General features: G+C 42.2%; 3 protein-coding genes across 9 annotated transcripts; 2 read left to right on the top strand and 1 right to left on the bottom strand.

Moving 5' to 3' along the window:
- Positions 1-46,709: 46,709 nt before the first annotated feature.
- On the bottom strand, positions 46,710-72,640 carry LOC127237344 (zinc finger protein OBI1). The gene is made up of 4 exons (XM_051205576.1): positions 72,555-72,640; positions 55,679-55,805; positions 54,560-54,652; positions 46,710-48,496 (listed from the first exon to the last, which is right to left on the bottom strand). The coding sequence occupies exons 1-4, from the start codon at positions 72,591-72,593 to the stop codon at positions 46,710-46,712; spliced, it is 2,046 nt and encodes a 681-aa protein (XP_051061533.1). The 5' UTR covers positions 72,594-72,640.
- An 8,256-nt stretch (positions 72,641-80,896) lies between these two features.
- LOC127237320 (zinc finger protein 39) lies at positions 80,897-116,648 on the top strand. Of its 7 annotated transcripts, none has more exons than XM_051205548.1 (6): positions 80,897-81,043; positions 89,401-89,527; positions 89,663-89,755; positions 92,382-92,503; positions 95,567-95,647; positions 116,179-116,648. In XM_051205548.1, the coding sequence occupies exons 1-5, from the start codon at positions 81,005-81,007 to the stop codon at positions 95,618-95,620; spliced, it is 435 nt and encodes a 144-aa protein (XP_051061505.1). In that variant the 5' UTR covers positions 80,897-81,004; the 3' UTR covers positions 95,621-95,647; positions 116,179-116,648. The 7 variants fall into 7 exon arrangements, with proteins under 7 accessions (XP_051061505.1, XP_051061504.1, XP_051061501.1 ...); XM_051205544.1 differs by lacking the exon at positions 116,179-116,648 and adding exons at positions 83,551-83,678; positions 84,161-84,250 and having other exon boundaries at positions 80,898-81,043; positions 92,382-96,355; XM_051205543.1 differs by lacking the exon at positions 116,179-116,648 and adding exons at positions 83,551-83,678; positions 84,155-84,250 and having other exon boundaries at positions 80,898-81,043; positions 92,382-96,355.
- Positions 114,980-121,315, top strand: LOC127237342 (vomeronasal type-2 receptor 116-like). Its single transcript, XM_051205575.1, has 7 exons — positions 114,980-115,044; positions 116,127-116,418; positions 116,548-116,625; positions 116,757-117,566; positions 118,280-118,504; positions 119,692-119,815; positions 120,381-121,315. The coding sequence occupies exons 1-7, from the start codon at positions 114,980-114,982 to the stop codon at positions 121,313-121,315; spliced, it is 2,529 nt and encodes an 842-aa protein (XP_051061532.1).
- The last annotated feature ends 22,864 nt before the right edge of the window (positions 121,316-144,179 follow it).

The following is a 144,179-nucleotide window of genomic DNA, read 5'->3' as shown; positions in this document are numbered from 1 at the left end:
ATGTAGCCCTGGCTGCCCTGAAACTCACTATACAGATCAGGCTCAGGCTGGGCTTAAATTTACAGTGATCCACCTGCCGCTGCCTCTTGAGTGCTGGGGTTAGAGCCACCACATTTGGCTAAGTCTTACTTATTTTTATTTTATGTGTATGAGTATTTACCTGCATGTATGTATATGCAGCACATGTATGCAGTGCACACGGAGGCCAAAAGAAGGGGTTGGATCCCCCGGAACTGGAGCTACAGATATTTATGAGCTAACATGTAAGTGCTGAGAACTGAACCTGTGTCTCTGCAAGAGCAGCAAGTGCTATTAACATATTTCTCCAGCCCAGATTTGAAAAAAAGTTTTGATTGTTCCATGTTGACAAATTTTCCATAACCCCCACATTGAATTGTGCTCCCTCATGGGATTATGTCTCACAGTTTAAGAAAATTTTGGCTTAAAGAGCAGCAGGGCAGCTGCCATCTGGCCAGGTCTATGAAGGCTTGCCACAGCAGTACCTCCTTACTCCAGGTCTCTTGACAGGTTTCTGGGGTGGGTATGTATGATTATTACTGTCTTAGGGTTTCTATTGCTGTGAAGAGACACCATGACCACAGCAACTCTTATAAAGAAAAATGTTTAATCAAGGTGGCGGCTTACATTTCAGAGGTTCAGTCTGTTATCATCATGGCAGGGTGTGTGGCAGCATGCAGTCAGACATGGCGCTGGATGCATTTTTATCAGAAGGCAACAGAAAGCGGACTGTGACACTGAGAGTAGCTTGAGCATAGGAGACCTCAAAGACCATCCCCACAGTGGCACAAGTCCACTCCTACTCCAAGAAGGCTCCACCTCCTAATAGTGCCACTCCTTATGAGCGTCTGGGGATCAATTACATCCAAACTACCACAGTTAATACTGACCTTCAACAGGATGTAGAGTCACATAAAGACCTATTGATGTTTAGTAAGGATCAGGAGAAACAAATAGGTCGAATAGATGTTTATTCAGGGAGAAGTAACTTACAACATAGTCAGATGAACACCAGCAGGTTCCTGGTCCCAAGGATGTCTCCGGATGTTCTCCTGTCCCCGTGCTGCAAGCAAGAGAGCTCTCTGAGGCCCCTCTTCAACCTTAGTTCCCCTATGTCACATCCAGCCCTGTCTCCACCCCCCAGTGGGCGTGGTCTATGCCACAGGTGAGGACAAGGTGAATATCTCACTACAAAGACCAGCTCCTAGCCAGGTCTGTGAGGAGTCTCTATAGGAAATGAATTGAGCTGGGAGACTCACTTTAACCATGGGTGGTGCCATTCCATGGGCTGGTGATGGGAGATGTCATTCTGTAAATATGTTTCTCATACTGGTTAATGAATAAAGCACTGTTGGCCAATAGGAAAGCAAGATAGGCGGGGCTAGGAGACAAGGAGGAGAGAGGAAGTAGTAGGGAGAAGTCAGCATGTAGAGACTGGAGAGAACAGAGGTCCGGGCCCACTCTCCGGTAAGACGAGACCACGTGGAAATACTTAGATTAATAGAAATGGGTTAATAATTAAGACAAAGCTAGCCAAAAAGAAACAAGTAACTGGCCAACAGCATTATATCAAATACAGAGTCTCTGTGTGTAATTGGGGCTGGTGTGGCGGTGGGACCAGATGACAGAGAAAAACATACTCGTAACAGGCTAGGGCCTGAGATGGAATGAAGAGGAAGTGAGGTAGGCCCGAACATTCATCTTTCTCTGCTTCCTGACTGGATTCAGTGTGACCAGTGAGTGCTTCATGGGCCTGCCACCACGCAATTGTACCATGATGGACTGTACCCTTGAACTGTGAACCCTAACAAATCTGTCTTTTTTTTTTTTTTTTTTTTTTGTCTCTCTCCATCTCTTTTAAAGAGTATGTGGGTACTTTGTCTGCATGTACATCTGCACATCTGAAGAAGGCATCAGACAGCTGTGAGCTGCTGTGTGGGTGCTAGGAATTGAACTCAGGACCTTCGGGAGAGCAGTGAGTACTTTTAACCACCAAGACATCTTTCCAGCCCCAAATATGTTTTTTTAAATGTTGCTTTTGTCATGATGTTGTCACAGCAATAAGAAAACCATGGTGCTTTGGATGAGAATGGCCCCCATTGACTGATATGTTGGAATGCTTAGTCCCCACTTGGTGGAACTGTTTGGGAAAGAGGTATAGCCTTGTTGTAAGAGGTATGCCACTGGTGGTATGCCACTAGGAGGTATCTCATGCTTAAAACTTTGAGGCTTCAAACACCCAGGACAGGTTTAGTCTCACTCTCTGCAACTTGCAGAACAGATGTGAGTTCTCAGCTACTTCTCCAGGACCATGCCTGCCGGCTGCCATGCCTCCTGCCATGATGATAATGGAGTAGCCCACTGAAACTGTGAGCAAACCCCTAATTAAATGCTTTCTTTTATAAGTTGCCTTGGCTGTGGCATCTTCTCTTCAGAACAGAGCAGTAGCTAAGTAACTAACGGTAACGAAAACAGATTGTGACCCCAGCCTTGCTGGATAAAACAAAGACGATTACTGGTACCAAACAAGTGACACCTGATCCTGGTCCTGAACGAAGTATCTGGTTTTAAGTCTGCTTGCCTAACCTGTGTGAACTGGCTTCAGTTACATGCACTGAGGTCCAGAATCGGCTGTTACAGCTGCATGCCCTGGGGAACAAATGCTCTGCCCATGAGGCCCTGAGCGCCACAAGGAAGAACTCCATTTTATTCAGCCCAGGTCCCCAGCCTAGAGGATGGCACTGCCCACTTTCAGGATGGGTTTCCCCGTGTCTGTCAAGTCTCTCTGCAATCGCCCTCACAAACAGGCCCAGAGGTATTTTCTACTTGGTTCTAAATCCAATCTAATTAACCATCATACTACCAAATGAGCAGATAATGCTAGAACAGCTTCTAAATTACAGATAGAAAAACTGTGAGAATTGACGTAATAAAGAATACATATTTACATGTGGTATGAAGATAAAACACAATAGCTGCTAAGTTTGGGGACAGAAAGGCACATGCATGCATATGAATAAATGGTCATGAAGTTTTTATATGACATACAGTAAGTAGAGCTGGTAATATGGCTCAGTAGGGTAGTGTTTTCGCCTAGCACTTTCGAGACTCTGTGTTCTACCCTAAACACTACAAGAAACACATGCTTGTAATCTCAACCCTTGGGAAGTAGAGGCAGGAGGATCAGAATTTCAGGTCATCCTCAATTACATATCAAATTTGATGCCAACCCAGGCTAGATGAGACCCTGTGTCAAAAATAAAGTACCCAAGGTATATGGTCTATCAATGATTCAAGAGACTGTACTGTAATGGCCATGTGTTCAGCTGACTCTCATAAAGCTCTTGTGCTGACTCTTGGCATTAAGTCTGCAGGGAGCCCTGGTTGTAGCTAGCCCTTACAAAGGGAGTCCACACACATATGATGGAAGATATTTCTGATCCTAGTAAACAGGTAAGATGGAAACGAAACAGTGGGGATATGAGACAGGTCCCTTGCTGTCCAGTGATTCCTTAATTAGAGATTGCTTTTATTGATTCATTTTGATTATTATTATTATTTAAAAGTTATCTAGGGTCTGGATATATGGCTCAGTAGTTAAGAAACCCAGGGTTTGATTACCAGTACCTATGTTAGGGGGTTTGCAACCTCCAGCTCCAAGGGGACCCAACACTTCTGGTCTCTGAGAGCATTTGCACTAATGTGTGAATGCTACACACACACACACACACACACACTTAAAAATATAATCAATCTTTAAAGAAATCTGTATATGTCCTGACACATATGTGGAAGTCAGAAAACAACTTTGGGGGTCGGTCCTCTCCTTCCACCTTGTTTGACACGGGGTCTCTTTGTTGCTCTGCTAGTCTGGGTGGCCCATTAGCTTCTAGGAGTTCTCCTGCCTGTATCTTCCATCTCAGTATAGGAATACTGAGATTAAAGACACATGTAGTACAGCATCAGTTTTACATGGATGCTGGGGATTGAACTCAGGTCCTCATAATTGCAAGGCAAGCACTTTACCCCCTGAGACATCTGCTTAGGCCCTGGAGACTGTTTGTAAATGGAACACCTTCTCTGCATATTGGTGGTGCTATTTGCAGTGTGACAGCTTTAGTGCTCTTAAGTTTCATTGGTATTTATCATTAACATTTTCTCTATCAGTGATGTAAGTCTCCCCAGTTCACAAAGCACTAAGCCACAGCTTGATTCATGACATCTGCCAACATTTGCAAAGCATGTGTTCCTGTTGGGACTCCTGCCAGAGCTGTTTGTGTCAGAGCATGGGCACTAATGGCCAGCTTCTGCCACTGTCCTCTGTAGACCAGCTACACAAGTCGTAGGGAAAATGCAAAAGAAGGGATTTATTCAATGTGGTTGCTATGTTGGGGAAAAGCAACAAACAGATCCCACGGCTCCCACGTTCATCTTCTAGGTACTGTCAGGAGGTTTGGATTTAAACAGAGGGCAAGAGGTACACAGAGCCAAGCAGTCATGTCAAGGTGTCTTGCCTCGCCAATTATCACTGTCTCAGCTCCAGCTTCCCCTACAGGGTGGTCTGACAAGCTGTCAGAAATGTGAATTCTGTCCCCTGGAGACAAGCTGCTCTGGGTGACACCAGGCTTCAACCTCATCCTTTGAAATATTTCAATTTCAGAACCCATCTGAATACCCAGGAAAGACTATTATGATATAACAAAAGCCTCTCAAATTATGCTCTCTCCAACATGACCAGACCCTGTTTTCAAACAACCCATATAGCTAATCTAAACTTCCCTGGCTCCTCTCATGAACTCCCAAACAGATTCCAAATAAGTTCTCCAGCCAACCAATAACCTAATTATCCTGACTATTGCCTATTCTTAAGGATGCAATCACTTCCCTTTCCCTAGGATCTCTCCTCCTTTCTCTGGTCTTGGGACTTCTCTTCCCAACTATCAGTACCACAAACCTAACAGTTTCAAATGTACATACAAGATAAATTTTTTCAAAACTCCTTAACTTTACCTCTGTCCCTAGTCTATCTTTCCTGACGGGTTTTCAAATCAACTACAGATTGCTGCGGCATCTCCAGCCCCAGTCCCAGCTGTTTCTTTGTAATCTACATCCTGGTCCAGCCTCACAGACTATATATACCTCCCTAGCCTCAGAGAGTTCCACAGAACCTGGGCATTGACTGACACAGCCTGCTCTTTCTGACTTTGACCAGCAATCCAGATTTCCTGGGTCCCCTAATGACAATATCACAATTGTCAGTGGCCTGGTGGTGGTGGCGGCACATGCCTTTAATCCCAGCACTAGGAAGGCAGAGGCAGGTGGATCTCTGTGAGTTTGAGACCAGCCTGGTCTACAAAGCAAGTTCCAGGGCTCCAAAGCTACAAAGAGAAACCCGACCCCCCCCCCAAAAAAAAAAAAAAAAAAAAAAAAAACAGAAGAAGAAGACGACAAAGACGAAGAAGTTGGAACATACCCACTTACCCAACACCAAACAACCCATGCAGATTGTAGCCAGTGTGAAAAATAAAGGTAAATCATTTGGTAGAGTTTGGGAGGGAGGGGGATGTTGTGAGAGCAGGGACCACCAGACAGTCAACATTGGATGGAAGAAGCGGTCTTCAGGGCACTGAGCTAACATTATTACCAAGGGAAGCAGCCCGTCCCCACCCGACAGCAAAGGACTCAAAGGACAGTGGACCCCTATCTTGAGGAGCATTGGTCCTGGCTGTGAAGATGAGAGATGTCTGCTCACCTCGGTCTGTGCCTGTGGCCTCAGAATTCCTGCTTTGCCTGATTGGCCCCATCTGCCCTGGTGGCTGTCATCTTGTTGTGATGCTGTCTGCTCTAGTGATTGCTGTCTTGTCTCTGAGGCCATCTGCCCTGGTGGCTGTCTTGTCACAAAGGCCCTGTCTGCCCTATCTGGTGACTTCTGTCTTGTGATGATGGGCCCTGTTTTGTCTTGGCAGCTACAGTTCCCTCTTGGTCTCCTCTACTCCTCTCATTTACCTTCCAGGATGGATGTTACAAAACAACCTTTCTTTATTAAAATCCATTTATCTCAATGCTTTTAGGCAGCATTAGAAATAGTGGTTTAAAGAATAAACCAGAGACTGTAGACAAAATAGAAAATGCCTCCCAGTGAAATTTCGCCTAAAAGGTGCCCCTTTCTAGTCTTCTGTATAACAGTGGATCACAGCCACAAAGTCTCCGGGACCAGTGTAGTGGCATCTTGTCTTGCCAGTGAACTTGTAGTAGTGGCCATACCCTTTGGGCGTGGTTTCAGGTGCAGATGTGACCCCTTAAGAGAGAGGAAGGGCTAGCGCCCAAGCTCTCTTGGGTCACAGAGAGCATTGGAAGGGCAGAGAATGCATCTTCTGGACCAGGAAGGCCACAGCAGTTATTTACTCTTATCTGTGTAAGTTCTTCCCCAATAAAACACCTATTTACCATTTATCTTGAGTCTGGTGAACTCATTTAAACCCCATCTTCAGACCTGCATCAGGGAAGATCGTTTTCATATGTCTCTTTATAAGGTACTCCCAGAAATCAACCAAGAATAGATCGAAAACAAAGAAATAGTCAAGGCAAGGTGGTGTACATCTCAGAGCTCAGCACTTGGGAGGCAAGAGGCAGGCCTATCAGTCTTTGTGAGCTCCGGGCAGCCAGGTCTACGTAGTGAGATCCTGTGCATTGTTTTAAATGAGAACGGCCCCCTAGGCTCATGTATTCTAATATTTGATTCCCGGTTGTTGGAGCTGTTTGGGAAAAGTTGAGAAGGGTGACTATTTGGGATGAGGTGTGGCACTGCGATTGGGCTGTGAGGCTCTCGGCTGCTGTTCCAGCATCACACCTGCCTGCTGCTATGCCCCCCCCCCGCCATGACGGCCATGGACTGTAACCCTCTGCAACTGTAAGCACGGACCCAATTAAATGCTTTCATTTATAAGGTACATTGGTCATGGTCACAACAATAGAAAAGCAATAAAGACACCCCTGTCCCAATAAATAAATGAATGAATGAATGAATAAATAAATAAAATAAGATTAAAAGCAAAGAAACAAATAAAACTCTGATATTGGGATTTGGGGAGACAATAATTCTACCTCTGAGTAGGTCCTCCAGGTAGGGAAGAAAACTCTGCATAATTTAGCTAGAGTAAGTAAGTCTGAAGGCATGCTGCCGATGGAGTTTGGGGTCCCTAGCCTCCAGGCAGATATTGCTCTACTGGATATGGAGAAGGCCACACTGAGGGTGTCTCATCTTTACTGTCTCTGACCTATGGGCAATTGCCAGCTCCTTAGAATGCAGTGAGGAGTTCCTGGGGCAAAACCTGAGGAAGTTGCCCTTGTGACTGGAGGCCTCCTACATAGGATCAGTGAGTGATTCAGACATGCTAGGTTACAGATATGTAGCAGGCCAGTTAGGACATCAGAGGCACACAAACTTGACTTCACCCTCTATTGCAACACAATGGGAACTGTATTACAACACTGCCAGAAACCCCAGAATACCACTAATCAGCCAATCAAATTTAGTGTATGGCCAGTCATTTTGCTGAATCAGAACCTATACAGTCATAGGCACACCATCTATTCCTTTAAAAAATATTAACGTGTCTGTGTGTGATTATTGTGTATGTAGGTGCACTGGCCATAAGGACACAACTTTCAGAAGTCAGCTTTGGCCTTAACTTTTGGGGTTTTGAGAATTGAAGGAAGTCAGGTTGCCAAGCTTGTGAGGCAAGTAAGTGCCTTTACTCACTGGCTACCTGTTCCACTTTTTTTTTAAATACTTTTATTATTATTATTATTATTATTATTATTATTATTATTATTTTGAGACTGGGTTTCTCTGTGTAGCTTTGGAGCCTGTCCTGGAATTAGCTCTTGTAGACCAGGCTGGTTTCAGACTCACAGAGATCCACCTGCCTCTACTTCCCGAGTGCTGGGATTAAAGGCGTACGCCACCACCGCCCAGCATCCTATTCTACATTTAAGATGAGAGATAGGTAAGCAGAAAATAAAATTGAAAAACCAAATTATGTTGCCCTTCCCAACAGCCCCCGCGGGCCAAGTGTAACCTATCTCCTGGCTCAGTAAAGGGGAAGAGGGTGGAGGCAGAGGGGCGAGGGTCAAATGTATTCTAAGAGACCCACCCCTTCTTTGGACCCGCCTACTCAGGTTTTTGTCCTGCTTAGGATAGGAGTGACACAACTTCCTTCAGCCACGTGTCCATGTGGGCAGATAGTTCTCAAGGTTGGCCCCTGACCTTGGCCTGCTCAGCCCAGATTCTTTTTTTTTTTTTTTTTTTTTTTTTTTTTGAGGAACCCTTCTTGGCTAGTTCAAATGAAAACTCTCCACCACTGACATTTGGTCACCCTCAGACACGAGGGATAGATACCCTAGTCAACAGCCCAATGGGGAGCAGTCCTGTCCCTCCAACCACTAGAGACACTTTGGTCATACAGACTCCAGCAAGCAAGTAGGTCACAGGGCTTGTGCCGATCCTTCAGTCCATTCAGCCAATGAACCCCAGGCTCCAGGAAGAACCAGGCTTGAGGATGGCCAGCCAGATCGTTAACATTTTTAGTTATTTTTCACTTCTTTGTTAAAGGTGCAAAACCCTATGCTGGGAGCAATAAACCATAAGCACTTCAAGTTGGATTAGTCCGTGTCCCCTCTCACATCCCGGACCAGGAACACCTGGGCAAGAGGCTTTTGCACGCCCGCCCGCGGAGCTGGGGAGGGAAAAGTGGACTGGTGACAGCTACGGCACACCTGAGGACCAAAGGAACTCAGTGGTTCTCGGTAGGAGAAGAGCACAGCACACGACCCACGTGGTTGACATCCTGAGAGTCTGGAAGCCAGTCGGCCACTGGGAGGGGGGCTGTCCCAAATCCGGGTTCAGCAAGCTGAAGGGTGTTTTATTTTTGCTGGCTGTTGGTGGCGGAGCTCGCCCACGTGTGCCAGGGTCAGAGCGGTAGAGGCGTGCTCAGGTGCACAGGCGGGGGCAGGGTGTGTGTGTGTGGGGGCTGTTGGGGTGTGGGGATGTGTGGGGGTAGACCTGCCAGCCTGACTAGGGGCAGCCGGCTGTGCCTTTGTGTTGTTGCCTCACCGGGCCATCCTTCTCCAGGGCTGTGGACCACAAGTGTTGCCTATTGCCCTAGCCTCCAGAAAGATGGCAGGTGCGCTGCCCAAGGCTTTAACCACTTGCAGCTGCAGCCTTGGCAGCAATTACCTGGGATTTCCTATGCTGAGCGCTGGTAGTGTCTGCTACCGCTACAGTCCTGATCTCAGGTGTACTGTAGCTTGGCTGCCCGCATCTTCAAGTTAGCAGTTCAACCCACTTCACTCATAATGATAAAGATCAAATGTAGTCAAGAGAATTGGTATTGATGGTACACACCTGCAATCCCAGCATTTGGGCAGCCCTTGTCTCAAAAATAAACAACAAGAAATCTAGAAAAGGGATGGTCAACGGAGAGGCAACATTGTTGGGCCTAACACTGCAGCCCAGATGGATGGTTCCAGAAAGTCCCGAAGAGCCAGAGTAGTCTGCTGCTTATACAGCCAGTAAGGAAGGGTATGTGGCCAGGGTGTTGCCACCAATCCCTGCACAATCCTTGGGGCCAAAGCAAGAATGTCTTGACATGAATCAAAGATCTCTGGGGGTGACTGTGAAGTGTTCACAGCAGCCGCTCTGGTATGGGGACAGTCCTGCCAGCTGCACAGGAGCACTAGAGAAGGGGCCTGTTAGTTACTGAGTTAAGTCACAGAGAGAGAGTGTGTGTGTCTTAACTTATTTAAAGGAAAAATAAACATTAAAAGGGTAGCTACTGGCAAAGGCCTAGTGTAAATTAACAGTAATTTAATGCCACTTTTAGCCAAATACCCTTGGGGAGGGTCAGGTGGTTTTATCTGTCTCAATAGGTGGTGGATTAAATGCCTTTTGATGTCCTGGGCAGCAGCCCAGTGTCCAGTTTGTGTGTCTTTCCCTCTGGATTAGATTCCTCCCTGGGGTGAGTGATTCTACAAGCTGGAAAGCACTGGTGGCGTTACAGCCCTCCCTTGGAGTCTTTTGAGCATGTAGTGTAGCCCCTGGTTATTCTGTGCGTGTGATGGCTTTTGTAATTAAACACTAAGAGATGAGGGTACTCCATCTTAGAGCTTACACTTTTATCTTACAGGTATCTTAAGGCCTCTATGTCCCTTTTAGAGTTGTGGTGCATTTATTCCGGGAATGTTGCTGTGAAACATGTGAAACACAGTCCTCACCTCAAAGGAAATAAGAGATAGCTTATCATTGATTTTAGTATATGATCGTGGCCCAAGAAACACAGATTTGGGTTGATGAGAGAGACTTGTTCCCCTGTGGAAGTGTTTCCATGAATGTTACTAGATACAGAACAAAGAGCCATAAACCAAGGCATTTACTTCGCTTGCACTGGGGGAGTTCACTGGTAGGCATATTATAACAATGTGGGAAATCTCTGTTCTAGGTTTCAAATGCTATATGGTTACATTCTTGGCTTTTGGATTGTTAGAAGCTAGTAGTTTGTTAAGAATAGATTGTAAAAGTGTTTTTGTTGTTGTTTATTTTCTGAGACAGGGTTTCTCTGTGTAGCTTTAGCTATCCTGGAACTAACTCTGTAGATCAGGCTGGCCTCAAACTCAGAGATCTGCCTGCCTCTGCTTCCTGAATGCTGCCATTAAAGGTGTGTGCCATCAAGTCTAGCTGTAAGAGTTTTGATAGTCATGGGATGTTAGGTCAGATGTGGGAGCTGAGTGGCTTTCAAAGGAACTCAAAAGGCACCCCCCCTCCAATCATAATTGGGTCTGGATCTGTAACACTCCAACTCTCCACAATTTTAGGGTTCTAGTAAGCTGTTCATTGCCTGTTCTGTATCTGATCAGTATTTCTGTGGATATTGGTGAAGCTATTCAGGATGATGATGATGATGTGTACACACACACACACACACACACACACATACACACACACACACTATTCAGGATGTCTCAGAATACAAGCTTCCACCAATTCCAGAACTAGGAGGCCATCAGATAGCATCTGAACCTACAGCAGAGCCTTCCCTGCTTTGCTGAGATCTGCCTGTCTTCTGTTCCTACCAATATATTTGAAAGTGCCTTGATTTAAGACTTTCTGTTCTGTGGCTATAAAAACCTTATAAAACGGTTCCCATGGTAGAACATATTTAGGGTAACTTGGGCCCATATTTCTGGGTCATAGTCATTCCTATTTGGCTCCAGGTTAAATCCTTATTCTCTTTGAAGTGTGTTCCCTTTGAGCTATGTTCTGGTTTTATTTGGATTTGTTGAGTAGCCTGCCCCACGGAACACCAGGTTGCTGGTGAATATTCTTTAATAAGTAGAACCCATGTCTTAAGGACTGTCTGGGTGAAGTCATATTTTAATCTTTCTGTGGATTTGGTGGGTGACAAATACAGAAAATTAAGCTCAGTTACAGGAATAGGGATGAGGGCCGGGCCCCACACTGACTCCTGCACCTGTGAGCACAGTGCTGTGAGCATTCACTATGGGCCAGTGTCAACTGCGCTATGATCCCTACCCTGCTGTCTCCCAATGAACCTTTGTGAAAAAGAAGAGAACGCCTTTGCGGTGAATGTGGTGGGAGAACACATATGGCATCCAGGTGATTGCTGAGGCAATGTTCCCCTGGACAGGCATGCCAGCTCGGCTCTGGTGAGTGGGAAGGACAACACAGGTTGTCAACACCTTCTAGAGTTGAGATGCACATCTTTCAGGGAAGCAGCCCAGGAAATGAGCAAAAGAATCTGTAAGGATTCAGGCATTATGCTGGCCTGCCCGACACCTGGCAGAATGCACTCAGGCAGTACTCTGGTCAGCCCAGGGTTCCATGAGTACTAGTCTGCAGGCAGGTGTAAAGGACCCCTTTAAAAGACTACTGTCCACTTACAACCTCTTTGCTCTCTCTGCTCTTTTGCTGTTTGCTCTTTCTGCTCTCTTTCCAGCTCTTCTCTCTCCCTCTCTCCCTCTCCCTCTCTGTATCTCTGTCTCTCTCCTCTTCTTTTCTGTTCCCGGTGCCTCTATGTCTCTTCCCTTCTCCCTCACTCCCCTTTCTAAATAAACTCCTCATTTTAGCTCTATCTGCCTGGCGTGTTATTCCCTCTGTCTCGGTCACCCTCACTTCCTTGGAACCTGCTATGCTCTCCCACATGGTCCCTTACCTTGGAATCCCCACTTGGGAGAACACCCTACCCCTTTCTCCAGCAGAATCCATGGTGGCATTTCTGGTGCAGTGAAACACTAAACATTTTTACTTGTAATAAAAAGATCTTGGGCTAGGTAAGGGTGGCAGGGACATATGTGGGTCAACTGACCAAGCGCTTGCCTTGCACGAATGGGGACCTGAGTTCAAGCTCAGAACCCATGATAAAAAGCTTAGCATGATGGCACATGCTTGTAATCCCAGCACCTAGGGGTAGTGGAGACAAAGGACTTGTTGGGCTTGCTGGCTAGCCATAGACAAGTTCTTGGGTGCTGAGAGACCCTGTATCAAAAAGCAAGGCAAATGGCTCACTAAGGAATGACACCTAAAGTTGCTCTCTGGCCTACACACACACACACACACACACACACACACACACACACTCCCCTACAAACACAAAATGAATGTTGTCCTTTGCTACCTAGGGTTTTAGTTTACCAGATATAGTCCTGACCAATCCATCAGGAAACCACCCTATGATGTCATTTAATTTCTTTATCAGCCCTTTGAGATAAAACTTGAAAAGTCTCAAAATCTTGTATACATTTTTGAAGAGACACATAAGTGTCTCTTGGGTGTGTCTTGGCCTGTCATTGAGATCCTTTTCTTCTATTAATCTACTTGCTTAAATTTTCATTAAAATCCTAATAAACTCCAACCTGTTTCATGTTGATCTGACCCAAATTGTTTTCTACAGCATAGTCAGGACTCCCAGCTTCTTGGATCTTGCTTTCCCATTCATTCTGTTAGTCTGGGTCTTTTTTGGGGGGAATTGAGAGCATTGATATTGAGAGTTATCAATAAACAGTGTTTGTTGATTCCTGTTATTTTTTGTAGTGTGTGTGTGTGTTTCTCCTCTTTTGATTTGCTGGTCTCCACAGATGATAAGAAAATTTAAATAACACTCTGCATCCTATCTGACCACCATGTATTAAAACTGGATATCAACAACAGCAGATAGTTACAAACTCTTGGAAACTTTACAACTCACTATTGAAAGAAAAAAATGAGTCAATACAGAACTTAAGAAAGAAATGAAAGACTTTCCAGAATTGAATAAAAATGAAAACACAGCATACCCAAGCTGATGGAACACATTGAAGGAAGTTCAAAGGGGCAAGTTCATAGCACTAAGTGACATTATCAAAAACCTGTAGAGATCTCATACTAGCAACTTCATAGCATGTCTGAAGGCCCTAGACCAAAAAGACAAATCACATCCAAAAGGAGTGGATGTAATCAATAAGTAATCAATAAAATAGAAACAAACAATACAAAGGATGGATGAAACAAAGATTTCTTTGCGAAAATCAAGATTGACGAACTTTTAGCCAAATTAACTGAAACGCACACAGAGAAGATCCAAACTAACAAAAATTAGAGATGAAAAGGGGGGAGGCAGCAACAGACAATGAGGAAATCCAGAGAACCATGAGGACATACTACAAAAACCTGTACTCCACCAAGATGGAAAATCTAAATGAAATAGTGTTCTTAATACTACCACTTACCAAAATTAAATCAAGATCAGACAAACAATTTAAAGGGACCTGTAACCTCCAGTTAAATAGAAGTAGTCATTAAAAGTCTTCCAACCAAGAAGGTCCAGGGCCAGATAGTTTCAGCACAGAATCCTATCAGACTTTGAAAGAAGAATTAACATAAAAACTTCTCAAATTATTCCACAAAATAGAAGCATAAGCAATATTGCCCTGTTTGCTTTATGAGGCCACAGTTATCTTGATACTCAAACCATATAAATACCCAACAAAGAAAGAGAATTGCAGACCAGTTTTTCTTATGAACACATATGTAAAAAAAAATTTCAATAAAATATTTGAAAACCAAATCCAAGAACACATCAAAAAGGTCATCTACCATAATCAAGTAGGCTTCATCCCAGAGATGCAGGGATGGCTCAACATTCATAAATCAATAAACATAAACAAAGTGAAAGATAAAAAGTACATGATCATCTTATTTGGTGGAGAAAGGGCCTTTGACAAAAGCAAATACCCCTTCATGAAGGTCCTGGAGAGATTAGGGGTATAAGCGATATACCTCAACACAATAAAGACAGTTTACAGCAAGCCCCTAGCCAACATCTACTTAAATGAAGAGAAACTCAAGGCAACTCCACAAAAATCAGGAACAAGACAGGTTCTCCACTCTCTTCATATTTATTCAATGTAGTTCTTGAAATCTTCACTATAGTAATAAGACAACTGAAGGAGATCAAAGGGATACAAATTGGAAAGGAAGAAATCAAAGTGTCTTTATTTGCAGATGATGTGACAGTACATAAGTCACCCTTAAATTCCACCAGGAAACTCCTATAGGTGATAAAAACTTTCGTTAAAGTAGCTGAATAAAAAATTAACAACAACAACAAAAAGATTTGTAGCCCTCCTATGTTCAAATGATAAATGGACCAAGGAAGAAATCAGGGGAACTACATCTTTCACAATAGCCTCAAAAAGTATTGTGGGGTAAAAGCCAGAAGGTTAGAGGACACCAAGTAAACAAGACTTTTTAAACACATCAAGACACTCATATGAATCCACAGAGAGTAATGCAGCGTGAAAATAGCCTGCATGGTTCTGCCCTAGATCGGGTCCTGCCATAGAAAGGAGATGTGGATACATGCTCCTATCTCTAACCCAGAAGCTTTCTCCAATTAATACCCACTTGCAAATGAAAATCTAGTTTTCTCCAAGGGAGTCTCACTGGGGAATCAAATTACTCTTAAGGATAGGCCTCATGCCTAACAGTAGATGGCCAACACAAAAGAAACTCAGTGGCATCTTTGGAAGACCCTTGTCTCCTAATGTCAGGGCATTGTTTTTTCTTTTTCAAGTTTTTCTCCTCACCCACCCTCTCAATCCCTATAGGTCCTTTGCATATCTATTTTGGCTTCTGGTTTTGTGTTCGTATGGAATTCCTGAGTGTGCAAACAAGTGGGTCTCTGAGACCGAATCTGTTTCTTGTGCCTTTTCTCAGGCTCTTGTCCTTTTGCTTATTTTGTACTCTTTCTGTGTATTTGTTTTATTTTATTACTATCCCTTAAAAACCAGTGTGTTTTCTAATGAGAGTCACAAAGGGGGTGGATTTAGAAGGCAGGGAAGGTAGGGAGGGGCTGGGAGAAGAGGGAGGGGAAACTATAGTTAGGATAATGAGGGTACGATGTCAGTCGTGGGTTTTGTTTGCTTGCTTTAGATGAGGGTGAGGGATCACACACACACACACACACACACACACACACACACACACACCCTTACATTTGCCCAGCAAGCAGTTTGCCAATTGAGCAATCTCTTCACTCCTCCAGGAGCCTCTTTCTGAGCCCCAGGGGTTTATAAGGAAGGCAGAAGTCAGCCATCAGTCCCGCGTTCTTCCAGCATGCTGTCCTCCGAATCCCGGATCTCTCTGTGGCAGACACAAGGGTACAAGGCTGGACCTGTCTGTCTGAATAATCTAAATAAACAAGTCTTCAATCACACTTCCACATTGTGAACCTGGTGACAGTGATGGCCTACTTTGGAGGAGTGAACTAGCAAGGACATGAGCCTAGAATAGACACTCTCGGGAAGCCCAGCCCTGGAACTTGTCAAGGTTCCAGGAGCCACTGCCCCTGCAGAAGGGTCAGTCAGAGGGTGGGGGCCTGCACCTGCTTTCTCATGTGTGCTCTCTGCCAGGGCAGGGTGCGGAAGACAGAGTCACGCCTCTGTTCCAAGCAACACTAGAATATTTATGTGACATCCAGTCTGAACGAAGGTTTTGTTGAGATGACCTTGAATCTCTGATCCTCCTACCCCTAGAGTTCTGGGATGAGTAGGCAAGCACGCTATGGGCTGTCCTGCATCTGTAGCCCTGCTCTGTTGTCTGGGTGTTGGACTCTGACACACCCTCTAAGGCTCTCCACCTCTGGAGGGTGGGTGTGAGCAGGTGATCCTGATACGTGCTACCATACCAAGCAGGTGGGTGCTAGACTGATGTAACCCACGGTTTCCCCTTTGCACAGAGAAGAAGATGTCCACTGCTTGTGATAGCTACTCTTGGTTATTCATCTGACTACCTCTGGGATTAACTTAAACCCAAGTGGCTGGGTACACTTGTGAGGGATTTTTTTTTTCTTAATTAAATCATTTAAAGCAGGAAGACCTACCTTTAATCTGAACATTTTTTGTTTGTTTTTTGAGACAGGGTTTCTCTGTGTAGCCTTAGGTGTCTTGGAGCTGGCCTTGAACTCACAGAGATCCACTTGCCTCTGTCTCCCAAGTGCTGGGATTAAAGGCATGTACCACCACCATCCAGCTAACCTGGATCTTTTGAGGTGGGAAGATCCACCTTAAACCTGGACCACACTTTCTGCTGGCAGCCTACATAAAAGCCAGGAAGAAGGAAGCTTTTGCTCTTTGCCTTTGCCCTCACTCTTGCTGGCATTAGAGCCTGCTTGTTCAGGATTCTAGCACTTACTGAAGACCAGCTGAGTCATCCAGCCTTGTGGACTGAACTACTACAGAAGTCTTGGACTTTCTCTTCCTAGAGAGCCATTGTTGGACTAGCTGGACCACTCTAATAAACTTCATACGTACATGTACATATGTACGTATATATATGGCTATACACAAAAAATATGTGTATATATGAAACCCCCAAGTATATATGTACACACACACACACACACACACACACACACACACACACACTGTTCCTCTAGAGAACCTTACACTACAATAGTTTATTGACCAATACACTATTGAATGCCAGTTTGACAGGATCTAGAATCACCTAGAAGATAAACCTCTGGGTGTGTCTGTGAAGAACTTTCTAGATTTAGTTAATTGAGGCAAGTGAGATTTTTCTAGAAAAGGAGAGGCATCCCTAGGGCCCAGCAATGTCCTGGGACCTTTTTGCTCTGACCAGAAGTGGCCTGCCAGGGTCCCAGTGTGTCCAGTAACAAGAAACCAGAGGCAAAGGACAACTGGGCTATGCTCATTCAGAGATGAGGGAGAGATGGCAGTTCATGGCAGGCACAGAATGACATCCAACCCTGCTATGGAGAACAGGCATGGCTTCCAGAGGAAGCAAGAAGCCAGCAGTTCAAGGTCATTCTTCCCTATATACCGGGTTCAAGGATCACCTGGATAACAAGAGACCCTGTCTCAAAAACATTCTAAGGGACGACTGCATGAATAAATAAATAGGTTTACTTTGTTCTTGGCATTTTGTGGTGTTATTACGGAGTGTTCAGGTGTGCACATGGTCAAATGGTGTAAAATACTCTGTGTGGATGTGCATGCATGTACATGCCCCCCCACTGTGTGTGTGTGTGTGTGTGTGTGTGTGTGTGTGTGTGTGTGTGTGTGTGTTCCTATAGATCCAGGAGGATTCATATCTGAGGCTCCTCCCAACTAGAAAGCATTAAATTGCCTCCTGCTTTGTGCTTCACAGTTGGGGGTTAATTTCACCACAGGAAGTCTGGGAACAAACCCTCTCCTTGGTAGACAGTCACTTTACTGGCCACTAATGCTCAGTTCTGTTCCTCCTATTCCTTTTCACCGCACCACTTGGAATTTTGAAGCACACATAAAAAAGCAAATAAACAAAGCAAAAAGAGACACAAACCAGCCCACCGCACAGGAAGCTGGGAACTGCTGAGTAATCATGGAGACCTCAAGGGTGTTTCCAGGGAGCTGAGCAGATGGCCGTGGGTGGCTGGGTGGCCAGGCAACAACACTTCCTGCCTGCTCCACAGAGGCACTAGGTCACCTGGGGACACTGGGTGTGTCTCTCCTGGGCCAGTCCAGTCTTGTACCCTTGCTTATCCAGGATCCCAGGACTTCTAGTGTACAGAGGGGCAGAAGGGAGGTGGTTTTGGTTGGAAGTGGCCATACCTCCCTCCATCAAGGCCAGATGGTCACAATCCTACTGGGATAAGAAGCTGTCCCCATAGAATTCACACAGTTCAAGCCTGCTCTGCACTGGGAGGCAGCTAGGGCCTTGAGTATGCAGCCTCCTGTGACAGACAGCCCAGGAGAACAAGCAGCTACTGCCTCTGACTGCAGAGCTGTTACCTTATTGGGTGGGATTTCCATGTGCTTCAATGATGCAAATGCCATCGAGACAGAGAAAAAGCGGGCTTAGTTCTAGCAATGGCCAAGGAATGAGCCTCTCAGGAAAAGCTGGGCCTTTGTTTGGAGACACCCACACCCTCCCGAGGGAAGAATGATGGCCCCAGACTAGTGGGGACCCAGCAGGAAGTGGGTGAGCTCTGTCAGGGTTTAAAGGTTCATTGCTACATTGCAATGGACCACACAGAAGTCACAAGCTGTGTCATGAGCCACAGCATGGGGCTGTCATGTGACAAGATGCCACTATGAGAGTCATCAGTGACATCAGTGAAAAAACACAGGCCACAGTAGTCTCATGGGCTCCTCTAGTTTATGAGAGTATTGATGTCAATTAACAGAGATCGATTCGATCAGTGATGTGGGAGAAAGACATAGCAGAAATCACTTTCCCTCGTGATGAATCCCAGGTAGCTTTGATTGGAAAATAACTTCATGCAGACTGAGAGCCAGGCCCGGTGGTGCACACCTGTCCCCCCAGCACTCTAGAGCGGGAGGCAGGAGGATCAGGAATTCAAAGCCATCCTTGGCTACCTATTAGTTTAAAGCCAATCTGGCCTACGTGACAATCGGTCTCAAAATACAAAACCAAAACCCCCAAAGAGGAAGATAAGGTAGGGAGGTGACTCAGTCGGTGAAGCACTTACTTGCTGTGCAAGCATGAGGACCCGAGTTTGGATCCTTTAGATCCACATCAAGCCAGATGTGGCAGCATGTGCCTGTAACCCCAGTGCTGGCTGGGTTGGGGGTAAAGACAGGTGGATCCTGGGAACTCATTGACCACATACTCTGGGAACCTCGACTCAAAAGAAAGTAAAAGGTGGCAAGTGATGAGAAAGACATCTGAAGTTAACTTCTGGCCTCCACATGTGCACATGCAGAGGACACCCCTGCGCGCGCGCATGCACACATACACACACACACAGAGATACACATACACACTCACATACACAAAAGGTTAGAAGAGAACACAGGGCAATGTTCTCCACTGACATTTTTAGAAAAACGTCTGGGAAAACTAGATTTGAGCTGGTATTAACATTATAAGTTAAGATAAAAGACAAAGAAAAGGAGTAGTTATAAAAAAGCACATTAGTGCATCCTCATCTATGTAAGAATTTCTTGGAAATAATGATTTCCATTTCTCCTGAAAAATGGGCAAAATGCACATAAAGCAAAACAAACAAACAAAAAACCCATCATTTAAACAAGGAAATGTCCTGTGTGGTTTGTTGACTGAAGCAATTATAATCAAGAAACTACAGTTTTAAGAATTTTTTTCAAGATAGTCTTCTGTACTCCAGGCTGGCCTTGAACAGGTTGTATAGCCAACCTGACCTTCTGACTCTCCTTCCTCCACGTCCAGAATGCTGGGATTCTAGGCATGGTTTATGTGTTGGAAATGAATCCCAGGGATTCATGTATGCTAGGCAAGCACTCAGAATACAGAGCCACATTTCCAGCCCTGAGGACCCTTTTAAAGGGTGAGGATGGCAGAGATGGCGAGGCATTTTCTAATGCTTTAGGTGGTGGTGGGATGTACCAGCCTCCAGGCATTCATGGAGGGCATTGTGATGCTCCACCTCTGCTGTCCTCTTATATTTTCTTCCTAGAAATTCAGAGCTACCCTCTCTGTGTGGGGCTGCGGATGGTGGCTATCTGAATAGGAGTGGGAAGAATCAGAGACCTGGGTGTTGGAGCTGAGTGGGATGAACAGGGTACCACATAGCAGTGTGGAGTATCCACCAGGAAGAAGGCAGCCATAGGTGTGGACTGTGGCGAGGGTGAGCATCTATGGGGTGAATAGGGCATTCAAGAAGCAGTGTGGTACATCTCTGTAAAGGGCTGGGAAAATGGCTCAGTGGCTAAAGCACTTGCTGCACAAGTATGAGGACCCTAATTTAGATTCTCAGCCCCACAGATATGCTGAATGGCATGGAGTCTCTCGGTAATTTCAGTGCTGGAAGGCAGAAGTGAGAGGATCCTGAGAGCAAGCTGGTTAGACACATTAACAAGATGGAGTCACTTGAGAGACCCTGACTCAATGAGTAAGATAGAGAACATCAGTTATATGCTTCCATGTGCAGCACACACATGTTTATGTGTATCTGCCTGCACACATGGGAAAGCATGTGCATGCATGAGCACCACCCACATTCACATGCCAAAAAGAAAAAGAAAATCAATGTAGAATAGTGGGCCATCAGGATCTATGGATTGCCACTATCAGTCAGTTTTTACAGGGTCAATAGGCTATTCACAAGGCAGGGTAGACCATCTATATGGAACCATAAACCATTAAACAGAGTTAGAGCATCCACATCGCAATGTGGCCATCTATGGAGGACTGTGAACCATGCACAGAGAATCAGAGCTTCTACAGGGTGTAGAAGGCATCTAAGGCATCTATATAAGAGCATGGACCACCCATGTAGGTCTGTGGCCTCTCACAAGGCATAGACTTTTCAGGGTGAGGCAAGCATGTACTTTTGAGCTCTGTACTGACAGCAGTGACAGCCCTGTTGCCACAGTTTTTGTTGACTTGACACAAACCTAGACATACCTAGGGAGAAGGGAATCTCAGCTGAGGAACTGCCTCCATCAGATTGGCCTGTGGACAAGACTGTGGCATGTTTTCTTGATTGCTGATTGACCTGGGAAGGCCCCGCCCACTGTGGGTTGGTGTCACTCCTGGGCAGGTGGGCCTGGATTGTATAAGAAAGGTAGGTGAGCAAGCCAGAGGAAGTAAGCCAGTAAGTAGCAACCCTTCATGATTTTTGCCTCATCTATTCTTGATGGTGGACCTATGTCTTAGTTAGGGTTTTTATTGCTGTGATGAAACACTGAGATCATGGCAACTCTTACAAAGGAAACATTTAATTGGGGTGGTGGCTTACAGTTTCAGAGGTTCAGTCCATTGTCACCATGATGGGGAGCATGGTGGCATGCAGACAGATTTGGTGCTAGCTACAAAATGACCAGAGGCAGCCGTAAGCTGACTGACATTCACACTGAATGAAGCTTGAGAAAAGGCCTCAAAGCCCACCCCTGTGGTGACACACTTCTTCCACCAAGACCACACCCACTCCAACAAGGCCACACCTCCTAATAGTGCCACTCCCTTTGGTGGCCATTTTCTTTCAAGCCACCACAACCTGTAAGCTAAATTAAAGCCCTTTCTTTCCCAATTTGCTTCTGGTCATAGTGTTTTTCACAGCCACAGAGAAGAAAGCAGGATACTCACCCTATCCCAACAGCCCCATTTCAGTGCTGGATCAGGGGAAGAGGGACACAGGACATCTTACTGGGCAAGGTGGTTAATGACACACTCCAAGAATAATAGAAAGGTCAGAGGACACACAAGCCAGCATGAGAGGACCCCATGGTCACATCAGGGTAATCCAGGCATCAAATGAAAGGTACCAGAGAGCTGAGTGGGACAGAAGCTGTGCCAACTGAGATATGTTTCAGGTGAAGTACGAGGAAGAGGATATTTTTATACTGCCAGAGAACCCTGTTTCTGAACACTGAATGCAAAGAAGGAAGCGGGGAGAATGATAGACATCACCATGGTGCTGGGCACCAGAGCCCAGCAGCAGCAGCAGCAGAGCCACTGGCTGTGTGGTACCTGATGGAGCACGAGGAGGATACAGGGGTTCTTCTGCAATGCTTGTAGCAAAGACATCACGAGGAGTCATCGGGTCCACAGTGAAGGAGATTCTGCCCAGCGGCTGACCACGAGAGATCAGATACGGCCTTGAACCATGTCTAATGGGGGGGGGCAGCGGGGAAGAGAAGGTGGAGAGGAGAGGCCAGGCATGGAGCTGTGGGAAAGAATACTTGCTGTTTAAGCATGAAGGCCTGAGTTCTAACCCCAGCACTTACACAGTAAAGCCTGATGAGGTTATAGTACCTGTAACCTCAGCACACAGATAAGAGGATCAATCATGAGGCTTGCTAGCCATCAGTCTTACTCTAGGCTCAGGGGGGAGCCTGTCTCAGAGGAATATGGTAGAGAGTGATAGAGCAGACACCTGCTAACCTCCTCTGGACTCCATGAGCAGAGACATGTGTACCCCCATCCAAAAGTGTATATGCCAGAGGAGGAACTGGCAGCTCCACACAGAAGCTGGACCCAGGAGATTTCCTAGCAGCAAATGCAAAAACTTTGATGCAGTTGAGGATTAATGTCATATCATAATATGGCAAGAGCAGCACGCAACCATGCAGTTTTCTGGCTTGATTGCAATAGGTGTATATTCTATACAAGATCTGCTATGAGGGCCTGGGGTTATAGCACAGTGAGTGCAGAGATTGCCTAGCACACACAAAGCCTGTGTTCAATCCCTAGTTCTGCATTAATAGGTATGGTGGTCACATGATCATCAGGGGGATACAGGAGACCTTTGTCTCAAAACTTAAATCAAAAATCAATTTCATAGTCTGGGTCACCTCATTAGCTTCAGCTGTCAACATAGCCCAGAGTCGCCCGAGGGACTCTCAGTTTGGGGGTTGCCTAAATCATGTTGGCCTGTAAGCATGTTTCTAGGGCATTTTATTGATTGCTAATTGGTGTAAGGGAGCCCAACCCATTGTATAAGAAAAGTCACTGAATCACAGCCTGGGAAGAAGCTGATAAGCAGTGTTCCTTCATCACGGCTTCTGTGTTAGTTCATGCTTGAACTCGCTCCTTTTTTTTTTTTTAATATATTCATTTATTTATGTTACATCCCAACTGCAGTTTCTCTTCCAGTCCCTCTCCCACCCCCAATCTATTCCTTTCCCACCCCCAATCTACTCCTTTTCCATTTCTGTTTAGGAAAGGACAGGTCTCCCGTGAATATCAACAAAGCATGGCATATCAAGTTGCAGTAAGACTAAGTACCTCCTCATGTACTCAGGCTGGACAAGGCCACCCAGTATGAGGAGTGGGGTCCCAGAAGCCAGTAAAAGAGTTGGGGCTGCCCCTGTTCCCACTGTTAGGAGTCCCACAAGAGGACCAAGCCACACAACTGTAACACATATGCAGAGTGCCTTGGTCAGTCCATGTGGGCTCCCTGGTTGTCAGTTTAGTTTCTGTGAGACCCTAAATCCCAGTGTTAGTCGATTCTGTGAGTTTTCTTGTGGTGTGCTTGACCCCTCTGACTCCTACAGTCCTTTTCTCTCCTTCTTCTGTAGGATTCCCTAGCTCTGCTGAGTGTTTGGCTGTGGGTCTGCATCAGTTTCCATCAGTTGCTGGACGAGGCCCGTCTGTTGACAACAGGGCTAGGCACCAATCTATGTGTGTACCTGCTTGAGCTCTTGCCTGCCCTGACTTCCCGCAACGATAGACTGTGTCCTGGAAGAACAACCTGAAATAACCCCTTTCTCCCCCAGGTTGCTTTTGGTCGGGGTGTTTTATCAAAGCAACAGAAAGCAGAATAGAACAATGTGTTCTAGTCTGTGAAAACTATGTACTGACTGAAGTGTCTGTCAGTCATGGGCCTGGTATCCATAGCTGTTGAAGCCAGGAATGATGGTACAAGTTTGAGGCAGGAGGATTTAGGGTTCAGGGTCATTCATGGCTATAGAATGAGTTTGAAGCCAGCCTGAACTATAGAGTGAAGATTTTGCCTCAGAAATCAAAGTCAATATACATATAAACCAAAACCAAATTAATTAGCATTGTCAGAAAAACAAAAAACATCCCTGCTTGGTACTTACAACTTTTCTGTGCTTGAAGAGTATCTCTGTCTCTCTCTCTTACACACAACACACACACACGTGCACACACACACACCACACCACACTCACTCACACCCACCCACACATGCACATATGTACATATCACACATGCACATAAGTACACACACACACACACATACACACACACTATACAGAAAGAGACACCACTCTTCCTAGGCAAGCTTCCAGGCAGCAGCAGTTCCCTACAGCAAATGCTGGAATACCACTTTTTCCGAGAGCTGTGTTGGTGAAGCAGGCCCAGGCTCTGTGGTGATGGAACTTGTCCCTTGAAGTGGTCTTATAAACCAGTTTACCACTATGTAGATGCAAAAAGAAAAAAAATAATTGCAACCTTTAGAAAATGCCCAGAAGTTTCTGAAAGACAGAGTTTAGGAAAGCAGACTGACTGAAAAAGGCAGGGTTGAGTTGCTTTTCCCATTGCTGTGACAAGATGCTGGATACAAACACTTAAAGAAGGAAGGCTTGCTCTCTGTTCAGGGTACAGTTCATCATGTTCATCATGACAGGGAAGATATGGAGGCAGGAGTGTGGGGCAGCTGACCACACTGCACCCACAGACAGCAGGGAGAGGTGAATGCTGGTCCTCTCTTCACTTTCTTCTTTGTATGCAGTCTAGGACCCGTGTTCTAGTGTTTTCTCTTGCTGTGATAAAACACTCTGAACAAAAGCAATTTGGGGAGGAAAGGGTTAATTTCATCTTAAACTTCTAGGTTACAGTCCTTCGAAGGAAGTCAAAGCAGGAAGTCAAAGCAGGAACTCAGCGCAGCAACCTGAAGAGGGGCCTGCTTACTATTCTGCACCACATTACCAGAGAACTCTCACAGTCAAGGAAGTACAGCAGGAATCATGGAAGATGCTGCTTAAGACTAGGTCTCTGGCTCACTCCCTCACTCATGTTTAGCTAGCTTTTTTGTATACCCAGGCCCATCTGCCTAGGGACATTGCCTCCTACAGTGGGCTGGGCCCTCCATCATCAATTACTAATCAGAATAACGTGCCACAGACATGTCCACAGGCCAATGTGATCTAGGCAACTCCTTAATCCAGGCTTTCCTCTCAGATTCTAGGCTATGTCAAATCTGGCAATAAAGGCTAACTAGGACAGGATGGTGCTGCCTAAATTCAGGGTAGGTCTTAATTAACTAAGCCAGAAACTCCATTACTTAGGTGATGCTAGATGCAGCCAAGTTAACTCTCAATATTAACCAACACAGAGAAGTATCACACACACACACACACACACACACACACACACACACACACAGAGAGAGAGAGAGAGAGAGAGAGAGAGAGAGAGAGAGAGAGAAATTGGGGGAGGTTGAGAGACAGCCCTTCTCTGCCACTTTAGATGGAACAGCCTGGGCTGAGCCCAGGTTCTACAGTGTTCTGAACCCCAAAGTCACCCAAGCTACATAAACTGTAGGATCTGGATGTGAAATAAAGACAGCACTGTGGTATGACTCCCTCAGGGTCCCCAGGGCCAGTCCCATGGTAGTTCCCAACCTTCCACATCTTCACACAGTCACCTTACCTCACAGGGTTGTGCTGTGCATAGAGTGGCCCAGTCATTCATGTGGGAGGAGAAATTCTCCAGGCCTCAGCATGTCTGGCTGTAGCCGCTGTCTGGGAAGGAAACTAGGACCCACATGTGGGTGACAGAGGACATGTGTGTGAGGGTGTCACAAGGGCACCCCATGTCTGCAATGCTCAGAAGCTAAGGATGGGGAGCTTAGTGGTCCAGCACGAGAAACTGGCTGGTGACTCATTGAGGGGCCTTGGAAACTCTCTGGTGATGTCTATTTTCTCTTCCTGTTAGTGCACGAATACACAGGGTTAAACCCATCTCCCTACTTGGAAGGGTAGCAGGGCCTGCAGGGAAAGCAGCTGTGGCTTGGGTGAAGTCACCTATGTGCTAGCCCTTTGTAGGTGCTTACCTGGCCTCACACAGGGACACCAAGAGCAGAGCTCAGAGATGGCCACTTCCCTCAGGCACTCCTGGCTGGTCCCTCTGCGTCCCCTTTACCTTTGCTAATCTTCCCCTGAACTTACTGGAAAGATGGTACATGGGAAACCTTAGTAATTTCTTAACCACCTTATAAGGACAATGGCTGGCAAGCCTCTGTGCCACGCTGCGCTGGACGCCAGCTTGTTCACTCGTTGGTCCCCTTGCTGAGGAGTGGAATGGGGGTGGGGGTGAGCTGCTGCTGAGTCTGCTGAAGTCCCAGGTGTTTAAGTGACACGTTTGCCCTTCACTGTCTTCTTTGTGCCCATTGGCATGACATGTATCTAAAATTTAATTTTTATTTGTTTATCTATGGGTTGATTTTGTGTATATAGAGGCCAGAGGACAACCTCCGCTATAATTCCTCCATAGCCTTCTGCCCTGGCTTTTAAGATAGAGCCACTCATTAACAGCTGCAGCTCATCCAGCAGGCTAGGCTGTCTGGCCTAGGACTCCCAGGGATTGGCCTGCCTCCCCCTCCCTTCCAGGCCCACAAGCACTACTCTAGTTTTGACATCAGTGCCAGGGCTTGAACTCATGCCCTCTTACTGGCTGAGCCATCTCCTTAGCTGTCACATTTAGCTCAAACATCTTTCTTGAGCCCTGGCTCACAACCTTCTGAGGGGCCCACCGCGGGTACTGGGAACTGCAAGCTATACGTCAGTTACCTCAGTATCTTAAGAACATTGTTTTTACCACCCAGAACCCTTAGCTGCCTCCCCTTTGCTGTACACACTGACTCTTAACGGCTGAAGCAGCTGGTGGCTGTTGCCGCTTGGTAACAGCAGTTACTCTGTTGGTGGATGATGGTGGCTCTGGGAGCAGCTCCTCCTCTTTCTCTTCCTCCTGTGTGGCTCTGTGTGGCCTTATTGGGCCCTCGCCCACCTCAGATGCTAATTACCATAATTAATTGGTTCTTAGGGGTGGAAGTGTGGGACTGCCTGGGACAGTGATTTAGTCAATATACTGATTACCTTGCAAGTACAGGCTCTGAGTTCAATCCCCATCACTCACATAAAAAAACAAAGAAGTGTCCCCCCCCCAATAAACAAGGGAGGTTGCTTTAGGGCTAGGGGAATGGCTTAGTGGGTAAGCATACTTACTCTGAAAATATGGGGACCTGAGTTTGAATCCCCAGCATGTACATAAAAAGCTGGAGATGACCACGTGTGGTTATAACCCCAGCTTTGGGGAATGGCCACAGGAAGATCCTGAAAAGGCTGGTTAGCCAGCCTACCCAAATAGTGGTTTTCTGGTTTGGTTAGAGACCTGCCTCAAAGTCATAAGGTAGAAAGTGACAGAGGAGAACACGTGGCACCCCTGTTCTGCCTTCTGCATGTGTGCACAGGTGATACTCATATTCATGTACATGTAATACCATGTACATACATGTACACACACACACAGCTTTAAAAAATTACAGAAGGCCAGGTGTGGTGGTGCCAGGTGTGGTGGTGCCAGGTGTGGTGGTGCCAGGTGTGGTGGTGCCAGGTGTGGTGGTGCCAGGTGTGGTGGTGCCAGGTGTGGTGGTGCCAGGTGTGGTGGTGCCAGGTGTGGTGGTGCCAGGTGTGGTGGTGCCAGGTGTGGTGGTTCACACCTTTAATCCCAGCACTTTCTAGATCAAGGCTGGTGGATCTCTGTGAGTTCTAGGCCAGCCAGAATGCCAAAGTGAGACCTTATCTCAAAACCAAAAACAAAGCGAAAAGTTAAAAGAATAATAATTAAAAAGAGTGTAGGATTGGGGCTTTCCTAAAGTGGCTCTGGGTCATGTGTCTTGGCCCAGAATTATATGTGACTTTGTTCTCAAGCTAGTGGGAAAAAGGAAATTCCAGACCTACGGTGATTGCGGACAATATGGCAGTCCTTGAGTAGTAAAACTAAATAAATACAAATACACAGGTAGAAAAGGCAATAGGCCACAGTCAGATGGCATCTGCTCTGCTGAGGCAGGTGGACCACTGGTACCCTCTACATAGAAGTGAATGCCACCTGCCTTTATCACAGATGGCAACCCTGAATCTTCAGGTAGCAGCAAAACACACCTGAGGTCAGCTGCATGTGCTCATAAACTCCAGGAAGGCTGGATTAGCAGGGCTCTAGAAGATGGAGATGGCTGTAATCCTAAACAAGTAAAGAATTCCTCTCCAAAGTGTAGCCAATGACCAAGAGAAGACAAAACAAAACAAAACAAAAATAACAGAAAAAAATCTGAAATAATTCTGCATAGTTTTTCTTGTTGGTGATGTCAGAAGGCTCAGTGCAGGTTGTCTGGTTGTCTGAAAAAGGAGCAGCTGAGCTTGACTTCTAGTGCAGCTTTGGCAGCAAGCAGCTGTAGCCACTGTGCAGTTTCCTCAGGGTGTGGTGTGGTGTGCATGCATGTGTGTGCATGCGTGTGTGTGTGTGTGTGTGTGTGTGTGTGTGTGACACTAATAGCAACTGGGCTCTTGTGACAGCCTTCCACTCCAGTCCCCAAAGCACCAGGATGACTGTGACAACTGTCAACCAGAGGATTTAATTGCCCCGCCCCCAAATCTTAGCTTATTTAAAAGGAAAGTAAGCATAAAATTGGGTCTGTCTGGTCATTCTCAGTCTTCATCAGTTCTGTAGTTAATTTGAAACAAAAAGTGCCACTAGCCCAGAAAAACAGAAGAAAGCAGAAGACTTGCTTTGCCCCGTGATGAAGAAAAAGCACTCTCTGGGGGAACTGAAAGAGCTGCTCCAGACTGTTGGGGGTTTCGGTTACAGGGGTCTTATGGGGGTTGCTTAGCATTTTCCAGAAAGTGGGCTCACAGGACATGTGGCTAGACGGACCATTTTCAGAAGCGTTGAGGAGGGAGAGCAGAGCCTGTCCAGTGAGGAGCACCAGCTTTGGAGTTCATGGCTCCAGTCTGTGTTTGCAAAGGTGCTAAGGTAGTGTGAATGCTGTGACAGTAGAGTGTGAGCACAGTCTGTGAAGTGACTTCACACCTCCTCTGCAAACAGCTGCCCACAGTTGCGATTACACTGAAAGAGGTGTGCACGGTCATTATCCACGGTTTCATAAGCCGTTCTGCGCGCGGTTCAGCCCCAGGGCTGCTTATGGCAACAACATCACACTTCACAAGTGGCAGATGGTGTTTATCAGTCCTTGCATGGTTGTCTGTGGAGATGGGGCTGAGAACCCCTGCAGGTGGGACCCAAGTGGTTGGTTCTGTGTAAGGAGGGGAGGGAACACTGCCCACCAGTTCTTATGTTGCTGCCTTTGGGGCACTGTTGTATTCCAGCTCTCCCGGCTCTTAGTTCTGGTCCTCCCCATCTTCTGCTCCCCTCTCTACTGCCCACATTCTCTTGACTCTCTCTGTGTCTGTGCTGAGTTCCTGGGCAGCTCTGACCTGCCTATTAGGTCCTCTTTAGCAACCCCACCCCCACCCCGCCACACCATGTGAGTGGTATGTACATGTAGAGGCCACGGGTCCACATCAGATATCCTCTATTATATTCTATCTTCTAATTACAGATAGAATCTTTCATTGGACCTAGAGTTTACTCTTTGGGTTAGACTATTGGGCCAGTGAGCCCCAGGGATCTGCCTGTCTTGTCTCTACTTCCCACAACCCTGGGGTTACAGGCACATGCTGCCATGCTAGGATTTTATGTGGGTGTTGGGAGATCTGAGCTCAGACCTCATATTTATCCAGCCAGCACACACACACAACACACACACACACACACACACCAGCTCTGCCTTACTAAGAATAAATGAAAGAGGAGATGGGTACAGGTACAGACAGTCTGATTACATAGGTAACAATAAAGAATCATGGAGTGGGGAGGGATGATTTTGCCACAGTGGAGTCTACCTCGTTCCCCGCTAGGGGCTCCCTCTTGATCCCAGAGGCCACAGGAAAATCCTTTCTTGCAGTTTCATAGGCAGTGAGCCTCCAGGAACGGTTCAGAGGATGAAAAAAGAGTTCTGGTACATACCAGGACTGGGCAGGGAAAAGCTGGGTTCCCCACAGGGATGCAAGGTGCTCATGTCTGTCCCCCTCTGCACCCCAGTAAAGATCAGGAGGCATGGAGTATTTAGGGAGTGGCCAGGACCAGGTGTAATAGCAGCTTGACATTTTTGCAGGGACTGAAAAGGCCCTTGGCTCTCTCCTACTCTTCCTCTCTCACCACCTTCCACCTTCCCTGTTTGCCTTCCCCCTTCTCTTTCTAGTAGATACAGTCCCATCCCTCCTAGGTGAGCCCCTTGGCTTCCTATGCTCTCCTTTGTGGCACTGCCCATGGAAGACAGACACTTGTTTCTCCAGTTCTCTGCTACTAAGCCACTGGCCCTCACAACTACATGCTTTCTCCAAATGTGACTCAAAGGATGTGAGGGTCATCCCCAGGGCAGTTCTAAAACGGGACAAGCAATTGTTGGTTTTGCTTCCCGGGAAGGTTTCGAAAGATCCTGCCACACTTCCTGATAGAAGACAACTTAGAAACCTGGGCACCATGCAAATAGAGCCGCAGGGTGGTGGGGAGCAAAGAACTGTGGGACTGGGGCCCTGGGGCGGGGCAGCAGCATAGGTAGTTGCTGGGGCTTTGTGGCTTCTTTTTTAAAACACAGGATTGACTGGGTGGGTATGGCTTGAGCCTTGTGCAAAGAGGCAAACACCTCCCCGGAAAAGCACAGACCTCTGGCCTGAAGGTCAGGAACCAAAAGCAGGAAGTTGTGGTCACCAGAGTGGGAGCTTCCAAAGGGGAGAGGAGAAAAGAGAACTTTCAGACTATACACCCTCCCTCCTTACACCCTCACACACAGGGGTAGACACAGACAGACAGACAGACAGACAGACAGACAGACACACACACACACACACACTCCTCCGCAAACACAAAATGAATGTTGCCCTTTGCTACTTAGGGTTTTAGATCACCAGGTATACTTCTGTCCAGTCCACCAGCCTCCCTCTGAGCTGTGCCTATGCACCAGGTCTGAGGAAGACTAGCAGAGCCCCGCATCGGGTTCTCAGCTTCACATAAGGCCAAACTTCTGGCCTGTGAAGAAGCCCCTCCTATGGGCGGATCCCAGGGTAACTGCTCTCATTAGTCAGTCTGGGGCTTCCCAGACATTTCCTATTCCAGTGGCTTGGTTAGAGTTGACATGCCAACTCTTGTGTTCTATTAGAGTTTTCCAAGAGAGCTACAATGTTACGGAGGCCAAGGCAGGGGCAGCACTATGTTCTGTCAGCTTCTCCTCAGAGACTAAGGGCCCAAGTTTTAGAACATGGTTCTCAATCTGTAGGTCATGACCCCACAGGGTTGCATATCAGATTTCCTGCATATCAGATAATTTGCATTATGATTCATAACAGTAGTAAAATTGTAGTTATGAAGTAGCAACTAAATAATTTTATGGTTGGGGGTCAGCACAACATGAGGAACTGTGTTAAAGGGTCTCATTAGGAAGGTTGAGAAATTTTAGCTTGTGACGTTGTCCTACATACACGGGGAACCCAATGTGCGTTTTTCTCAGGGCTCTGGAATTCAAACGAGGGTCTGGGACATGGGCAGTGTCCAAGTTAGGGTTTTTATTGCTGTGATGAAACACCATGAGCAAAAGCAACTTGGGAAGAAAAACACTTATTTGGCTTACATTTCCACTCTGTAGTCCATCATTGAAGAAAGCCAGGACAGGAACTCAAGCAGGGCAGGAGCCTGGAGGGAGGAGCTAATGCAGAGGGCACGTAGGGGTGCTGCTTACTGGCTTGCTCCTCACAGCTTGCTCATCCTGATTTCTTATAGAACCCAGGACCATCAACCCAGGGATGGCTCCACCCACAATGGGCTGGTCTCTCCCATCAATCACTAATCAAGAAAATGCCTTGCAGGCTTGCCTACAGCTGGATCTTGTGGAAACACTTTCTCCATCAAGGTTCCCTCCTGGCTCACATAACTAGCCAGCACAGGGAGCTTCTAGAGCCCATTTGCATCCTAAGAGGCCTTGAAGACAGGAACAGAGAGCAACCTTAGCAACCCACACTGCCTTTCTTCTGAAAGAGACCATCTGCTTCCCAGGGGTGTCTTTCTGCCCAGGATGGGGCTCAGAAAGAAGGCGAAGAGGACCTGGCCTCCCAAGAGCCAGAGGAACAGTTTCTCAAGCACAGCTTAGAGATGCTGACGGCAGGTCTGGGCCCACCGGGCAGGGTCAGCCTGAAGAGATCAGGGCTGCCTTGGGAACTTTGTCCAAACTTTCTCTGTCTGTCTGTCTGTCTCCTGTGCCCCTTCTCTGTTCCCATACTTCTTTGTCTCTCTGTCTTACTGTCTCTATCTCTGTGCCTGTCTCTCTCCTCCCCTCCCTTCCTTCCCCCTCTCCTTCTCTCCCCTCCTCCCTTTCCTGCTCCTCTTCCCCACCCCCAACAAATCTGCCACCCATGTCCTCAAGTCCCTGGGAGATGCATCTCTACCCACAGCTCCCCTCCATGGGGAGTCTCCTCTTCACCTGGATGAAGGGCTCAGAGCCCTCTCTTGCTTGCCAGCAGCCCCTCCTGAGCACTTGTGTCCCCTCCTGAGTTCTCAGCAAACTCTACACATGTGCCCAGGGCCACACACCCTGCATACTGACTCTTGTTCTAATCAGGCAAACAAAGCTAATTAGAGCAGGAGGCCCGATTTTGGATTCCCAACATCCTGGCTGCTTTCCTTGCTGACCTGCTGGGAAGACCAGCCAGGACCAGTCTCTTGAGCCACAGGATCTCAGCTCTGACCAGCACAGCTGACCAAGAGACCTTTCTTGAGCTGGGTCTGCTAGTAATAGGACCTTCAAGGCAATCAATTTTTCTTTTTCACAAATGAGTCTCCTTATTCCAGAAGTCTCTGTCAACATTTTTCAAAACCGCAGCCTTAGAGATGCTCATTTTTAATGTCATGCCTTCTGCCTCCACTCTGGCATCTCTGTTCTGTTTGCCAGCAGTGTGTACACTCTGGCCTCTGTGCTCCAGAGATAAACAGTAGAAAGCTGTGCATCTCCCCGCCCTAGACCAGCAGTAAGCAGCAGGCAAGAGAATTAAAATGCACAACTTAATTGGATCTCCAGCATCCCGCTGGCTCAGAGAGCTCACCTCTGCATGCCACATTTGAGAGTCGGGCTTAATTCCACGAGTGGCTTGGCAGGTAGAAGGCATCAATAGTAAACAGTTCATTAGGGGCACATCCAGTCTCATGCTTCCTATAGCATGGGGCAGGCACTTTAGGGATGTCCTAGTTAGCTTTAATTGTCAACTTGACACAGCCCAGAGTTGTTTGAGAGGAAAGCCCCTATTGAGGGATTACCTAGACTGACTTGGCCTGTGGGCATTCCTATGGGGGAATACCTTGATTATTAATTGGGTGGGGGGAGCCTAGCCCACTGTGGGCGGCACTGTCCCTAAGCAGGTGGGTCTTAGCTATACAAGAAAGCTAATTAAATACAAGTGAGAGAGTGTGTCAGAGACCTAGTCTCAAACAGAATCCTCTATGATTCGTGCTGTACATCCGTGGCCTTGAGGGAGTTCCCTGGTCGGAGGTAATGCAGTGCAGAATAGTAAGCAAGCCAGTCTTCAGGTTCCTGCGCTGAGTTCCTGCTCTGACTGTAACCTGGAAGTTTAAGATGAAATTAAACCCTCTCCTCCCCGAAATTGCCTTTGGTCGGAGTGTTCCATCATAGCAGCAGGCAGGAAGCTAGGACAGAGGGTGACTCAATTAAGAACTGACTAATTGACCTGAATTGGGCTGTGGGCCAAGACCAGCCTCAGGCAGTTTCTTCTCTTTAGGAGCTCTGAGTGGAGAATGGCATGATGCCCAGCTCAGGGGCTTCTGCCCAGCTTAGGAGCTCATGCCTAGCCCAGGGCTCAGGCCCAGTGCAGGTGCTCATGACTGAGCATGAATGGAGCATGGCAGGTGGCGGGTTTCCATTGCTGCTTTATCTGGGAAAGGAGAGGTGGGGGTGGGGAGATTCTGATCTCCTGCTTGGCAATAGAGTAGCAGGGCTTTAGTGGGAGTCTGGCTAGCCATCAGGGAACCTCCGCAACTTCACGAATAAATGGATAACGAATGGGCTTGTGTCTGTGAATGGAAACTTTCACCTGACATGATGGCCAGACCCTGAGGGAGTGGCTTGGACCACTCCGGGAGGGCAGAAGGGCCCCTTGAGGATGAGGAAGGGGGGGGGTGGACATTGAGGTCCTGCTGTAGTTACTGGTGAATACTTGAGCCCTCTGGAGCTTAGAATGAGACAGGCCTCCAGGCAGAGCCTTCACTAGAACTGCTAACACATCAGAATCTGTCTCTATGGGGGAGTGTTCAGAAAGGCACCCACATCCCTTCTGAGGGACACCTCAGCTGAGGCTGCTTCTGTCTGCACAGCCTACACCCTCAGCATGCAACCCCCACTGGTCTCTGCACATTCTTGGGGAGAAGCCTACTAGGTCCTGGGGGTGATACATTCTCACCTCTGACGTATCTTCAGTCTCAATGCCACCAGCTCAGTCATCACGCACAGAAGCGTAGGCACACACATGCCCATAACACATGGACACATGAAAACTTTGACACACACACACACACACACACACACACACACACACACACACCATCTAAGTTAGACAGAGAGGAACATACCTGCTATGAACAGCCACGCTTCCCTCTTCACTCTGCTGCCCCAGCTGCCTGCTTGAATATATTTTTTTTTTGTCTGTTTTTGTTTTTGAGACATTTGAGACAAGGTCTCATGTAGCTGGTCCCAAACTTGCTATGTAGCTGAGGATGACCTTGAACTCGAGACCCTCCTGACCCTCCTGCTTCTACCTTTTCTTAGAGTCAGTATTACAGGTGTGGCCCACCACGCCTGGTGATGGGGATGGAGCCTAGGGCTTCCTGCATGTCAGGCCAGCCCCCTATCAACTGACTCACACTCCTGCCCTGCTCTTCCTTTTTGATAGAAAAATAACAAGAAAGGCCTGGATCTGGCCTAGAGGACACTTAGTTAATTAGTTGTGCACGCTTCAAGCCTAGGACAAACCTTTATTCCACATGGACAGAAACAACTCAAAGCCAAGGCCAATTTGGGAGCCTGTGCTGTAGATGCACGAGGTTCGCCCTGGGGGCCTGGGACAGCAGATGGCTGCCTCCCCCCCCCCCTGCAGCCACGGGCTTGTTCTTTATACTGCAGTGAAGAACATTCTGATCCTCTTTGTGGAACCCTCTGCCCACACTGATGCCTGTCCTGCTTCAGCAAGAAGGGAAGCCATAGGAAGATGTGTATGTGTGTCATGAGACCCCTGTCCCAGCCAGTGTAATGCCTTCCGGGTCTCTGAGAAGGGCTAGAGGACGGGGGAGGGGGACTAGGGAAACAGGGCTGTGACAGCAAGAATAGCCATCATAAATCCACCCCTTGTCAACCTGACACACAATCATAGCTCCGTATGTCATAATTAATTTCCAAATGAAAATAATGCCTACACATAACCTAACTATCCCACATGTAGTCACAGATGTATTATATATTTAGCCAGGTCCTGATTATATGTAACATGATATAAACTGTACCTCGTATAACCGCAAATACATTTATAAATTTAGAATAGGTGGCAATGTTTCTTTTAGCATCTCAAACTTACGTATGATAACCATTGATATTCTCTTAATTGATGTTATAACCCAGGATAAAGAAATGGAAAAGAAACAGAGGCATCTAAACAAATGAATTCTTAACAAAATAAAGCAGAAGCACTTGTGGCAACTATAATCCTCGTTTCTGCAACTGGTCACGTGGCCTCAGTTGGTATTTATAACTACCTTCCTCTGCCACATTCCATTGTGAAAGACAGTCCCCGAGAAGACTCGGGCTAAGGCCTTGGTGACATGCTATTTAGCAGGGCAATGCTGGGTCCCTGGCTGGGGCTCACTGGCCTCATGTTGTCCTAGTCTATCTCTCTCAGGCCCTACTAGCTAGTCTTGGCTTGAGGTAAAAGGGCTTGGAATTTCCCATCCAGTCCAGTCCTAGGTGAGGGAGCCTCGTTCTTCAGGGCTTCTTCCCACATCTTCAACTGTGCTTCCCAGGAAACCACCAGCCACAGATTATCAGGTGGGTGAGTCACACTGTGGCTGTGCATTGTGGGCGCCTGTGCTGACCACTGTGGAGGCGTGTGGGCATGAGGAAGTGACTCTGTGAGTCAGAGACCCTTGTGGGACTTATTGTCCAGGACACTGACTGCCTTGTGTTCCCAAAAGAAGGACAGATACGGGTGTGGACTGTGTGTATGGGCCCTGAGTTCTGCCTGTCCTGTGAGAAGAATGGAAATACAGATGCATATACAGACCCTGGAAACAAACACACAGAAACACAGAGACACATACAGACATATAAATAAGCACACTGAGACAAACAGACACATAATCACAAAAACACAGAGAAATAGAAACATGGAGACACATAAAGACACATACACACACACACAAATAAAGACAGATACATAGAGGCAGACACAAAGAGACACACAGAGACAAGAACATAGACATATGTAGACACTGTCATAGAGATACAGGCTCACACACACAGAGGCAATTAGACACCAACATAGAGACACACACAAAGACACAGACAAGTGACAGAAATGTGTCAAACAGAGACATAAATACTAGACACATAGATGCAGAGATAAACACATGCACACACAGACAGACATGCAGACACACAGAGACAGACATACAGAGATAGAAACACACAGTCACACACATAGACACAGAGAGACAAAGACACCTACAGGAAGATATTTTGATAGTTTGAGGGACTGCCTTGGTGCCTAGGGTGCTCTAGCAGCACCCCATCCTGCTCCACCCTGCTCCCCTCACCCCTCACTCTGGGGCACAAGATGAAGGAAGCACTCTAACACCCCCACACACCCCTGACCCTTGAAGTGGGTCCAGAGAACAAACCTCTGGGCTGTCAGAAAAAGAGCCTGGCTGACCTGTGGAACTTGTGGGGTAAGACTATCCTGAAAGGGAGGACCCTGTGCCGGTAGGTGGGAGGGGATGTTCTAGAGGCTACAATGTCCTATGGGTGGGCCTTACCAGTCAGCTGGCCAGGATCTCCCTGCTCTACCCAAGGCCCTGAGACCCAGAAGCTCACAGTGCCACACCCTGAGTGATGAGTGACTGGGCCCGATTTCTCCAGCATTTAGAAATCTTTGGCTTGTGACTTGAGGCCGGAGGCTGATTACCTTGGGCTTTAAGCACAGTGATCCTAGCGCTTGGCTCTTCGTAATTCCCAGCTTCTAGCGGTGGGACCAGCAGCAGCCGGCAGCACCTTCTAGTGTTACCTCACTCACCAAGGGAAGACACAACTGTGACAAGCAGACTTAGTCAGTGTGGTCACCCTGGGAAGAGCAACAGGGAGGTCCAGTGACAGAGCCGCCCCCAAACAAAAGCCAAAACAAAACTAAGAAAATCAAAGGGCAAAACCAATCTCCAGGGCACCGATGTGAGGTTTAGGTTGAAGTAGAGAGAAGAGGCTGGGGATATGCTCAGTGGCGAAGAGTGCTGTGCCAGCATGAGGAAACAAGTTCAAGTCCCAGAATCCATGAAAAAAAAAAAAAAAAAAAAAAGCTGTGTGTGATGGTGTGTGTGGTAGTGTCTTAGGGATATTATTGCTGTAAAGAAACACTATAACCAAAAGCAATTTGTGAAAGAAAGGATTTAAAAGACAGGATCTCAAACTGGTCTAGAACCTAGAGGCAGGAGCTGATGCAAAGGCCACGGAAGGGTGCTGCTTACTGGCTTGCTCCTCGTGGCTTGCTCAGTCTGCTTCTTACAGAACCCAGGACCACCAGCCCAGGGATGGAACCACCTGGGCTGGGCTCTCCCCCATCAATCATGAATTAAGAAAATACCCTACTACCCAGTCTTCTGGAGGCATTTTCTCAGTTTTGTTTCCCTCTTTCCAGATAACTATAACTTGTCTTAAGCTGACATGAAATTAGCCAGCACAGATGGTGGGTGCTTTACTCCCAGTATTGAGGAGGTAGACATAGATGGGTCTTTGTGTGTCACTGGTCAGCCATCCTGTCTACTTAATGAGTTCTAGGACACTGAGTGACTCTGTCTTATAAAATAAGGTGGACAGCACCCGAGAAATGACAGCCGAGGTTGGCTCTGACTTCTATACGCACCTTCAGACACTCAGGTGTGTACGCTCACACACGGTAACTATGGTGAGGCCCAGCACGGACTGTAGCACCCTATCTGACCACTGGACATTTCCACACAAGTGTCACAGCTAAGTCATATCTTTCATCCTCCACCTGGGACCTTTCACAAGTGTAAAATCAGCTACTTCACTGAAAGTGAATGGGGGAAGCGCACCACAGAAGTCAAAATCAGAAGAGGTGTCTTGTGTGGAGGGTCCCCACCCTCTGGCCTTCAGCTCCACAATTCCTGCTGTTCAAGGAGCACGAGCCAGTTTGGACACAGGAGGGAGGCCAAGTGGGTCATGCCTGGAGCTGTACAGAGAAGTCCTTCCTGGAAGCTCAGGAAGATGGGCTGCGGGTCATTCCTGGAAGACACATAGGATGGGTACTGTCCAACCAATCGCAAGTAAGCAGGGCACAGAACCCCCGGGGGCAAAACTAGTTACGGGCTCTTGCTGAGAATAAGCACTTGTCAGGAAGGGGGTGGCTTTTTGGAGAGCCACTTCTTCCTGGCACCATTCATGTGGTACTAGGACACACTAAGTAGCCCATGCTACTGGGCTCAGCCCTCTCTACAGAGAGACCCATGTGATCCAGGTTTGTCTCAGGCTGTTCTGGGTACACAGGGCCAGGCTGGGTCACAGTAGGTTTGAGTGTGTGAATGTGTGTTACTGGAGGGATGTGTCTATGGATGACTCACATTGACTACACATTTGTACCAGTGGGGGCAGGGGCAGGGGTGGGGGTAGGGGCAGGGGCTTGGGGCGGGGGCAGGGGGTCGGGGGTGGGGGGGTGAGGACGGGACTATCATGGTCAGCTGTGTGCCTCCAGCTTAAGGAGAGACTTGTGATACTAAACTTAGAATCACAACCTGTGCCCTAAGCCAGGTTTGTTCACCCATTTCAATAAGCCAATTGAAAAAGTCAAATTAATAGTGGAAAGAGGAGATTTATTTAATGTGGCCTCATTGGGAAGGGACAAAGGGACACAGAGACTACCCCAGGCATCTGAAGTGAGATACAAGTTTACACAGAGGGCCAAGGGTATGCACATTTGACCAGTCCTGGTCAAGCTGTGGCTTTAGTCTTATCCTATAACGAGCCCTGATGCATTGTTAGAATTCTGTGGAATGTCTTTCCAGGAAACACGTTCCCCCTCTGGATGGTGACTTTTCTTTCACCTGGCAAGGGATCCTGGGGAAGTTTCCATTTATTTGGGGTCTATTGTTTCAAAAATCTGGTGGTCAGATGGAAAGACACAGCGTCTCTTTAGAATATCTTCGTTTCTGACAGGGTCACTGCCTGCCTGTTAGGGTCACTAACCTCACTCTCAGCAAGGTCTGGGAAACTGGGCAGCTCTGACTGGTGTATGCAAGCCCCTGTGAGGCCACAGGGGGGCGCTCAGGGTACATATCATCCATTAAGAAAGTTTAAATGCTGCTGGAAAGGTTGTGATTTTGGTACTGTGCTTACTCTTACGCCTGCAGCCTCTTGGGTTATTTGGCCATGGCAGCATCTCTCTGGATACTGGAAAGCACATGGTCCAAGGCAGCTCTCCCACGAGCCCACTGTCAGCTCCTAACCTTGAGGACTCTCTATAGCACCCCCCTGTGGGGACAACTGACACCATCCTGAGGTGCTAGACTAGAGCTGTAAGATTTCACACTTCAACCTGAAGTTACCCGGTTCACAGATGGTTGTAGTTTTCTGGTGGCAAGTCTCAAGCTTCATAGAGGCCACAGAATCTGGGTCCTTTTTGGATAATCCAGCCCTATGTTTCTCGTGAATTTTGGTGGCATCTCAAGCTTCTGGGGGAACTCTAGGGAAGTAGGGATCTATCATAGAGACTGTAGGGAGGGTCTGTGAGGTCCCCATACTGTCCTGAGTCATTCTAGGACAGGTCACTTGATGTCTGGAACTCTAACGGGGCTGAAATTTAGACATGGCATCTCACCACAAGAGGGAAATGGAGCAACTAGCTAGGAATATAAAGAAAGATGTGAAAATGTATTTGCATGTTATGCAGGTCAAAGGCTGGTTGAGGCTTGCCATCAATACCAATGAGGAATAATTGGAGACTGGAAGGCCAAAGGTCAAACCAAAAAGGTGGGCAGGACTCAACAACTGGCATCAAATAAAAGGGGAGCAATCTCACTTCTGGCCACATCTGGGTTATCCAGGCTCATCTACAGACACAGAGAACACAGGGCAGTGTAGATCATCAGGACCCTGTCCATCCTCAGAGTCAAGGGGCGTAGTTCATGCTGGCTCCTCATAGCCTGGGGGCAGGCAGGGTCGGGGCATTTGCCATCATTCAGGTTTGACCTGAGTGTGAGGTACTTGTATGGAGAGTGCTGACTGGACTTGTGCCTGGGGAAGTCTATAACCAGTGGTCTTGGGCACGGCCCACTGACGTGCCTGCCTGGCTGAGCTGAGTGACCACTAGAGGGAGCTCTAGGATTTTCTGAGATAAGCAGGGAAAGGGGGCTTGTCACAAGCTAGAGGGGACACAGGAAAACATTAGCATACCGGATGGGCAGGTGAGAAAGAGGGTGTGGGTGAGAAAGAGGGGCGTGGGTTACAGGTGATCATGATGGGATTTATGTATATAGAGGGGGACACAGGTTTGCAGGATGGGACAGAGAGAGGTGTGCAGGAGGTGGCATGGGCACCCAAGGGGAGAGACTAATTAGGTGGAAACATGAAGGAACATAAGAGGGCATAACTGCATAGGCAGTAACACACGAGCCAGAGTTGCCAGGGTGAGCCAGGGTGATGTGTCCTCATGAGAGGGGGAGGAGTGGACATTGGTGAGCTGGAGGTCTGGGGGTCAGCAGGAGGGGCAGAGTTGTGCATGAGGGAACACAGTAGAGCAGGAGGGGACACTGGTGAATTGAAGGATCTACGAGTGAAGGATCTAGTAGTAATAGTAGGTGTGTGTGTGTGTGTGTATGTGTGTGTATGTGTGTGTGTGCGTATGTGTGTGTGTGTATGTGTGTGTGATGTGTGTGCGTATGTGTGTGTGTGTGTGCGTATGTGTGTGTGCGTATGTGTGTGTATGTGTGTGTGTATGTGTGTGTGTGCATATGTGTGTGTGCGTATGTGTGTGTATGTGTGTGTATGTGTGTATGTGCGTGTGTGTGTGTATGTGTGTGTGTAAGTGTGTGTGTGCGTATGTGTGTGTATGTGTGTGTAAGTGTGTGTGTGCGTATGTGTGTGTATGTGTGTGTATGTGTGTGTATGTGTGTATGTGCGTATGTGTGTGTATGTGTGTGTGCGTATGTGTGTGTAAGTGTGTGTGTGCGTATGTGTGTGTGTGTGTGCGCGCGCAGAGAAGAGCAGGAGCGGGCAGGGGTTAGCAGGAGCGACTTTGGGTATGCAAGGGGACATTACCTGGTGATGAGCAGGAAGGGGCATTAATAAGGGGAAGGGACATAGCTGAGCTGGATGGGGTATGTGTGAGCAATGGAAGATGTGTGTCCAGGAAGGGACAGGGGTTTATGGTGCCAGGCATAGTGTGCTGGAGGGAGCAGGGGTCAGCAGGAGTGGCAGGGCTGCGCTGGGGGCTGTGGCTTAGCAGGAGGTGGCTGGGTTGTGGAGGGGAGACAAGGAGGATGGAGAGTGTAGGATGGAGACGGGAGTGCACAGGTGGGTGGAAGTGGAGCACGTATGGGCAGCAGGATGCTCAGGGGAGCACAAGAGGCCACAGTTGACCACAAAGGGAACAGGTAAGCAAGAGAGGTAATGGGGAGCAGGAGTGTGCACAGGCCATGGGAATGGGTCCCGGCAGGGCAGGAAGGGTACTCAGGAGTAGACACCAGTGAACAGGAAGGCACAAGGGACAGGTTGGGATGTAGATATACAAGAGGAGGCATGCTTGGGGAGGAAGGAGCACAGGTGTCTTGATCACCTTGACACAAGCCAGTTATCTTCGAGAAGGGAGCCTTAATTGAGAAAGTGCACGCATAAGATTAGGTGTAGGCAAACCTGTAAGGCATTTTCTTAATTAGTGGTTGACAGGGGAAGACCCAGCCCATTGTGGGTGGGGCCACCACTGGGCTGGTGGTCCTGAGTTCTATAAGAAAGCAGGTTGAGTAGGCCACGATGAGCAGCAATACAGTAAGCAGCTCCCTCCATGGCCATTGCACCAGTTCCTGCCTCCTCCAGGTTCTGGCCCTGCTTGAGTTCTGGTCCTGACTCCCTTCAACGATGGACTATGATGTGGAAATTTAAGACAAATAAACCCTTTCTCTCCAAGTGGCTTTGTTTATGGTGTTTAATCACAGCGAGAACGACCCCAACTAAATAAGAAGAGCATGAATGCTTCTGAATGGAGACCATTGTTCTCCTGCGGAGGGCTCCGAGTACAGCTGGGTCTGTGACGACCTGTACAGAGGGAACAATGCAGTTTGTAGAGATCACAGCCCCAAGTGTGGTGCACGGTGCTCTCTATGGAAGCCCTGGCTTTGTGTAGGAGCTGTTCTCTTGGCTTTTAGATGCAGACAGAAGGAATAACACTGTAGTGTGTCTCCTTAGCACATATACTAGGTGGTGTGGGTGTGTATGCATGTGCGTGCGCGCGTGCACTTGCGTGTGCATGCGAATACCAATGTCAGATCCTCCTGAAACTGAAATCTGAAATGATTGTGAGTGGCCTGGTATGGGAGATGGGAACTCAGGTTCTGTGCAAGGGCAGTTAAATGTCCTTAACCACTGAGCCATCTCTGCAGCCCCCACAGTTCTCCTCTGGGGACTGCGACTGTGGAATGAAAGAGGAAATCTTCTCAGGTGAGTGGACATCTGGAGATCAATCATTCTAGGGCTTTTGCTCTCTCTCTCTCTCTCTCTCTCTCTCTCTCTCTCTCTTTCTCTCTCTCTCTCTCTCTCTCCCCCCTCTCTCTCTCCCCCTCTCTTCTAGCAACTCAATGACAGCTGGCTGCCAGCCTGCTGTGCACCTTATTTTCTCAGGACAACTGCAAAGAGACCTGTTTGCCAGAAGAGGTTGCCCAAACACTGTACTTAGTTTCCCCTTTTTGTGAGTGGAGGCTTCACCTGCAGCACAGAGCTGTGGTCAGAACTGAGCCAGGTTTGAACTAGCCAGGCAATGCTGGAGAATTCACCCTGGTGATGAAGACAGGGAAGAGCTGCTGGGCTGAGCAACCCTGCCCCACCCAGGCCCAGAACCAGGGTTAATTGCTGGCCCAACCTAACATCCACTCCATCTGTGATCTGCTGGTGCACAGGTGGGCACTGGGGGTGGTCCCAGGGCTCTCCATGACAGCAACAGGATGTCCAGGAATGGTCCCAGTGAGTGAGGACCCAGTGTCCATGGTGCAGCAGAGACCACAGGTCTCTAACAAAACCAACGATTCTTTGTGATGAACGCCTGCTTGTAAAGATGCGTGGATAAAGGGGTTTACTGAATGACTCGCTGTGTCACGCTGTAGTTTCCACGACGAGATATTCCCTTCCTTCCTTTTTCTTCTTTATCTTAAATTTATTTTGTTTTAATTGGGGGCATCAGGGACAGATGGCTGGTGGGAGGGGATAGGATATGGGTGGGATCAGGATGCATGATATGAAAGACAAATAATACATATTTTTAAATAAAGAATTATTAATTTTATATGTGCATATGGCACATTCCATGGCCACATGCACAGACCAGAGGTCAACCTGCGGGAGTCAATTTTCTCCTTCTACCATATGGATCTCAGGGATTGAAGGAAGCGTAGTACTAGTGCCTTTACCCACTGAGCCATCTTGCCAGCCCCAGGAGATAGTTAAAACATCACAAGTGACCAACAAACCCAAACTGGTGGAAACAGTTGGCAAACTGGCTTTCACCAAACACGGCATCTAGATCAGGGCCTTCCTCTTGTGATAAAAATAATGTTTAAATTGTTTCCTTATGGGCTGGAGAAATGGCTCCGAGGCTAAGAGCACTGGCTGCTCTTCCAGAAGATCTAAGTTTGAGTCCCAGCACTCACATGGTAGCCCTTAACTGTCTATAACTCCAATTCCAGAGGATTTGACATTTTCTGGCCTCTAGCCTGACATACAGGGCCACCTCTGTGCTAGGTAAATTGTTTGCCATTAATTTATATCTCAGTTTTCCATGCCCATCTCCATATAAGGCTGGTCTTAAGGTCACTCAGTCCAGGTCAGCTGTCACTAGAGTCTCTGGGATGACAGCCATGCAACACCACACAGTTTGTGAGACATTGTTTTTATCTGGCTAGAACTTCAGTGGTCCTCTGCCCCCTGAACTCTGCCATGAAAGAAGTGAGCCAGCACACCCATAATTATCTTTATTTATTTGTCATTATTACTTTACATGGAGGAAGTGTGAGATGAGCTTATACTGTGACACCTGTCTTAAATCTTGAATCCTTTATATTTTTTTTTTATATTGTTTTCCTGCTAGAGTACATGCCCCTTTCTCCTGAATTGTCTGAAGGATGAGGGCACATCTCACAGGGGAGCAATCTGCCTTTCCCTTTCCTCTGCCTGGCACCCATTGTCCGTGCTCATCCTGTAGTGTGTAGAATGATGGAAGGACTTGGGATTACTTCCTCTCTGATCCTAGCCTTCATGGTGCATGGCCAGGGTAAAGGAGGGAACCTTTGGGATAGCCAAAAGAAGTGATGAATCAAGAGTGGCCTAGACAGTCTTTTGAAGCACCATGAAGGTTCATTAGAAGGAGGATTTCACTTCCAGCTGTATTTCTTTACCTCCACAACAAAATGCATTGTGCCTTCAATAATAGGGCCTTACCATTTCGTTGTAACTAGTGTGTGTGTGTGTGTGTGTGTGTGTGTGTGTGTGTGTGTGTGTGTGTGTATTCTATCGTCTGTCTGTCTTACATCCCTGGATGTAACCTGAATTTTGTTCTATAACCTATCTCCTAGAACTCCTTGAAATGTGCTGTGGGCCTCACTAGCCCCTTGTGAACTACAATTACATGAGTATATAGGTAAATGAGCTGTGTGATATGCATATTAGCAGCTTAGGCTTTATTGAAGTAAATAATAGGGGCATGGTGGCACATGCCTATCATCCCAGAGTAATAGGATGTATGAGACCCGGTGTGATGGCTCTTCTTGATTGTCAACTTGACACATCTGAAATTAACTAAAAACTTTTATTTATTTATTTATTTATTTATTTATTTATTTTTGGTTTTTCAAAACAGGGTTTCTCTGTATTGTTTTGGAGCCTGTCCTGGAACTCCCTCTGTAGACCAGGCTGGCCTCCAACTCACAGAGATCCAATTGCCTCTGCCTCCCAAATGCTGGGATTAAAGGCGTGTGCCACCAACACCCGGCTCACATGTGTATTTTTTAATTAAAGTATTTAATTAAAGTATTTCCCTTTGATGATCTTTGAGACAAGGCAGTGGTAGCTATTTTCTGACCAGTCAAAATTCCTGGTGCCAGTGTTTTAGGATTGGAGCTGGGTCAACAATAGTCACTTTCTGATTGATATTTCACTGAGAAGCTCAGCACTCAATGGGGTGGGACACAAGCCTAAAGTGCTTAGAGATCGCCCCTCCTTATGATGGAAAATATACACTCGAGCAATAGTAAGGGAACTTGAAGCCTAGGCATTTCCACAGTGAACCCATGGGTGAGCCACTGTTACCCAAGCATAGGTTAGGCCCAGAAGGGAGCCCTGCTTTTCACCACATACTCATACAGGACCAAGGCACACTATGACAGATCACAGGGGAAGGAGGTGAGCTGAATCATAGGTCTAGAAAGATAGTTCTCAGTGGGAATCTGGAGCAAGCCCCATGTTCTTGTTCACAACAATCGAACATGGTTCACACTTTCCTGATCTAGGAAGGAGAAGAAAGTTTTGTTTCAAATGTTAGAGACTCTCTCATTCATATCTACCAGTTATCAAGCAATGTATATGTCTGGTATCAGGGGACTCTTGAAAGCCCCCCCCCTCTGACACAGGGTTTCTCTGCATAACTCTGGATGTCCTAGAATTCACTCTGTAGACCAGGCTGGCCTCAAACTCAGAGAAATCTTCTTGCCTCTGCATCCCAAGTGCTGGCATTAATGATGTGCACCACCACCACTACCTGGGAATGGCCAGGTTCATACCCAGGATTCCCAGGGTATGGCCCCTTTCTCTCTTATAGTACGAATCCCCACAAACATAAGGCATAAGTCCTGTATAAAAACCTCATACTTTTACATTTATAGGCTTTATTACTGGCATGAGTTTTTTGACGTTAGCTGAGGTGCCATAACAGCACATTTCCCTACACGCATGGGGCTTCTCACCTGTGTAAGTCCTAGTTTAAGACTAGTTTAAGAAAGTTCTTTGTAATTTGCATTCCTACAGTTTCTCACCTACATTGGATTTCTCACTTCGATGTGTCTTCTGATGGCGTGTGAGGTATGACTTACGTGAGAAAGTTTTCCCACATCTCTTACATTCAAACGGCTTTTCAGGTTTATGAATTACCTGGTGTCGAGTAAGGTATGCCTTAAGATAGAAAGTCTTCCTGCATTCTTTACACTCATAAGGTTTCTCACCAGTATGAGTTGTCTCGTGTTGCATCACTTGTGACTTTCGAGAAAAGGCTTTGCCACAGTCTTTACATTCATAGGGCCTCTCGCCTGTGTGGGTTTTCTGATGCTGAGTGAGGTGTGACTTACGGGCAAAAGCATTCCCACACTCTTTACACTTGTGTGGCTTCTCGCCTGTATGGATTTTCTGATGTTGAGTGAGGTGTGAATTGCGGAAGAATGCTTTCCGGCATTCTTTACATTCATAGGGCTTCTCCCCTGTATGAGTTCTCTGATGCTGAGTGAGTTGTGACTTCAGGTAGAAAGCTTTCTGACATTCTTTACACTCATAGGGTTTTTCAGGTGCATGGATTCCCTGGTGCCGGGTGAGGTGTGACTTATGACAGAAAGCTTTCCTGCATTCTTTACATTCATGGGGCTTCTCCCCTGTATGAGTTCTCTGATGTCGAGTGAGTTGTGACTTATGGGAGAAAGTTTTCATACAATCATTACATCCATAAGGTTTCTCAAGAGTAGGAGTGTGGTGCTGAGTGAGGCTTGAGATATAGAAGTAAATTTTCATTAATTCTTTGCATTCATTTTGCTGCTCATCTGCATGAGCTCTCTGATATTGAGACACTAGTGAATTGTGGTAGGCAGCCTGGCTGCATTCTCTACACTCACAGGACTTATCATCTGTACAAAGTCTCTGATGTTGGGTGAGGGTTGACTTATCATCAATGGCTTTCCTGTCTTCCTCACATGCACAGGGCTTCTCACGGGTGTGTGATCTCTGATGGTTGATGTGATGGGACTCATGGTAAAAGGTTTTTCCAGATACTTTACATTCATAAATTTGTTTCTCTGTGTGCATTTTCTGATCATCCAGTTGTAGTTCAGCATCCAGACAGAATTTGATGTTTTCCTTGTGTCCTTGGGGCTCTTCCCCTGCCTGTACTTCCTGATGTTTTGTAAGGTATGATTTGGTAAGGATGGGTTTCTCATAATCACATTTATAACTTTTCTCTTCCATGTGCATATTGTCATGGCTGCTGAGTTCAGTCTTGCTAGGGTACATTTTATGACATGTATCCCATCCCAAAGCTTGTTGTCTTAATGGAATCATATATTGGGCAGGAAGTGCTCCCTCATTCAAGAATTTCTCACAGTTACTAAACTTCCTTGAGGTATTCTGCACATGAAACTTCTCAGGTGTTAATATTGCTTTTTGATGGAAGGTTTCATTTGGCCCCAAATACTGAAAATGACCCTCTGAACACTGATCCTTGCTGTGCTGAGTAAAATGGTCAGGGTATGAGAGAATGTCCTGTGTTCCATTCAAATCACAAGTTATATCCATTACCTGCCTCTCATCAGGCTCACTAGGCAAAGGGACATCTTGCCATGGATTAACAAGCTCCTGATGGAACATTCTAGAATAGAATTCATTCTTCATGTTCATATTTGAAATACAGTTTGAGTCCACGTTGAATATTTTTTCTACTTCAACCATATCTTCATTTGATGTATTTATCTTGATGATTTCAAGTTGGCCCAAATACTTCTCTTGAGCTTGCTGTGTTGTTTCAGCCAGGGCACTCCATTTATGGATATCTAAAATGGTATTAAAATGATCATTTAGTGAGTGATAGATGCTCATAAGAGCAATATTAAAAACTTGCATTTTATATTCACAGCTATTTATAGGAATTTGACTATCAATCTGAGAAATTAAATAATGTCAAATTTAGTAAAAATATTTCTGGGGTGCATAAACTCTTTTATATATCTTGATTATGGTAGTGATGGTTATGTGACTATACACTGAGCTAGAAGAGTGACATTTGCTATATGTTAAAATAAAAAAAATTGAGAGCTAGACATCATATATTCATATCCCATAGGTCATCAGGCTTCTCTGAAATCTTGCTTCTTTGTTCGTCCAGGTAGGCCTTGCTCTTTTTCACCCCATAGGATACCTGCCTCCTTCATGATCTCATTTCTTTGTGTTGCTAGGCACAGACTTTACACATTCTTCCTTGAGAATCCCACTTCCCTGTGATGATTGCTAGACTACTCTTCCTCTCTGGGATACTGCACCCCCATACCCTTGGTAAGCTCTGTATTTTGACAAGATTCCAGGCTCCTCTAAGATCTCATTTCCCAGTGTTCCTATGTAGAATCACTTTCCTAATCCTATAGGCCTCCTGACTTTATAGCTAGCTTTCCTAGGAACTTGTTGACCAACAATATACCAGTTGACCAGAGCTTAAAGTAGGGCACCCAGATATGGAGAGACACTGTGTGTGTGGGGGGGGGGTTGACAGAGAGGACCAGAAAGAGATGTGCTGATCATTGGATGACTGTTAGCACAGATAGTAAAAGACTCTCAAAAGACTACTAAAGACAGAACCTGTAGCCCTCAATACTAACCCCACAGGGGAAATAAAGTCCCAATCCACTTACAAATCAGTCCTTTCATGAATAGTGCACACACCTCCACTGAAAAATGAAAGGAATATGAACAAAGAGATTCAACAAACACATTGCTTCAGATGCAAGTTCCTGAACAGAAACAAACATAACTCGAAAATCATGACAACTTGCTCTCTCCCATAGTCATGGCCCCAGTGGAATGACCTGGAAAAGTTCCAAGACAACAAATTCAAAGGAATGGTTGTAACTTTATTCAAGCAACTCAAAGAAGGTGGGAATATATTGCAAGAGAACAAAAAACATGAAATGAGGAAGTCAATCTGAGACATGAGAAAAAATAATTCAATAAAGAGACAGAATTTCTGAAAAAAAAAATCCAAACTGCATCAAATGCTAGAAATTAAAAAGTCAATAAACCAAATAAAAACTTTGATAGAAAGCCTCATAAATAGAATAGATCAAATGGGAAAACAGTGTTAGGGCTAGAAGACGAGGTAGAGGAACTGGATTACCCAATAAAAGTCAGTGATAAATTAAAAAAATGAACAGAACGTGAGAGTGCTTTGAAACACCATAAAGCATGTAACTTTCGAATTATTGGCATAAAAAGAATATCACACCAAAAGCATAAATATAAAATCACAAAAAGTCCCAAAATCTAGAGAAAAACGTGCTTATCCAGACACAAGATGCCTTTAGAATACCAAATAAACAGCCAGAAAACAACAGCAAAACACCCCAAAACCAAACAACAACAACAACAACACAAACCTCTCATAACACACCATAGTTAAAATACTAAAAATACATAGTACAGAGAGGGTGTGGAAGCTATAGGAGGGAAAGGTCAACACATGTACAAACGCAAACCAACAGAATAACAGTAGATTGTGCTATTAAAACCTTTAGAGGCAGAAATGCCTAGAAAACTGTATTCCAAGCTCTGGAACATCAACTGCCAACCTAGAGAAAAAAGGTTAAATAACTGGCACACGTCTTTAATCCTAGTACTTGGGAGGCAGAGGCAGGCGGATCTCTGTGAGTTTGAGGCCAGCCTGGTCTACAGAGCTAGTTCCAGGACAGGCTCCAAAGCAATACAGAGAAATCCTGTCTCAAACCCCCTTCTCCGCAAAAAAGATTAAAGAACTTATGACCAATAAGCTAGCCAGGCTTGAGAAACCCACAGAAACAGCTGACCTGAACAAAGGGGTGTAATGTGAGTTTTCTTTCCTGCCAGTCTGGTCCCAGAGCCCTATCAGTCCCAAAATAACACACTGACTCTATTAATTATAAAGCTGTTGGCCAATGACTAGGTCTTCTTATTGGTTAGTTCTATCTTAATTATTAACCCATATGTATCAATCTATGTATTGCCACAAGGCTGTGGCTTGCCCAGATGTCTGGCATGGTATTACTCCTCCAGTGTCCTACATCTTGACTGCTCTCTGCCTACACTTCCAAGAATCCTCCTTGTCTCCTAGTCCTACCTATCATCCTGCCTCACAGGCCACAGTGCTTTATTCATTGACTAATAAGAGAAACATGTACAGAAGACATCCCCATCAAGGGGAAGCTCATGGTCCCCAGACTGACAGCTGTGAAACCAGCATAGGACTGAACCAGGCCCCCTGAACATGGGTGTCAGTTAGGAGGCCTGGACAGTCTATGGGGCCTCTGGTAATGGATCAGTATTTATCCCTAGTATACATATAGACTTTGGAAGCCCATTTCCCATAGAGTATACTCACTCAGCCTAGACACAAAGGAGAGGGCCTATGCCCTGCCCCAAGTGATGTAACATACTTTGATGATCTTCTGTGGAAGGTCTCACCCTTCCTGGGGAGCATAGAGGGGATGGGATGGGAGGCATAAGAGGATGGGAGGGAGAAGGAACTGGGATTGATATGTAAAATAAGATTGTAAATTAACACACACACACACACACACACACACACACACAGAGGAGTTTGAACAGAAGTACCCTTTATGTGTGGACAATGCAAAAGTTATAGGTTATCACATGAAAATCTCAGTGCAAGCTAAAGGATACCTCCCTATGAGTTATTGGTCACTGAAGCCCCAGAGGAACCCAAAACAGACATGAAAAGTAAGGACAGTTGCCAGCCCTGCCAAAGCCCATGGAAGGGACAGGTAATAACAGTGGTGAATGGACTATGAGGTTAAAACAGAAGTCAAATGAATAGTAAAAGAATGAGCTAAAGGAAGAAGGGAGAGAAAGGGATAAAAGAGAGAACTGAGGTTAAGTAAAAGACAGAAAAAGGTCAGGTGTGGTAGCACACACCTTTAATCCTAGTGCTCTAGAGGCAGAGGCAGGTAGATTTCTATGAGTTTCAGGCCAGCCTGATTTACAGAGCGAGTCCAGGAAAGCCATGGCTACATAATAGAAAGACCCTGTCTCAAAATAAAACAAAATACAGTCCCCCAAAAAGGTATGTGGAAGAAGAGAGAATATAAGATAAAATAATTTCATTACAAAGTAAGAAAAAAGCACACAAAAGTAGACAGGTACAAAGACAACTAAAAATAAGACTTGAAAAAATGAAATTGAACAGTAATACTAATAACTCAGGAAAAAAAACAAATCAGAGAACCTTTTTTTTTTTCCTATTTAATACCAATCATCATCTTTAGGTTCAAGAACAAAACACAAATAATGTAGCTAATGTAGTTCGTTGCTTGATGACATAGTCTTGAAATTGAGACAGCCAATGCCACATAATTAATGCTTTGTGATTTTAATATATTTCTCCTTATCTTTGCACCTCAACCGGAAGCACTGAGAACTTCCAGAGAATTTTGTCAATAAATTCACCATCAGAGAAGGAAAGCTTTTAATCTTTTCTACCATTGCCTCCAGCAGCAAGGGCAGAGGCTGAGCTTGTGCCTGGAGTTCCTATCACATTTTCAGTGGGTGCTGGGTGCTGGCAGAGGGCTGGGCCCATCACGGTTATGTTGTGACAGGGCTGCATTCCTGTTTACGAAAAAGAGTCATTGCTGACCTCAACAAAGTTTGTGGTGTGTATGCCAGACTGAATTGGAGCTCCGTCTTAGTTAGGGTTTCTATTGCTGCAATGAAACACCATGACCAAAAGGTGAGCTGGGAAGGAAAGAGTTTATGTGGCTTTGACTTCCACAGCATTGTTTATTATCGAAGGAAGTCAGGACAGGAACTCAAACAGGGCAGGATCCTGGAGGCAGGAGCTGATACGGAGGGCATGGAGGGTGCTGCCTACTCATAACTTACTCACCTGCTTTCTTATAGAACCCAGGACCAACAGCACAGGGATGGTACCACCCACAGTGGGCCGGGAACCCTCCCTCACTGATTGCTAATTGAGAAAATGCCTTACAGCTGCCTCTACAGGAGGCATTTCCTCAACAGCTCTCTCTTCTCTGATGACTCTAGCTTGTGTCATGTTGACACAAAATCAGCCAGTACAGGTTCATACTTCGCCATAGAGAGTGAGACCAGCAGACATCCTCTACTGCTTGCATCAACACAATGGTGGCCATTTCCTTCCTAGTGCAAGCGTGCCCAGTGCTCCTGTATTTGGTGACTGTTCCCAACTTTCATGCTCCAAGAACAGCTTAACCTCATACAATAGGAGCACTATCAAGGTAGCGGCTGTTTATGGCACCCCATGGAATGTGGAGAAATGCAAATGACTTCCCCACAACAGTCTGCAGTGCAGCAACTCACACAAAACACAAAACACAGACAAGCACTGAACGGATGTTTAAAGAACTCCAGAGTGGAGGAATGTAGGTCTACTGGCATTGGGGCTCCTTGCACTCTCCAGACTGAGTGTGGTTCTTGGTTTCCCTTGCTCTGAAGAGACGAGGCTGGACTTACATGGCTCCTTTTTTTCCTCGGCACCGTCTTTCTGTTTTCCTGTCTTTCAGCTATAATCACATCGACTTCTTAATCATCTGTTTCATTCTCTATCCTCAGAATTTAGTCTCTCTTTTTTCTACATGATGGTCTTCCCATTCCCAAATAGCTAAACCTGCTAACTGCCACTTTACTCCTGAACCTCTAATTCATTTTTTTTTCTCATTTTCTTAAAAATTACACAGGTAACTGAAACAGTAACTGTAACCTTAAAACTTCCTGTGGGCCACTGTGTTTTACATTTGTACATCTACACTAACCAAGATTGCTGGTTTTGGTGGCTGTGATAAGACATTATGAGCAAAAGCAACTTGGGAAGGAAAGGGTTTATTTGTTTTGAACATCTTGCTTATGCTCCATCACTGATGGAAGTCAGGGCAGGAACCTGGAGGCAGGAACTGAAGCAGAGGCTATGGAGGATCACTGATTACTGTCTTGCTCCTCATGGTTTCCTTAACCTGCTTTATCTAGAACTCAGAACTAGCTGCTCAGGGGTGGCACCCCACAGAGTAGGTTGAGCTCTCCCCGAGTCAATCCCCAATTAGGAAAATGGACCACAGTCTTGCCTACAGGCCAATCTGATAGAAGCATTTTCTCATTGAAGTTCCTCTCTTTCCAGATAATCCTGGCCTAGGTTGATGACAAAAAGCCTAACTCAGCCAATCATGATCCAGTGCTTAGTTTGTAAGAAAGTAATTCATTGGAGGTTAGTTTACTTGATGCCTTTCCTAAAATAGAACCCCATGCTTTTTCCTGCTCTCCTGTTAACAACCTTTGTGACTCTTCTTTGTTTCACTTTTCCTTCCCATGATACATTTGTGTGATGACTATTGCTATCCAAATAATTACAAAGACAATGACCCTGAAGCTAACCAAAGCGCAAGAACTGGAAAAAAAAAATCCAACGTGTCAACAAATGCCTAATAGAAATTAATCTATGGAAAGGAGGAAAGGACAAGTGAGGGGTGGAGATGGGGACAGAGCTAGGCTGCTAGAGTGTTTTCCTAGAATGCATAAAGAATGCACAGGGAGCGATCCTTAGCACTTCAAAACAACAAACAAATATATATATATATATATATATATATATATATATATATATATATATATATATGGAAACAATAACAACAACAACCAAACCAGAGCAGGAAATGATCTGACATGTCCCTGATTTGGAAAGTGTCTAAAGTAAGTGTCTGGTTCAAGAACCCACTCTCTTCGTGTCTGGCTTTGAGAAAAGTTGGTGAAAACATCTCAATATGACCAATAGCTGAGGAGCTCACTGCTTGCTGATGCTTGCTGACTCTTGCCCAGTAGCATTGTCTCACCTGGTGGGCACTGCTCTGTGCCTTCTGCACCATTCCATGGCACCAATCCTTGTTCCAAATTGGAGATCAGCTCAGGTTTGTCTAAACAGTGCCCTGTAAATTGGAAATAATAAAAGATTTATGCCAAGTCACATTTATGGACAAAAGACAACAGTCCCGTTTCAGGATTTTTTCCCCCACAATGGCTGAATGGCTGAATGGCTGAATTAGAACTTGTGTCAGAGAGGGTTTGCACCACAGACTTCACTCACTGGAATGTCATCCTTATGGGGAATTACATTGTTTGACACATAACCCAATGTAATGATGTAAGAAAACCTGGAGAGAAAACAACAACAAAAACAGACATTTTGATTTATAACTCACAATCTTTAAGAGAAACAGGGAAAGAGAGTGATCATAAAAAAGAACAGCAGCAAAATCACAATTAATGAAGTAGCAATGAAAGAAATTTTATGGATTGGGGGGGCTCACCACAACACGAGGAACTGCATTAAAGGGTCACAGCTAGGAAGGTTGGGAACCATTGGTCTATAGTAGTAATGGGAAGTAAACATTCCCACTTAAGACAGTCATCAACGCCTCACTTGAAATTCCAACAATGGCTTCCTCCTGCCCAACTCCATGTTCTCTTAAGAAACTAACTTTGGAGCTCCAGCAAAAGGAAATTGACAGATACTTCTTCTGCCAGTTTTCTCTTATTTGTGGTGGGCAGTTTCTTCTATGTCCCTCTAGAAAAGCCACAATAAACATGTGAAATATATCTGGTAAAAGACAAACAAAAAACAAAAACAAAAGCTAAGAAAGAAGTCAGGAAAGAAAGAGAAAACCAACAGGACAGTGCTGCATGTTCGCATTACACTTGAACATGTAAGTTGAACTCAAAGAAGTAAGGGACGGAACAGTGGTTACAGCATGAGGGAAAGGACTAGGGGAGGGGGTGGTTAGTGCAGCCTGGGGTACAGTGAAAGGGAGGAATAATTTCTAATGCTGCATAGTCCAAGTTACTACATGCCAGTTGAAAATGTATAATAGCCATTAGTATGAGCAAATATTACCAAACCTATCAACAAAGAAGAAAACAATTGCTACTGAGAGTTACACAGCAGTCAAACTCACCCAAGGACACCAGGCTGCTGTAGTTCTCCAGCATCACATCCCTGTAGAGGGTCCTCTGAGCAGCATCCAGCTCCTGCCACTCCTGCCGCGAGAAGTCCACAGCCACGTCCTCAAATGACACCAGCCCCTGTAATGACACACCTCTTGTCAACCCAAGGCCTTAGCCTTGAGAACAGAAAACCAGAGTCCATGTATCTCTCTCTCTCTCTCTCTCTCTCTCTCTCTCTCTCTCTCTCTCTCATAGCCCACACACCACTGTCTTGCTAGTGTTTAATAGAAGCTACAGCTCGGTTTATATTCTGTTTTATGTGACAAAGAAGACTGAATGCAACCATCTTACCTCTGGTTAATTTATGAATTAAAAAAAAATTACTGAGTTTCCCAGGAATCACAGTACAAACAAAATCCATAGATGAGTAAAATCCATAGATGAGTACATAAGGATGAAACTTTTTATTACTTTAAAAAATAGAATTAAAGGAACAGAGGTACTGTTGGGAGCACTGGCCACTCTTCCAGAGGACTCACGTTCAGCTGACAGTCATCAATAATTTCAGTTCTGGGGGAGCTGACACCCTCTTCTGACCTCTGTGGGCTTCAGGCATGTACATGAGGACGTGTATATATACATGGAGGTAAACCATTAATTGTGCCAATTAGTTAGTGTCAGTTTGACACTAACTAAAGTCATCTGAGAGGAGGGAGCCTCAATTAAGAAAATGGCTCCATAAATGGGGTTGTAGAGGTGGATTTCTGTGAATTTGAGGTCAGCCTGGTCTTCCAGGACAGCCAAGGTTGCACAGAGACACCCTGTTTTGAAAAGCAAAACCACACCGAAACCAATGACTACAACAAAAAAGCCAGCAGTGGTGCACATTCCTTCAGTCCCAATACTCAGGAGGTGCAGAGACAGGCAGAACTCTGTGAGTTCAAAACTAGCTTGGTCTACAGAGCAAGTTCCAAGACAGCTACGGCTACACATAGAAACCTGTCTCAAAAAGACAAAAAAAAAAAAAAAAAAAAAAAAAAAAAAAAAAAAAAAAAGCAAGCAAAGAAACAAATGCTTATGAGGTATATTCTTAATTAGTGGTTGATGGGGGTGGCCCAGACTACTGTGGGTGGTGCCATACTTGGGCTGGTGGTTGTGGGTTCTGTCAGAAGGCAGACTGAGCAAGCCACGAGGAGAGAGTGAGTAAGCAGCTTCCCTTCATGGTGTCTACATCAGCTCCTGCCTCCAGTTCTAGTCCTGTTTTAGTTCCTGTCCTGACCTCACTCAATGATGGACTATGATGTGCATGTTTAAACCAAATAAACCCTTTCCTTCCCAAGTTTTTTTGGTCATGGTGTTTTATCATAGCAATAGAACCCCAAACTAAGACATTCATAAACTAAAATCTTTTTTTTTTTTTTAAATGAGCAATAGGGGTTGGGAAGATGGTGTAGTGGGTTAAAAAACAAAAAACATTTTCTGTGCAAATGTGCAGATCTGAGCTTGAATCACCAGAGCCTACATAAAAAGCTGGACATGGCTGTATATCTGTAATTCCAGCACTGTGTGTGTGTGTGTGTGTGTGTGTGTGTGTGTGTGTGTGTGTGTTTGGTGGGGGGAGCGTGGGGTAGAGACTGGTGGTTCCTGAGAGCTTGCTAGCCAGCCAGCCTGAGTGAAATAGTGAGCTTTTAGTTCAGTGAAAGACAGTCTCTCAGGAAAACAAAATGTAGAGTGATAGAGAAAGACACCTAATATCTATCTCTGGCTTCCTCATGTGTATGTATGCTTGAACATTTGTGTGCATGTACACACACCCCCCACATTCTCTCTCTCTCTCTCTCTCTCTCTCTCTCACACACACACACACACACACCCCCCCCACACACACACACAGAGTAACAGTCTACATAAATATAACCATAAAAATGAAATTGAGCCTTTAAAGAAGGAACATACCAATAAAAAGGCAGATATTAGGGTAGCACAGGTCTATGGCACAGTATATGCTCAGAAGGTACAATACCATGTATCTTTACTCCATTCATAAACAATCTGAATGAACACGTACATAGGTTTCAAATCTCTCTCCAAGGCATAAATGAGTCGACAGACTTCTGTGTACTAAGAATTTGTGAAATGCCCCCCCCCCCATCAAATGGGTAGGGAAAGCAGACCCACACCTGGCATGGATTCCTCCTTAGGCAACATGCCATGTCAGTGAGAAATGATCCCAACAAATAATGCCAGCAGAGGATTTGGAAAATGCATATGCCACCTATCTCTGTAGTCTTCTATGGATGGATCTTAATTTCTCACACTGGGGGTGGGGGTGGGGGTAGGGGTACAGATCTAGGCAATCATGAGTTTGCCTAGACTACAGAATGAACTCAGGGGTTTGTATGGGCTTATAAGTACTCCCCTTGCCTTCAACACATGGAATCAGTGCAGAGGAGACCTGGTTTATCCCTGGAAGGGATATATCTGCACAACCTGCTAATTGCTGAGTTGACAGCTAAGCTTTTATATAGCCTGCCCTGGACAGTTAATTCAGCAAAGAGCAAAGGTCAATAAGCCCCTGGAGGCTTGCCTGGGAACTTTGCATATCCTGAGCCCCCCCCCCCACTACCACCACATTGACATCTCCCAGGGTGGAATTTGCCATGCACTGAGTACCTCAACTTTAACGCATTGTATTTGAGTTAACACACACCAATTTCCAAATTCTGGAAATAAAGGCATCTGGATACATGCAAGTTACATTGGATTCCAGAAAAGCAAATGTTCTAAGTGGGTATCAATACTTTTATGGTCTCAAATCTCTATCATGAATATAGGGATGGTTGGGAGGCACAGATCTCCATTTATTCCCAGAAGAATATTTAAGCATACCTTCCAGTACCTACTTCACAGCCTGGGCTCTTGTAAATTTCCATCATGGAGTGCACACATCCCAGAACCCATTGCAAAACCCTTACAGTCAGAGCACAGCTGGAGTTTAAAATCAATGCTAGAGACTGGGGCTAGAGAGATGGATCAGCTGCTCTTTAAGAGGACCAGGGTTTGGCTCCCAGCACGCACATCAGCCAGCTCACAATCATCTGCAGGGGATCCAGAATTGTAAGGACAGACTATCATGTTAGGAGACCAGACATAATTGGAAGAGGTCACTCTAAGGAAAAGGCGCCTATGTCCATCTAAGACCAGAGGGGTCTGGCATCTTAAGGCTGAGCTATAGATAGAGAAGCCTCTAAAAGGACTTTTTAGACTTTTAATGACTTATACCCTCCTTGTCCTTAGATCTCTCTCTCTCTCTCTATTGTAATACCCCCCAATCCCACTGAAATCTCCAATTGGCTACATACTTAACTAGTAAAAACAACTTGATCTGGATAAGCTAAAGAGAAAGCATATTTATTTATTTATTTATTTATTTATTTATTTATTTTTACAATACAGTTTGGTTATAATATAAATTAGACAAACTAGAGCAGTGGGTGCTTCATGGCAGCCCTAGTTACACTGAAGTACAATCACACTTACTTTATGAGACAAGTCAAATGGTCAGAGATATCACATATACAGGCCTTCATGGTCTCTTATTGAGAACACTTGGTTTACAAAGGAACCAAGGAAGCCCAGAAGGGATTCCAATACAGACCCTAACATTGTGAACAATCCACTCCTGAGAGGTTCATGTGTATCAGGGAGTTACAGCCTCCTCCCCTTACCCTCCCTCCTCTTATGCTCTATCAACACAAAGGCCAAGAATGTCATCAGACAGCATCTGAAGGTCATAACAGAGATTTCTCTGTTTTGCAATAACCTACCTACAGGATGTTTCTACCATGTATTTTAAAGTGTCTGTTCATAAAGAAAAAGCTATATAAAACTGTTACTACATGGGAACATGGGATTTGGAGTAACCTAAATATGTGTTCACAGAACATGGTCATACAAACCTCACTCTAAAATAAACCATCTCATCTTCGCTGTGAGGTTAAGAGCCGTATCTTTGTATCAAAGCCATATCTTGGTACCTAAACATGGAGCCCATGGACAATCCACATTTACCAGGAAATCACATGGATTTCCTTCAAAGGGCTGTTCCAGTCTGGAATCCATGGATTGCTTACTATACTCACTTATGAAAAGCTAACTGAATGGGTTCCAGTAGACACCAAAAGAAATTTCATACATTAGGAAAATAAAGCTAAAAGCCTGACCCAGGACATCTCACAGGACCCCTTTCAACCTCTAACTGGGACTGTACTAGCAAAAGCTTTATCTACCTGGGAAAAAGTATTGGGCGACTTTACTTTCATATTTACCACCAAAGCCAACTTTGTCTTGCAAATTAGGGAACATTTTCCTTGGGGACCAGCTCTTACTTATGCCCCTCCAGCCAGCTAGAGAGGAACCTGTACCATTTATTTACTCGGCCCCTAAGAAAACATAGTTCCTAACAATGAATATTTTACTGTTCCTTTTGCAGCAACTGTCTGGGCTAAAGGAGTTACATCACTCACTTCCATTCCTGTAGGGATGGGAATCACTGACAAGACAGGTACCAGTGTGGGTGGGCTTGGTTCCTCTTTCTCATTGCAAGTATATATCTAGAGATATTGCTGATAGCTTATGTCTTCGTTCCTTTTCTGTTGCTATGATAAACTACACTGCAAAAGCACCTAATTGGAAAAAAGTTTGCTCAGCTTCAATTCCCAGTTACAATCCATATCATGGCAGGGATGTCACAGCAGCAGGAGCTTAAAGAAGCTGGTCACATTATATGCACAGCAATGAATTACTGCATATTGCTCAGCTCCCTTTTTCTATTGTGTACAGTCCAGAGTCCCTAGTCACAATTAAGGTGTGTATTTCTGAATTGATTAAAACAACCAACATAATCTGTCACATGCATAGCCAGAGGCTTGTCTTCCCTGTAATTTTAGAGTCTGACAAGTTGGCAATACTAACCATCACAGCTTATAAGACACTGTACAGGGTACTATTACCCTCCCAAACCCTCCCAAACTGAAACATTCACTAGTGCCAGTAACCCTCCAAAACCAAAAATCAGGCCACTGAGCTGCTAAAAAATGAGAGGTTATAGCCTCTTCCTTGAAGAATGTTTTTATGTTAACTAACTGGACTAGTTAGAGATGTTGCACAAAAATGGGCAAACCATACCTCAAACACTGGATACCAGCTACCTGAATCATGGGTACATGGTCTGGAGATTAGCCTTGCCTGTCTTGGTTGCTTTTTTTTAGCAAGGACTTTGCTGATGCTGCTTCTGACCCTGTTATTTGGATGCTATCTACTAAACCTTTAGACAAATTTGGTTTCATTTCACTTAAAAGCTATTAAACTCTAACTTTACTACAACTTAAGACTAACTCTGAAACGAGACTCAAAAGACTTGTTGGGGCCACTGCTTCATGATGTCCAATACATAAGGACTGTTGCCACTAGCCAGATGAAGGTCACCAAAGATGAGTGCTCTTGCTCTCTAGCTTCCCATAAAATTTTGGAGGATGACATCTTTCAGGAAGTAAGGTAGTGGGACAGGGACAGGTACACAAGACTGTGAGCCATAAAAAGGTAACTGTGGAACTGAGCAACTAAGGAAGGCCATTGTGTGGATTGCCCCATCACAAGAATATACAAATCCCCCCTAGCTAAAACAAAATCAGCCACTTGTGATAGAAAAAAAAGGGTCAATCCCTTCCTAAACTCCTTTCTATGCTTTTACTCTTCTAATAACAACAAATCAATTGTTTTAGACACAAATAACCTGGACATTACATCACTAGACACCCAGGAAATCTCCCTCTAGCCATAGGTCCAGCCCATAGCTGGAGAGGATGGAGGACACAGCAGCCCAGAGGACTTGTGCCTACACAGAAGAAGATGGGGAGCCTCAAGTGTCACTATTGTCTCTATTGCCCTTTACAAATAGAATCCTCTCTTAACTCAGGACACCAGCCACACACTTACCATCCCCAGCTTCCAGGGCATCCCTCGTCCTCTCTTGTATTTCCCTACATATATGTCACAGGAAGACAGTGGAGAAAGACAGAACAAGCAAAAGCCTCAGTGAGACTACCAAAACCCACTCTCTACTCTCTCTGAGCCAGACTGGACATTTATCACCACCAGGGCCTCATGCTACTCTCTCAGACCCTGAATGATGGAGGATGGCACCAACCCATCACTGAATGAAACCATAAGGGTGAGTTCTTCTCTGCAGGTATTTTAAGACAGACCTTTCTGTGGGAGAATCTAGCCTACCATTGGGCATTTGCATTTAACTTTGCACATGAGGTCATATCAGCTCATGAATTATGTATGTATAACGTCTGATGCAAATAAAATAAAATTTAAGGCTGACATGTTTTATTAATTTATGAATTTTTTGAGAAAGATGTCCCCCCTCCTCTCCTACCGGCACTTAGGAGATAGATGAAGGTTTATCTCTCAGTTGAGGCCCACCTGGTCTGCATAGTAATGTTCCAAGCCAGCTAGGACTACACAGTGAGACCCTGTCTCAAAACAACAAACATTAAAAAAAATAAATGTATGTGTATGGGTGTTTGTCTGTCTATATGTATGTGTGCCAGAGGCCAGAAGATGGTATTAGAGCCCCTGTTGCTGGAGTTGCAGATGGTCCTCCTGAGTCACAATGCTGGGAACTGGGTGCTGGGAACTAAACCCATGTTCTCTTCAAGAGCAGCAAGTGCTTTTAAACACTGAGCCATTTCTTCAGCCCACATTATAAACGTCTTAAGGGTGGGCTGTCAGAACATGGTCCAGGATGGAATGGTGTGAAGAGAATTCTGAGCGCTTGTGAGAACACTCTGGGAAAACAGAACATTCTGGGAATGTGTTTTAGTGTGCTCCCAGGGGTAGCAGATATGAGTAGGTTTGCCTCAGAGTACTCATGGTCACTTGCTACTGTTACTTCAGAATGTTTACAGCCTGACCTGTGATCCTACTTATATGGCCTTTCTTAACCTCAAAGTATAAAGTGCTGTTCTATATGACGTTGGCTTCCATATGAGACCAGTCTGCCTCACTCACTGGCTCCATTCTCCCAGGACCCACCACTTCTGGCCTGATGACAGTGGAGCATGGAGATGATTCATTGAAGAAAGCACCCGTCCCTAAGCCTCACTACTGTAGGTCAACCCCAGAACCCACAAGATGACAGGTGAGAATTGACTCCTACAAGTTGTCTGCCTTCCACATGTGTACTGTTGGACGTTTGTATGTGCTTATGCACAGCCGCTGTGGTGGTGTGAATGAGAATGGCCCCCATAGGCTTATATTGAAATTTTTCAGCATCAGGGAGTGGCACTATTTAGGAGGTGTGGCTTTGGAGGAAGTGTGTCACTGGGGGTGAGCACTGAGGTTTCAGAAGCCCAAGCCAGGCCCAGTGGCTCACGGTCTTTCTGCTGCCTGTGTGTCTGGTAGAACTCTCAGCTACTCTCCAGCACCATGTCTGCCTGCATGCCGCCATGCTTCCCAACATGAGCATAATGGACTAAACCTCTGAACTCTAAGCAAGCCCCAATTAAATGTTTTCTTTTCTTAGTCACCTTGGTCATGGCGTCCCTTCAGAGCAACAAAGCAGTGACTAAGAAAACAAATGAAAAAAATTAAAATTACTTTAATTAAAAATGTTGACATACATTTATCATGCATGGTGACAGCTTTCACAGACATTTTAATGCAAGCATATCATATAATTTGATCATATGCATCCTGCCATTCCATTTCTCCCTCCTCCAGTCCTCGGCTTTGTTTCTACAATATTCTAAATATCTACATTGCATTTAGGATCCATAGTGAGAAAACGTAGTATTTGTCTAACTTATTTCACTTATGATGATATCCAATTACACCCATTTCCCTGAGGTATGTGTGTGTGTGTGTGTGTATGTGGGGGGGGGTAGAGATTTATTTTGTTCTTTGTATTGAATAAATGCACTTTCTTTTTCATCCAGGCACCTGTTCGAAATCTAAGCAAATTCTCTAAGTTGTCTAGTTGAATTGCATTGAAATAAACAAATATCTTTGGCTGTATATCCAGTGGTGGTATATAGCTGGGTCACAAGGCCATTTGAAGTATTTTTGAGGACTCTCCATACTGATTGCCATTGGCTGGACTAATTTGGATTCCCATAAGTAGTGTATAAGGTCTTCACTCTGCACTTTCATCTTCACCAGCATTTATCTTCTTTTTAATGGTAGGCTGAGGTGAGATGGAATCTCAATGGAATCCCAATGCCTTAAGGATGTTCAGTATTCTTTATATATTTACTAACCATTTGTATTTCTTCTCTTGAGAATTGTCCTTTCTTTCTTTCTTTTCTTCTTTTCTTTTCAAGACAGAGTCTATCTACATAACCCTGGTTGTCCTCCTGGAACTCACTATGTAGACCAGGCTGGCCTCAAACTCACAGAACTATTTCATTTGCCCATTTATTAATTGTTTAGCATTTGTGTGTGTGTTCTTTTTGTTGTGGTTGCTGTTTTTCAGAGTCTCATGCAGGCATGTTGGCTTTGTACTTACTATGCAGTAGAGGAGGAGGACTTTGAACTACTTTGTGTGTGTGTTTAGGGCAGGGATGCACACACGTGCCACAGTCCATGTGTGGAGATCAGAGAGGAACTTTGCAGAATTGATTCTTCCTTCCACCTTTATGTGGATTCTGGGGGTTAAACCCAGGTCATTAGCCTTTTGGGCAAGTGCCTTTATCTGCTGGAGCCATCTCACTGGTTCTGTTTTTTTTTTTTTTTCAATATGTTCTGGTCACTAACCCTGTCAGATGTATAGCTAAAAAAGGTTAATTTCATTTGTAGGTTGTATCTTACTTCCACAACTGTTTATTCTGTTGTGCAGTTTTTAATCTCATTCAATCCTTTTGCCAGTTCTTAAGTTTTGATTTTCTGAGCATCCAGAGTCATTTTCAGAATGTTTGCACTTTTATCTTCAAGTGTTTTCTCACTTCAGGTCTTATATTAAGGTATTTGATTCAGTCTTAATGACAGGGGACAGGTTGATATTAGAGACCTAGTTTCATTCTTCTATATATATGAAGGTAATTTCCCTGTACCATCTGCTAAAGAAGGCTGTATTTTCACATCTATCTATCTATCTATCTATCTATCTATCTATCTATCTATCTGTCTTTATCAAAGATTAGATACCTGTAGCCATGTGGGTTTATTCTGGGTCTTCTATTCTATTTTACTGACCTACATGTCTGTTTGAAGTTAGCAGTTTTCACATCTCTCTCTGTCCTACTTGTTGACCTTTCTCCCTGTATATCTGGATAACAGCTGTGAGCAGTAACCATGGTACAGCCTAAATATTATACTATGTTGAAACTTACCCCACAAAACAAATTAATCCACTATTTACATTTTTAAAATTACATTTATTTATGCAGTTATATGTAACGATGAAGGGAGCAAATGTACCATGTACACATGTGGATGTAAGAAGACAAGTGGTAGGAGTTGGTTCCTTCTTCCACCATGTGGGTCCCAGGATCAAATTCAGGTCATCAGACTTTGTAGCAAGCATCTTTACCTGCTGAAGCATCTTACTAGCCTGGTCCATTACCTTTGAATCAAGATTCATGGAAGTTCTCATCATATGGACAGAATGAAGCTACTTAGTGAGAATGTAACATGAATGCCCAGTTCCTGGCAGAATCCTTGATCCCTCTGAAACCTCATGAGCCAGATCTCCACAGTCCACATTTCTCTCAGCACCCAAATGCCCCATAAGCTTTGCTTATGGGATTCTAGGACTTTCCTAGTCTGCAAGCCTTCTTCAACATTTCTATCACCATCAGTTCAAAGGATGTACTAGCCACACACTCAGATTTCTGGAAACTGTGGTCCCACTCCTGCTACCAGTTTTTTTGTACTGGTTACTTTTCCCCTACTTTGATAAAATATATGGCAAATCAACTTAAGGAAGGTTATTTTGCCTCACAGTTTCAATGTACAGACCATATTGCAGGGAAAGCATGGTAGCAGGGATATGAGGCTGCTGGTCACATTATATCCACAGAAGCCCAGCAAAATGGATGCTGGTGGGCTCACTTTCCCCTTTTTTACTCTGCCGGAGGCCCCAGCCTATAAAATAGTGCTACTCATCTTCAGGGTAGATCTTATCATCTCAGTTAAGCCTCTCTCTCAGTTAAAGTCTCTCATAGACATACCCAGAAGTTTGCCGTCTACATTACATCAAGCTAGCAAGATTAACCACTACAATCACAAACAGATCTGCAATAGTGTAACAGAATCTACAGTTGGAAATATTTTTGTTTTTAGCTTGACTTTAACTAATGTGGATGAGGTTATGACATTTGTTTTTGCATAATCCATTCCTTATGAGTCCATGTTAAAATTCACCATAGGTCTAGTTTGCATGAGATACAAACTGAAGTAGAGAAGAAAGGAGTTAGGTTTTGTAGCTGTTGTGTATAGACTGGTGGATGCAATAAGGGCTACAATGACATGCTTGGAATGTATTTTTACGGTTCTTTACCCTGCCAATCAAGAGTACTGTCAAGTGTTATATAGCATTTTAGTTAATAACAACCCACACAATATTATGTAGCTCTTATAAGGTACACAAAAAATTCCTACAATTCAATGATGTCATAACAATTATGCAATAATACCAAGAGTGGAATTTTCTTCGCATGCTTGAATCCTCATGTTCAGATGGAGCTGTGGGAAGGCACTGGGGTCAACTTCGGTATAAGATTCAGGTTCTGGCTACATGGAAATGTGACTGGCAGGAGCTACTTATAGTCCCCAAAAGGAAGGGGAATCCGCTTGTAGACTGACCTTCTTCCCTGCATTCTAAAGGAATGGGAACAACTGAGCTGTCCAATCAGGTGCTTTGCTGAAAGAAAAGGGGTGGGAGTAAAAAGGGCTACTGGGTTAAAGTACATGAATAAGTGTGAGTTGGGTTACAGTTTGTCATAGACACATGCTATGGACCTTACAAACTTCAATGGCTGTGCAATATCATCTGCCCCACTGTAACCCTATATGGCTGTCATTGGGAGGATGCCAGGACAACTGAAAGCAGGACATGGTGAATTTGGGCCAGGAAGTCCAGAAGTATTAGATGTATAAGCTATTGAAACTTGATTAACTAGCACTTACCACCCCAGGCCTCCACTTGTCTAGAGACTAATTTCACAGCTGCCCACTCATCTACTAGCTCCTGCCTATTTGTGGTGTAGTTCTAGGACCTAGGCTCTTGTCTGAATTGTGTCTTGGGACCTGGGGCCCTCTTCAGACATGCCAATGTTCACAGGCCCACAGCTTCCCAAACTCTGGAGAGACAAAGGGAGCAGGGATGATCAGATAATGTGTGGGCTTGGTATGCAGGAGTGTCCACAAAATAGTTCTCACCTCAAAAGGAATAAAATGTACTTTATTCCAAGTCAAAAATTAGTGGCTATGGCTTAGCAACATGGATTTAGGTAGGAGTGGTTACATGAACCTCTATAGTTACAAAACAAAGTCATAAATCAAGGCATTACTAAATATAGAGATGTAGCTATCAGGCAAGTGACTGTATTAGCTACTTCTCTGCTGCTATGATAAGATACCATGACCAAAGGCAACCCAAGGAAGAGTTTATTTTGGCTTATGGTTTAAGAGGAGTAAGAGTCTATCATGACAGGGACGGCATGGCGTGGTGGCAGGAGCAGGAAATAGATTGATCACATTTTTATTCAAGCACAGGAAGCAGGAAGGGCGAATAGGAAGTGGGGCAAGGCTCTAAGTCCTCAAAACCTTCCTCTGGCAAGGTTCCATAACATCCCCAAATAGTACCACCAACCGTGGACCTAATTAATGTTCAAAGACATAACCCTGTAGGGGACATTCCTTATATAAATCAACACAACAGGTTGAAGCAAAGTGGGCAAACTTCTAGCATAGGCTGCAGATGCTATCTGTAGTTAGCTTTAAGGTGGTGGGAGCCAGTGGTCTGCTAAATTAACACATTCCAAATATTTTACCTGTTACAAAAGGTATCCATTTTTGATACAGGAGGTAATAATTACATGTCCCTTGTGACATTTCATTGAGCTATATAATTTTGATGTTTTTCACATTTTCCTTTTGTTCAAGGAAATGTTTATTACATAAAATATGATGGGAGAAAACGTAAAGGAGGGATTATATAAGGATACTACAAAACACAATGTGATTAAGGGCATGTTAATTCTGCTGGCCATGGTATTGGTGTTATGAATGTAAGCATGGCAGTAAACAAAACTATATGCAAACCATGTCAATTATAAGTCAATAAACTTAAAGAAGATGTATCACATCCTGGTGTTAAATGAAACACATAGTATTCATTGGACAAAAACAATACTAGGTGAAACAGCAAAGAGACTAAAAATTCATTGCCTAATCTCTGGTCTCAATTATTGAGAAAAATAAATATTTTCTTTTTTTTTTTTAAAAAAAAAAAATGATGGAGTTGACAAGATGCTTGGCCAGTAGAGATAAAGGGCTTGACACCAAGGCTGATGACTTCAGTTCGACCCCCAAGACCCACACAATGGAGAGAACTGACTCCTGAATAAAGAAAAAAGAAAAATAAGAATTCCAAAATAAAGAAAAAAATGAAGAGGTATCGAAATTGAATGCATCACAGAGAATACCAGCAATTCCAGGTAACCAGTAATGAAAAATTACAGGCAAATTTATATTATACATTTGAACTCATACCTCACTGTATAGTGGAGACATCCTATGAGATGTGTTCTTAGTGATTCTGACATTTGGCAAACATTACCAAGTAAATTTATACAAACCTCAGTTACAAACAAACAAACAAACAAAAAACAAAAATAAGACTAGATAAACTGAAAAACAAACAAACCTCTGTTATATGTTATAGCCACTATCATATATGAATCTACTGTGAACATGACATCTTGATGTCTATATATTATAAAGCTGTATAGCACGAACTTGGCAATAAGGATGAATAAACAGAACTGTGGATATGAAGATGGGGCCCTTAAAAAAAAAGAAGTCCCTGCCTTTTAGATTCGTAGATGACAGAGACCAGGCTTCACAACAATAGGAAAACACTCCCTTTCCAATGAGAGCCACAGGAACAGTGGAACAAAAATATGGTTACAAGTGTTTGCATACCCTTTCCTCATACCATGTAAGAAATCATTTATAAATATCAATCATTTATAAATCATAAGGCTAAAAGCACATATTCCGAAGGTATTATGAGAAATGGAATGGGAACACAAAAATGTTAAGGAAAACCTCTTTAAATGTACACAAAGCTATAGTTTAAAACCCTGTGATTTAAACTATACTGAAATAATTGTATTCATCAAATAAAGCAAAGGGTAAAAAAATGAAGTGCCTCACATACATCTAATCACTTTTAATAAGGAAGGAAAAGACAGAGAGCTACCCAGAAAAGTAGGAAAGGGGTTTGAAAAGCTGTTTTATACAGTAAGTATGTACATGCTCAATAACCACAAAATGCAGAACATGTGTAGAAATGGGAGAAAAAAAACCATAAAATAACAAAATAGACAAACAGTATTATTGGTGAACACATGGGACAATTGAACACAAACTCAAGATGAAGTGTAAGTCATTATTCCTTTGGAGAAAGTGGCTATGAAAGAGGCAAAATATTTTCTGTTGCAGGTACAAATGTGTGTCGTGATAACACAGGAGACACAGAAATAATAACACAAAGAGCTGAAATCCTGGGAGGTGGGGAGAAGGGGAGATAAATTCAGGCAGTGGTAAATAATTTTGTGGCCTAGGTGACAAGCACATTCACAGTCTTTTATGAGTAGTTAACAATGAAACACAGGCTAAGTTTTGCATAGATAGTATATGCCTGTGATATTTTGCTTGGTCTTAAAATTTGTAAAGGAAATAGGCAGAACTTATGAGAAAATAATTCAGAGAGGCAAATACAAATGACCAAGTTACATGTACCGTTTGTGTTGAAAAATTTATAAACATAACCCCTTTCTCCTAAATTAATTAGTATTATACCATCAGAATTTTAACAGGCTTTTTTTTTTTTTTTTTTTTTTTGTTTGTTTTTTGTTTCCGAGACAGAGTAGGGTTTCTCTGTGTAGCTTTGGAGCCTGTCCTGGAACTAGATCTTGTAGACCAGGCTGGTCTCAAACTCACAGAGATCCACCTGCCCCTGCCTCCCGTGTACTGGGACTAAAGGTGTGTGCTACCACGGCCCGGTTTCAACATGCTTAATTTTTAATAGAAGGAAAAGAACCACAAAACCCTGAAATTTGTGTAGAATGTTCAATGTGTGTGTAAATATATATGTTTGTGTATATTTGTGTATCTACAATATATGTGAAATTAACCTAGAGTAAGAGCAATGATATTGGCCATTATTACATGATACTAGCATATAGTATGTAACTCTACTACTGTACTAACAAACTCCAAGGCATCCCAATGTGAGATCCAGTGATGGATTTATATGGATGTGAGGTTTGTATTAAGAGAAATAGAAAGGCATATATAGCAATCCAATCTTATTAGAACAAACAAACAAACCACTATTACTAGGGAAAAAATTTACAAGAGTAAAAGTTCTAGCATCCAGAACGGGTGTCCAGCCCCTCCTAAGCTCCCCACTCTCATCTCGGCTCACCCCACCCACAAGGCCCACCTCATGGAATGAGATTGAACACATACTAAGTGTCTTGGTTTTAATGAGTTCCATTTCAAGGAATTAATTCTAAATCTCAGAACTCTTGAAGCAGAGGAGACTGGGCCTATGCAAATGGCCATGAATCATAGGAAAAACTAACTTTTTAAGATGGGCACATAAGCATTTTATGGGCCCTCACCTCTCATCATTAATGGAGATTTAAAAGTCACAGACCCCTATTACCCCAGAAGAGTTTTTTTTGAACACTCTTCCAGTGGTGGCTTTATCTGGCTACTCCAAACAGCAGACCTCCTGCAGCTTCCATACAGAATGAATAGTATCAAAACTATGCCAGATGAGAAGTGTTTGAAAAGACACAGACCTGGCAAAAGAGGAATCCTAGTACATTGCTAATGAGAATATAAATTATTCATAGCAGTTTGTGTTCCTCTTCAAAAAAAAAAAAAAAATTAAGCAGAACTACCATGTAATCCAGACATTATAACATTGGTTATGTATTCAAATACCAATCAATTTGTCAAAGAAATGGCACCATTCCCATGTTTGCTGCAGCATTAATCACACTCACAGACCAGATATGGAAAGAACTGAAGTTCCTTTTAGATGACAATATACCAGGATTTTCCTTCCAGTGGCAGGGCATCCAGGTGTTTCCCTGAGAGGCTGCACCCCAACACCTCAGAAAGCCTCCTAGAGGAGGAGAGGACCCAGTACCCTAGAATAAGAGCAGTAAGATTGGCTATCATTACATAACACTAACATGCAGTTTATAACTCCAATACTGTGATAACATAGGCCAAGGTCCTAGGGCTATAGATATCACCCATGGATGGGTGTACATGCTTGACAGGACTGTAGTGTTAAGAGCAACGGAAAGACATATCAACATTACCATATGAAAAGTAGCATGGCTAATTAATAGAAAACACACATACACAACCAGCAGCAAATAAAACAGTGGACCTCTTGGCAGCCTGATGGGACCGTGGCAGTCTCTATGGCCTCTCCCACAGCTCACCCCACATTTCAGGCCTACTCAACGTTACTAATTAATCCAAGAGACCAGAGACTGGAGACTTGACAATTCTAAGAACTTGGTGTCAGGCAGTTCTGAAACCTATCATCTGCAAGAGACATGAGGGCGAGGTGAGGACTCTCACAGTCCCCAAATGGGAAGGGACACAAAGGCATTCTCATAATATGTCCTAGGCAAGAGGGATTTAAAAAAAAAAAAAAATAAAAGTCTTTCTGTTACAAGGACTCAGGCGGTTCTTCCCCTGAAATGTTCACAAACATCCTTGGGACTAGAGAGACTCAGCAGTTAAGAGCAGTTACTGTTCTTCCAGAGGACCTGGGCCTTGATTCCCAACATGCACACGAATCTTCTTCACAACGCCCTCTCTGGCATTACCCTCACTTGGTGCGCGCACGCACACACACACACACACACACACACACACACACGTATGCACGCACGCACGCATGCACGCACAAAGTAATAAAAAAAAATCCATTTCTCTGGTTCCTGGAAGAAAACAAAACATTTTTTTTTTTTGAAAAAAAAAATTGTGTTTGAGATATACCATAAGGAAAACATACCGTGAGGAGCAAATGACAGGCTTTCAGTGTAGCCTTTCTGGGGAGCACCTGTGGGAAACTCAGGGGTGCACAAATGGTGGAAGGGGACTGTGTTATAGTGTTTGAGACTGTGGGCGGGGATGTGGAATTTTAAGAGCACATAATCAGACTTCCTAGGAGCTGGCCTAGGTTCTGGATTTGGTCTGTAAGGACCAGGAACTAGGTGGGTCATGGAGAGGATGAAGGGGCTGGAGATTCTCGGGAACACACATAGCTCCTTTCGTGAAGGAACGTGACACTGAGGGGCTCTCCCCTGATGATCCACCAAGTCCTCGCCACACATGATCGGGGCAAACAGGCAGCCAGCGCAGAGCTGCCCTCCCTGGGAGGGCTCCAGATCGAGCTGCGGTCGCTGCCTTAGGAGCGACAGGACGCCCGGGCTCGGGCAGCCCCGCAGCACAGGGGGACCCAGCGGGGCCGCCCGCCAGGCCTCACCGCAGACCCCGCTCCGCCACAGCGCTTCCCGCTCGCGCGCCACCTCCGGGCGCCACACGCACACTCACCATGTCCACTTCTTGGGGACGCCGGCGCCCTCCTACCATCGCTCTGCACCCACCGCGTCACCGCGCCACCAAAGCTGCGCAGGAGCGGGCAGTAAGCACAGCCCAAAATGGAGGGACCCAGACAAAGGCCGGGCGACAGGCAGAGCCCGCCCCCGCCCTGCGACCGTGTGTCTCATTGGACGTGTCTCAGCCTGCAATCTCTGATTGGACAGGGCTTCCTGCTTGCCCGCTGAGTGACAGTAGTTAGCGCCAACGCAAAGCTGAAGGAGCCCAAGAGGACAGGTTCTCAGATTCAGCTGTTGGGGACTCTGGCTCTAGTCAGGTCTCAGGGCTTGGACTTTAGTCATCTCTGTGGGAGGACTGTCCCTGGGTCCCCTCCGGCTATGGCGTAGGGACTCTGCCCACTGCCAAAAGTTCTGTTGCAGCCTCCTTCAGGTTCTTACACTGTGCCTTTAGCCTACTAGAGCTCTCTCTGGGTCACAGGCCACACTAGCATTTATAAATCAATCAATCAATCAATCAATCAATCAATCAATCAATCAACCAATCACAGTCTACGCTTGCATTTATAAATGAATACATACATATATAAAGTTATAAATTACATATATGTAAATATATACATTCATATTAGATTCTGAGTTATTACTGTATTATTATGTGTATTGGTCATAAATGGGAAAAAGGTATCAGCTTTCAAAATCCTAAATTTTCTGAACTCTGTTCTCATTAGCTTGACCTTCAAAATGGGAAGAGATGTCTAATGTAAAAGTTTTTTTTCTTTTTTTAAGTTCAAAATAAAAGTTAGAAAAGAAACGGGTGAAGCCAATCTTGATGACACATTAGCATTTGCATGGTAAGTGCAGGGAAACTGCAATCTCAAGTCCAGCTTGGCTACAAGATGAGTTTTTATGCCATCCTGGAATACATATGTAGACCATGTCTCAAAATAAATAAATACAACATGTGAAATTGATGGTAAGAACCCAATGGACCTAAACATATCTTTATAATTGGATCAGTGTAAAATTGGTGACTTTCAATTCGAAACTCAGCAAATGTATTTAGGCTCTAGCTTGTCTCAGCTCAGAAGAGCCACAACACCTTTTTGAGAGCTGTGATTCTGCTGACCTCAGGAAGTAGAAGGGCCTGTTATACCGGGGGAGGGAACAGAGGTACCTATCAGTATTTCCCCTAAAGCTCAAGGAGGGGAATTATGGCAGCCTAAAAGAGAACAGAGAACTTTAACCAGAAGTGCTCAAAGTCCAACCACTGCTTCCCAACAGCTGTTGAGGACAGGCCTATTCTTCCAGCGATTGGACAGAGGCAGGCAGGGACTGGGGTACCACAAGAGGAAGAAATGCTAAGTCTTCACATCTATCCACAGCTTTGGTCTGTAGAGTTTAACGAAAGATAGCCTTTTAATTTTGCTATTTGGCCTTGGTCCCTAATGGTCAAGCTATGAGTGTTGCTTACCTCCTATGATGTGGGGTATTGTGTGATTTCTGGAATGATATATATTTCTATACATATTTCTGTGAACTCAGCAACATCTAACAAAAGGGAAGGGAAATCAACATTTATATGGCACCAATTGTTAGCCAAATAACTTGCAAGCAATATATCATTAAGTCCTGGCAAACTGCTTTTCTCAAAAGTTCAGAGAATGATCTGTGGTAGCCATACTTCTGGTTTTGAATAAGTGTGCTTATTGAGTATATATCAAGCAGAAAAAAAAAAAACAAAGGATAAATTACTTGGAGCTGATAGAGAAAAGCAGCAGATAGCAAAACATCATTAAAACAGGAGTTTATAATATCCAGCAGGGACAGCTGCAGGATCCTGAGTAAGAAAGCAAACAGGCTGGAGAAAATGACTTAGGAGCACTTTGAGTTTAGTCCAGAGGACCAGGGTTCCAATCCAGCACCCACACAGGCGGCTCAAGAACATCTTTAACTTAAATTTCAAGGGCTCCTACATCCTCTTCTAGCTCCCAGGGCGCCTGCATGTACATGTATGCATACACTCACACAGACACACAAATGTATACACACAAAATAAAGAAAGAAAGAGGGGGGAGGGAGGCACAGAATAACAACACTAAAAGTTATGAGTGTTTACAAACAGGCAACAGAAGTTGTGGGGGGAGGTATTGAAGCAGTCAGTTGGGGTTCCTGATCAAGATCTTTCTCTCCACAAATGAGCTCCAGCTTCTCTTTCCTACTGCAAGCATTTTTACAGTCACAAATGAAGCATTGTGAAGTTTGTTGGAAATGGTTTACCTTTGAGCAGTTCTGAATTGTGCACTATGCTTAATAATCTAGCATGCGTGCTGTGCATTTTCTCTCTTGTTACAGAGCTAGGGAGCCAGCCTGACTCAGAACAGGGAGTTTTGGAGGAGAAAAGAGAGGGCCTCCTCATTGCCCGTGTCTGCTTTCAATACACTTAAGACAGCACATAATAATTTGCTGAGGTCATTTATTTTACATTCATATCTGTCTATTAAGGCCATGACAAATTAGGTAAGGCTGGATACAAGCACCTTCAAAAGTTGTTAGTTCAAATTTGGGCTGGTTAGCAATCTAAGCTGAAATCCATAGGGCTCTTTCTGCTGGATGCAGTTATCTGATGCCTGGCAATGTGGCAGAAGATGAGTGGATTGCCAACTGCGGTTGATTTTCCTCCATTTTCTTTCTTTCTTTTTTTTTTAAATTTAGTTTATTATTTTACATGTTGATCCCAGGAGGACCTCCCTCCCTCTCCCCTCCCTTTTACCCTCTCTGCCCTCTCACATGCACCCTAATGACCCTCCCATCCCATCCCCCCACCCCAATTCCATATGTAGGGGAATGCCATCCAGTTGGGGTCATGTAGATCTGACAGGTCATTTGAAGTAGGGACTAGGGCTTCTCTCCTGTCTCTAGGTTAAGGCAGTTATCCCTCCATGGGGGATGTGTTGTGCACCAGGGATACATCCTGGCTCCACTGTCTGAGGTCCCTTAGACTGCTCAGTCCTTCTGGCTGAGACCCATATTCAGGGGGGCCTGAGTCAGTCCCATGCTGGATTCCCAGCTGTCAGTCTGATGGCCCATTAGCTCCTTGAAACATCTTAATGAAGATAAATGACAAGTCATCCAATAAAATAGGTCCCATGAGGTGTGCGGAGGCCTCTCAAAGGTAGGGGGAATGTTCTGTTCTTGTTCTTACAAAAAAAAAAAAAAAAAAAAAAACAGAGAAAACCTATCATCAAACAGCCAAAAAACACTGAACCTGTAGGTACCTACAGAAGAGAAGATAGCTCTTCAGAAACAATCACTTAAGAAAACAGAATCTGATATATGGTAAAAAAAAAATATTTAATTGTAATAAACTATGTCTATACAGAAATCTATTTCTCTCTACTATCTAGTATTCCTGAAGTCCCAATTTATGTAAACCAATGCTGGCTTTGGAGTTGGATTTGGCTTTCCTTCTCTAAATTCAAGCATGTTGTTAAGATTAAATTCATGGTTTCTGCCTTAAATCAATAAGCCAATTGGTGTAAGGCAGAAGAAAACAAAATCTGGAGACTCATTTCTTATATGCAATTTTCTCTCTGAAATCCTAATTTTCTCACATACTTTTAATGCTTATTGTTGTCTTTCCCTAATGCATACCTTAAAACTTAAAAATTTTACTTTAAGATTGATGTATAACTTTTCCACAAGGAATAATAACAATTCCTAACAGCAGTCTTTAAACTCTCCAGAAAGAAGATGGGGCCCCACATCATCGTTTCCACTTGACTCAACCTAATGCATCTGAACTACAAACATCACCCTAAAACTGGTTTGAGACTGTTTTGCTTGAGACAACTCATGGCTAGGTAGCTGTAATGGTGCACCTTTTTATTACACCCTGGCCAGAGTTTTAAATAGAACTAGAGTCAAGAATTTTCTGCCACACAGTGACTAGTTACATATGTCACAGCCAGTTCTGTTGAGAAATTTGGTTGCTAAAAATTTTCTTCCTACAAGATCCATTGGAGCAATCATCGTCCCATTTCAGCAGGAAGTAACCTTAAGATAACGACGCCCCCTTTCCCTACCCTTGGAATTTTGGGATAATAGTCATCGTCTTTAGGTTGGTTTTAATTATTTAGGGTTGGGTATGGAAGGTGATGCTTACACTCGGGTTTATCTTTTAGACAGGAATAGGGAATGGTTGGGAAAGGTATGGTTTAGATGGGATATAGGTAGATTAGCCTATTTTCTTGTGAATTTGAGTAAGGATGAGATAGTATTTTACAACTTACATTGTTATGTATTCTTATATGTGGTAAGCTATGTAAAATTAAGTTTATATTTTGTTATATTGTGTGAAATCTTTCCACTTATGATGTTTTATGCACATTATTTTTACCATATTCTATGTATGTATACTTTTCTTGTATTCAAGACATTTGTATATTGATACAATTTGGGATATTTATCATACTGCCCTTTATAGTTCTACCTCTTGTCTTGACATTTCTACTCTACCTCTATTTTAGGGATTTATATGTATGTATATGGTTTTATTGTTTAAGTATTTGTTCCTGCTTTACTCAGGGAAGTTTTAATCAGTCTTTTAGCTAAGTTCCTGAGTATTACAGATTATCTTCGCTCATATTCCCTGTACCTATGAGATTAGTTAGATGGGGGGGGGGGGGGGGGGGGGGGGGGGGGCGGGCCCCCGCCCCCCCCCCCCCCGCCCCCCCCCCCCCCCCCCCCCCGGGGGGGGGGGGGGGGGGGGGGGGGGGGGGGGGGGGGGGGGGGGGGGGGGGGGGGGGGGGCCCCCGGAGGGCGGCCCCCCCCCCCCCGGGGCGGCCGCCGCCGGCGGGGGGGCCCCCCCTATAGATGCTTAATCTTCAATCACTTCATAGACATGCAGAACATGGCATTTAAATGTTTTAATATTAGTACTCCATTGACATGAGACACTGTTGCTCCTGACAGCACCGAGCACTTTCCCGAAAATATGTTGGACACTGTTGTTGCTCCTGCTGGAGTTCATTTTCGCCTCAGCTAATGGCCTGTTGGGCAAAGAATTGCCCCCACCTTGACCACTGATTTGGACATGTGGTCCTATGTGCTTACAGGAGACAAATATAGAAGACTGCTTGACCTTGCCAAGTCAGGGTAAGACAGCCATTCTACCTCTCTGCTATTGTTGTGGTCTGTCAAGTTCTCTTGGCCTTAGCCAAAACTGGGTGTACCAACGTTGCTGTGAGACCTTGGGTGACTGTCCAGGTGGCTTGCTGTTTCTGTCCTTGCTGCACCTTTTGGAAGTTGTCCATCCGCACTTCCTGTCTACTCTAGTATTGTTATTTTCCTTCTCAGGTCTTGATGAGGTTGAAGATTAAACTATTACAACTATTATTCTCTCTTCCTAGTTAGATATATTAGGTACTAGACTTAAGTTTTCCAGCTTAGGACAACTCTATTGTAAACTCCATTATGCCTTCATCCTAGGACTAGATGTAGGTCATTTTGTTCTCGATTTTCCTTTTCTTAGAGCACACTTGTTATTCACTGTTTTGTATATAGTTTTGTATTAAGCCTAAATCTTTTCTTTAGATTAAAAGGGAATTGTAGTGAGATAGTCCTTCTGTGGCACTGACCACGCCCATTGGGGGGTGGAGCCATGGGCGGAAGTGACCTGTGGAAGGAGTTCGGAGAGAGAGCCTGGAAAAGCTCTCTTGCTGGTGTGACTCGGACAGGAGAGGATCGGGTTGAATTTCCTGGTGTTCTTCTGTCTAGGCTGTAAGTTATTTCTCCCTGAATAAACAGCTATTTGGCCTATTTGTTTATTCTGATCCTTATTTAACCGCCATAGGTAATCTGTTTGCTACTTGTGCAGTAACTCTGGCGGTTGTATTCATAGCACCCATGCAAAAAGCCTTGCATCATCCCAGCAAGGATGTGGAGGTGGAGACAGAAGAATTCCAAGCTCAGTGAGAGATCCTGTTTGTCTTGGTCAGTGTTCTGTGGCTGTGATGAGACAATATGACCATGGCAACTCATAAAATAAAGCATTTAATTGGGGATGGCTTACGGTTTCAGAAGGTGAGTTCTCTATTAGCACAATGGGAAGATTGGTGGCATGCCGCCCACACCGTGCTAGAAAGGCAGCAGAGATTTCTACATCCAGATGCACAGGCGGCAGGAAGAGAGATCTGCTAGGCCTCACTTGAGCTTTTGAAACCCCAAAGTCCGTTCCCAGTGTTAAACTTCCTCCAATTAGGCTATACCTACTCTGACAAGGCCATATCTCCTAATCCCTCTCAAGTAGCACCAATCCCTAATGGCCAGGCATTCAATATATGAACCTATGGAGGTCATTCCTCTTCAAATCACCACATTGAAAAAAAAAAAAAAAGAAAGAAAAAGAAAAGAAAAAGGTGGAGAATGATAGAGGAATCAACCTTTAGCTTTCCCATGTATTTACAGGCAAGAATACCTACACAATACAAGTGGTGTGTGTGTGTGTGTGTGTGTGTGTGTGTGTGTGTGTGTGTGTGTGCATTCCCTTCACATTCAAAAGCCTCAACTGTTAAACAATTAGACTCAGGATGGACCCTGCCTGACTCCAAAATCCAAACAGCTTCATTCGAACATATGACTTATATACTTCCTTTTGTCCTTTCAGATCTTCAATATGCTTCCTTAGTTGACATTATCTCCAAATTTTCAATATGTTTACTTTTAAACCATTTATTTGTTTTACGTATTTTAATTAGTCTGTGTCCATATATATGTTTGTATTTGTGGAGGTGAGAAGAAGGGTGTTGTTCTTTGTTTGTTTTGTTTTGTTTTTCTTGAGACAGGGTCTCTCTATTAGCCCAGCATAGACCAGGCTGGCCTTGAACTCACGGAGATCAGCTTGCCTCTGCCTCCTGAGTGCTGGGATCAAAAGATGTGCACCACTGGGCCTGCCTCAGAAGAAAGCATTGGATCCCCTGGAAGGAGAGTTTGGGGCAGTTGTGAGCTGGCTGGTGTGGGTGCTGGCAACCAAACCCTGGTCCTCTGTAAGAGCAGCCAGTGCTCTTAACTGCTGAGCCATCTCTCTAGCTCCTGCAGATTTCTTAAAATAACAGGAAAATATTTGCTGTTACTTTGTGGCTTTCCAGTTTTAACTGCTTACTTAGTTTCAACCCTTTGCTATTATCTTGTTTCTGGTTGAACTCAGTTCCTCAAGTACCCACTGTACACACAGATTTGTTAATTGGTGATTGTTGACTGAGAACTTGGCTGAAAAAAAGAAAAAAGTCATACTGTGCTGATATTTTGTGATCTAAATCACCAAAGCTTGCTCGAACATCAGTGTGCGTGTAGAGCGAAGCCACTTTAAAAAGCGTGTGTGTGTGTGTGTTTAGGGAGGCACTAGTGAGCTGGCTCAGTCGGTAAAGGCATATGGTAGGAGGGCACCAGCGTCCTAGCGAGTGTGCCTGTGGTGCCCAGAGGCGGTGTGGAGTGGGAAGTGCTGTGGTGGTCCAATATCCAGGACCCACATGATAAAAGGAAAGAATCAACTCCCACAAGTTGTTCTGTGAACTCTATATATGCACACCAGGGCACATTGGCACCCATATGCACATATACAGTCACCCCCCCAAAATTAGCTACCAGGTAGTTTCTGAGGGACACTTGATAGGGACATAATAAAGTAAAAATCCACAGGGATATAAGAAAGGCAGGGCATCTTTAAACAAATTTAAGTCTTGCTAGGCTGTCCTTGGCCATGTCTGGGAAAAGCAATGAGACCTGCCCAAGATCATATACATTTACCCTTTAAGCATAACCTATATTCAATTCCCTTTAGCAAACCCTGTGACCTAGCCTACTTGTCAAAAGTCATGAGGGCAGACATTGTAACATAGCAATCTTTGCTTATATGTGTGTGTGTGTGTGTGTGTGTGTGTGTGTGTGTGTGTGTGTGTGTGTGTGTGTGTGTGTAACCTGGTTCTCTTAAAACATCAGCTACAGGGCCTATAATCTAAGATATTTATGAAAAATTGACATCTTATTTCTATTGTGACTAGGATGTGTATGCACACATATAATTCATAAGCTTGTATGATATTTGATTTATAAGTTAAGTCGCAAACGTCCAATTATAGCAATACATTGTGCTTCATAAGAAGCCCTCCCTGCCTTAAAATTAGCGGCAGCCAAGAACTTGTCATTCTGGGTTCCTTCGGCCCAGAATTGGCGCTTACGACTGTCACTCAAGGAGCAGGTCCTGAAATTCTATCCAATCGGAGGCCGTGGCTTGAGACACGTCCAATCAGACACACAGTCGGAGGGCGGGGGCGGGCTTGGGCGGTCGCCCGGCCTTTGTCTGGGAGCCGCCATCTTGGGCTTGGTGTCAGCTGCCCGGGAAGCTCCTGCGCAGCTTTGGTGGCGCGGTGACGCGGTGGGTGCAGAGCGATGGTAGGAGGGCGCCGGCGTCCCCAAGAAGTGGACATGGTGAGTGTGCGTGTGGCGCCCGGAGGTGGCGCGCGAGCGGGAAGCGCTGTGGCGGAGCGGGGTCTGCGGTGAGGCCTGGCGGGCGGCCCCGCTGGGTCCCCCTGTGCTGCGGGGCTGCCCGAGCCCGGGCGTCCTGTCGCTCCTGAGGCAGCGACCGCAGCTCGATCCGGAGCCCTCCCAGGGAGGGCAGCTCTGCGTTGGCTGCCTCGTTCCTGCAGGCTGTCTTCTTCCTCTTTGGGGTTTTTCCTGGAGAGGAGGTGTCGCCCACCGATGCTTTGTCCCTCCTCCCTTTCTGTGACCCCGCCTGTTTCCTCTAATTCTCCCTAATGTTTGAGCGTTGGAGTCCCAAATCCACAGAGTCCTGATCGCCAGCCCTGTTTTCCATGTGAGCACTTCACCCAAATTTACCTCTTTGCCCCTGTTCTCAAACACCAACTTCCAGTTTCCGTTTTGTTAACTGTTCCTCATTGTACATTTCAAATATGCAATATTGTATGATTTAGTTTTTTAATTTCAGAGTACTTGAGAAAAATAATCTCTCAAAGTCTTTAAAAAGATTTTCTGTGAATATAACACAGAAAGAGGAAAACAAGTCATTTGACTTCTGAACGTTGCAAAAACGTCATTGAGTTTTACATGAACGCTTTGTGAATGTGTTTTAGCATGCATGCTACATCAACAAAAAGTAATACTTGTTAATGATTTGCATACCTAAGTATCTGAGAATAACAGTAGAACTTAATTTTGCTTTGATGTTGGCCGTGTTCACACATGTTCTCATTAGGTCACTTGTAGTATTTATGTTCTCACTCTTGGGCGATCCCTAAGAACTGTCAGTTTTCCTTTGAATTTAGTGAGTGGCATGGCTTTTGTTTTTGGATGACACTTTCCCTCACATAGTGCTCACCTTATAATAATGGTCACTGCAGCCAGGAGAAAATGAAAGTGTTCCATATCTTATGCACAGTTGGACATATGCAGGGTTGGGTTCAAGTCATGAGCAAAGTAATTATTAAGATGAGCAAATGATACTGATTAGGTAAATTTACTTTATGTATGTGTATGTATCTGTGTAAGTGTATACTATTAACAGGTACATGTTTCAGAGGGTAGAAGAGGCCTTGGATATCCTGGAGGTGGGATACAAGTTGTTGTGGCTGTCTGACATCAATGCTGGGAATGGAATTTGGGTCCTCTGGAAGACCAGCAAGTATTCTAAAGTGCTGAGCCATCTCTCTAGCCCCAAGATTTGTATGTTACCTCAAAACGAACTTACACACAGAAGATGATGTTTGTTTAAAGAGCAATGGGTTGGACCCTCCCCTCACTTTGCATACTACTGGAAAGCATTAAAGAGTATTGATTTCTAGGTGGGCCAGTATAGCAATTCTAGTTTCATTGGCCCATTGCAACTTGAATTTTGAAGATTTTAAGTCTTTCTGGGAGTTAGGAATGGGAGTTCAGGGTTCTAGAAACATTCTCAGGGTGCTCTGTGTATTTGCTTCATTGCAGCATCAGTTTTAAGTGTTTGAAAACATCTTTGCCTAGCAAAAAATCAAAGAACAAATTCAGGATATTTAGTTGTGTCTTTCTCCAAATTCCAACAAGAGGAAATGCTTTCTCTTAGATCTTCAGGCTATTTTCACAGTAAGACATTCCAGGCACAGTATTTTTTTTTTTTTAAATCTATACAAGAAATCATAAATTACTTGCAAGTACCAAAAGTGGTAGAAATGATTGGCATGCCTGTGGGATGTATTATATACATTTTCAAATATCTGGTATGATGAGAAATCAGAAATATACTGTTGCTCCTTGATTTTTTTTGAGTTCTGCTACTAGAATAAGCATTATGTAGGACTGGAAAGGATAAAGTCAGTTACATGAGTCATGTTGTCTAGTGGTAGTAGATGGCCTTTGTAATCAGGCTGAATTCATCGACTTGTGTGTGTGTGTGTGTGTGTGTGTGTGTGTGTGTGTGTGTGTGTAGGAATATTTTTTAGGACTAGAGAGATAGAGCCATTAAAGGGTACATTCACAACCAAAGCATACAACAGTATTTTTTTTTTATTGATTCTTCAACAGTTTCATACATGTAGTTTCATACATGTGTACAATGTGTCTTAATCATATTACCTTTGCTTCTTTCAGGCACCTTCAATAGGCCCTCCTGCCACCTTCATGTTCTCCTTTTTCCTGTAACTCAGAGTCCAGTTAGTTAGGACAGCTGCTTAATACTTGTTGGGAGACATTCCTTGAGTTGGAACAGGGGCAGAAATTTCATCTGCAGGGAGAGGCTGAATGATACAGTGTCAGAATGTCAGCAAGTCACCATTAGTTCCCTGGGTCCAGAACTAGGACAGGCCATTGAAAAGGAGCTCCATTTCCTTAACCTTGAATCCAGAGTCGCCCATTTGGCACATAACCCATGAAGCTGTGAATAGGAAAGTGTATTAGTTTGGTACCTACACTGCAAAGGTCTTGGATACATTCACACTTTCTTTCAGATCCTTCTTATCTCTGTGAGAGGAAGGCCACAGTAGGCACTGGAGGATGAGATAAAGGAGGAGAATCAAGATGCTCCATTTGACAGTCAGGCCACTCTCTGAAGCTCAGCTGCCTCTTCAACCACCAGGTAGGTGCACAGACTGAAAGAACCCACCTGATCCTAGCCTAAATTACTGACCAGCCCAATCATACTGTATTTAAAAACATTTTAGGGCTTATTATCTAGTGTAGATAATTCTCACCCCCTATGATAGAATGGATTCCAAAATTTAATGACACCTTGCTTATATTGGCAAAACAATGGGTACTTTATAAGTACCGATTTCCTGTAACTGAAAGATGCTGTTAGGTCACACAGAAATACATGTAGATATGTATACATATGATTGGTGTTTCAACTCACAGTACCGGTAATGCTGGCTTTATTCATTCATGGGTTGGTGACTCTACTGTTACTTAGGGCCCTAAGGGCAGTCTCTCCTGCACAACTGAAGGCACTGGGTTAAGGATGGACAGTAGGGGGCAGGCTTTCCCAGTCTTGCTAGGATCTGAAGCTCGCCATCTTGGGATGCGTCCCTAGGCTCAGTCTCCTCTACTCTGGAGGTCTAGGTGGCTGTGCTGTAGACTCTGTTGCCCTGTGACGTGCTGGTGCGGGGAGTTCCATAGGGAGGACACTCGATGCCCTGGAAGCCAGAAATGGTGAGTGTGTGGGCCAGCATCTTGAACCAGGGACTATAATTGATGGGAATTATTTGTGACTCTGGAGTTAACATGCTGGAACCCCGTACTGGGTCTCTGGGCCCCAGGTACCCTCTTTCTGTGGGGTGGGTGATGGGCTGGTACTTGGGACCCAGGTGGCATGTCTCATTCCTGCAAAGTGACTTCAGCTCCTATTGGAGCTCTCTCTGTTCCTTTAGTTCCCTACCAACTATAGGGGAGTAGGCGGGGCCATTAGTGGGCACCGGGTGCATTGTATTCTATTCTCAGATGATTAAAACTTTTTTATGATAATTTTTAAAATTTAAATTTGAAACAACCTTGTTTTACATGTCAGTCCCAGTTTCCTCGCTCTCCCTGATTAAAACATTTTTAAAACTATCATGAGTTTGACTGTTAACATAATTGATACAACTTTAAAAAATTATTTCACAATTTCATACATGTGTATAGTATACTTTGATCAATCCCCCATTATCCTTTTATCACCACCCCCTGAATACTTCTTTCCAACAAGCCTTTCTTTTCCTTTTTTGTGTTTTATTGGCACTCTGCATTTAAGTAGGGGTGCTGGCCTGAGTGTGGGTAGGGGATTATTGGCTGCAAAGGCTCTTGAATCAGTGGGAACACCACTAAGGAATACTCAACATTCATACTCCTTAAGGAATGATGGGGCCTTACGAGTGCTGCTCCATCCATGGTGGACGTGATGGGCCACTTCTTGTGTAGGTAGCCACTGCCAGTCTGTTTCCCCCAAGACTACTTAGCTTACCTTGTAGATATGTCTTTGGCCCCTTTTCTCTCTGGGTTGCTTGAGCTGAGGCCACTGGCCCTGTCTACTTCTCACTGCCTTGTCTTTCTCATTGTATTTCAACTTACGCTCTCCTCTTTTGTGTTTCTCAGTGTTCTTCCCCTCTGTTAGAATAAAGTCTGTATTTGTTACCCTAACCGCTTTTAGAGTCACCTGTAGACAGTTTCTAGTCCTCTATCTGGCCCCCAAGAAGTCCCCATTTCCAGTCAACGTTAGTCTTTTTTACTTGACCTTTTTTTGTTTTTAATTATAGGATTAAAAATAAAAGTGTGTTAAACTTGGAACTTAACACATGCTAGCTGACTGCAATGGAAATGAGCTACATTCCTAGCTCACAGAGCATTTTTTTTTTCTTTTTATTTCCTGCCTGCACTAGAGTAGGCAACTTTTAAACTATTTTAAAGCATAAAAGATGAGATGGAAACATGTCTAAGTTTTAGTATTGCATGTTCTCAGATGTCTACTGGGCCTTTGCTTCCTTTACTGCTTATAAACTGGCATGTGTGTACTGCCCATTCATAACTATATACTTTGGCCAAATGCAGTGGATGGTACCTGAAATAGACTGTTGTCATTTATGTTTTAAGTCCCTGTGGTAAGCACATGACATGCTAAGCAACACTTAAATCAGTCATTGTCCTAAATAAGTAAAATGTAGCTTAAGTTAGACCACTGGTAGGGGTTAAGTGTCATTTTTATATTATTTGTTCAGTTTTAGGTAGTATCTAAGACAGTGTATAACACTGCTGTTATTTCTGGTGATGTTTGTTTTGGTGATTAATTTTCCAGAAAGATCCGAAGCAAATTTTTATTTCCTACTCTTACTAACCTGTCCATCAAGAGCATAAGAGTGTTTGCTTCTCTGACTCAGAGTTCCAGAGGAAGAAGATTTTTTAAAAAAACTGTATGTTACATTCTTATCCCTCACGGCAAAGGGAAAATGTGAACTCGTGGGTGACACCTCTGACTTCCCCTTAGAAGACTGTGTGTCCCTTACATGTGACTCCTCTGGCTTCTTCTCAGAAGACTGTATATCCTCCCTTGCATTCACAGTGCAGAGGAAGCCCAGACAGCAAAGGGAAGTTTCAAGTTGGCTTATGTGAATGTTGCGTTTCTTCAATATTTTACACAGAAAAAGGCATGGCAATCAGGGCTATGGATGAAGTGTTGATTCTTTCCCCAGAATTTCTCTTTTGAAGCCTATATCCAAATCCACATGTGGACTGTATCTGAAGACAGGGCTTAGAAGAGGTAATTATCATTAAATGAAGAAATGTATATGGGGTGCTAACACCATACAGCCATACAGCTGAACTTCCCTATCCAAAAGAGGGACAAGGTCTGGGTGCTAGCACAGTGTGAGAGCAATTGTCTACTGTGCTCAAAGCTATGATTTGAGCCCCAGAAAAAAAATTAAAAGAGGAAGGGAGAATTATATTTGCTTTGTCTGATTAATTTGTCACCTGGTCACTTGGATGTCAGGAAGGGAGATCTTTTTTTTTTTTTTAAATAAATACATGAGCTTTTTACTTTTAAATTATTATTACTATTATTATCATCGTCCTTATTCTGTTTTTTCCAGACCTAGATTTCCTCTGTTCCTTTGGAGACTGTCCTAGAACACTCTTTGAAATCAGGCTGGCTTAGAACTCATAGGGATCCATTTGTGTTTACCCCTCTAGTGTTAGTGTTGATAGGATTGAAGGCCTGAGTCACCAATGCCTAGTCTGTTCTTTTTTTTTCCTTTTCCTTGATCTGTAAACTCACATTTCTTCTCTCTTATTTTCTTTCTTTTATTATTATTATTATTATTTTTTAATTTTACATGTCAATCCCAGTTCTCTCTTCCTCCCTCCCTCCATCTTATCCTCTCCCCCCTCACATGCACCCTGATCACCCTCCCCTCCCATCCCCCCACAGGAAGGGAGATCTTATTAGGAACTGAACCACCAGCAACCTTGACTATTGACTTAACTTACACAACTGTGAAAAAATTTGTCTTTCTCTCATTCTATATAAGTGTTTGTCCAATCCATGGCAACTAATACAGGAATTTAACCTACACTACTTTTTTTTTTTTTTTTTTTTTTTTTTGTGGCAAGTATGTGGAGATCAGAGGACAACTTTTGAGAGTTTTTTTGAACCCAGGTCATCAGATTTCCTAATGGGCATCTTTACCATCTACCTATCTTGCCTGTGTGTGTGTGTGTGTGTGTATATATTATAACAACATTGGAATAAGCTGTTTTACATCTAAGAAGAAAATTTACTGACCTAAGGAAAATTAATGATATTGTGATATAGACTTCATTCATTTATTATTGTGATACATAATTTTATGCCCATGAATGTAGTATTTGTTTTTTTTTCTTTTTATAACCTCATTTTGTTTTATTATCTGAGAAGTTGGTATATTTTTTTGTTGCTACAGTAGGTACCTTTAATTTGATACTTTGTTATTGTCTGAACATATTGTGTGAAGATTTTCTGTGATGACTAATCTTGCTTGTCAGCTTGACATACCTGGAAAGAGAAAACTTTAATTGAACAGTTGAACAATTCATTAGATTGGCCAGTTATCATGTCTGTTGGGAATTTTCTTGATTGCTGATTGAGGTAGGGGGTCCCAGCTCACTGTGGGTGGTGCCATCATGGGCAGGTGGACCTGGGCTGTAGAACATATAAGAAAGGCAGCTGAGTAAGCTCAAGGGAGAGAACCAGTAAGCTGCATTCCTCTGTGGTTCCCTCTTAAGCTCTTGACTTGACATTCCTTGATGATGGGCTCTATTTGACCTGAAAAATGTAATACATTTTTCTCCCAAAGTTGCTTTTGGTCAGTGTTTTATTAAAGCATAGAAAGCAGTTGAAGCAGTTTCCTGTGCTATTTATTTAGACATTACTGTGTGTTGAAACTAGGGCTCTGTGTATTAGGAAAGCCCTCTACCACTGACCTATATCCCCAGCCCTTATGTCACTGTGTAGTGTGTTTAATGAAACCTCCTTTTTGGAATAATGTTTGGGAATTCTCTTAGGATTTAGGTATATGTTGTAAAGATGGTGCTTTTTCTTGTGTTTTGTTAGATTTTCCAGTACCCATCATAGAGTGAACAAAGTTTACCCTTTCGTTGTATGAATATTTCTTGGGAAGACTCACATTTCCATTCATGTAGGTAAAGCACCAATGACAAGTGAAAGAAACTATTCTATTCAAGTCCTGGTCAACCAGTGAGCTTAGTTAAGGTTACTTAATAGGTGCTTGGGTAATTATTAAACAGTTACTTCATTAAAGAGAATGTTTCTCTGCTGTCTATAAATCTTTGAGAATAGTTGGTGCCTTAAGAACTCTTCTTGTAACCATCAACTATAAATCAGAGGTCAGAGTTAGTAATATAGATGGTCAATTGTTATCTTGGTTCATGTAATTTACATATTTTATATCACCCCATGTCTTTTTTTAAAAATAACTTTTGATTTTATGTGGACCCGAGCAGTTTTTTGTTTTTTTTTGTTTTTGTTTTTGATTTAGTAAGAAAATACAAGGATGGCCATAACTGCAATTATTATTTTTTTTTAAAGCAGGTTAGTTTTTAAAATTTTTATATATCTGGGTATATGGTTATTTTCCTCTGAATTGGAATTCTAGATGATTGTGACCCACCATGTGGATGCTGGGAATTAAATTTGGGTCCACTGGAAGAACAGTCATTTCTCCATCCTCTGAAAAATTATTTATGTAATGGACTACAAATCCATGAAATTACATTAAATTGTTAGAAGTACTTAAATGCAAAATCATTGGATAATTAATGATTTGAACATTTACTGGTATTATCACTCATCACAACATGAAATTATTCAGACACAGTATTCTTTATGGTTCTGTTAGCCTATCTTGTGTCATTTGTGCTGTCATAACTTGACTCCTGTTGCTTTATATTCATGAGAACACATCCATGTAAACATTTAGGAGTTCTGTCTTATGTCAGTAGCAAATGTTTTCTATTTCATCGTCCTGTTATATATAGAACATTAACTTTTTTGTACACATCAACAATGTGTTTATACTTGTGTCTTTGGACTATATTAGGTACTTTCCTGAGAATTTTATTAATCCTGTTCTTCCTAGTAATAAGGATTGTTCAGCATCTATAAGGGAAACTGGATAATTTCATTTTCTTGAACTATATTAAATTCATGTATAGGTAAGATATTACTTTCTCCCATGATAAAAAATACAAATCAAGTTTTGTGTTATGTAAGACAGGTATCCATCCACATAGAAGGATGAGCTCCCAGGCTGAGGAGAAATGTGTCATTACAGGGGTTGGTGTCATTTGAGGATATAGCTGTGGAATTCACCTGGCAGGAATGGCAGGACCTGAATGAAGGTCAGAGAACCCTCTACAGGGATGTGATGCTGGAGAACTACAACAACTTGTTGTTCTTGGGTGAGTTAAGAACGGAATGTGAACTCTCTGTTCAAACTTAGTGGCTCCATCATTGGATGTCTCTTCAAATGAAGATCTTTTTCTCTCTCTCTCTCTCTCTGTCTGACTTAGCAGTTTAACATTTTCCATTTACAGGGCACTGCAAGACCAAACCTAAGTTGATCTTCAATTTGGAGCAAAGACTTGAGTCATGGATTGTAGGAGAAGCCTCAGAGCAGAGCATCCCAGGTACATCTGTGCATACTAGTTAAGGATTAGAATGATGAGAACTTATCAGATACGGTCACCAAATTTAACCCCATCCCAGTCCTAAAGATGGCTAATCTTATATATTAGACATTTGTCTAATGCACTCTCTAAAGAAGACTGTTTTTGTTGAAATATACTTTTAGATTCATTATAAATCCATTCCGTATATTGATCTTGGAGAAAGAACATACATAGTATTAATTTAGGAAATGTCTAATAAACTGAGTTGTAAGGGAATAACTATGCATTTATTTTATTGAGGTAATTTAACTATGAGGTGATTATTTTCTAATTTTGCTACATAATATTTAGGTGGCTATATACCAAAACATGATAATAGGCATGAGTATTAAGAACAGATACAAATTAATAAATGAGTAACTTAAGTCTAGTATTTAATCACAGTCATTTTGGCATTTGAGAGAATCATCAGAGTGTTCCAGATTAAAGCAGTAGATTAAAAGTACCTTATGATTTTCTGAATAAAGATAGGATAACAAAGGAGAAAATATCTGAAGTCTTCACACACACACGCACACACGCACCACACCACACCACACCATGAGGAAGCAGCCTATAACTATCTCCTTGTGCAGGGGAAACCCAAAAGCCATAAGCATAAGGGAAACCTGGAGCATGTACACAGCCTTAGGGATAACTAGACACAGGAGAAACCCACAGGTTTTTGAAGGCTTAAATCCATTTGAGCATTCCGTGTCTGAAAGTAACTTCATAACAGACTAGCACTGGAGAAGAAACCAGTTATATTGCTCCCTTCACCTTGAAGTGCTATATACCTAGACTCCAGCTTGAGAGAGGCACTTGAGAGGGCACTCATTCAGTTTTTGAGTCTGAGCTATACTGTAGACATGAAATCAAATAATCATAAGGCACAGAGGATATAGACGCACTATCTCCATTATTAATTTAGTAAACCAGAAGACCTTTAAAGATAAAGATTTAATGTGTAACTTCCAATAAGAATCCTAAATATAAATGTTTTTAACTTTAAAGCAAATGCCCAGAATGGAATAAAAACTAAGATCTTGTTTTCTATGTATGCTCATCTCACTGGCAGAGGTATGTAAGGATTTAAGATGTGAACAGTGTTTCTTGAAACAGTGTAAAAGGACTCATCAGTAGCTGTACTTACACGAGTAAGCCAACTTAATGCTGAATTAGCTTAGAAGGCATAAAGAAATTTACTGAATATTCATAAAGGAACCAATCCATTAAAATATAATTATTCCAGATGATTATACACTGCATATTGGTGTGCTGAATTCCATAAAAATATTTTTAAAAACAAAGAAAGACAGAAGTTCTGGATAGAGCAGTAGTGAGTGACTAGCATTCTAGGAGTGGATATTGTACCAATAAATAACAAAGAAATCTGAACTAGACAACATCCATTTTCATGAGTGAAATACATACTGTAGTTGAGTGACTAAAATAGTCTACTATCTTAAATAGGTAGCAGATGAACAAAATTAAACAGAGCAACCTCATCATTAACAGTGTGCATTAGTCACACTAAAGAAACATCTGTAGTATATACTATTCCTGTGGCTGTGAAATATACATCTGAGCTGTCTCTAAATCAAATCAAATTTGAGATCATAAAGCAAGCCCTAGTGAATAGATATCATTGGAAATGATCTCTTGTATCTTTTAAAAATCAAAACTGAGAATACTAAAAATCATAGCCAGAGAAAATAGACTAAACAAATAATATGGTTGAATATAGTTTTGAATGACCAGTGGCTTGTTAAAAAGATAGGGATTAATTTTCTATGATGAAGTAAACTAAAAAAAAAGTAGAATGAGGATTGTCTGGAAGGAGGAAAAGAACCTAGAGGTCTGGGCAGAGAAAGATAGACATGAGTATTATTGGAGTACATTGTATACATATCTAGAAACAAGACAATGATACCTCTTTGGGTGTGAATAGTATTCAATTGTATACGTATATAAAAACAACATAGTACACCTTAGTTTATATAATTAATGTATGTTAAATTTAGAAGTCATATATGACATCGAGTAAGATAAAGGAAATGGATATTATTTTGGTAAATTATGTAATGTTTTCCTGTAAGGGGTACTGTTTTTCCGCCCGCCGCCCGATCTTGTCCTGCTACCGTGCCAGCCCCAAATAATACACAGAGACTCTGTATTTGGTACAATACTGTTGGCTCGGTTACTTGTTTCTTATCGGATAGCTCTGCCTTTAATTATTAACCCATTTCTGCTGATCTATGTATTTTCACATGGCCTTCTCTTACCAGGGAGGCGGTTGGCGTCCAGCTCTCTCCAGACTCTCCATCTTGACTCCTCCTTACTATTTCCTATTTCCTCCTTGTCTCCTAGTCCCTCCTATCTTCCTTTCCTATTGGCCAACAGTGCTTTATATTAACCAGTATGAGAAACATATATCATAATGGCATCTCCATCATTTTCCTAGCTTTGTCAGTTTTGAAAAAAAAATTATTAAAATGCAAATAGATGGCTAAAGCATAATAGGAATGGGGGGAGGATTTATCCTTCTGGTGGGAAGGAAGATAGTCCAATTTTTGCATATTAATTTGTTTTAATGTCATTTCAGAATTCCAGGAAATGAATACCCTGAGCAAGGTCTGTCCAGAAACCAAAGCAAGACATGTGTGGCAAGTTGCACTCGACAGTGATACATCAAAGGAGTTGACTGGAATAGGGAAGGCATTCAATGTGAGTGCACACCATGTTTCAAATCAGAATATAAAGAATGAGAACCCACTAGGAATGTGTCCTAGAAAGCTTATTCTGTGGAAGAATGCATATTTTCATAGTGGTGCTGATGAGCTAGAAGTTCAACCTGATGATCTTAATGGAACTGTAAAATCCGTCAGACATCCAGAGCATGTTAGTCTATACAAGTCTCAAAGTTCACAAAGTTATTTTCAAAGTCTTATACCAGGGAGGTCCTTCAGCACAAAAGGAGTATTACTGACTCATAAGTTCAGTGAATATGCAAGATCTTTAGGTGATGCAGCATTTATTGGAAAGCAGATGGCTCAGATAAGGGGGAAATCTTTTGAATGTAATATAGCAGAGATAAAGTGTGACAAGTCTGACCTTGATGAAAATGAGCAAATACATCCTGGAGAGAAACATTACAAATGTAATGACTTTGATAACCCTTTCATTACTGAATCATACCTTCCAAAACATAAAGGACAGCATGCAGGAGAAAAACTCTTTGCCCAGGGGGAATATGAGTTTTCTCAGCAGTCAGAAGTGAGTCTCCATCAGAAAATCCACAGAGGGAAAAAGTCCTATGAATGTAAAGTATGTGGAAAGTGCTTTCATTGGAAGACGAGCTTCAACAGACATCATAGTACTCACACTGGTGAGAAGCCCTATGAATGTACGGAATGTAGTAAAGCTTTTTGCCAAAAGTCACACCTCACTCAGCATCAGAGAGTTCATACAGGTGAGAGACCATATATATGTTTAGAATGCAGGAAAGCTTTCTATCGTAAGTCAGAGCTCACTGACCATCAGAGAATTCATACAGGTGAGAAGCCTTATGAATGTAAGGAATGTGGGAAAGCTTTTTGCCAAAAGCCCCAACTCACTCTACATCAGAGAATTCATACAGGTGAGAAGCCCTATGAGTGTACAGAATGTGGGAAAGCCTTCTCCACCAAGTCCTATTTAACTGTACATCAGAGAACTCACACAGGTGAGAAACCTTATGAATGTACAGTATGCAGGAAGTCATTTATCTGTAAGTCAAGTTTCAGTCATCATTGGAGAACTCATACTGGTGAAAAGCCCTATGAATGCAAGCAATGTATGAAGACATTCTACCGCAAGTCAGGCCTGACTCGACACCAGAGAACTCACACAGGTGACAAACCCTATGAATGTCAATTATGTGAGAAAGCTTTTTACTGCACTTCACACCTCACTGTACATCAGAGAACTCATACAGGTGAGAAACCCTATGAATGTAAGGAATGTAGGAAATCTTTCTATGATAAGTCAAACCTTAGACGGCATCAGAAGATTCACACTATGGAGAAAGTCTGTGAATGCAAACAATGCAACAAATCTTTACTGAGTAATACTTCTCAACATCAGACAGCGTACTATGAATATGAAGAATGCAAGAAAGCTTTGCACCATAAAACAAACTTCACTTAGACATCTAACACTTGTTACAGGTACAGGAACCTGTGAATGTAAACATTCAGGAACAGCAAGTCAGATCTTACTGTACATAGGAATACCTACATGAGAAATTAAACCTTATGAATAAACAGTTAAGGAAAATCTTGACTTATGCTTTTTTATCAAAGAACTCACAATTCACTGACATGTAATTTAGCTAGGTACATTAGTGATTGTTTTAACCCAACATAAGTCAGATGTTTATGGTGGAGGGTCATTTGTTCTCAAGCAACAGAGGATGACACCATGACTTATAAAAAAAGCAAAGCTTTCTTCTTGAAGTTCTCTTGACATGCTATCAGAATTTGGTGTGAAACCTATGAAGGTGAAGAATTGCCCCAAACAGAACAGAGTTTAGAACTCATTGCTTGTTGTCTCTATACTTGGGAGGGCGAGGAAGGAAGATCAGGAGTTATAGTCTAATCTTGGTTACAGAGTGAGTTGAAACCCAGCCTATGTTACATGAGACCTTAAAGCAACAACAAAACAACAACAAACCCCCAAGAAATAAGTAAAAATACAAACATTTGAGAATCTAATGGTGTCATAAACCCTATACGTGACAAAGGACAAGAATACAATTGGGAGGAAATGTTGTCATACCTCCCTTCCAGTTGACTATGCTATAGGAGTTCTAGTCATGTAGGTTTGGAAAAAATGAGTGGAATTATGGGAATCATGTTACTGGGCATCACTTCACTCATAAAAGCAAGTCTACTTGAATTTGAGCAGTTAGGAGGGCTCAGTGACAGAGTGCTTGGCCACTATAAATGTTACCCATCTTTCATACAGTTTACCTTTTATCACCTTATATTTATTTGTGTAGGCATTCCATATCATATATGTCAAGATCAGAGGACAAACTCTCCAAAGTTAGTGGATCCTTACTAGAAAACTCAGGTTGTCAGGCTTGGCAGCAAGGGTCTTTATCCTCCCTCTGAACTATCTCCTGCCCCTGTATTTCATACTCAAAATTTCTGTAAAATAAAAGCAGTTCTGGAGATACTTCAGTCAGTTCATAAAGGACATTTCTTTGATTATTTTTAGTGAAATCTTCCTAACTTTTCAACTTGTAGAAAAAGGTCTTGTTACAAACACCCCAACTCATATCAAAGTCCAGCTCTTCCTGCCTTGTGAGTACTTAGATTACATGTATGTGCTACTGTGCTTAGCATAAAATTTTAAGGCTTAAAAAAAATTAAGAATGAAAACTTCTGGAGCTTTTTTTGGCTGCTGTCTGTGTGGTCTAAATGCTTCATCACCATGTTATAAAACATTTGAACAAATGAAAGATTTGATGGCTTGGTGAAAGGATGCCAAATCTGTCAAAATCAAGAAAAATGAGGGTAACCTGAAGTTCAAAGTAAACTGCAGCAGACATGTATACCTTGATAATTGTGTTCAGTTGTGTACAAGCAGGATGGTCATCTCCAGTCAGCGTAAATTGACCTCCAACCTGGGGCACTTGTGGTTGACATAAATGAAAGCTTATTAGTTGATACTCAAATCTAGTGAACAGGCTTGAACACACATCTCAGATATTAGTATGTCCTATATTAATATATTTTGTTTTAGAAATCTGAATTGAAGGCACTCAGCATAAGTAGAGAGAATTTGTTACATGTGTAACAGATACAGTTGGAGACTACTTAAGAGGTAGGATGCATGCCTTTTGATGTATATGGTTTTGATTGCAATTCAGACCTTCATAGCATTGAAGTGCTCTGGTTGTATTATTTAACCTGGTATTATTGTGGGCAACTATCTGACAGAACCAATTTAAGGGTGTGCATATTTACTTAGATTCTAATTTCATGTAGTTAATAGTTACTTGACCCTCAGACCATGTAGATCATGGTTGGCAGAAGTGCTTTCTAACCTCTAGATAGGAAATAGCAAGGAAGTGGCTGATTATCAAGCTTATTATTTAAAGATACCTAACTGTGACACTGTGACATGTATTAAAAGGAAAAAAAAAAAAAAGCCCCTTCCTGAAGTTTATATCATCTCTAAAGTATTGCCACAATCTGAGAGCCAAATATGCAACACAGAAGTCTTTGGGCAACATTTCAGATTCAAATCAGAATGTACAGTTTTCATATTAAACAGCTACCCCATTTATATTTTGTTAAATATATCCTGTTCATATAAAGTTGTATGAATATTTTTATAAAACTATTTATTCAGACTGAAACTGAAGCACTATCCACTGCTCTGAGAGGGCAGCCACTAATGTATTTACAATATTTAACCGACACAGAACCTGCTGTTGTATCTTATATCGACAGTTCATGTTGAAATGCAGAAATCTGGTACACAATTGTTTATAATTGATGTCTGAATTAAAGCATTTTTGGTCAACAATTCTCGTTTCATTTTTTTTCCGCATTTTTAGTTAAAATAATTATATTGCATGCAAGTGAGAGAGAAGGAAAGAGGGAGGGAGGGAAGGAAGGAGGGAGAGGGAACTGGGATCGATATGTAAAATAAAAATAATAAAATAAATTAATATAAAAAATAATTATATTGCATACCCCACTTCCCTTTCCTTCCTCTAGGGGGTGATTCTCTTCTAAACCACATTTATTTTGTTTTTTAAATCTTAAATATAATGATCAGGTTGAAGGTTGGTTAATTGCAAAAATCCTTACGCCTACATAACCTCCCCAAAAGAGCACTCCTGGCTGTTGTAGAATGTTATTTTAACCAGGCAAAGATGCATTACATTTGTTTATACTGCAGGATATTACTTTAACTGTGCAAAGGAGTGCTACTTTTGTTTATGCTGCATTTTTTTTAATTATGAAAAGGTGTGTTACATTTGTTTCATTTTGCCTGCCTAACACACCTGATTGGTCTAATAAAGAGCTGAATGGCCAATAGCTAGCCTGGAGAAAGTATAGGCAGGGCTAGCAGGCATAGAGAATAAATAGGAGGAGAAATAAAGGCTTGAGAGAAGACAGGAAGAACGAGGGAAGAGGGAGGAGTGAGAAAAAGGAGGATGCCTGTGGCATGCCACACAGCCAGCCATGGAGTAAGAAGGAAAGGATGGTATTTAGAACAAAGAAAGACTAATAGCCCAGAGGCAAAACATAGTTAAAGAGAAATGATATAATTTAAGTTAAAAAAGATGGCTAGAAACAAGCCAAGCTAAGGCTGAGCAATTATAAGTAAACAGAAAATAATAAGTCTCTGTATTATTTGGTAGCTGGGTGGCAGGCCTCCACAGAGAAAAACAAAAAACAAAACCAATAACACCTGGCTCCTCTCCAGAGTGGTGGGTCACCAGTGGCGGGTAAAGATGGAGGTTTCTGTCCTGCCAGGTTCCGCCCGCCGCGCATCAGCTCCAAATAAACAAACACACGGACACTGTATTTATAAAACTTTGGGTGAGGCTTAGGCTTCTTATTGGCTAGTTCTGCCTTAATAACCTATTTCTATTAATTCTTGTATTGCCACAAGGTTGTGGTTTACCCTTAATCTGGCATGTTACTCCTTGGGCAGCATGGTACCTCCTTGAGCAGGCCTCTCTCTGCCTCTATTCCCAGCATTCTTCTCATCTCCTAGCCCTGCCTATCTTCTTGTCTCTACTGGCCAATCTGTGTTTTATTCATCAAGCAATAAAGAAACATGTACAGAGAAATATCCCCTATCAGGTAGGCTTTACTTATGCATTGTTTTGTGAGAGGCCTTCTCATGAAGACTTTCTAGTGTTCATTTACATACCTATTTTTTATTTACATACCAACCCCAGTTTCTCCTCCCTCCCCTTCTCCTATCCCCCTCTCTGCCTCCTTCCCCTTCCCACTCCATATCCACTCCTCAAAAAGGGAAAGGCCTTCCTTAGGAAGTTAGCAAAGTCTGGTATACCAAGTTGAGGCAGGACTAAGTGCCTCCCCCCTGTTTCAAGGCTGAGCAACGTGTCCCACCACAGGGAATGGGCTCCAAAAAACCAGTTCATGTCCCTGGGATAGATTCTGGTCACTGCCAGGGCACCCCTCAACAGATCAAGTTACACAGTTTTCACCCACATTCACAGGTCCTAGTTAAGTCCCATGTAGGTTCACCAGCTGTCTTTCCATAGTTCACGAACTCCCACTATTTTGGGTCATCTGTCTCTGTGGTTTTCTCTATCATGTTCTTGACTTCTCTCATTCATATGATCCCTCCTCCAGCTCTTTAACTGAACTCCAGAACCTCAGTCCAGTGCTTGATTGTGGGTCACTGCATCTGCTTCCATCAGTTACTAGATGTAGGTTCGTTCTATGATGACAATTAGAGTAGTCTCTAATCTGATTAAAGGGGAAGGCCAGTTCACACACCCTCTCCATTATTGCTAGGAGTCTTAGCTGTGGTTATCCTTGTGGATTCCTGAGAATTTCCCTAGCACCAGGTTTTTCCCTAATCCTATAATGCCTCCCTCTACCAAGATATCTCTTTCATTGCTCTCCCCCTCCAATCCTCCCCCAACTTGGTCTTTTTGATCCCACATGTTTCCATCTCCCATTCTCTCCTTTCTACCCCCTCTCAGTTTATCCTGGAGATCTTAACTATTTTCCCTTCCTGGAGCTCTCCTTGTGTGTCCCTCTTAGGGTCCCCTCTTTTTACCTAGCTTCTTTGGGGCTGTGGATTGTAGCCTGGTTATCCTTTGCTTTATATCTAATATCCACTTACATAAAATTTCTCTCTACTTTCTTTTTCTTCTTCCTTCTTTCTTTTTTAATTATTATTCTTTTATTTTACATGTCGATCCCAGTTCCCTCTCCTTCCCTGCCTATCTCCCTCCCTCCCTCTTACCCTTTCTCCCCCCTCACTTGCATCCTGACCTCCCTCCCCTCCCATCCCCCCACACCATTCCACATGTAGGGCAATGCCATCCAGGTGGGGTCATGTAAATCTGTCAAGTCATTTGAAGTAGGGACTAGGGCTTCTCTCCTGTCTCTAGGTTAAGGCAGTTAGTTATCCCTCCATGGGGGATGTGTCCGCAAGGTCCTTTTGTGCACCAGGAATACATCCTGGTTCCACTGTCTGAGGTCCCTTAGACTGCTCAGTCCTTCTAGCTGAGACCCAAATTATCCACATCCATGCAACAAAGACATGTGCTCAACTATGTTCATAGCAGCATTATTGGTAATAGCAAGAACCTGGAAGTAACCTAGATGCCCCTTAACTGAAGAATGGATAAAGAAGATGTGACACATCTACACAATGGAATACTACTCTGCAGAAAAAAATAATGGAATCTTGAAATTCACAGGCAAGTGGATGGATATTGAAGAAACCATCCTGAATGAGGTAACCCTTTCTTTCTTTTTCTTTTTTTTTTTTTTTAATTTTGAGCCAGAGTTTCTCTGTGTAGCATTGGAGCCTGACCTAGAATTTGCTCTGTAGACCAGGCTGGCCTGGAACTCACAGAGATCCACCTGCCTGCCTCTGCCTCCTGAGTGCTGGGATTAAAGGCATGATGCATCACTACTGCTTGGCTAAGAATCAGATTATTTACTTGGATCTAACTTGAAAGCTTCCTTTTGCAGTTTAGCTTCCATGGTACCAGACAGTACTATGCTGCCAAGGGAGGGAAGCAATTATTAGTCCTATCCAGTTGTGATGCTCATGAACCATGATGATGACTAGCATGGCAAGATATCCCTGCAAGTGAAATAGGAGCACTCACAACTTAGTGGTAACCAAGAACCAAGTTGGCTTAAGTCCTACTCTACAGGAGTAGTGTTTGGTACTAGAAATCTAGCTAACTACCTACTGCTACTTTACTAGACCAATATACTTCAGCTAATATAGTTAATGAAATTTAGTCTCTGCAATTATTTTTTTTTGTTCCTAATCCCATCTCTAAATAGGGCAGAGAGGGTAATAATACCATATGATAAAATTTTGTATGGCTAACGAGCATGTGCATTTTTTCTTATTGTTACACTGTTTGAGTATGCTTGCCAGTAAACTAAGAAAATAATGACTTATCAGTTGACTTCCACTTCCATATCACTGTTCACCATAGAAGGAAATCAAAACAGAAACTCACGTAGGGCAAGAACCATAAGGCAAGAGATGATGCAGAGGCCATGGAGGGTTGCTGGTTGCTGGCTTGGTCCCATGGCTTCCACAGTCTGCTTTCTTTTAGAATCCAGGACCACTAGCCCAGAGGTGGCACACATCCATAGTGGTCTGGGACCTCCCATATTAATAACTAATTAAGTAAATGCCTTACAGCTGGCTCTTATGGAGCCATGTTTTTTTCCTTAAAGGTAATTTACATAAAATTTAATTTTTAATTGGGTCAATTGGATATACATATTTATACACTACCAAAATGATTAAAATTTTATAACAAATAAATCAGGTATTATTTAATTGTTTTTAGGAAACAAGTTGCCTACATATTTTTCCTTTTATTGAAAATAGATTATTTTCTTATACAATATATCCTGGTTATAGTTTCCCCTCCTTCTACTCCTTCCAGTTCCTTCCCATTCCCCCCCCTTCTGGATCCATTCCCTTTCTGTCCCCCATTAGAAAAAAAACAGGCTTCTAAGAAATAACAACCAAACATGACAAAATAAAATATAATAAGATAAAGCAAAAACCATGACATCGAGGCTGGGCAAAGCAATCCAACAGAGGAAAAAGAGCCCAAGAGTAGGCACAAGTTCACGTACTCAGTTGTCCCATAAAAATACTAAGCTGAAAGCTATAATATATATGGAGAGGTCCTGGTGCAGACCTCTGTTTTTAATATTTGATTATATTTGTAGCTTTAACCTTTGTATGTGTAAATGTATGTAGTTGTGGTTACAAACCAATTCTGAGTGAAAATTTATTGCAGTTGTTATGGGCATTACTTCACGTGTGGCTTCACTTGGGAGATGGTTCTTTGGTCTCTCTGTATACTGCCTGGGAGATTTTTCTTCATGCCAGCTGAAAATATCCTCTAGGTGACCCTGCTTTCTGCCTCTGTACAGTGCCTTCTCTTTTGGTGCTCCTAGACTCTTATGTTTAAATGTGGTGAGAGAATAATCACTTCTCAGAGACAGAGGCATCAAGGCATGGACACAGCACTCTTCTTATTCTCTTGTCAGTGCAGGAGCTAGCTTTCCAGAACACTTACATTGTACCTACCATTAGCACCCACTGAAGCTGTATGCATATGGCTGCATCACCACTCTGTCATTCTATGGAGACATGTATGAGGTGATTGCACTAAGGGCAGGAAACTCAGCAGCTAGTCTATGACTGAAACATTTCAGAAAGTAGAAGCAGAAATTGCAGACTTTTAACACTGGGAAGGTATGGAGTAGGAGATAGGCTGTGAGTATCCAAAAAATTTCAAAGGCACAAGGTAGGAGATTGTTGATATTGTAGAAGAGGAAAGCCTCAGCTACAAGAGGAGATCTACAGATCCTTGAAGACCTAGAAATTCCAGGCAGAAAGGAACCATGTAGATGTCAAAGAATTAAGGATACTGTGTTCAAAAGCTCTAATTTGTTTTTTTAATTTAATTTTTTTCTTATTTTACATATCAACCCCAGTTCACTCTCCTTCCCATCCTGTCATGCCTCCCCACAGACCCCCATCCTTTCCTCCATCCACTCCACAGGGAGGGGGAGGCCTTTCATGAGGGTTCATCGAAGTCAGTCAAATCATTTGGGGTAGGGCCTAGGCCCTCCCCTGTGTCTCTAGGCTATGGAAGTATCCCTCCAGGGGGAATGGACTCCTGAAATCCATTCCTGAACTAGGGATGCATCCTGGTTCCATTGTCAGAGGTTCCATGAATCAGGAACCCTGTAACAATGTCCATCTTGTATCAGCAGTCACTTTCCTGTGGGTCCTGCATGCCTAGTTTATACAGCATAAATTCAAATAGTCCAGACAAGAGCAGTATCTTGCCCAAATGGCTAGTCTTGCCATATTGAAAGCAAAGTCCATAACGAGTTTCTTTGATGTCCATCTTCCTTTCTGACACAAGTGGTGTTGTCAGGAGCAGTTATGTCTCACTGTCAAGAAAAACCCTAAAATAGTTTAAATGCCATATTCTGTAGGTCTTTGAAAGGTTTGAAGAATGTCTATTCATCTCAAATACATCTAAATATATCTAGAAAACCTAACTCACCTAACTAAAGTTTTGACTATTATAGGTAACTATCTAAAATCTGTACTTATACATTTTTAAATGAGCTTTATAAACACAATACCTAAACAAGAGGAGGAATAGACATATCACAAAATTAACCTTAAATTATATCAATCAATGAAAATCATTCCAAACCAAAGTATTCATTTCTATACCATAATCCCCTTTTTGCCTTTAAAAAGATTAGTTGTGGTCATTAACCATTTATAACAACACCATTTAAATGAAAACAAAAATTTATAGATAGTATTTGGGAATTTGGGCATGGTTCTTTCCAAATTGCTTCCTGCTGGTAGGGGTTGCTGTCACAGGGATCCTAAGAAGATACAGAAATCTTGGCTGTAGTGGTCTGCAAGGCTGCCTTGTGACCTAGCTGTTTTGAATGTTGGATCATCTGGGACACTGCTTCAGGGGGTCTTGCTTGATCAAACCATGTTAGTCTGGAAAGAATCCACAGCTTTTCATTTTCTGTGGAAACAAAATTAGAAATCTTTTTCCTCAGTAACCTGTCCTTAGACTTAAATTTTGAAGTCAAAGCATTTTTAAAATATATAAATTGGAATAATTCAGCAGCATTTATTTTAACAGTTGTTGCTATTTCCTTAGCAGTCAAACAATTTAAAGACAACACAATACCATACAATATCCAAAGTTTCTCCACACTTTTATCTTTATGTGGCTTTTTTATTACTCTATTTGTTCTACTTCTATTTCTTTTATTATTTACTTATTTATTTATTTTTGAGACAGGGCTTCTCTGTGTAACTTTGGCTGCCCTGGAATTCACTTTATAACGTTGGTTGCCCTGGAATTCATTCTGTACACCAGGTTTACTTTAAACTTACAGAGATCCATATGCCTCTGTCTCCCGAGTGCTGGAATTAAAGGCATGTACCACCATATCCAGCTACTCTCTCCAGCTGCTCATACACACCATTGAATTGTTAGCAGCGCTACTTAAAGCCCTGTGGTTTTTTGCTGGTTATGCTGAGTCAGGAAAGCTCCCTTAAAGGAGCTGTTCAAATCTCTGCTTGTCTCTAGCAAAACTGAGCCCAACTGAGAAAAATGCTGTTACTAAGAAGTCTTGCTTATCTCTGTTATTTTGTTTCTAAAATCCTTTTTTAAGCTTTTGTTAAGTTTTAAGTGGAAGTTCTTATTAGCCAAGTTGCCGGCTCACTCATTTTGTTATGAGTAGTTTTTTTCCACCTGCCTGGTCCCACTGTCGCGGCAGCCCCAAATAACACCCAGAGATGCTGTATTAGATATAAAGCTGTTGGCCAGTTAGTTACTAATTTCTTATAGGCTGGCTCTGTCTTAAACATTAACCCATTTCTATTAATCTAAGAATTTCCATGTAGTCTCATCTTACTGGAGAGAGGGTTCAGCATTCTACTCTCTCTGTCCACCATGATGAATCTCCTCCCTACTACTTCCTCTCTCCTCCTTGTCTCCTAGTCCCGCCTATCTTGCTTTCCTATTGGCCAACAGTGCTTTATTCATTAACCAATTCGAGAAACATATTTACAGAATGACATCTCCCATCAATACACTTCCCAGGCCTAACAAAGGCCCATGTTCAGGGAGTCTTATGCTAGTTTCCTAGCTATCAGTCTGGGGTCCATGAGTTTGCACTTGTTTAGGTCAACTGTTTCAGTGGGTTTCTCCAGTGTAGTCTTGACCCCTATATTCATCACTTCTCCCTCTCTGAAACTGGATTCCAGGAGTTTGGCTCAGTGTTTAGCTGTGGGTGTCTGTTTCTGTTTCCATCAGCTACTGGATGAAGGCTCTATGATGGCATATAAGTTAGTTATCAATCTCATTACCAGGGAAGGGATATATATATATATATATATATATATATATATATATATATATATATATAAATTTTTCTTATTTTACACATAGATCCCAGTTCCCTCTCCCTCCCTCCCTCCCTCCCTCCCTCCCATGCCCCCAAACCCCTGCCACCCCATTCCCCCTCCCCGGACTCCACAGGGAGGGTGATGCCTTCCAGGAGGGATTATAAAAATCTGTCAAGTCCTTTGGAGTAGGGACTAGGCCCTTCCTCCTGCCTCTAAACTAAGGGAGTGTTCCTCCATGGGGAATGTGCTCCTGGTTTCATTGTCAGAGGTCCCTTAGGCTGCTCAGGCCTTCTAACTAAGATCCTTGTTCAGGGGTTGACCCCATTTTCTGCAACGGGATTCCAGGAGTTCAGCTCAGTGTTTAACTGTGGGTGTCTGCTGCTGTTTCCATCAGCTACTAGATGAGAGCTCTATGATAGCAGATACGTTAGTTATCAATCTCATTATCAGAGAAAGGCATTTAAGGTAGCCTTTTCACTGTTGCTCAGATTGTTAGTTTGTGGTCATCCTTGTATATCTCTGGACATTTCTCTAGAGTCAGTTTTCTCTTCAAACCTACAATAACTCCCTCTATTATAGTCTCTCTCTCTCTCTCTGCTCTCATCTATTTGTCCCCAGACTCAATCTTCCTAGTCCCACATGTTCTCCTCTCCTCCCCTTCTCTTTCTCCCAGCTTCCTCCCACTCACTGCCCCCTCTCACTCCCAATATGCTCAGGAGATCTTGTCCCTTTCTCCTTCTGTGAGGGACCATGTATGAATCTCTTAGGTTCTTTCTTATATCCTAGTTTCTCTGGCTAGTGATCTTTTGCTCTATGTCTAAAATCTATATATGAGTGAGTACATACCATGTTCCTCTTTTTGTGACTGGGTTACCTCACTCAGGATGGTTTCTTCAAGTTCCATCCATTTGCCTGTGAATTTCAAGATTCCATTCCCCCCCCCACAGAGTAGTATTCCATTGTGTAGATGTGCCACAACTTCTTTGTCCATTCTTCAGTTGAGGGACATCTAGGTTGCTTCTAGGTTCTTGCTATAGCAAATAATGCTGCTATGAATATAGTTGAACAGATGCCTTTGTTGCATGGATGTGGATCATTTGGGTATATGCCTAAGAGTGGGATTGCTGGGTTTTGTGGTAGAATGATTCCCATTTTTCTGAGGAACTGCCATACTGATCTCCAAAATGGCTGTACAAGTTTGCACTGCCATCAGCAATGGAGGAGTGTTCCCCTTTCTCCATATCTTCTCCAGCATAAGCTGTCATTGGTGTTTCTAATTTTAGCCATTCTAACAGGAATAAGATGGTATCTCAACATTGTTTTGATTTGCATTTCTCTAATGGCTAAGGATATTGAGCACTTTTTCAAGTGTCTTTCAGCCATTTTGGATTCCTCTGTTGAGAATTCTCTCTTCAGTTCTGTACCCCACTTTTTAATTGGATTATTTGGTGTTTTAGTGACTCGTTCTTTGTATATTTTGGAGTTCAGCCCTCTGTCAGATATGGGTTTGGTGAAGATCTTTTCCCAGTCTGTGGGCTGCCGTTTGGTCTTGTCAACTGTGTCCTTTGCCTTACAGAAGTGTCTAAGTTTGAGGAGGTCCCATTTGTTAATTGTGGATCTCAGTGTCTGTGCTACTGGTGCTATGTTCAGGAAGCAGTCTCATGTATCAATTTGTTCAAGGGTACCTCCCACTTTCTTTTCTAAGAGGTTCAGTGTGGCTAGATTTATATTGATGTCTTTGGTCCATTTGGACTGGAGTTTTGTGCATGGCGATAGACATAGGTCTATCTGCAGTCTTCTACACCCCATCATCCAGTTGTGCTAGCACCACTTGTTGAAGATGCTTTCTTCCTTCCATTTCATACTTTTAGTTGTTTTGTCAAGAATCAGGTGTTCATAGGTGTGTGGGTTAATATCAGGATTTTTAATTTGATTCCATTGGTCTACTTGTCTATTTTTGTGCCAATACCAGGCTGTTTTCAGGAGTAGAGCTTAAAGTTGGGGATGGTGATGCCTCCTGAAGTTCTTTTATTGTACAGGGTTGTTTTGGCTATCCTGGGTCTTGTTTTTCCATATAAAGTTGATTATTATCCTTTCAAGGTCAGTGAAGAATTGTGCTGGGATTTTAATGGAGATTACACTGAATCTGTAGATTGCATTTGGCAAGATTTCCGTTTTTACTATGTTTATCTTACCTACATAGAAAAAGTTTCGAGACTTCTTCCCCTCTTGGGAAAGTTAGAGTTGCATAGACAATAGTCAGTTTTAGATTTAGGTAGTCCCACTTACTTTGACTAGGCTATGCCTGGCTTTGGGCTTTTCTGGTCTTTACATGTTTGACCAGTATGAGGTCCTCTGATGTAATACTTTGCATCATTCTAAGTGGCTGACACAAAAGTTTCTTGGTACAAAGTTTTGTCCAACAAGATTTAATCCCTAACCTGTTATTTTTTTTTGTTTTAGTCCTAGATGAAATAATGGGCCTGCAGCTAAAGAAGATCCAAAAACATTTTGTATTTTGTTTTTATCTTGAATGCAGTGGCTCATATGGAAAGCCTCAGGGAAGAAGGTATTCCATAATTCTCTAGGGGAATAGAGGAGGGTGATCAGAATTAACTTGTGGTGATCTCACACTCATGCTCACAGACATGTGATCCATTTATATAGCTGTGTATATGAGGACTGAAGGACCCATCTCTTCCACGCTTACAGCTTGTCAGGCACTTCTGTTGACATGAAGTTACCTTGGATTTTTATCTTCTGTCTCCTGCACACTCCCATTTGTCTGTGCTTGATCAGTAGCTCTCAGTGTGTAAAGAGCATGCAACATGGTCTATACCATGATGGAAATGTGCTGATTGCTGGTTTTTTCCAACTTTATAGTTACCACTCCAACCCGAGAAGAAATTTTGAAGCAAGTGAATACTATTTTATCCAGTATGTATTTTAAAAAATTATTCCTTTTCACAATGCAATGTTTATCAGCTCTCACAGCAGTGTTGATTCACAGCAATATTCTTTGCACTTCTGATTCTGACTTTCCCTTGCTTCCAGTAGCAGATCTCTTTTTCAGCATCTCTCCCTGTTCACTCTTTCTCTTCTCTGAAAAAAGAGGATTTTTATTTTTTTCCTTTTATTTTCCACATTTGTTGCTCTACATTTTTCTGTAGCTGCACAGGCTTGTTATTTCTTCAATGTTATTCCTGCTGAAGGAATATTTAGTAAAAGTACTCAGGAAAATCTTCAAAGTTAGTTGTGCACCTGTGAAAAGGAAGGATACCAATGATTGCATTGACTATAAATTCCCTTATTGCCATGAGGGTGACCAACAGACCTACGCTAGCTACTAGTGATTTGGGAGCAGAAATATGAAAATTTGGGTCAGACTTTCTTCTTTCCCATGAAAATGCCTTTAATGATCATGCTTTTATCTAAATGTTTGCTACTCTCTTTGGTTTTGTCACTGCTGTTTCATAAACTGTTTGATCCAATTATTTTCAGTGTATATTTGCTCATTGTTATGGATATGTTCATGTGCATGCATTGACTGTGATGATGGCTGTGGAAGTGTGCTTAAGTCAGTATTAAATCTGAAATATTGCGGAGATAGAGTTAGAAAAATTGGTTGAATTTTTATAATTCTGGAAAAGTCAAATAATATTGGATTACTTTAAAAGAAGTAAGATTCATTTTACTCTGTGTAGGCATTCATATGATTGTAAAATCCATGTGTTAAGGATATGAAATGGAAGAAAATAGTTTTTAATCAAACCTGAACACAACACAACAAAACAGAAGTGCACAATCAAGGTCCAGATGGGAATCAAAGGTTGGAAAACTACTAAGTATGTGCACTACACTTTTGGGAGAAAGAGTGAAATTTGATCACTGCAATTCATTTTGTTGCTCAGAAAATTATTTCTGCTGAATCATTTGTGTGTTTCTAAGTTTTTAGCTCAGGGATAAGAAAGACCACTAGGTACTATGTATGCTTTGGCAGACTTATTCTGATATATAAACTCAACATGCATATCTGTTGAGTTTTTATGGGAATGCATGTGTCAGTGTCTGTGTAGTGTGTGTGTGTGTATGTGTGTGTGTATGTGTGTGTGTGTGTATGTGTGTGTGTGTGTGTGTATGTGTGTGTAAAATTGTATTTTTCATTGGGCCACCAGCTCGTTCCTAAATAATGACATAGAGACTTCTTATTAATTATGAAAGTCCAGTTTATGGCTTAGGCTTGTTTCCAATTACTCCTATAACCTAAATTAACCCATATGTTTTATTAATCTATGTTCTGCTATGTGGATTACCTCTATCACATTCTATGTGTCTGACTTGTTTTTTTTCTGGCTGGCTTCTTTCTCTCTCTACTTCTCAAAGTCCTCTCTGTGCCTGGAAGTCCACCTATATATCTCCCTAGCTATTGACCATTTAGCTCTTTATTAAACCAATCAGAAGTTGCCTTGACAAAGACATATCTTAACAGTGTACAAAAAGTTTACTCCACAACTTGTGTGTGTGTGTGTGTGTGTGTGTGTGTGTGTGTGTACACTTGCATGCACACACATGTGCAGGTTGACAGGGTGCAAGAGCATGAACTTCAGAAAACCACTGATAAGAGGTATGTTTTTCATTTACCCTGTTGGTCTTCAAGGTAGAATTCAGGTTGTCAGGTTTGATAGCAGGTACATTTATGTCTTGAACAATCTTACCAGTCCAGGAATCTTTTCTTTTTGTTTTATTTTGATGATTGTTTTTGGGACAGGGTTTTTCAATATAGCCCTGGCTGTCTGAACTGGCTATGTAGACTATGTAGCCTTTGACCTCACAGAGATGCTCCTGTATCTACTTCTGAATTGCTAAGCTTAAGTATAGCCACCAGGAATAATTCTTTATTTCAATTAAGATCACAAAATTAAGGCCCACTCCATGGATTCCATGAGCTGAAATCCATCCATACCTGACATTACCAAAGTTATCAATAACTTGAGCTTAAATAGATCATGGACATGATGGAAAACCTACTACAGTAATTCTAATTAATGGACAGAGCTATGAAACAACTGCCAATGTCATGTTTCTATACCCATATATCAGTGCATCACTGATTCCTTGTGAGAGAAACTTCTTCTTGCAACAGGTGTGGAGAGCAGCCTAAATAGCTTTGGAAATAGTTTGGATTATTTGAGGGTTTCCTTGTGGTCTCTTTGGCCGCCAAATCAATGAGATGTAGCCCTCTCATGGCATTGGATATGTTACCTCATAGTGATTCCACTTTGGCTTTTTTCATAATTGTATATATTTTAAGAAACATTTCCTGTAATATTATTCATATGACACCTCAAGTAACCTATAGTTTTAGGTGTACCTCCTTGCTCCCTTTCATTCATCTTCCCCCAGTTCTCTGTTTGACCCCCCTGCCAGTTCCCCACATATATCCATAATTATCTATTCTATTTTTTAAAAGGAAGATCCTTCCCTCCCCCAGTCCCTTACCTTGTACTGAAGGTGCATGATTATAGGAATTTCAGCCTGCTTATTAGAGACTTAACAGCTATAGTCACATATAAATGAATACATATCATATTAAACTTTTTAATTCACAACAGCCTCAAATAAAATAAAATATCTTGGAATAAACCTAACCAAGGATGTTAATGACATCTCCAATTAAAACTTCTAATCTATGTAAAAAGAGATTCAGAAAGACACCAGAAAATGGAAAGATATCTCAAATTGATGTATCTATAGAATTAATATTATAAAAGTGACCCATCTACCAAAAAGCAATTTACAGGTTTGCTATAATCTCAATCAAAAGATGACAACATTCTTCACAGAAATAAAAAATAACTATCCTAACTATCCTAATATTCACATAGAGCTAGAAATAATCTCTGAATAACTGCAGTGTTCTTGTGCCAGAATAATACTGAAGGGTGATTGCCATTCAAGACTTCAAGATACATTATAAAGCTATAGAAACTAAACAATATCATCCTGGCACAAAAAGTTTCATCAGTAGATGTAAACTGATGAAACAAAACAGAAGATCCAAGGTTGAGTATGTGTAAGTGTAACTACCGATATTTGAATGGAGGCAAAAGACATCTTCTAGATTAAAGATAGCATGATGTCTTTTCAACAAATGCTGCTGGCAAAACTGATGTCCACACATAGGAAAATGATCCAAGTGGATCAAAGTCCCTAGTTTGAAACCAGAAATATTATAACTCCTGGACTAAAATTTAGGCAATTCTCTATAAGTTTTAGGTATATGAAAAAAATCTTAATAAATGTGACTCAATTTCCCCAGGAATTAAGGCTTACAGTTGACAACTGAAGCTCATTAAAGTAAAAGACTGATGTAAAGAAAAGAAACAACTGGACAAAGAAGAAAGCCAGGGAATTGGAGACAACATTTACAGCTATACATCAGAAAAAGAATCAATACCTAGAAAAAATAAAACAAAAGTTAAGCAAACATGTGACCCAACTATACAACTGTATAAGGTTCAAGGCAGAGTTTTTAATACAAGCAATAAAAAATAATTATAAAATACATCAAAAGTGTTCATCATCCTTAGCAATTGGGGAAATGTAAATTACAAGAGCTCTGAGGTTTCATCTTATTTGGATGAGAATTGATAAAATCAGCAAACATCTGATAACAAATACTGGTACAGTTGTGGGGTTTGCTGGTTATATTTTTGACCACTTTACATAAACAGGTGTGTCTGGGAAGAAGAGAACTTAATTGAGACAATACCTCCACAGGTTTATCTCTTGGCAAGTCTGTGGTGTATCCTGTTGATGAGGAAGTTCTTGACCACTGTGGATGATGCCATATCTGTTCCAGTGGTCCTGGGGTATATAAACAATAGGTTGACTAATACATCAAGAGCCAGGTAGTAAGCAATATTTCTTCATGGACTCTGGTTGGTTCCTGCCTACAGGCTCTTGCCTTGAGTTCCTTGCCCGACTTCCTGGACTACAAGCTGTTAGAGGAAACAAACCTTGGCTCCCAAATTTCTTTTTGATCACTAAGTTTTACCACAACATTAGAAACTTAACTAAGACTGGAGGAAAGGGAAAACTCACTATTAGTGGAAATTCAGATTGGTTCAGCAAGTCTGGAACTCTGTGGAGAGCCATAAAAAGTCTAAAATTAAATCTACAGCATGACCCAATTCTACTATTCCTCAGCATATACTCAAAGGAATCAATGTCCTACCCCATACATTTATGCTCAGCCACTATAATTGTGACCACATTTACAATATGTAGTAAATTGCAACATCATAAATGTTCATTAGATAAATGGATAATGAAAATGTGGTACACATATGCAGGAGAAAACTATTCAGTCATAAATAAATATTAAACTGTAAGATATACAGTTAAATGATGCTCCTAGAAAATATTCTATTGAATGAGATATCCCAGGCACAGAAAGCCAATAATCTCATCTTCTCTTTCATTGGAACATCTTTACTCCAAATCTTCAGATGAGACCCTACAACATGGCTTACTGCAAGAACTAGGTGGGTATAAAGGACCCATGAACAGGCTTGAGAGGAGAGTAGCAGGATGAGGGTGATATGTGGTTGGAAATGGAAAAAATGTGTAGGTGATGCTCCAACTGGGGAGGATGTTGGGAATTCAAGTACAAGGGCAAGTGTGTGTGTGTGTGTGTGTGTGTGTGTGTGTGTGTGTGTGTGTGTAAGCAAATAGCACCAAGGTTATTTGCAAAAGCCTCAAGGAACTTTATTGTTGTATATTTGCCTAAAATTATATGCAGTACATGTTAGTGCATTCCACTTGGTCTGACAATGCTTTCCACAAAAGCCATAGACTATAACAAAAATCCCAGTACCAGGAACAAGAAATCTCATTTTCAGTAGTTGGTCAGGGTAGTCTAAGTGACTCCAGAAATGTATAGACTATGGGTGCTGCACATGTTTTCTTCTCAGAGATTGAAGTTAAACGCCTATTGCAAAGATACCACCCAAGGACACAGAAATCTGATTTTGAAAGCCAGGTCTAATCTGAAAACCTCCTTCCTGTGGTCTAGCTTCCTTGGTAGCAGACAATACTATGCAAGCTGCCAGAGGATTGAAACAGTGAACAGTTCTACCTAGCTGGTAGGTGCAATGATTAGCATACACAGTATTCCTAAAGGTGCAAGAAATCATGCTCACATATGAGTTGTTAGCTAATAGCTGTCTAAAACTTAAAAGCCACCCAACAGGTGGGAAATAATGCCTTGTTTTAGAAATGTAGCCAACTTCTCAGGCTAGTGAGGTACTAGGTCTTAGAAGAGGGTCTGATGGGGATCTATGAGGCCATTCCCTGAGACCCTGCTGAATGGAGAAGGAATGTAGTTCTTTGAAAAAATCATGAATATGCTTGGCAAGACCAGTGATTTCCAAGGTTAGGTATTAGGAGGGGCTTTGATTTCAGATTCTGGGAACTGGACACCTAGCAGTCCTCTTTGAGGGCTGTGGTTAACAGTCTGAAGGCCACTGAATGCCTTATCTATGAGGCACTTGAAATATCCTATGTTCCCTTTGTACAACATTTCTTGATTAGCTTCTTATATACGTTGTTCCATTGTATGATTGCTTCCTGATGACTCTGTCCCATTTCCTCCCTGCAAACTGTATATAAGATGGTGTACTTCTTAATAAACTTTCTTGGAATAACACACAGCGTGTGTAAGACCACCTGACCAGAGATTTCCCATGGTCCTCTCCCTCAGGAATATGTCACTGAAGAATGACTTGCTCGTGCAGGTCAAGAATACTATTGACCTTTTGCTAAACCCACATAATTCTTTTTTTAAATTTAAATATTTTTTCTTATTTTACATATCAATCCCAGTTCTCTCTCCCCCCACCCTTCCATGACCCCTGACCCCCACCCCCAGCTCCCTCCTGTCTCTAGGCTAAGGGAGTATCCTTTCATGGGGAATGTGTTCCTGAAGTCTTTTCGTGCACCAGGGATATATCCTGGTTCTACTGTCAGAGGTCCCTTAGACTACCTTGGTCTTCTAACTGAGACCCATGTTCAGAGTGTCTGAGTCAGTCCAATGCTGCTTTCTCAGCTATCAGCCTGGGGTCCATGAGCTTCCCTTTGTTCAGGTCAGCTGTTTCTGTGGGTTTCTCCAGCCTATTCTTGACCTCTTTGCTCATCACTTCTCCTTCTCTGCAACTGGATTCCAGAAGTTAGGCTCAGTGTTTAGCTGTGGGTGTCTGCTTCTGTTTCCATCAGCTACTGGATGAAAGCTCTAGGAGGGCATATAAGGTAGTCATCAATCTTAAGGTAGCACTTAAGGTAGCTACTCCACTATTGCTTAGATTGTTAGTTTGTGGTCATCCTCATAGGTCTCTGGACATTTCCCTAGTGTGATATTTCTCTTTAAACGTATAATGGCTCCCTCTACTATGGTATCTATTTTCTTGCTCTTCTCTATTCTTCCCCTGACTAAATCTTCCTCCTCCTCATGTTCTCCTCTCCCCTGCTCTTTCCCCTTCTCTTTCTCCTAACTCCCTCTCCACTCACTGCCCCCTTCCCTGCTCCCAATTTGTTTAGGAGATCTTGTCCATTTCCTCTTCTCCATGGCACCATGTATGTCTCTCTTAGGGTTATCCTTGTTTGCTAGCTTCTCTGGTGGCATGAATTGTAGGCTGATGGTCCTTTGCTCTATGTCTAAAACCTACATATAAGTGAATACAGACCATGTTTGTCTTTTTGTGATGGAGTTACCTCACTCAGGATGGTTTCTTCTAGTTCCATCCATTTGCCTGTGGATTTCAAGATTCCATTGCTTCCCCTCCCCACTGAGCAGTACTCCATTGTATAAATGCCACATTTTCTTTATCCATCCTCAGTTGAGGGGCATCTAGGTTGCTTTGAGGTTCTGGCTATTAGAAATAATGCTGCTATGAACATAGATGAACAGATTTCTTTGTTGCATGGATGTGCATCTTTTGGGTATATGCCTAAGAGTGTTATTGCTGGATCTTGAGGTAAACTGAATCCCATTTTCCTGAGGAACCACCATACTGATCTCCAAAATGGATGTACAAGTTAGCACTCCCTTTTCTCCACATCCTCTTCAGCATAAACTGTCATTGGTATTTTTGATTTTTAACCATTCTGACAGGAATAAGATGGTATCTCAGAGTTGTTTTTATTTGCATTTCCCTGATAGCTAAGGATGTTGAGCACTTTCTTAAGTGTCTTTCAGCCATTTTGGATTCCTCTATTGAGAATTCTCTATTTAGTTCTGTACCTCAATTTTAATTGGACTATTTGATGCTTTTGAGACTAGCTTCTTGAGTTCTTAGTATATTTTGGAGATCAGCCCTCTGTCAGATGTGGGTTTGATAAAGATCCTTTCCCAGTCTGTGGGCTGCCGTTTCGTCTTGTTGATTGTGTCCTTCACCTTACAGAAGCTTCTCAGTTTCAGGAGGTTCCATTTATTAATTGTCAATCTCAGTGTCCATGCTGCTGGTTCAGGAAGTGGTCTCCTGTTTCAATTTGTTCAAGGGCACCTCCCACTTTTTCTTCTAGGAGGTTCAGTGTGGACTTTCTTCTAAGAGGTTCATTTGGACTTGAGTTTTGTGCATGGTGAGAGACATACACCAGAATCTATACACCAGAATCCAGTTATGTCAGCACTATTTTAAACCTGCATAATTCTTAACCATGTTCTAAATCTTATAACCACACATAAGTGCAACAATCACACTTCATCAAAGTTTTTCGTAGCAATTGGAGACCCTAACAGAGAAATACAATTGGACACATTTCAGGGACCAATGGATCACAGGGAACATATCAAGCTCCTGTATCTACATCTTGGGGGATATCATGGAGGAGGGGATGGAATGGTCATAAAAGTCAAAATACCAGGAAGTCCACTGCAAAAACAGTTTCTTAAAGAATGGTTGTATTAACAAGGTCTGGATAATGGCACTGTCATTAGACATGTTAACAAGGAAATCGGGGAAAATATCACAAGGTCACACACCTAGGTAAGGAATTATAGGCAACTGATGAGTGTTGACAGAAGGAGAATTAGTTTTATAATTGATTGTTCAATGCAAAGTGGTCAGCCCTGAAACCACACACACACACACACACACACACACACGATTCGGTAGGTTGCATTTACATATCTGTGCATACATATACAAATGTACATATATGTAATGGTAATATTGAAGAAGAGGCTATCAATCTGATTGAGAATGGACATGGAAGGAGATGGAGGGTGGGGACTCAGGATGGACTGGAGGAAATAAAGAGAAGGTGGAAAGTGCTAAAATGTTTTAATTAAAATTTCCTAAAAATAATTTTTTAGCTCTTGTCATAAAGAGTTCAGTTTACCTGGATACTGTACAAAATGTTGCCTTGGGCCAGGCATGGTGGACACATAATTTAATTCAAGCACTCAGGAGGCAGAGGCACTGGGATTAGCTTGGTTTCCCAGTGAGTTTTTTTTAGTGAGTTCCAAACAAACCATAACTACATGTAGATATTTAGTGAGTTCCAAACAAACCATAACTACATGTAGATATGCCATCTGAAACATTTAAACAAACAAACAAACAAAAAAGGGACTTTGTATTAGCAAAATAGGTGTGCTCATAAAGGTCTGTTTTCCAGCTGTGTGTGGTGCAGTATGCCTCTAATCCCAGCATTGGAGAGGTAGAGGCAGGTGGTTCTTTGTGAATTTGAAGCCAGCCTATTCTACCCAGTGAGTTCCAAAACAGCTAGACCTGTGTAAAGAGACCCCTCACCTCAAAAACAAATGAACATCTTTTTTGTTGTATTTTTTTTAGGGTCTGTGTATGATTCACAGGGAGTATTTTTTAGTGTACCCTCACATGAAAGTCAGATAAACAGAACACTGTTTTGCCAATTTAATGACTCTCTCAAGTTAAGGATTTTACTTTAGACTATCTAGATACCATGCCAATTGTGATTCCAAATACTCACTTAAAATTGTTAAAATATTAGTTGGTGGAGCCCCCCCTCCAAAAAGGCATTGTATTAAAATTGCAAGTATTGTGGTATGACTGCACTATAAAATGTTGGTGTTCCATTTGTGCAGATTTCTGGAAAATAACTATCTGTTTGTTTTGGCCTTGTTATTTGCCACTGAGGAGATCAACAACAACCCACATCTTTTACCCAACATATCTCTAGGATTTGATCTCTATAATGCTCTAAACAATGAATGGAATATCCTGCAGGATGCTTTTATTTGGCTCACAGGACAGAGACAAATCATTCCTAATTACACCTGTAGAAGGAAGAGCAAGGTAACTGCTGTGCTTACAGGACCATCATCAGCAACATCCACACATTTTGGGAGACTTCTGGATCTCTACAAATTCCCACAGGTGAGGGAGGGGCTGTGAGGGAGTAAGAAACCAGGTGTGTACACATGTAAATGAGAGAGGTTTGAGTCACTCTTCTTTCAAATGGAAGAGTCAAGCATTTGGTGATACAACCTCAAATACTTTGCTTAGGGTGAAGAGGAAGAGGCTGGAGTTGATATAGGAATTTTTGAAATTCAGCATTGTCAGCAGTTGTCTGTAAAACTCTCAGTAAGTGACAGAAGACTTCACAACAGGATGAGCAAACCATTGTCCCTATTATTTCCAGCTGTTTGTACGGAAACAAGAGTGCTTTTATGCTTATGTGCTTCCTTCTGCTTACAATTTGATTTTCCTTTCAGCTTACATTTGGATCATTTGACACCATCCTGAGTGACAGAGGCAAGTTTTCTTCTCTCTATCAAATAGCTTCCCCAGACACATCTCTTCCATTTGGCATTGCTCTGATGATGGTTCATTTTAGCTGGACCTGGGTGGGGTTGCTCCTCGTAGAGGACCACAAAGCATCTCAGATTCTTTCTGATTTGAGAAGAGAAATGGATAGAAATAAAGTGTGCATAGCTTTTGCAAAAATGATTCCAGACACGAACTTTCCCACTCTTAATTTTATCGTGAAAACTCGAGTGCAGATTCTAGAATCATTGACAAATGTGATTATCATTTATGGTGACTATGATTCCCTAAAATTTTTAATAGTGATTTTATCACATGATTTACTGACAATGAAAGTCTGGGTCTTGAAGTCACGATTACATACTTCTTCGTATGTTCATTCACATGAGTTCCTGGTTGACTCATTCCATTCAGGTCTCATTTTTTCCCACCACCTTTCAAAGATTACTGGTTTTAAAAATTTCTTGCAGACAATTAATCCTTTCAAATACCCAGAAGACAATTTCCTTGCTATTTTGTGGCACAGACACTTCAATTGTTCTTTTTCTCAACATGATTGTAAAATTCTGGGTATCTGTCTACCCAATGCTTCCTTGGAGCAGTTGCCTATGAAAAATTGGAAAATGGGCATGACTGAAGAGAGTTATAATATATATAATTCTGTGTATGCTGTGGCTCACAGTCTCCATGAAATGATCTTTAGTCAAGTACAAATTCAACCTCCCAGGAATGTGGAAGGAAATGTCTACCCCTGGCAGGTAATATCATTTGCCGTATTTTAACTATAGCAGCATGATATTCTGGTGTATTATAAAAGACATAAAACACTATTGTAGATTTTAGCATCTTTAACCAAATAGCACAGACCAAGTTGCATAGAAGTAAATACAGACCCTTATGTCAGTATCTCCACTGAATGGGATGTCATTAGCAAAGAGGAAATGTGTGTAAGCAAATACCTAGTTCATTTTACAAATAATTTCATAATCTTCTCATGGTATGAAAATTCCAGATCCCCCCAATATTTCTCACAGCAGATACAGTAGGACTAAATTCTCATATGCTAAAATTCTGGAACACATGACTACAGTGGTTGTTACCTAAGTAATGATTTAATTATCCTCTGGGCCATGCCACTCAGGTTTAGCACACAGAAACTCTGAATATAGTCCTAAAATCAATGTGTGTAGATACCGAGCACTTCAAGGAATTGGAGATTTGACTAAGTCGACATTTATTGCTTCATTTTCAGTGTTTTTTTTTTTTGTCAATGTTTTCTATTAAAATTGACTGACATTCTAGGAATGTAATGATAGTTCCATCCTTCTAGACTCCTTTTGGTTTGATGTCATTAACAGGTGGGTTTAAGATGAGTTTTAAGACAATGTGGAACTTTAAATATTCTGCTTCTATTAGATGTCTCTAGATCTGGTTCTTCATAGGATCCTGCATCTTTGCATTTTTTTTTTAGCTTCATCCTTTCCTAAAGAATATTCATGTCAAAAACTATGCTGGAGGCAATGTGGTTTTGGATTTGAAAAGGAAAGTAGATGCAGAGTATGATATTCTTAACTTCTGGAATTCTCCAGGAGGTCCAGGACATACTGTGAAAGTTGGAACATTTTATCCAAAGTCTCCACAGGGTCAACAACTAATTTTGTCTCATCATATAAAATGGCCAACAGGACTTACAGAGGTGGGTTGGATCTTATCTCAATCTTTTGAGCTCTGCATCAATGATACAAATATGTTTATGGATGCAATGACCCTTGATTGCTCTCAGGATCTATGTGTATATACAAAAGAATTGCCAAAATTAGGAATTTTAATTTGTGTCTTTCTTATCAATGTGACTATTTTCAAATATATTTTTTCATGGACACTTACTTCATGTCATAAATACAATGTCTTTTAATTAAGAATTGAATTTTGCATGGAAGACTCCAAAAATAGGATTAATTTGACACAGTTTAAGAAATATCATGCATGGTTATTTGGCCTTTTGCTTTCAAGCCTTTAAAGAGTTTATAAGCAACTTAAGGGAGATAGTTTTAAATTTTTCTCTCAGTTTGAGTTGTAGTTATCATGGTGGACAAATACATGCCTACAGAAGCCAGAGAGAGCGAGTGGATCCTACACTTCCACATTCAGGAAGCTTGGAAAAATGAATGCCACTGCTCACATCTCTTTTATGTCATTTAAAGTAATGCACATGTTACTGTTGAGATGTGTCTCATGAGTGCAGGTGCTTATGGAGTTTAGAAGAGAATGTTGGATCCCCTAGAGTTTGTATTGTGTGACCCACTGGATTGGATACTAGGAAACAAATTCTGGTGCTCCAGAAGAATGGTACATACCTTAATGTCTCTGGCCTTCCCCATACTCTTCCCTGTCAGCTTCTTTTTCATTAAGTATAGGAGAACATCCTTTGAAAGGATGCCACATGCTTCTAGAGTGTCTTCCCATATCAAGTTTCCTAATGCAGAAAACGCCTCACAGAAACTCCCAAGGATTTGTTTCTGTGTTACTTCTAAATTCTGTCTTGGTGACTATGGAGATTAAACATCAAATATTGAAAAACAGCTGTTCACCTAAGTAGAAGGGAACTACACAGATAACATCTGTCTGGGATCACAACATTCCCTTCTAGACATGTTCTAAATGAGCTAAGTTGATCCTACGATTTCCACAATTCTGCAGTAGAATCATTGTCTTTGGGGCAAGTCTTTTAACACATGAACCTATTGATGAGTAGCGCACACACACACCATCTGCATTCATGTATATAAAATTTGTCACTCAGTAGTTCTATTTTGAATAGTTTTATTGCATGATTTAATCCATAGAATTCTGAGCATTTCTTAACATATACTTAATTCTTAGATTCCTCGCTCTGTGTGCAGTGAGAGCTGTGGTCCTGGATTCAGAAAGTCCCCCCAGGATGGGAAGCCTGACTGTTGCTTTGACTGTATAACTTGTCCAGCCAATGAAATCTCCAATGAAACAGGTAAATGGCAGTCTCATTGAGAAAGTTCTCACCTTTTTATAGTGTTCTGTAGCAGGTAATCAGATGGACAAGTTCCACCACAGAACAGGAAAGAAAATGCTTCTCCTGCCTTCACTCAGAAGTTTAATTTTGCTTTTTGCCAAGATGGCAAATGAAACAAATGAGCAATGTCCATCCACTTCCAAAACTGAAGCTGACATGAAGGCCTTGAAAGAGAAAAAAAAAAAAAAAAAAAAAAAAAAAAAAGAGCAGTACTGAGCGTAATTCACAGCCATGAAAGAAAGCCCACATGTCACTGACCATTCAGTCCAAGATCATGTGTGACTGGATCAGGAAAAGAATAGACTTGCTCAGCATATATACCAATAACTAAGATGGGGTGTATCTAGCTGTAATAATTAATGATAGAGAGTTAGGAATGGTGAGCTGTGGAGGGCTGACTAATTATTAGTGTATGAAACAACAAAGAAAGTTGCATTAGATAACATTTGGAATAGCTGAGAGGCAGTTTAGTGTAAAAAGGAAACCTGAGCATTGACTCATGATAACTTTCACTTCTGTCCAGATGTGGATCATTGTGTGAGGTGTCCAGAAAGTCATTATGCAAATGCACACAAGAACCACTGTCTCCAGAAAGCAGTGACCTTTCTGTCCTATGAAGACCCTTTGGGGATGGCACTCACCTCCTTGGCCCTGGGCTTCTCTGCACTAACAGTTAGTGTTCTTGGTGTCTTTGTGAAGTACCACCACACTCCCATCGTCAAGGCCAACAATCGGTCTCTCACTTATATCCTGCTCATCACTCTGACCTTCTGTTTTCTCTGTCCCTTGCTCTTCATTGGCCATCCCAACACAGCCACCTGTGTCCTGCAGCAGAGCACATTTGCCGTTCTGTTCACAGTGGCTCTCTCCACAGTCTTGGCCAAAACTCTAACTGTGGTTCTGGCTTTCAAGATCACAGTTCCAGGGAAAATGGTGAGGAGGATAATGATATCAAGGGCTCCTAACTACATCATTCCAGTCTGCACCCTTATCCAACTTGTGCTCTGTGGAATTTGGCTGAGCGCCTCTCCTCCTTTTGTTGACTCAGATGCTCACACTGAACATGACCACATAATTATTATATGCAACAAGGGCTCCTCTATTGCCTTCCACTCTGTCCTGGGATACCTCTGCTCCCTGGCACTTGGTAGCTACACCATGGCTTACCTGTCCAGGAACCTGCCTGACACATTCAATGAGGCCAAGTTCCTGTCATTCAGCATGCTCGTGTTTTTCAATGTCTGGATAACCTTCCTCCCTGTCTACCACAGCACCAAGGGCAAGTCCATGTTAGCTATGGAAGTCTTCTCTATCTTGGCTTCCAGTGCAGGGCTTCTTGGATGCATTTTTGTTCCCAAGTGCTACATTATTTTGTCAAGACCAGAGAGAAACTTGCTTTATCACATCAGGGACGAAACACATTCTAGGAGAAATGTTCTTCATTCATTTCCTTCTTAATTAAATAACGTTCTGGAAGTCAGTCCAGCGGCACGTTAATTGTCTGGCACAAGATTATCATTTGGGTTTTGATTCTGTGATTATGCTACTATTCCTTTTACCTAATGATGTAATGTGTTATTGCAATACATTTATTCATTTATTTAAATTTTATTTTACACATTGATTCCCAGTTCCCTCTCCCTCCTTCTCTCTTTCCTCTCTCCCATCCTCTCAAGCCTTCCAACCACCCTCCCCTCCCATTACCCCATCATTCCACATGTAGGGTGATGTCCTACAGGAGGGGTCATCTAAATCTGTCAAGTCATTTGAAGTAGTGACTAGGCCTTCTCTCCTGTCTCTAGGTTAAGGGAGTATCCCTCCATGGGGGGATGTGCCCCCAAAGTCCTTTTGTGCAGAAGGAATATATCTTGGTTCCACTGTCTGTGGTCTCTTAGACTGCCCAGGCCTTCTAGCTGAGGCCCATGTTCAGGGGTTCTGAGTCACTCCCATGCTGGATTCACAGCTATCGGTCTGTGGCCCATTAACTCCTCCTTGTTCAGGTCAGCTATCTCTATCTGTTTCTGCAGCCTGGTCTTGTCTTCCCTCTCTGCATCTGGATTCCAGTTCGGCTCAGTGTTTAGTTGTGGGTGTTTGCTTCTGTTTCCAATCTCCTACTGAATGAGGGCTCCATGATGGTGGATAAGTTAGTTGTCTATCTCATTATCAGGGAAGAGCATTTATGGTAGCCTTTCCACTGTTGCTCAAATTGGCAGTTGGGGTCAGTCTTGTAGGTCTCTGGATATTTCTCTAGGTTCAGTTTTTTTTCAACCCTATAATGGCTCCCTCTTGTATGGTCTCTCTGTCTCTCTCTCTCTGTGTGTGTCTCTGTGTCATTTTCTCTTTTCTCTCATCTACTTCTCTCCTGACTCAATCTTCCTAGTCCCACGTGCTTTCCTCTCCTTGCCTTCTATTTCTCCTAGTTCTCTCTCTATGCACTGCCCCGCCACCCCATATGCTCAGGAGATCTTGTCCTTTCCCCTTCTGTGAGGGACCTTATATGAATCTCTTAGACTCCTACTTGTATCCTAGTTTCTCTGGTGGTGGAGGCTGGTGATCCTTTGCCCTAGGTCTAAAATCCATATGTGGGCAAGTATATACCATATTCCTCTTTTTCTGACTGGATTACCTCATTCAGAGGTAACTATCCACTTGCCTGCGAATTTCAAGATTCCATTTTTCCCCACAGAGTAGTATTCCATTGTGTAGATGTGCCACATCTTCTTTATTCATTCTTCAGTTGAGAGGCATCTAGGTTGCTTCCAGGTTCTTGCTATAACAAATAATGCTGCTATGAACATAGTTGAACAGATGTCTTTGTTGCATGGATGTGAATCATTTGGGTATATGCCTAAGAGGGGGATTGCCGGGTCCTGTGGTAAACTAATTCCCATTTTCCGGAGGAACTGCCATACTGATCTCCAAAATGGCTGTACGAGTTTGCACTCCTACCAGCAGTGGAGGAGTGTTCCCCTTTATCCACATCCTCTCCAGCATAAGTTGTCATTGGTGTTTTAGCAATTCTGGCAGGAGTAAGATGTTATCTCAAAGTTGTTTTGATTTGCATTTCCCTGATTGCTAAGGATGTGGAGCACTTTCTTAAGTGTCCTTCAGCCATTTTGATTTCCCCTATAGAGAATCCTTTCTTCAGTTCTTTATCCTATTTTTAATAGGGTTATTGGGTGTTTTGTTGTCTAGTTTCTTGAGTTCTTTGTATATTTTGGAGATCAGCCCTTTGTCAGATGTAGGATTGGTGAAAATCTTTTCCCAGTCTGTGGGCTGCCGTTTGGTCTTGTCCACTGTGTCCTTTGCCTTACAGAAGCTTCTAAGTTTGAAGAGGTCCCATTTATTAATTGTTGATCTCAGTGTCTGTGCTCCTGGAGTTATGTTCAGGAAGTGGTCTCCTATACCCTATACTAAGGGTACCTCCTACTTTCTCTTCTAAGAGGTTCAGTGTAGCTGGATTGATGTGGAGGTCTTTGATCCATTTGGACTTGAGTTTTGTGCATGGCGACAGACATAGGTCTATCTGCAGTCTTCTACACACCATCCTCCAATTGTGCCAGCAACATTTGTTGAAGATGCCTTCCTTCCCCCATTGTATTCTTTTAGCTGTTTTGTTGAAAATCAGGTGTTCATAGGTGTGTGGGATTATATCAGGATTTTCGATTTGATTCCATTGGTCTACCTGTCTATTTTTGTGCCAATACCAGGCTATTTTCATAACTTTAGCTCTGTAGTAGAGCTTAAAGTCAGGAATGGTGATGCCTCCTGAAGTTCTTTTATGGTATAGGGTTGTTTTGTCTATCCTGGATCTTTTGTTTTTCCATATAAAGTTGATTATTATCCTTTCAAGTCAGTGAAGAATTGTGGTGGGATTTTAATGGGGATTGCATTGAATCTGTACATTGCTTTTGGCAAGATTGCCATTTTTTTAAAATGTATTTATCCTACCTGTCCATGAACATGGGAGATCTTTCCATTTTGTGGTATCTTTTTTAATTTCTTTCTTTAAAGCCACAAAGTTCTTATTATATAGGTCTTTCTCTTGTTTGGTAAGTATTACCCCAAGATACCTTATGTTTTTTGTGGTTAGTGTAAAGGGTGATATTTCTCTGATTTCTTTCTCAGCCTCTTTGTTGTCTGAATATAGTAGGGCTACTGATTTTTTTGAGTTTATCTTGTATCCTGCTAGTTTGCTGAAGGTGTTTATCAGCTGTAGGAGTTCCATGGTAGTGTTTATTCGGTTGCTTATGTAAACTATCATATCGTCTGCAAATAGAGACAGTTTGACTTTTTCCTTTACAATTTGGATCCCCTTGATTTCCTTTTGTTGTCTTATAACTTTAGCTAGAACATCAAGTACAATATTGAAGAGGTATGCAGAGAGAGGACAGCCTTGTCTTGTTCCTGATTTTAGCAGAATCGCCTTAAGCTTCTCTCCATTCAGTTTGATGTTGGCTGTTGGTTTACTGTATATTGCTCTTATTATGTTTAGGTATGTTCTTGTTATCCCTGATCTCTCCAAGACCTTTATCGTGACAGGGTGTTGAATTTTGTCAAAGGCTTTTTCAGCATCTAGAGAGATGATTATATGGTTTTTCTTTTTCTGTTTGTTTATATGGTGGATCACCTTGATAGATTTTCATGTTAAACCATCCCTGCAATCCAAGGCTACTTGGTCATGGTGGATGACTTCTCTGACGTATTCTTGGATTCAGTTTGCCAGTATTTTATTGAGTATTTTTGCATCGATGTTCATCAGGGATATTGGTCTGTAGTTTTCTTTCTTAGTTGTGTCTTTGTGAGGCTTGGGTACCAAGGTTATTTTGGCCTCGTAGAAAGAGTTTGGCAATGAACCTTCTGTTTCTATTGTGTGGAACAATTTGAGGAGTATTGGTATTAGTTTTTCCTTGAATTTCTGGTCGAATTCTGCACTGAAGCAATCTGTCCCTGGGCTGTTTTTGGTTGGAAGGCTTTCGATGACTGCTTCTATTTCATTGCGGGTTATAGGTCTCTTTAAGTTGTTTGTCTGTTCTTGATTTAATTTTGGTAAGTTGTAGTTATCCAGAAATTTGTCCATTTCCTATGCATTTTCAAATTTGTGGAATACAGGTTTTCAAAGTATGACCTGAAAATTGTCTGGATTTCCTCTGTGTCCACTGTGTCCATTGTTATGTGCCCCCTTTTGTTTCTGATTTTGTTAATTTGCATGTTCTCTCTCTGCTTTTTCGTTAGTTTGGATAAAGGTTTGTCTATCTTGTTAATTTTATCAAAAAACCAACTCTTTGTTGCATTGATTTTTTGTATTGTTTTCCTTGTTTCTATTTTGTTGATTTCAGCCCTCAAGTTGATTATATCCTGGTGTCTACTCCTACAGGGTGAGTTCTCTTCTCTCTGTTCTAAGGCTTTCAGTTGTGCTGTTAATTCTCTAATGTGACTATCCTCTGTTTTCTTCATATGGGCACTTAGTGCAATGAATTTCCCTCATAACACCACTTTCAAGGTGTCCCATAAGTTTGGGTATATTGTGTCCTCATTCTCATTGAATATTAGAAAGTCATTAATTTCTTTCTTTCTTCTTTGATCCAGGTGTGGTACCATTGCACATTGTTCAGTTTCCATGCTTTTGTAGGGTTTCTGCAATTTCTGTTGTTGCATTCCAATTTTAAATCATGGTAGTCTGATAACACACAGGGGGCTATTCTAATTCTCTTGTATCTGTTGAGTATGTGGTCGATTTTAGAGAAGGTTCCATGTGGAGCAGAGAAGAACATATGTTCTTTTGTATTTGGATGGATTGTTCTATAGATGTCTGTTAACCCCAGTTGAGACATAATTTCTGTTAGTTCTTTTGTTTCTTTGTTGAGGTTTTGATTGTTGGTCCTGTCTAGTGGTGAGAGTGGTGTGTTGAAGTCTTCCACTATAAGTGTGTGAGGTTTGAGGTGACGTTGAGTTGTAGTAGCATTTCTTTTACGAATGTGGGTGCCTTTGTATTTGGGGCATAGATGTTCAGAATTGAGACTTCATGTTGATGTATTTCTCCTGCAATTAATACAAAATGACTATCTTCATCTTTTTTGATTAATTTTGGTTTGAAGTCTAACTTGTTAGATATGTGGATAGCCACACCTACTTGCTCCTTGGGTCCATTTGATTGGAAGATCTTTTCCCAACCCTTTACCCTGAGGTAATGTCTATCTTTGAAGCTTAGATGTGTTTCTTGTATGCAGCAGAAGGATGGATTCTGTCATCCTATCCATTCTGTTAGCTTGTGTCTTTTTATAGGTGAGTTAAGACCATTAATGTTGAGGGTGAGTAAGGACCATTGATTGGTGATGCTTGTTTGATTTAGGTTTGTTGTTGGCAGTGGTATTGTGAATATATTAGTTCTGCTTCACCCTTGGTTTCTGGTGTAGTTGGATTATCTGTTGCCAACATTTTTGTGGGCATAGTTACCTTCCTTGGGTTGGAGTTTTCCTTCCAATATTTTCTGTAGGGCTGGATTTGTAGATACGTATTGGGAAAATCTGGTTTTGCCATTAAATATCTTGTTCTCTCCATCTATAGTGATTGAGAGTTTTGCTGGATATAGTAGCCTAGGCTGGCATCCGTGTTCTCTTAATACTTTTAGAACATCTATCCAGGACCTTCTGGCCTTGAGGGTTTCCATGGAGAAGTCAGGTGTAATTTTGGTAGGTCTGCCTTTATATGTTCCCTGTCCTTTTTCCTTCGCTGCTCTTAATATTCTTTCTTTATTCTGTATGCTAGGTGTTTTGATTATTATATGTTGAGGGGTCGTTTTTCTTTGGTCTCTCCTATTTGGTGTTCAGTATGCTTCTTGTACTTTCATGGGCATGTCCTTCTTCAGATTGGGAAAGTTTTCCTCGATGATTTTGTTGAATATGTTTTCAGCACCTTTGAGCTGGGCTTCCTCACCTTCCTCTATGCCTATTATTCTTAGGTTTGGCCTTTTCATGGTGTCCCACATTTCCTGGATGTTTTGTGTTAAGGATTTGTTGGATTTATGATTTTCTTTGGTCGATGAATCTATTTCTTCTAGTTTATCTTCTACGCCTGAGATTCTCTCTTCCATCTCTTGAATTCTGTTGGTTATGCTTGTGTCCATAGTTGCCGATTTTTTGCCCAGCTTTTCAATTTCCAGCATTTCTTCCATTTGTGTTGCCTTTATTTTCTCAATTTCAGTTTTCAAGTCTTGAACCGTTTCCTTCACCTGGTTTTGTTTTTTCTTGGCTTTCTGTACTTTCCTTAAGGAATTTGTTCATTTCTTCCACTTTTTGTCTGTTTTTCCTCCATTTCTTTAAGGGATTTTCTCACATCTTCTTTGAGGGCCTCTATCATTTTTATGATGGTAATTTTTAAGTCGTTCCCTTCTATTTCCTCTGCTTTGTTGTGTTCCGTTCTGGTTGGTGTAGATTCCCTAGATTCTGGTGGTGTCATGCTTGTCTTTCTGTTGTTAGGTGTTCTCTTGTATTGCCTTCTTCCCATAGCTTCTTCCAGTAGGTGTTGGTGGGGTCTCCCCCTCTCTCTATGGTACTTCCCCGATGGGCTTATGTGGGTCTGAGATTCAATATCTGTAGCTCTATGTGGTCCAAGCTCTCTAGGAGGTTTCTCCGCAGACAGGGATCCAGGGATGGGGTCAAGGATGAGGATCCAGAAGAAGATGCCAGCAGGTACTCAACAGTGGTCCTCTGGCCAATAGCTCTGGCCAATAGCTGGTGGAAGAGGGCAAGGGCTGAGCTGGAACTTGAGAAGGTTTTGCAGGATAGTCGGATCTCACTGGAAACTGGCACTCTCCAGCTGAGACCTCTTTCTTTGGCAGAGGCCAGGATTTGGGGCTCAAGGATCTTGCCAGCAGGAACTCAGAGTGCACCCGCAGAGATAGGCAGATCTCTGAGAGGGGCCCGGGACTTCAGCAGAGGACTGGAGGCGGGGTCAGAGACCAAGTTGGTGGAAATTACGGGTGGTCCCACATGGATAGTCAGGTCTCCTTTGTTCAGAGTTGCTCTGAGAAGTCTCTGAAGTAGGGTGGACTGTTGGCTCCACCCTCTGTCCCAGTGCTCAACTAGAGCGGCAGGACCATGATTGGGGTAGGGCACAGGGTAGGGGGGGGTAGGATGGCAGTGGGGATGGGTGGGGGTGTATCAGAGCTCCAAGGGTGCTCTCGATGGGGACTGGAGACAGGAACAGCAGGATTGTTAATTCTTGTTGTTTTGAATTTTTTGGTAGGGATGGTATTATGTGTGGATTTCCCCCTCATTTTATTTTGGCTTTTGGTAAACTGGGATTATATATTGCCTATGTTTTTGTAACTGTAGTTAATTCCTTATGTAGAACTTTTGCTTCCAATACTTTCTGTAGGTCTAGATTAGTGGGTATGTATTATTTAAATATGGGCTTGTCATGGGATATCTTGGCTTCACCATTTATAGTGATTGAAAGCTTTGCTGGGTATAGTCGTCTGGTCATGTCCTTTTCGTCTGCATCTGGATTCTAGTTCGACTCAGTGTTTAGGCATGGATGTTTGCTTCTGTTTCCAACAGGTATTAGATGAAGATTCCATGGATAAGTCAGTTGTTGATCTCACTATTGTTAGTTGGCAACAGTCTTGTAGGTCTCTTGTAGGTCTCTAGACCTTTCTTTAGGTTCAGTTTTCTCTTCAAACCAATAATAGCTGCTTCTTTTATGTTCTCTCTCTCTCTCTCTCTCTCTCTCTCTCTCTCTGTTCCTACCCTGCCTCAATCTCCCTGGTCGCACGTGCTTTCCTCTCCCCCTTCTCTTTCTCCTATTTCTCTCTCCATTCACTGCCCCCCTGCCACTTCCCCTGTGCTCTGGGGGACTTGTTCCTTCCCAGTTCTGTGAGGGGCTTTATATGAATCTCTTAGAATACACCTTGTATCCTAGTTCCTCTGGTAGTGTGAATTATAGGCTGGTGATCCTTTGATCTAGGTCTAAAATCTATATATGAGTGAGTACATACCATGTTCCTCTTTTTGTGACTGAGTTACCTCATTCAGGATGGTTTCTTCAAGTGCCATCCACTTGCCTGCAAATTTCAAGATACCATTATTTTTTTCTGCAGAGTAGTATTACATTGTGTAAATGTGCTACATCTTCTTTATCCATTCCTCAATTGAGAGGCATCTAGGTTGATTCCAGGTTCTTCCTATTACAAATAATGCTGCTATGAACATAGATGAACAGATGTCTTTGCTTTCAAAATGATTGACAATTTTGATCTATAGTTTTGATTAGTAATCTTTTAGACTCTGTCAATTTAGCACCATTTGTTCCATATCATTTCTGTATTTCTAATTATTAAAATTGGTAGGATGTGTTCTGGATGTCACAGGGTTATTGATGGTGAAGTCTGAGGGAAGTATTTCAGTTATGTGTAAGGTGTATGGTTTTTTTCTGCCTGCCACCACTGGTCTTGTCCCACCTCCGCGACAGCCCCAATTAACACACAGAGACTCTGTATTTGATATAATCCTGTTGGCCAGTTACTAGTTTCTTATCGGCTAGCTCTGTCTTAAGTATTAACACATTTCTATGTACTTCCAAGTGGTCTTACTGAGAGCGGAGGAATGGCGGTTCTGTTCTCTCCAGGCTCTCCATGCTGACTCCTCCTTCCTCCTTCCTATTTCCTCCTTGTCTCCTAGTCCCTCCTATCTTCCTTTCCTATTGGCCAACAGTGCTTTATTATTAACCACTATGAGAAACTTATATACATAATGGCATCTCCCATCAGTTATGTGCCTTTCATATTAGAGGGCAGTGGCCATCAGGTTAGTAGACGGTCTTGAAATGCCAACATGGAATTCTTTGAGAAGGAAGAAAGATCTATTTTACTAGATGCAAACTCTTCTATAGCTGTAATATCCATGAGACCTGAGACAGGCTCAAAGATCTTTTACAATGGAAATGCAGGGGGAAGGTTCAAGTAAATGTAAAGATAAATTTAGGTCCTGGTGATATCATTCTGTTTGTGATGAAACCTGGATGAAGGACTAAGTCCTCAGCACAGGGAATGTAGTGCCAGAAAAATGATCAGAGAGGAAAAGTTGATGCATATGTGTATCTTTCAGACAACTTAGTCTGAAACAGGTTCAGCAAATATGTTGACCAAAATCCATTTACAGGAATGTGCCTATGTGACTACCTATGGAAAATGGGTTTCATTTTGTTTTGGCCTCTTGATTTTCCTCACATTTTTGATTCAATTCTCATATGCATGTTCTCTCTGATAATCATTAAAAAAGGGCATGGAATGTGTGGGCAGCAATATATTCCATTATAATATTTTTCTTAATCTCTAAATTTGACATTCATTAGATCATAATTTAAAATATGGTAAGTAAACATCATTTATATACACCTATATAGTGTTATATATATAGATACATAATATGTATATTAATATATTACAATGTATACCTATATTTATGAAAAATAAAACCTGTCAGATCAATTATGGTTTACATATATTATGGATGTTAATATCTCCTGCAAGAGATTACAAATCTAGGTATTACATAATCTAGATTATATAATCTAGGTATTCATATCTGAGTATAATTTTTTCACATTTACTTAAAGGTACAGTTGATAAAACAAGTTCATGTGCCACTATAACCATACAATTACAAGTATATCTGTTGTGTTCAGAGCATGAAACATAAGGATGCTTCCCTCCACCTTGATTCCTCCTTATTAATTAGCTTGACTGTGTCTATGGTTTGTAGCATAATATTATTTATAATATCCACCTGTAAGTTAGCCCATACTATGTTTTATTTCTGGGTCCAGGTGACCTCACACAACATGATCTTTTCTAATGCCATCCATTTGCCAGCAAATTTTACAGTATTTTTGTTTTTAGCAGCCAAGTAACATTTCATTGTTTCACTGTAGCTTATTTTTTTGGAATTCTTCAGTTGAAGGACATCCATGTTGTTTTAGTTCCTGGCCACTATGATTAAAGCTTATATGCATGTAGATAAACATTTGTCATTGTTATTTGGTGGAGTTCCAGGTATAGCTGTGTCTTGAGGTAGATCTATTCCTAAGTTTCTGAGAAACCATCACAATGATTTCCAAAATTGTGGTGCAATTTTGAATTGCTACAGCAGTGAAGGAGTTTTTCCCATGCTCCAAATCCTCACCAACATTTCTGATCTTAGCCATTGTGACAGTTTAGGATGGAATACCAATATTTTCTTGATTTGTGTTTCCCTGATGGCTAAAAATATTGAACATTTCCCTAAGAGATACAAAGCATTTTAGATTCTTCTGTTGAGGATTTCTATTGAAATCTGTACCCCATTTTAATTGAATTATTTGGGGTTTTACTGATTTTCAGTTTCCTAGGATTTTATGCAACTTGTACATAAGCCTTCTGTAGGATGTGAAGTTAGTGAAGAGCCTTTCCCATTCTGTAGGCTACTGTTTGTTTCATTTTGATTGTGTTTTGCCTTATGGAAGGGCATTTATGGTAGCCTTTGATATTAAGGGATATTAAAAACGAATGATTGTTAATACCTGTTTTTATTTTATTTTTTATATTTTGGTAGTAGAGTGTTTATGTCTCCCCTTGATAATTTTCAGGTATGGGATTATCTATTGCCTGTGATTTCATTTGTACAGCTAACTACCTTGGAATGGAGGTTTCTGTCTACTGATTTCTGTAGGTCTTATTGGTAAATACTCCAACTATCACTATATAGCCTTCATCTAGTAACTGATGGAACCAGATGCAGAGATCCACAATGAAGCACCAAGCTCTGTTCCAGGAATCTAGGCAAGAGAGAGATGAGGGAAAATGTGAGTAAAGGATGTCAAGATCAACAGAGACAGCTGAACCAAGGTTGTGGAAGCACGTAACTATACAACAACAGCTATGAAGACTACATGAGATCAAATTAGGCCCTCAATATGCAGGAGACAATTTTCAATCTTGGACTATCTGAGAAGGCCCTGGAAGTAGGAACAGTATCCCTGGTGCATGAGATTGGACCTTCCCAAACTTAATGTACCAGACTTTGTTGATACAACAAGGGTGCCCTTGATGTCCTTACCCTTTGGGACAAGTGTGTGGTTGGGGGTGGGGAACTATTTGGGAAAGAGGAGAGACATCAGGTGGCAGGGTCATGGAGAGAACTATAGTTGGAATGTAAAATGAAATTAGAATGAATAAATTTGAAAACACATTTTCCTGTAGAATATGTTTGTTCTCCCCCATCTCTTCCAAGATTCTCCTTCTTAAATGACCACCTATCAAATGTCACAAATTCTTTTTCTCTCTCTTTTAGGAAATAAGCAGAAAAACCACAAAACCAAAGCAAAAAAAGGTAAAAGAAACTGAAAAAAAGGATGAAGTTTAAATGAAAACACAGACATAAACATACACACACACACAAACACACACCCACACACACATTTACACACATGGTAGTCCAGCATACAACAAAATCTAGGGTATATTGGCACAGAACTTTGAGGAGTAACCAAAGACCATCAAATTGAATTTATTTTTTATATATATTTATTATTTTTTCTTATTTCACATATTAATCCCAGTTCCTTCTCCCTCCCTTCCATACCATTTATCTCTGACTCCATAGAGAGGATGATGCCTTACAAGAGGGATCACCAAAATCATTTGGACTATGAGCTAGGACTTTCCTTCTGTCTCTAGGCTAAGGGAGTATACCTCCATGAGGAATGTGCTCCCAAAGTTCTTCTGTGCACCAGGGATACATCCTGGTTTAACTCTCACAGGACCCTTAGACTGCCCAGGTCTCCTAAATGAGACCCATATTAAAGGGGTCTGAGTTAGTACAATGCTGGTTTCGCAGCTATCAGACTGGGGGGGTCCATGACCTCCCCTTGGTTCAGGTCAGTTGTCTCTGTGGGTTTACATAGCCTGGTCTTGACCCATGTTTTTTCTTATCACTCCTCCATCTCTGCACCTGTATTCCAGGAGTTAAGCTCAGTGTTTAGCTGTGGGTGTCTGCTTATGTTTCCATCAGCTACTAGATGAGAGCTCTATGATGCCATATAAGTCATAAATCTCATTATCATGGAGGACAATTAAATTAGCCTTTCCACTGTTGTTCAAATTGTTAGTTGGAGTCATCATTGTTGGGCTTTGGATTTCTCTAACACCAGTTTTCTCTTCAAACCTATAATGAATCCCTCTATTATGGTATCTATCTATTTTTCTTACTCTTGTCTATCATCCTCTGACTCAAGCTTCCTAGTCCCACATGCTCTTCTTTCATCCCCTTCTTTCTCTCCTAACACACTCTCCACTCACTGCCCTCTACCCACTCCCAATATGCTCAGGAGATCTTGTTCTTTTCCCCTTCTGTGAGGGACTTTGTATGAATCTCTTAGGTTCCTCCTTGTATTCTAGTTTCTCTGGCAGTGTGAATTATAGGCTGGTGATCCTTTGCTCAATGTGTAAAATCCATATATAAGTGAGTACATACCATGTTCTTCTTTTTGTGACTGGTTTACCTCACTCAGACTGGAACTTCAAGTTCAATCCATTTGCTGGAGAATTTCAAAACTCCATCCCCCCTCCCCGAGTAGATTTCCATTGTGTAAATGTGCCACATCTTCTTTATCCATTCTTCAGCTGATGGGCATGTAGGTTCTTGATATTACAAATACTGCCTCTATGATCATAGGTGAACAGATATCCTTGTTGCATGGATGTCGATAATTTGAGTATATGTCTAAGAGTGGGTTTGCCGGGTCCTGCGGTAGAATGATTCCTGCTTTCCTGAGGCAGAGCCATACTGATCTCCAAAATGGCAGAACAAGTTTGCACTCCTACCAGCAGTGGAAGAGTATTCCTCTTTCTCAAGATCCTCTCCAGCATAAGTTGTCATTGGTGTTTCTAATTTTAGACATCCTGATAGGAGTAAGATGGTATTTCAGAGTTGTTTTGATATGCATTTCTCTGATGGCTAAGGATTTTTTCCATATAAAGTTGAATATTATCCTTCCAAGATCAGTGAAGAGTTGTGCTTGGATTTTAATGGGGATTGGATTGAATCTATAGATTGCTTTTGGCAAGGTTGCCATTTTTACTATGTTTATCCTACCTGTCTAAGAGCATGGGATTTCTTTCCATTTTCTGGTATCTTCTGTAATTTATTTATTTAAAGACACAAAGTTGTTGCTATATATGTCTTTCACTTGTTTGGTAGGCATTACCCAAGATACTTTATGTTGTCTCTGGCTATTGTAAAGGGTGATGTTTCTCTGATTTCTTTCTCAGCCCCTTTGTCATCTGTATATAGTAGGGCTAGTGATTTATTTTTAGTTTCTCTTGTATACTGCTAATTTCCTGAAGGTCTTTATCAGCTGTAGGAGTTTTCTGGTAGAGGTTTTGGGGTCCCTTATGTTAACTATCATATCATCTGCAAATAGTGACAGTTTGACTTCTTCCTTTCCAATTTGTATACCCTTGATCTCCTTTTGTTTTCTTATTGCTTTAGCATGAACTTCAAGTACAATGCAGAAGATATATTTAGAGACTGAGAAGCCTTGTCTTGTTCTTGATTTTAGAGGAATTGCCTTCAGCTTCTCTCCATTCAGTTTGATTACGGGTGGTCCCACGTGGATAGGAAGGTCTAGTGTGCTCATAGCAGCTCCAGGAAGTTCCACAGAAGTGAAGGGGTTGTTGAACCTGCACTCTGGCCCAATGCTCAACCTGAGCAGTGGAGCAGCTGGCCCTGTAGGCCAAAGGTGTGGGGAGGGCAGTTCAGAAATATCCATTCTAATATAACATCATTTCTCTGCATCAAAATCTTTGAAGGATATTCTCTAGATGGTAATATAGCCAGAATACAGTCTAGTTTAGGATCCACACAGTCCACATGTGCCTCTAGTATCCTCTTTTCTACCCATTCTAATTCTTTCTCAGCTTCAGCTGATCGTATTCATGGATTATTTAAGTCCTTATACCATTTTAGGGCCATTTTCAAGTTTTTCAAATCATGCCCTTCTACTCCAGTAATGGACTGTGGTTGAGCAATCTCTCCTAGTAATTTTTGAAGATCATTAAGAGTCTGTCTGGTGATCTATCCTAATCTGTACTTTTTCTGGCCTAATTTTCCTTCAGCTAATCTTATATCCTATGTAATTGATAGAATCTCCTTTGTATTTTTTTTTTCAGGAATAATTTGGAATCCCCAGTAAGGTAAACTTCCTTTAATTCCTCAACTATTTTTTCTAATATTTCTACTTTAGAATCTGCCAACAATAATATATCATCCATTTAGTGGTAAATTATGGATTGTGGAAACTGTTTACAAATTACACAAAATATTGGCACAGGGTAGGGCTATTTAGCATTCCCTGTGGTAAAAACTTTCCACTGATACCTCTTGACCGGCTGAGAATTATTGTAATTTAGTACCTTGAAGGCAAATTTTTCTTTATCTTTTTCTTGTAAAGGTATAGTGAGGAAGCAATCTTTTAATTCAATGATGATAATAGGCCATTCTGTACGTGTCAGAGAAGGCAAGGTCATTCCAGGCTGTAAAGAACCCATAGGTTGGATAACTTTATTGTTAGCTCTCAGGTCTGCAAGCATTCTCCATTTCCAGATTTCATTTCTTTAACCCTTCATAACAAAATATTTGTTTCAGAAGACTAAAGAGATATCTGAGGTGTTAAGCATTAAGAATTACACTTATTTATTGGGAAACAGTAAGTTTTCTTTTCTAGCTCTTTAAAGCTATTTTAAACCTGCAAAATCAACACAGTGTACTCTAGCACAATAATAAATTGTTCCCTCAGGTTAACTGGCTTTCATTAAGTTACAGGGTGCAATAGTTATTAAACACAATAGTTATAAAAAAATCTAAAGGAAGTCTAAATACATTCTTTTAGAAACAATATACAGAAGTTAGCAACAGAAACTATTGCTCTTTATACTTGTGTGGCATAGCTCTGCTATGCAGTTACAGAATTATGAAACAATCTTAAACTATCATACACATCCAGAAACTGGTTACAGTTTGTACCATATACACATGGTGTTTGCAGTAACAAACATGCAAAGCATTGGGTAGTTTACAGTAGAGCTGAATAGAGTACAGAGAAGGTCCAGTGACTCCTAGAGGATTGGAGCCCGTGACAAGAAAACCCACCTCTTTATGAGAATCACATCCATTTCACTAAAATATTTGAAATATAGGAGATCCAATAACTATCTTTTTTCCCTCCTCTGGCAACATAAAGGATAAACCAGTATGTCGATTAGGAAACAAATAAAAACTTTTTATAAAAGCTTAATTGAAAACTTACCCAAGGACATAGAGTTCTGCTCAGTTGTTTCTCACTTTGTAATTTCTCTCATTGCATTGGTTTACTCTGTGAGTGTGCATATGCACGAGTGGGCATGCATGAGAGTACCAGGATGCACTTGTGGAGGCCGAAAAGAAACTGGCAAAAATCAGCTCTCTCCTGGCATCCTACAGCTTACAGGGATCAAACTCAGGTTGTCAGGATTAGTAGCAAGCACCATTACCCACTGAGCTATCTCTCTGGCCCTTACTATATTCTTAGTTTTAATGCCATGAAATACTATGCAGACATCTAGATAGTGTGGGAGACAGAAACTCCATTTGCTACCTATTACCGAGTCATCTTAATAACCCTGATTGTCTGCACATAAAGAGAATTTAATTTGGTACTGATCATTTGATTAATTCCATTGGCCTTATTTAAATGTCATTGTGGAACTCACAGTTCACAGAGAGTATTAATGGGTCTACTTCTACACCAATTGCTGAGTGCCTCGGCACAGAGTACCCAGCTGATCCTTACAGGGGCCATCTTGGAGGCCAAGGCTTATTATTTAAAATGGTCATGTCAATGTCAGTGTCCACGATCCTCTCTACCAGTCTGTTATTCATCTTAGCTCTCAATCTAGGTCTTTGACAGTTTATTGAAGTCTGCCAATATACATTTTGTGTTTCCTTCATTTATGTTTGATTCACCTTCCATAGCTAATTTGTCATCCAGAGCAGTATGAATTTTTTTTTTACAGTAGGCACTAGATTTTCTAATTATCCTAGGGAAGATTGTCCTCTGCAGTGACTTGGAATGCCTGGACCACCTTTGACACAGGGGTATTTGAGAGCCCCCCCCAAGGAGTTTCCTGATTGTAAAGGGTTTCCTTGCTTGTCTCTGGTCAATCTACATTCATTGGTTCAGTGTTGGCCTTTGCCACATCTTCTAAATATCCAGAAGGCTGAGGCATTCTGTCTGATTCATTCCTAGGCGTGTTATTCCTAGGAATGCTTTGCCTACAATTTCTTCTTAGATGTCCTAGCCTACCACAATTAAAATATCCTAAGTTTTGATGACTTTTCAAACCTTTGGAGATTGGTTCTCCTGCCCAAGCTTCAGTGCCATGGTCATTATACTCAATGTTGGCTGTATACAGGATCCATTCATCCAATGGTGCTGATCTGAATTTTAAGGGGCAAAGCATTTATTTGCATTGTGGATTCACATTCTCATAAGCTAATGATTCTATGAGTATTCACCTAGAATCTGGGTCTGCTGCCTCTAATTATATTGCACTAGACAATCTTTGTAGAAATATGGTAAATCATTCTCTCAGTCCCTTCCTCTTCCCTGGTTCATCAACCTTATCCCAAGTATTCAAAGGTGCTGTAATGCATAGAGACAAGATGTGATCATCATATGCAGCCTGAGTTTCTGGATCAGCATGAAGACTGTCACCAAGAATTTTATCTTGGGGAGCTTTATAACCTTTCTTTAAGCCCTGAAGTTCAAAAGCTTTTGCTTCTTTCCACAAAGCGCTCCATTGTAACTGAGACACGTTTTCAAACACAGCTGATATTAATTGATACCAATCCTTAGGGGGTTAAATTTTTATTCCTTGCCCATGATTCTACTAATTGCTTTACATATGGTGAGTGCATGGCATAAGGGACTACTGTTTCCTTTATTCCTTTTAAATCTTTCATACTTATTGGTTCCCACTGATAAGCAATGAAACCTTTCGATGTTTTTTCATTGTTGGATTTTCAGTACGAGATACAGCAAAAGCCATTGGAATTGACAAATTGACCTTAGGCAAGTTTCCCATGACACTGAAATGTGTAGGAAATTTTAAATCTTTTTCATACCCTGTTACCTGTACCTCTTCTTCTGGTGTATCAGACTGAAGGCCTTCTAAGGCCTGTAATCTATTCACCATTGTTTCTTTGAGTGTTTAGCTATTATTTAGAGTTTGTTTTAATCATTTTGTAAATGTCTGCCCTGTGGGATTGTGTGGTATGCCTGTAACATGCTTTACATTAAAATAAGTAAACAATGTCTCCTTTTCTTTGAGACATATGCTGAAACATTGTCAGCTTTTTTTGTCCATGTATACCAATGATGGAAATAACTTCTAGTAAATGTGTAAGTACTGAATCAAAGAAAGCAGGAAAATAAAAAGGAACCACAGCAGATATGAAGAAATGGAGAGAGAAAGAACAAAACACCAGTTTTCACAAGAGAAAATGACAAAATGAAATGGGAAGGCTGTATTTGGGGTGGAGAGGGAGGTAATTACAGGACAGAGAGGAAGGAGAACTAATTGAAAGGATGTGTAACAACTTCAAAAGTAATCATACTAGTAACTGTCTATATAAAAATACTTGTAATGCATGAAAGTCAAAGCATAAATATACATGAACGGTTCATTAGTATTTAAGTCCCTGCCACCAGAAAGAACATGAATTTTCAAATTGTGCCCAGACACACCTAAGTTAAAAACATTTAAAAAAATGTTCTTCCCTGAAGTCTTGCTTCAGTGTAAGAGAAGATGTAATGTAAAGAGAAAAGGAGAAATGTTATGTTAAGGACTTCTGGTAGCAGAAGAAATCTCTCCCCTGGAAAAGAGCACACAACTTTACAGAAAGAATCTAAAACAGGACATATTTAAAATGGAAGGTGCTAGGTATGATGGAGCAGAAGAGTATTCCAAGGTTGTGCAAAGAGGTAGAATATTAGAAAGAGAATCAATAAAATGTAAGCTCCTATGAAAATATTTTAGATGAACCCATTAATTTACAAGAAAAATTTAAAAAATAAATGTTAAGTTGAACACAGACTAATTCAAAATTTTGTGCTGCATCACAGTTTCAAAGAATTCTCTCATCTCAATATTATTTTTGTTCAAATTTCCACATTTCTCATCATGCTGTAATGAAAATGAGAACAGGAGGGAATGAGATGGCCTAGGCAGAGAGGGAAGCAATGGAGGAGCAACGAAAAAGATACCTTAATAGAGGGAAACTTTGTGGGCTTAGAGGGAACCCTGGTGCTGGTTAACTCCCAGGATCATGAAAATCAAAACACTAAAAAACAAACAAACAAAACAACCCAAAATAACAGGTAAGCAGCTAAAATTATATACAGGGAAACATAAAGCATCTTCAACAACAATGATACAGGCATAACTAAATGTTGGTGTGTAGAAACCTAGAGATAAATCCATGTCTATTGCCATACACAAAACTTAAGTTCAAATAGATCAAAGACCTCAACATAAATCCAGCCACACTGAACCTCTTGCAAGAGAAAAAGTGGGAATGAATTTGTACAGGAGACTGTATCCAGAACATAACACCAGTACCACAGAAAATGTGATCAGCTATTAATAAATGGCACCTCTTGAAACTGAGAAGCTTCTTAAGGCAAAGCACACAGTCAACAAGACAAAATGGCAGTCCACAGAATGGGAAAATATCTCCACCAACACCACATCTAACAGAGGGCTGATCTCCAAAATATACAAAGAACTCAAGAAGCTACTCACCAAAATACCAAATATTCCAATTAAAAAGTGGGGTGTAAGGAGTAAGGATTTCCTCCCGCCGCTGGTCTTGTCCCGCCACCACGCCAGCCCCGATTAACACACCAAGACTCTGTATTTGATATAATTCTGTTGACCAGGTACTAGTTTCTTATCGGCTAGCTCTGTCTTAATTATTAACCCATTTCTATATATTTCCACGTGGTCTTAACTTACCAGGGAGAGGCAGCTGGCAGTTCTGCTCTCTCCAGACTTTCCATCTTGACTCCTCCTTATTACTTCCTCTTTCCTCCTTGTCTCCTAGTCCCTCCTATCTTCCTTTCCTATTGGCCAAGAGCGCTTTATTCATTAACCAGTATGAGAAACATATATACAGAATGACATCTCCCATCAGTGGGGTGAAGAACTAAAAAGAGAATACTCAATAGATGACTGAAAAACACTTAAAAACACTTAAGAAAACACTCAACATCTTCAGCCATCAGGGAAATGCAAATCAAAACAACTCTGAGATACCATCTTACACATGTCAGAATGGCTAAAATCAAAAACCCCAGTGACAGTTTATGTTTGATAGGATGTGGAGAAAGAGGAACAGCCCACCACTGCTGGTGAGAATGTAAACGGGTACAGCCACTTTGGAAATAGTTATGACAGTTCCTCAAGAAAATGGAAATTAATCTACTACTCTTAGGCGTATACCCAAAATATGCACATCTATGCAACAAAGACTTCTATTCAACTATGTTCACAGGAGCATTATTTGTAATAGCTAGAACCTGGAAACAACCTAGATGGCCCACATCTCAAAAATGGCTAAAGAAAATGTGGTACATTTAAACAATAGAGTACTACACAGTGGAAAAAACAATGGAATCTTGAAATTTTCAGGCAAATGGATGGAACTAGAAGAAATCATCCTGAGTGAGGTAACCCAGCCACTAAAAGATGGACATGGTATATACTCATTCATATATAAATTTTAGACATAGAGCAAAGGAACACAAGCCTACAATCCACACCTTTAGAGAAGGTAAAAAACAAGGAGGACCCTAAGAGAGACATGCATATTCACCCACAAAAGGGGAAAGGGACAAGATCTCCTGAGAAAATTGGGGGTAGGGGTGTGAGGTAATAGGGAGTTAGGAGAAAGAAAGGGGAGAAGAGGAAGGGAGAGTAGAACACGAGAAAGCAGGGTGATTGAGTAGGAGAAAGAATTGAGGAGAGCAAGAAAAGAGATACCATAACAAAGGGAGCCATTACAGGTTCAAAGAGAAATCTGGCACAATGGAAATGCCCAAAGACCTACAAGGATGACTCCAACTAACAATACAGCAATAGCAGAGAGGATACCTTAAATGCCCTTCCCCAATAATGAGATTGATGACTACCCTATACAACATCCTAGTGCCTTCATCCAGTAGCTGATGGAAGCAGAAACAGATACTCACAGCTAAACACTGAGCAAAACTCCTGGAATGAAGTTGCACAGAGGGAGAAGTGATGAGCAAAGGGGTTGAGAACAGCCTCTAGACACTCACAGAAACAGCTGACCTGAACAAAGGGGAGCCCATGGACGCCAGACTGATAGCTGGGAAACCAGCATAGGAACTTTCGAGTATCTGTCACTAAACTAATAAATGCAAATAGAATATAAGTCAGCTATATAGAGCAATTGTATGGCTAATTTTGAATTGCCTAGGAGACTATTTGCTAGAAAAGATTTGCACCCAGTCCACCTATATTTTCCTGGTACTGCTACAACACAAAACCAAAAAGGAGAGTTTTAAAACATGAGGAATGTATTATCCCACAATTCTAAACAGATGAATGCAAATTGAATGTTTCCCTGGCCTTGTTAATATCTGTACCTCTGAATAATTATGAGCTTATTCTGAGAGTCAGATAATGAAAATATCAGTCCTGGATTCCACGTTTTCTGTCTTGATGATCAGTCTTTCCAACTGCATCAGGTCAAAAATAGACTTTATGCATACTGATCGTTTCATAATATAACATGTTATCAATCACAATCAAAGATATCAGAGCTTAATGGCTTAACAGATAAATCAGGAAGACACAGTTTTTGAGTCACTTATGAGCTCAATCAAGATAAATTTCAGGACCCAGTGACAGTCATTAAGTAGAAGAGTATTCAGAACTTTCTCCTTTATACACAGAAGATGTATATTAGACATGTGTGGCAGTGATCAGGTTAGAAGCTATCTGATATATTTAACTTTTCAACTCAGGGTAGGTAAACAAGTAAAATGGAACTTAAGTGAAACTATGGGTGAGTTTTAGTATTATGTGCCCATGTTCAAATTTTAAATTAACTATCATGGCCCATTCTTCTCTTCAAATTAAATTAATTTAAAGTATTCAGAATGAACATCTTGTACTTTATGGATCGAGGGTATAAGACCTTACTTATTTTATTGGAGGAAAGTGTAAGGGGAGCTTTCAATTCTTTATATTAGAAGAAAAGCATATATACTGCCTTAAACCTTATTGTTTGGATAAGAGAGGGGTCATGATTTTATATTAAATGGATGATTTATTATTGATAAGTAACACAATAGCCTAGTAGGTCAGAACTCATAAAGCAAACAGAAACCCTCTTCTCATCATGGATTGGGCCATTGATTTGGAATTCATGAATTATCCTGTCAGTTTCAAAAGAATGAGAAAAATGTGTTGGACTACACTGAGACATGAGAGAAGTATTGGTATGAGCACATGCAAGATTTGTGCAAAATAATGGTTTCAGACTCCTCCACGCCATTGACAAGTTAGATTGGCATAGGCAATAATCACTTTTAAAGAGCATGGTTTGCAACTGATTTTCACTGGCCCAGTCTGGTTGGAAGTATTTCAGGATGTTTTCCCTCTCATCTCCCTTGGCGTCCTTGCTTGCAAGGTCCTTGCGTCATCCGGATTCAATGTCTCATGTAACTTTAGTGGTAAAGAGCTCTAGGCAAGTCTATCCAAGAGGAGTCATCCCTGGGGTCTGGCTGTGTGTCCTCTTAGATGAAATCAATAGCTTTGTGGTTCAAGAAAATCCCAAATGTTTTTGAAACTTGTTTTATCTTGAATGCAGGATCTCAGAAGTGAAGTCTCAGGAAGGAACGTTTTTGCAAAATTGTCCTTGGAGTGCAGATGAGGCTTGTCAAAAGAATCATGTGATAAGAGTGATTAATTCAGTCACCAACAATATTACCAACCCTTGTGTTCACTAACAATTTAGCTCTATATGTAGCTGCTGAACACATTTTGATCTCTGTCCTCCATAATTACACTGTGATAGACAGTTTTTTTTTTATGATGTTCTCTTGGATTTTTCTTTTCTTGCTCTTGCAGAATCTTGTTCCTTTTTACTCTGTTGATTCTTCTCAATGCAATACAAAAAAACAAAAGCATTTATATCGTGATGGAAATGTGATCATTGCTGTGTTTGTTCCATTTTTCAGTTATTTTCGTCAGAAGACCATTGATTTTACAGGCGAAAAAAATATTTACATCCAGTAAGTGCTTTTAAATTTTAATTCTTTTCACTGCTCACATTTTGTTGTTCTCAAGTAAATTTTGATTGACATAAACTTAATTTTAATTCCCATTTTGGCATACCCATTCTTCTACTCACAAATCTCTTTCAGGTGTGTCTTCCCACTGCCTTTTTTGTTCTGCCAGAGAAAAAGTGTTTGTTTGAACTTATGTCATTTTACACATTTGTTATCCTGGCTTTCTCTGTGTTCCCCTGAAGTGCTGGCAGGTATCTGGGGCTGGATCATTTTCATGATTTTTCCCTGCAGGTGGAATAGCTTACTATTTGACATGTTGTTTTGGGGCACTTTCAAAGTGTAGTTCTTCATTCAGCAGAAATGATGCCAGTGATCACAGTGACTACAGAGTCCCTATGTGATGATGGCAGAGAGACAGGGACTGTCTTGCTATCTGCTGCTCATTATGGAAACCAATGTGAGAATTTTAACTGTGGGAATCTTCTTTTTAAAAATGCTTTCAAAATTATTTACAGTTTTCCCCTAATTTTAATTAGTAATCTTTTAAGGTATGTCAATTTTGCATCATTTTTCCAATTCATTACTATGTTTCTAATTTTTAAAACTGACATGGATGTGTTCTGGATGTCACATGGATGTTGATGGTGAAGCATGGGAGTAGTATCTTAGCTTTGTGCCTTTTATATTAGAGGAAAGTTGCAGTAAAATTACTAGAAACACTTGGACAATGCTATAGAGAATTCATTGTGAAGGAAGTAAGATCTATTTTATTACATGCAAACTCTTCTGTAGCTGTAAGATTCATGGGACCTGGGATTGAAGAAAATATCCTATATTCAGGTTTAATGCAATGGTTGAAAATGGAAATGCAGAGGCAAGTTTCAAGTGGAAGATCAGCACACAGTCAAGTAGAGGTGAAGATGAA

Source organism: Phodopus roborovskii, unplaced genomic scaffold, assembly GCF_943737965.1.
Source record: "Phodopus roborovskii unplaced genomic scaffold, PHOROB, whole genome shotgun sequence".
NCBI lineage: Eukaryota > Metazoa > Chordata > Mammalia > Rodentia > Cricetidae > Phodopus > Phodopus roborovskii.
This window is presented reverse-complemented; position numbering and strand designations above follow the sequence as displayed.

Excerpts from the sequence above, each read along its gene's own strand:
- LOC127237342 (XM_051205575.1), top strand. The coding sequence starts at position 114,980 with ATGGCACTGTCATTAGACATGTTAACAAGGAAATCGGGGAAAATATCA. Across the intron at positions 117,567-118,279 it reads GAAATGTCTACCCCTGGCAG|CTTCATCCTTTCCTAAAGAA; the intron begins GTAATATCATTT and ends TTTTTTTTTTAG. Across the intron at positions 119,816-120,380 it reads TGAAATCTCCAATGAAACAG|ATGTGGATCATTGTGTGAGG; the intron begins GTAAATGGCAGT and ends ACTTCTGTCCAG.
- LOC127237320 (XM_051205541.1), top strand. The coding sequence starts at position 81,005 with ATGGTAGGAGGGCGCCGGCGTCCCCAAGAAGTGGACATG. Across the intron at positions 81,044-89,400 it reads GTCCCCAAGAAGTGGACATG|GGGTTGGTGTCATTTGAGGA; the intron begins GTGAGTGTGCGT and ends GTGTCATTACAG. Across the intron at positions 89,528-89,662 it reads CAACAACTTGTTGTTCTTGG|GGCACTGCAAGACCAAACCT; the intron begins GTGAGTTAAGAA and ends TTCCATTTACAG.
- LOC127237344 (XM_051205576.1), bottom strand. The coding sequence starts at position 72,593 with ATGGTAGGAGGGCGCCGGCGTCCCCAAGAAGTGGACATG. Across the intron at positions 55,806-72,554 it reads GTCCCCAAGAAGTGGACATG|GGGCTGGTGTCATTTGAGGA; the intron begins GTGAGTGTGCGT and ends GTGTCATTACAG. Across the intron at positions 48,497-54,559 it reads CACAGAGCAGTGCCCACCAG|ATATCCATAAATGGAGTGCC; the intron begins GTGAGACAATGC and ends ATACCATTTTAG.